General features: G+C 41.3%; 1 protein-coding gene across 4 annotated transcripts; it reads right to left on the reverse strand.

Moving 5' to 3' along the window:
• Nucleotides 1-16662: 16662 nt before the first annotated feature.
• Nucleotides 16663-119670, reverse strand: LOC106603748 (rab effector Noc2). Of its 4 annotated transcripts, none has more exons than XM_045717288.2 (11): nt 119389-119670; nt 113032-113107; nt 112440-112502; nt 110386-110485; nt 109762-109905; nt 109369-109498; nt 102414-102500; nt 69923-70094; nt 53147-53251; nt 52707-52874; nt 16663-17471 (listed from the first exon to the last, which is right to left on the reverse strand). In XM_045717288.2, exons 4-11 carry the CDS (start codon nt 110460-110462, stop codon nt 17386-17388), a joined length of 969 nt encoding a protein of 322 aa, XP_045573244.1. In that variant the 5' UTR covers nt 110463-110485; nt 112440-112502; nt 113032-113107; nt 119389-119670; the 3' UTR covers nt 16663-17385. The 4 variants fall into 4 exon arrangements, with proteins under 4 accessions (XP_045573244.1, XP_014053280.1, XP_082830846.1 ...); XM_014197805.3 differs by having other exon boundaries at nt 112427-112502; XM_082974720.1 differs by lacking the exon at nt 112440-112502.
• Nucleotides 119671-125351: the final 5681 nt, after the last annotated feature.

The raw sequence follows: 125351 nt of genomic DNA on the forward strand, positions 1-125351 counted from the left end.
GGAGCAGAAGGAGCACTGCCAGAGCCCTGCAAAATGACCTCCAGCAGGCCACAAATGTGCATGTGTCTGCTCAAACGGTCAGAAACAGACTCCATGAGGGTGGTATGAGGGCCCGACGTTCACAGGTGGGGGTTGTGCTTACAGCCCAACACCGTGCAGGACGTTTGGCATTTGCCAGAGAACACCAAGATTGGCAAATTTGCCACTGGCGCCCTGTGCTCTTCACAGATGAAAGCAGGTTCACATTGAGCACGTGACAGAGTCTGGAGACGCCGTGGAGAACGTTCTGCTGCCTGCAACATCCTCCAGCATGACCAGTTTGGCGGTGGGTCAGTCATGGTGTTGGGTGGCATTTCTTTGGGGGCCCGCACAGCCTCCATGTGCTCGCCAGAGGTAGCCTGACTGTCATTAGGTACCGAGATGAGATCCTCAGACCCCTTGTGAGACCATATGCTGGTGCGGTTGGCCCTGGGTTCCTCCTAATGCAAGACAATGCTAGACCTCATGTGGCTGGAGTGTGTCAGCAGTTCCTGCAAGAGGAAGGCATTGATGCTATGGACTGGCCCGCCCGTTCCCCAGACCTGAATCCAATTGAGCACATCTGGGACATCATGTCTCGCTCCATCCACCAACGCCACATTGCACCACAGACTGTCCAGGAGTTGGCGGATGCTTTAGTCCAGGTCTGGGAGGAGATCCCTCAGGAGACCATCCGCCACCTCATCAGGAGCATGCCCAGGCGTTGTAGGGAGGTCGTATAGGCACGTGGAGGACACACACACTACTAAGCCTCATTTTGACTTGTTTTAAGGACATTACATCAAAAAGTTGGATCAGCCTGTAGTGTGGTTTTCCACTTTAATTTTGAGTGTGACTCCAAATCCAGACCTCCATGGGTTGATAAATTGAATTTCCATTGATTATTTTTGTGTGATTTTGTTGTCAGCACATTCAACTATGTAAAGAAAAAAGTATTTAATAAGATTATTTCTTTCATTCAGATCTAGGATGTGTTGTTTAAGTGTTCCCTTTATTTTTTTGAGCAGTATATATTTAAAATAATTAAGAACATTTGAAAAAATTAAAAATAGAATGACTAAGCTGAAAACATTATGTAATCAATAAGGCATGAGGACCCGGGGATTATCGTGTGATAACTCCCGACTATGGGCTGTTTTTTCACTGAGGGCCGGGAACAACCCTTAAGAGGGAGTTATCCCACGATAATCTCCGGGTTCGAGGGCCTTATTGATATTATAAAACGGTTGCCAACATTAAAAAAAAGATGAACTACATGTTTTCATTAATGAGTAAATGTGTTTTATTTCATCCTTCCATCAGACGGGCAAAAAAAAGGTGTTAGTTCTGAGGTTCTGAAGTTGCTAAGCAAATAGGCTACGTTTTGACCCATAATCTTATTTTTCCATCCTGCAGTGGATCATTCTGGTCTGGAGCCTCAGCTGCCTAAGGACAGACCCCAGCCAATGTAACTCATCTTTTTAATCATTTAGCTAGTTACACTGGACAAAAATATAAACGCAACATGTAAAGTGTTAGTCCCATGTTTCATAAACTGAAATCAAAGATCACAGAAATTTTACAAACTCACAAAAAGCTTATTTCGCTCACATTTTGTGCACAAATGTATTTACATCCCTGTTAGTGGGTGTTTCTCTTTTGCAAAGATAATCCATACACCTGACAAGTGTGGCATATAAAGAAGCTGATTAAACAGTATGATCATTACACAGGTGCACCTTGTGCTGGGGACAAAAAAAGGCCCTCTAAAATGTGCAGTTTTGTCACACAACACAATGAAACAGATCTCTCAATTTTTGAGGGAGTGTGCAATTGGTATGCGAGCGGTTTGCTGATGTCAACGTTGTGAACAGAATGCCCCATTGTGGTGGTGGGGTTATGGTATGGGCAGGCATAAGCTACGGACAACAAGCAAAATTTCATTTTATCAATGGCAATTTGAATGCACAGAGATACCGTGACGAGATCAGGCCCATTGTCATGCCATTCATCCGCCACCATCACCTCATGTATCAGCATGATAATGTCACGACTTCCGCCGAAGTCGGTCCCTCTCCTTGTTCGGGCGGTGTTCGGCAGTCGACGTTACCAACCTTCTAGCATCACTGATCCATTTTTCATTTTCCATTGGTTTTGTCTTGTCTTCCTTCACACCTGGTTCCAATCCCATCAATTACATGTTGCGTATTTAACCATCTGTTTCCCCTCATGTCCTTGTCGGAGATTGTTTTATTGTATGTTATGTGCAAGTCATATGTCGGTGCGCGACTGGTTTTGTATCCACTTATATAATTTTTTTGTATATTTTGGTTTTGGAGTTTTATGAGCACTTATTAAACGACTTCGTTTATACCACGTTCGTTTTCCTGCGCCTGACTTCCCTGCCACCGACACGCACACATTACAGATAATGCATGGCCCCATGTCGCAAGGATCTGCACACAATTCCAGGAAGCTGAAAATGTCCTCGTTTTTCCATGGCCTGCATACTCACCAGACTTGCCACCAATTCAGCATGTTCTGGATCGACGTGTGCAACAGCGTGTTCAAATTCCCGCCATTATCCAATTCGCACAGCCATTGAAGAGGAGTAGGATAACATTCCACAATCAACTCTCTGTGAAGGAGATGTGTCGTGCTGCATGAGGCAAATGGTGGTCCCACCAGAAACTGACTGGTTTTCTGATCCAACAGATGCATATCTATATCCCCAGTCATGTGAAATCCATTGATTAGAGCCTAATTTATTTAAATTGGCAGATTTTCTTAAATTAACTGTAACTCAGTAAAATCTTTGAGATTGTTGCATGTTGCTTTTATATTTTTATTCAGTATAGTTCCCAATGAAATGAAAAAGTGTTCATGAACATTAATCCCTTATTTATTCTTCATCTTGTGTGGAATTCTTTCACTGACTCTTTGTCTCTGCATTATCCACAGGGTAACTGTCAACTTGTGAGTCTGAAAATGGACACTGGGGGTGACATTATTTTCAAAAATAGATAAGTTAAGTGCAGAGAAAATGTGTACATTGTATTTTAGATGCAACCTTCCAGTGACTCCCATAACACAATTGAACAATGGACCAAATTATTTGAGCAAAAACATGAGTCATTCATTCACCACTGCATCCTGTGTCAAAAGGTTGGCTGTCCTCATTAAAGTCTCGTAGATCACTTCATTATTCCTTTTTTGTTCACAAAGCTCTACTACACAAGCATCCAACTTACCTAACTTCGTTGATAACATATAAAAGAATGAGCTACCAAACCCGCTTGCAGGATTGGTTAACACAAGGTCCCTCAGGTCTCAACCAATTTAGGTAAATACTCCTTTAGTGTTAGTGTCCCCCATTGTTGGAATAACCAACAAAATTCCTTGCATCTTGAATCCCTACTGCTAGGGCAGTTTAGGACTCTGGTGTTGAGTTAATTAATTGAGGATTGCGGTTGGATGACCAACTGCAATCTTTCGGGTAATTGATTTATTTGTTAAAATTGTGGTCTTGTGCATTTTATTATTGTTTTATTTGTAATGTTACTTTTGCTTTCTGTTTGTGATAAAACGTTTGTACTCAGGGCACCATTGGGAATGAGACCCTGGTCTCAATTGGGCTACCCTGAATAAATAAAAGTGAATACATTTTAAAAATCAAACTTTTCAATGTTTACCACAGCATTCTATTGTTATTTAGTGCGGAACTTTCATGCATTACATTTTTATGTAGCCTAGCTACAGTATGTAAGGTAAAAAGCTACATTTTCCATTCATTAACCTCTATGGGCGTTTTACTATGGCATTGATGTTGAGGAAATCGTTTCCCTCCAATAGTGCACTCCATCAACAGCAGGTGCATTTCAAGAGCGGCAAATTTGAATCCAAATAAATGTCAAAATTCAAATTTTTCAAATATACAACTATTTTACACCCTTTGAAAGATAAACATCTCCTTAATCTAACCACGTTTTACGATTTCAAAAAGGTTATACGGCGAAAGCATAAATTTAGAGTATGTTAGGACAGTACATTTACAAGAGTTGTGTGTAATGTTTTGTCAATTCAAAGACAGGGTCACCAAAACCATAAAACCAGCTAAAATGATGCACTAACCTTTTACAATCTCCATCAGATGACACTCCTAGGACATTATGTTAGACAATGCATGCATTTTTAGTTCTATCAAGTTCATATTTATATCCAAAAACAGCGTTTTACTATGGCATTGATGTTGAGGAAATCGTTTCCCTCCAATAACCGGCAGTCAAGTCAGCACCAGAAATTAAATAATTAAAATTAGAAAACATTGGTAAAATATTATATTGTCATTTAAAGAATTATAGATTTACATCTCTTGAACGCAATCAACTTGCCAGATTTAAAAATAACCTTACTGGGAAATCACACTTTGCAATAATCTGAGCACTGCGCCCAGAAAATACGCGTTGCGATACAGACTAGACGTCATGTTGGGGAGATCTAAAATCGAAAATACTATGTAAATAATCCATTACCTTTGATTCTCTTCATCAGATGTCACTTCCAGGTATCACAGGTCCATAACGAATGTAGTTTTGTTCAAAAAAGCTCATCATTTATGTCCAAAAATCTCCGTCTTGTTAGCACATGATCTAAGCCAGCCGGACTTCTCGTCATGAACGAGGGGAAAAAATATATTTACGTTCGTTCAAACATGTCAAACGTTGTATAGCATAAATCATTAGGGCCTTTTTTAACCAGAACATGAATAATATTCAAGGTGGACGAATGCATACTCTTTTATAACGTATTGGAACGAGGGTACCCAACATGAACTCGCGCGCCAGGTGTCTAATGGGCCATCATCGTTCCATGGCTCTTGTTCGGTCAGATCTCCCTCCAGAAGACTCAAAACACTTTGTAAAGGCTGGTGACATCTAGTGGAAGCAATAGGAAGTGCCAAAATATTCCTCAGCCCCTGTGTTTTTCAATGGGATAGGTTTAAAGGTAATACAACACATCAGGTATCCACTTCCTGTCAGAAAATGTCTCAGGGTTTTGCCTGCCAAATGAGTTCTGTTATACTCACAGACACCATTCAAACAGTTTTAGAAAATGTAGGGTGTTTTCTATCCATATGTAATAAGTATATGCATATTCTAGTTACTGGGTAGGAGTGGTAACCAGATTAAATCGGGTATGTTTTTTTATCCAGCCGTGTCAATACTGCCCCCTAGCCCTATGGCAACACATATTCATGAAATATATTTTACTAGCTACATTGCATGCTGTCAAAATGTATTTTAAACATATACAGTACCAGTCAAAAATTTGGACACACCTACTCATTCAAGGGTTTTTCTTTATTTTGAACTATTTTCTACATAGTAGAATAATAGTGAAGACATCAAAACTATGAAAAAACACATATGGAATCACGTAGTAACCAAAAAAGTGTTAAACAAATCAAAATATATTTTAGATTCTTCAAAATAGACAACACCCTTTGCCTTCATGACAGCTTTGCACACTCTTGGCATTCTCTCAACCAGCTTCATGAGGTAATCAATTGGAATGCATTTCAATAAACAGGTGTGCCTTGTTAAAAGTTAATTTGTGGAATATCACTATGTTCGTATTCTCATATTTTATTACTTCTTATTGTTGTTGCATTGTCTAGAAGGAACCTGCAAGTAAGCATTTCGTGTATAAAGAAGGCAGACATTTTACGTGTTTTTTTTGTTTGTTTAGTTGCGTTTTTTTAACTTGTTTTTTTAAACTTATTTTGTACATAATGTTGCCGCTACCGTCTCTTGTGACCGAAAATAACTTCAGGACATCAGGACTGCGATTACTCACCACAGACTGGCAGAATCCTTTTTTGCCTTTAACGAGTCTGACAAGCCTGACGCAAACTATATATTGCTTTCGCGGGAACAGGCCCAAATCCCCGTGATTTGCGGGAAGAGGAGGTGGAGAAAAAGGGGCCAAAGGGCGGGCTGCCTTCTGAGAATTCGTAGGTGATCGAATAAACCCCCACTTCCTTCCATTCTGCTAGAAAACGTGCAATCTACGCCAAAGATTAAACTACCAACGGGACACTCAAAACTGTAATATCTTATGCTTCACGGAGTCGTGGCTGAACGACAACACTATCAACATACAGCTGGCATGTTATATACGCTGTACCGGCAGGATAGAACAGTGGTGTCTGGTAAGACAAGGGGCGACGGGCTATGTATTTTTGTAAATAACAGCTGGTACACGATATCTAAGGAAGTCTCAAGCTATTGCTCGCCTGAGGTAGAATATCTCATGATAAACTGTAGAACACACTATCCACCTAGAGTTTTCATCTGTATTTTTCATAGCTGTTTACATACCACCACAGACTGAGGCTGGCACTAAGACAGCATTGAATGAGCTGTATTCCGCCATAAGAAAACGCTCACCCAGAGGCGGCGCTCCTAGTAGCCGGGGACTTTAATGCAGGGAAACTTAAATCTGTTTTACCAAATTTCTATCAGCGTGTTAATTGTGCAACCAGAGGGGAAAAAAACTCTGGACCACCTTTACTCCACACACAGAGAGGCTAAGCTACAGGACTGTTTTGCCGCACAGACTGGAATATGTTCCGGGATTCCTCCGATGGCTTCGAGGAGTACACGACATCAGTCACTGGCTTCATCAATAAGTGCATCGATGACATCGTCCCCACAGTGACCGTACATACATACCCCAACCAGAAGCCATGGTGTACAGGAAACATCCACTCTGAGCTAAAGGCTAGAGCTGCCGCTTTCAAGGAGCGGGACTATAACCAGGAAGCTTATAAGAAATCCCGCTATGCCCTCCGACAAACCATTAAACAGGCAAAGCGTCAATACAGGACTAAGATCGAATCGTACTATAACCGGCTCTGATGCTCGTCGGATGTGGCAGGGCTTGCAAACCATTACAGACTATAAAGGGAAGCACAGCTGAGATTTGCCCAGTGACACGAGCCTACCAGATGAGCTAAACTACTTCTATGCTCGCTTCAAGGCAAATGGCACTGAAACATGCATGAGAGCACCAGCTGTTCCGGAAGACTGTGATCACGCTCTCCGCAGCCGATGTGAGTAAGACCTTTAAACAGGTAAACATTCACAAGGCCGCAGGGCCAGATGGATTACCAGGACGTGTACAGTGAGCATGCGCTGACCAACTGGCAAGTGTCTTCACTGACATTTTCAACCTCTCCCTGCCCGAGTCTGTAATACCAACATGTTTCAAGCAGACCACCATAGTACCTGTGCCCCAAAACACTAAGGGAGTCTGCCTAAATTACTACCGACCTGTAGCACTCATGTCTGTAGCCATGAAGTGCTTTGAAAGGCTGGTCATGGCTCACATTAACACCATTATCCAAGAAACCCTAGACCCACTCCAATTTGCATACCGCCCCAACAGATCAACAGATGATGCACTATTGCACTCCACACTGCCCTTTCCCACCTGGACAAAAGGAACACCTATGTGAGAATGCTATTCATTGACTACAGCTCAGCGTTCAACACCATAGTTCCCTCAAAGCTCATCAATAAGCTAAGGACCCTGGGACTAAACACCTCCCTCTGCAACTGGATCCTGGACTTCCTGACGGGCCGACCCCAGGTGGTAAGGGTAGGTAACAACACTTCTGCCACGCTGATCCTCAACACAGGGGCCCCTCAGGGGTGTGTGCTCAGCCCCCTCCTGTACTCCCTGTTCACTCATGACTGCACGGCCAGGCACGACTCCAACACCATCATTAAGTTTACCGATGAAACAACAGTGTTAGGCCTGATCAACGACGAGACAGCCTATAGGGAGAAGGGCAGAGACCTGGCCGTGTGGTAGCAGGACAACATCTCTCCCTCAACGTGATCAAGACAAAAGGAGATGATCATGGACTATTGGAAAAAGGGGACCGAGCACGCCCCTATTCTCATCGACAGGGCTGCAGTGGAGCAGGTTGAGAGCTTCAAGTTTTTTGGTGTCCACATCACCAACAAACTAACATGGTCCAAGCACACCAAGGCAGTCGTGAAGAGGGCACGACAAAACCTATTCCCCCTCAGGAAACTGAAAAGATTTGGCATGGGTCCTCAGATCCTCAAAGAGTTCTACAGCTGCACCATTGAAAGCATCCTGACTGGTTCCACCACTGCCTGGTATGGCAACTGCTCGGCCTCCGACCGCAAGGCACTACAGAGGGTAGTGCGAATAGCCCAGTACATCACTGGGACCAAGCTCCCTGCCATCCAGGACCTCTACACCAGGCGGTGTCAGAGGAAGTCCCTAAAAATTGTCAAAGACTCCAGCCACCCTAGTCATAGACTGTTCTCTTTGCTACCGCACGGCAAGCGGTACCGGAACACCAAGTCTAGGTCCAACAGGCTTCTAAACAGCTTCTACCCCCAAGCATTAAGACTTCTGAATGCCTAATCAAATGGCTACCCAGAGTATTTGCATTGCCCCCCACCCTCTTTTACACAAACTGCTACTCTCTGTTGTTATCATCTATGCATAGTCACTTTAGTAACTCTACCTACATGTACATATTACCTCAACTAACCGGTGCCCTCGCACATTGATCCTGTACCTCTACCCCCCTGTATATAGTCTCGCTATTGTTATTTTACTGCTGCTCTTTAATTACTTGTTACTTTTACTTCTTATCAATATTTATTTTATCTGCATTGTTAGTTAGGGGCTCGTAAGTATGCATTTCACTGTAAGGTCTACACCTGTTGTATTCGGCGCATGTGACTAATAACATTTGACTTGATTTGATATCCCGTACATACAACTAATAAAACCTGAAATACGGCCAAGAATCACTGCCATGAACCAGACAATAAAATCTCCATACAAATCAGAGCGTTAGTTTGAGCCAGGTCTGTGAACAATATAAACACTAGAAGATCCACTTGGGATTTAAGTAACTGGTAGAATAAAACAGAAAATCAATCCATTATTAGGCTCCATGCCAATAAATGAGATTAAGAGCTTGTATTCTCTTAATCAGAGGACAACAGAAGACTCCAAAGAACAAAACGAACAGGGATTTTTCATTTCAGAGATGAATACAAGGCACCTAGGCAATGGTTGGACCACTGTACGGCAGTAACTGGAGAAGGGACTTTGGTAGTGTTGTAGGGCACTTCCTAGGGACTTACAGTAGGTATGCGTTGTAGTGATCTTATTGGGTACTGAGGTACGGAGCTGTAGTAGGGCACTTCTACGGCAAAGTTTGCAGAGTAAAGTTTATTTTCAGAGACAAGGGGAAATCTCCAGGACTTCCCATCTCCAGGACTGAGGCCAAGTGTTTCCCTGCATTTCACAACAGCAGCACGTGGCCCTAATGATCAATAGGTCCTGTAAAGAATTAACAATAATTGTAATTGGAGCACTTGATAGTGTGTGATTAACATGTTTCCCCATATTCATTTAGCAGCGGCCCACCGCTGCTCAATCATTGCTTCCGCTGCAGCAAATGTCATTTAAAAAAAAATATTTCGCTTTTAAAAAATATTTCGCTTTTAAAGTCCCAGCGCAATAAAAAAAAATAGTTTTTTCCTTTTTTATATATATTTTCACACTGAGGTTGGAATGATACAGTAAAATTGTAAAACTTACTATAATGCCCTTTGACCGTAAGAGCTTTTTGAAAAACTTCAGACTGTTTTGGTTGGATGGAATATTGGCCTGCCTGGTGATATTACCAAGCGGTAAATTAGTTAATAGACCGATAAGAAAGAGTTCCAACCCTCTAAAATCTAAAGTTCAGTGTGTTTCCATTGCATTTTGAACTTTACCAAACTGTTGCGATAAATGTATACATACACCAATACACACTCACAAGCACCTGATTGACTGACTATTAGCTAAACAATGTTTTTATTTTACTGATTATCTCCGATAACTACCCAGGAAAGGTATAAGAATAGGCCATATTAATTTATGTAAACTTAAAAATAAGGTTCATGAAATCAATAACTTGCTAACACTGGCCATCTCTGAAATGCACTTAGAAAATTCCTTTGATGATACATCAGTAGCAATACAAGGATATAACATGTACAGAAAATACAAGAATTCCTATGGGGGAGGTGTTGCAGTACATTTCCGGCGCCATATTCCTGAGAGGATCTCATTGGGTGGCAGGTAGCCTAGTGGTTAGAGCATTGGACTAGTAACCGAAAGGTTGCAAGATTGAATCCCTGAGCTGACAAGGTAAAAATCTGTCATTCTGCCCATGAACAAGGCAGTTAACCCACTGTTTGTAGGCTGTCATTGAAAATAAGAACTTGTTCTTAACTGACTTGCCTAGTTAAATAGAAATTTGGTGACAAAAAAAAACTTAACAAAAAGAATAAGAAACGATATTATCAAACCAAGACAAATTACATAAAAGTACCTTAATGATATCATGGGCAGAAAACCCAATTCATTTCCATCGTTCTTTGAAGCTGATGAGTAATTTATAACATTACCTTTTGATAGTGCCAATAATTTCAATGATTATTTCACTAGTAAAGTGGAAAAACTCAGAAGTGGAATGACAACATTGAACAATCAACCATCATATTTCTATATAAAATATCTTATAATGAAAGAGAAGGCTTGCTGAATTTGATCAAGTTAGTGTGGGAGAGGTGGAAAAACTATTGTTATCTATCAGTAATGATAAGCCACCAGAGATAGACAACTTTGATGGGTAACTATTGAGAATGGTAGCAGACTGTATTGCCACCTCTATTTGCTTTATCTTTAACAAAAATCTAAAGGAGCGGCAGGAGCTAAAGTAAATCCACTGCCTAAAACATACATTTTTTATTTAACCTTTATTTAACTAGGCAAGTCAGTTAAGAACACATTCTTATTTACAATGACGGCCTACACCGGCCAAACCCAGACGACGCTGGGCCAATTGTGCGCCGCACGATGGGACTCCCAATAGTCCGGTTGTGATACAGCCTGGATAGTGGATAGCCTGGATAGTAAAGCACCCTTTGCTGGCTCTAACTGCCACCCAATCAGTTTGCTACATGTTCTTAGTAAACTGATGGAGAGAATTGTGTTTGACCAAATACAATACTATGTTTCAGAGAACAAGTTAACTTGTTATGGATAGGGGACAGTATTTTCACGGCCGGATAAAAAAACGTACCCGATTTAATCTGATTATTACTCCTGCCCAGAAACTAGAATATGCATATAATTATTAGCTTTGGATAGAAAACACTCCAAAGTTTCTAAAACTGTTTGAATGGTGTCTGTGAGTATAACAGAACTCATTTGGCAGGCCAAAACCTGAGAAGATTCCAAACAGGAAGCGCCCTCTCTGACTATTTCTTGGCCTTCGTGATCATCTCTATCCAAAACAGGGGATCTCTGCTGTAACGTGACATTTTCTAACGCTCCCATAGGCTCTTAGAAGGCGCCAGAACGTTGAATGATGACTTTGCAGGCCATGGCTGAAAAACAGTAGCGCATTTGGATAGTGGTCGATCTGAAAACAATGAGACTGGCGCACGTGTGCACGAGAAGAGTCCATTTTACTTTCTCTGTCTTTGAACGAAAACAACGACTCCCGGTCGGAATATTATCGCTTTTTTACGAGAAAAATCGCATAAAAATTGATTTTAAACAGCGTTTGACATGCATCGAAGTATGGTAATGGAATATTTTGAATTTCTTTGTCACGAAACGCGCCGGGCGCGTCACCCTTCGCTACCCTTCGGATAGTGTCTTGAACGCACAACAAAACGCCGCTATTTGGATATAACTATGGATTATTTTGTACCAAACCAACATTTGTTATTGAAGTAGAAGTCCTGGGAGTGCATTCTGACGAAGAACAGCAAAGGTAATCAAATTTTTCTAATAGTAAATTGGAGTTTGGTGAGGGCCAAACTTGGTGGGGTTAAAAATAGCTAGCCATGATGGCTGGGCTATCTACTCAGAATATTGCAAAATGTGCTTTTGCCGAAAAGCTATTTTAAAATCGGACATAGCGATTACATAAAGGAGTTCTGTATCTAGAATTCTTAAAATAATTGTTATGTTTTTTGTGAACGTTTATCGTGAGTAATTTAGTAAATTCACCGGAAGTTTGCGGTGGGTATGCTAGTTCTGAACGTCACATGCTAATGTAAAAAGCTGGTTTTTGACAAAAATATGAACTTTATTGAACAAAACATGCATGTATTGTATAACATAATGTCCTAGGAGTGTCATCTGATGAAGATCATCAAAGGTTAGTGCTGCATTTACCTGTGGTTTGGGTTTATGTGACATTATATGCTAGCTTGAAAAATGGGTGTCTGATTATTTCTGGCTGGGTACTCTGCTGACATAATCTAATGTTTTGCTTTCGTTGTAAAGTCTTTTTGAAATCGGACAGTGTGGTTAGATTAACGAGAGTCTTGTCTTTAAAATGGTGTAAAATAGTCATATGTTTGAGAAATTGAAGTAATAGCATTTCTAAGGTATTTGAATAACGCGCCACGGGATTCCACTGGCTGTTGAGTAGGTGGTCCCACATACCCTAGAGAGGTTAAGTCTTTACTGAAGACATATCTCTTCAGTAGGTCCTATGATTAAGTGTAGTCTGGCCCAGGGGTGTGAAGGTGAACGGAAAGGCTGGAGCAACGAACCACCCTTGCTGTCTCTGCCTGGCCGGTTTCCCCTCTTTCCACTGGGATTCTCTGCCTCTACCCCTATTACGGGGGCTGAGTCACTGGCTTGCTGGTGTTCTTCCATGCCGTCCCTGGGAGGGGTGCGTCACTTGAGTGGGTTGAGTCACTGACGTGGTCTTCCTGTCTGGGTTGGCGCCCCCCCTTGGGCTGTGCCGTGGCGGAGATCTTTGTGGGCTATACTCGGCCTTGTCCCGGGATGATATGTTGGTGGTTGGAGATATCCCTCCAGTGGTGTGGAGGCTGTGCTTTGGCAAAGTGGGTGGGTTTATATCCTACCTGTTTGGCCCTGTCCGGGGGTTTCATCGGATGGGGCCACAGTGTCTCCTGACCCCTCCTGTCTCAGCCTCCAGTATTTATGCTGCAGTAGTTTATGTGTCGGGGGGCTAGGGTCAGTCTGTCACATCTGGAGTATTTCTCTTGTCTTTTCCGGTGTCCTGTGTGAATTGAAATATACTCTCTCTAATTCTCTCTTTCTTTCTTTCTTTCTCTCTCTCGGAGGACCTGAGCCCTAGGACCATGCCTCAGGACTACCTGGCTTGATGACTCCTTGCTGTCCCCAGTTCACCTGGCCGTGCTGCTGCTCCAGTTCTAACTGTTCTGCCCGCAGCTATGGAACCCTGACCTGTTCACCGGACGTGCTACCTGTCCCAGACCTGCTGTCCCAGACCTGCTGGAACCCTGACCTATTCACCGGACGTGCTACCTGTCCCAGACCTGCTGTTCTCAACTCTCTAGAGACAGCAGGAGCGGTAGAGATACTCTCAAAGATCGGCTATGAAAAAGCCAACTGACACTTACTCTTGTGTTACTGACTTGTTGCACCCTCGACAACTACTATGATTATTATTATTTGACCATGCTGGTCATTTGTGAACATTTGAACATCTAGGCCATGTGCTGTTATAATCTCCACCCGGCACAGCCAGAAGAGGACTGGCCACCCCTCATAGCCTGGTTCCTCTCTAGGTTTCTTCCTAGGTTTTGGCCTTTCTAGGGAGTTTTTCCTAGCCACTGTGCTTCTACACCTGCATTGCTTGCTGTTTGGGGTTTTAGGCTGGGTTTTTGTACAGCACTTTGAGATATCAGCTGATGTAAGAAGGGCTATATAAATAAATTTGATTTGATCATCCCTACAGGCTCCGGGCCATGGAACATCACTGGAGGCTTCGTGCCATGGATCAGCACTGGAGGCTTCGGACCATAGATCATCACTGGAGGCTTCCTTCATGGAGCTGGAACCGGTCTCACCGGACTGGGGAGATGCGCAGGAGAATGGGTGCGCAGAGCAGGCACAGGGTATACTGGGCCGTGGAGGCACACTGGAGGTCTGGAGCTTAGGGCCGGTACACCCCGTCCTGGCTGGATGTTTATTTTAGCCCAGCAAGGGCGGAGCGCTGGCACAGGACGAACTGGGCTGTGCAGGCGCACTGGCGACACAGTGTGCAGAACTGGCGCAGGATATACTGGGCCATGGAGGGCACACTGGAGGTCTGGCGCGTATGGCTGGCACAACCCGTCTTTGCTGGATGCTCAATCCAGCTCGACAACTGCAGGGCGCGGGCACAGATCGCACCGGCCTGTGAGTGCGCACTGGCGACACAGTGCGCATCACCGCATAACACGGTGCTTGCCCCGTCACTCGCTCCCCACGGTAAGCACGGGGAGTTGGCTCAGGTCTCCAACATGACTCTGCCAAACTCCCCGTGTGCCCCTCCCCCCCAAAAAATTGGGGGATGCCTCTCGTGCTTCCCTTGATGTTGGTTCTCCCCGGTCCAGCTCGTCTTCCCAGCAAGCGCACGCTGCTTGGCTTTCTTGTGGTGGGATCTTCTGTCACGCTCGTCAAAATGAATAGACCAAGGCGCAGCGTGCGCAGAGTTCCACATGTTTTAATAAATGAAACTCTCCAAAACAAATACAGAAGCAAACGAAACGTGAAGTAATGGTGTGCTCACAGGCACAACACAAAAACAAGCTCCCACAACTCAAGGAGGGAAAAAGGGCTGCCTATGTATGGTTCCCAATCAGAGACAACGATAGACAGCTGCCTCTGATTGGAAACCATACCTGGCCAAAACATAGAAATAAAATACATAGAATGCCCACCCCACACCCTGACCTAACAAAATAGAGAAATAAACCGTCTCTCTCAGGTCAGGGCGTGACACATACATTTTGTGGGGGAGTTTTTTGCTATTGGCTATTTAAACAATTAATATTTTACTGCAGTGGGCTAAATCAGGATCACGCAGACTGTTTCTTGGTAGTCTTAAACAAAACTACTTTGAAAAAAAGTATACACCTCACACACATGCTTATGGGCTTAAAAGAAATGACACCTGTACCATGTCAGGTAGAGTTGAAATGTACAACATTTTGAGTTGACATCCCAATATTACACTTTACATACATCACAGAAGACTGAAATATAACAAAATTGTTTGACATAGAAACAGCGGATTTTTGACGTTTAAAAAAAAGGTTATGTTTATTAATTATGAAATTATGAAAAATATGAATAACATTCCACCCATGAGGTCACAAGAGGGTGATTTGGTCTTTTGACTGCAGGAAAGGGCAAAATGTAGGTCCTTGAAAATGACAATTAAGTGCTTGAAATTTTAAATGTCAATGTCTGTATGAACCCTGTATAGGCTACTTTCTCAGCCCGTAAATGAACGATAAAATCACCTGCTATTGAAATTATGCATGCATCATTCGGTTTCCTGAAGGATCTTGACCCGGGCCAGTATTTGTTTTCCATTCGGGCCAATAGCTTTTAGTTGGCACTGGCCCGGCGTGCCACTGACAAATTTACCTAAATGCCGAGCCCTGTGTGTGCGGTATGCGTAGGGCCTATATGTCAACCACTTTGTTTAGCTGTAGGCAATGCTAATGATAGCCAAACCATCTTTGGGTAGATGTAATTAAAGGGTATCTAGAAAGTAGCCTACCTGGCAGAATCATGATAATTTGCTTTAGTGGCCATTTGTTTTGAAAACTTCATCACAAGTGCGCTACAGAAACACCGCTAGCCAATCACAACTGTCTAGACAAAAAAAAAAACATTCTCAGATTTTTCCCAAGATGTAAAAAATAGTCCCCTGGTGTGGTTGAAGCATTGTTGTGGACTTAGAAAAACAAATATTTTTTTAAAGTGTGATTCTGAGAGTGAAAACCTGAGAAAACTGAGGAAAATAAAAGTCCTTTCCCCTGATTTTTTTATTTGTTGCCATGGTATAGTTTTGGTATCAAATATCGTTTTTTTTTTTCTCCAAACACTTTGAAATCAAAATAAATAAATGTTGTACTTCATTTTAACAGTCTCTTTTCTTTGCTGTTACAGTAAAATCAATTCAAATATTTGTAAGAACACAAGGGCATGCTCATTTAAAAGATGGCTAGTCATTATTAAACTGGTTCTGTATGGAATGCAGGCACTTTTCTTTTTTTAATTGGTTCTATCAAATCATGTGCTTGTGCCATTAACTAAAAAAGTTGGTACGGTAGCACCAGTGCCACCAGTGGAAAAAGTTAGTGTAGAACCTTGCTCTCCATGTCAGGGTCAATGCTACATTATATCCTCCCTATGCCAGGGTCCATGCTACATTATATCCTCTCTATGTCAGGGTCCATGCTACATTATGTCCTCTCTATGCCAGGGTCCATGCTACATTAGGTCCTCTCTATGCCAGGGTCCATGCTACATTATGTCCTCTCTATGTCATGGTATGCTACCCAAGTAAACATAGGTAAACTTTGTCACTTAAACTGTAGTAGAGCATCTACCCTTGGCTCCCCTCCCTCCCTGATCCACAAAGTGAACATTAGACATAGGTTATAATGCTACATAAGCGGACCAGCTATTAAACTAAATTGCAAAATCTGGCAGCACACTGTAAGAGGCATTCTGACCTTCGAATCAGGCAGCAAGACTTTTCCTTTATTGATTTCCCCTTCACTCTGCCAAGCAACAGAACAATTACATTTATCAGAGAGACATGACCACCAACCAATGTGACAGGTGCCTGTTGCTTAGCTACACTTTGAAACAGCGGTGATATGTGAATGCTTCCATACAGACGTTACACAGTAGGTAGTGTAAAGCATAACACAGATAATTTTTGAACAACCTTTACTTGGCAATACTTCCTCAATTCCTGACTTGGAAGACAACACAGCTTCTTAACTTCCATGTCTAATTGTCTAATTTAGAAAATGCTTCATTATTAAAGTTGTTTCTTCTAAGTCAGGAATTAAGGAAGTAAGAAATTGAGGAAGTACCGCCAAGAAAAGGTTGTTCGAAAATTCTCTGTGCTATGCTTCACACTACCTACTGTGTAATGGCTGAATGGAAGCATTCTGAGTGTGAGGCACATTTGTCTGAATCTCTTGAGGTAGGTGGTGTTCAATCTAAGAGCAAACATTTCACACAGTTCATTAACTTAGAGAATTTAACACAATCAGCACTCCATATGGCTGCCATATTAACTCCAGTCTACTGAATGAGTAAGGGAGTGTGGGGTACATTGATTGGGCACAACAATCGTCAAACAGCCAAAAAGTACTGACAGCAGGACAGTGTGTAAATTAAAGTTATGTCAATAACTCAAAATACAAACTCCTCACTAGTTATTGCTATGAATCACACATTTTCGGTAAACACAAGTTTGGCATTTGGAATCGTCACTGTGAATCTTCTTTCACCTGAAATCAACAGCGGAGACAATCCTGCAGAGAAAATCAACAACAACAAATCAACATAACAAAATGGGACGGACTTGTGCATAATGTCTGCCTTCACCAATCCATCACATTCATGCTCTAAGGATGCTTGCTGTTAAGTATGTTAATTCACCAATGATATACAAGTAAAAAGATTAAACCTCTTCGTGCAGAGGTCATGAACTTCACATCTGCCCACAGAAACATCAATATATTTTTAGGGGCCAATTAAGTGAATAAATAACGTAGCTAACTAAATTATTCAGACAACGTCTATCATATCAGTGAGAAATGTTGTAACTCTCGAAGGCATGGTCGGTGGGTTTGTTTGTGTGAGAGGGGTGCAGGTTTAAAGCCAAATGGTAATGTAAGAAAGTGGTACGCACCTCCAGTTTCGAAAATACTGGTGTGTGTGTGTGTGTGTGTGTGTGTGTGTGTAGACAGAAATCACCAGAACATTTTTTATGAAAAGGAATGGATTTTGGATGGACTACCCCTTTAAATGGTAATAAGCCTAAGTAGTATACACCTGAACCAATGGGGACAAAATCCTGTAATAAATAAGCACTGCAAGGGACATACAGTATTGATTTAATTAAACAACACATTAGGATCACAGAGATGCTATTCAATGTTTTCTTTTTACAGTAGGCTACCACTGTCCCAGTGTTCATGCTAAGACTATCACAAGTCTAATGCTGGAATAAGTCAAAATCAATGATAGGCACTGCACCTTTGGGAAAGACCAGTTTACTAAACAGTGTAATTCCAATTCAATTCCAGGGCATTAACAATATGTACACACTGCTGGAATAAGTGTTTTACAGTCCAAACAATTGTGATGGAAAAAAGACAATTGCAAATGATCATCTTCACAACAAAAGAAAACCTTGTAAAGTACTTTTATCATGTCCTGAGCTTCGTATTTGAAAAATGCAGTTAACACTTTTGTTAACAGCGCAATAACAAACAAATACATTGATAACTAAGCACTAACTAAATATTCTGTCATATACTTCACTTTCACTGTAATTGTGCTAGGGATGGGTATTTGAAATTACTATTACTATTCACTATTCTTCTAATAATATCATAATTTTATTTTCGGATATTCAGATAGTATAATTTTTCAGAAAATTATTGCTCTACTCTCTTAACCAATCAGAATGACGCAAAATGCCACAACAGCAGACAGTGCAGTTGTTTTCAGGGTGCTATTCCAGTAGCTTTTGGCTAACAGTAGCCTAGACTAATACCAACTAAGGTTGCAAAGGGTCGGAAACTTTCCGGTAAATTTCCAGACATTTTCCAGGGAAATTGTCCATGGGAAGTTAAGCCCTGGAATTTCGGGAATTTTGCTTAAATTCATAAAAAAGTTAGCTTATAACAGTGAACCTTTTTTGTGGGATACACTTAAGGCAATTATAGGTCTTGTGGTATATTTTGGTTAAACGATCTCCAATTCAATGGAATCGCAACCCTCTGCATGCACAGTGCATTCTTCCACCACATGTGCAGTGCACTCTTCCATCACATGTACAGCTGATTCTCAAGATCTTGCACACGAATGAGATGATATTGAGCCCACACTACTACACTGTCTGAGCAAATGACTACATGCTTTCTGGTCAGTTTTGATTACAATACTGGGTGGGGTGAATCTATTTTATATGACATACATCATTTTTTGTTAACCTGTTAGGGCTAGGGGGCAGTATTGACACGGCCGGATAAAAAACGTACACGATTTAATCTGGTTACTGCTCCTGCCCAGTAACTAGAATATGCATATAATGATTGGCTTTGGATAGAAAACACCCTAAAGTTTCTAAAACTGTTTGAATGGTGTCTGTGAGTATAACAGAACTCATATGGCAGGCAAAAACCTGAGAAGATTCCAAACAGGAAGCGCCCTCTCTGACAAGTTGTTGTTCATCTTGGCTCTTTTTATTGAAGACTGAGGATCTTTGCCGTAACGTGACACTTCCTATGGCTCCCATAGGCTCTCAGAACCCGGGAAAAAGCTGAATTATATCGAGGCAGCCTCTGGCTGAAACACATTATCGCGTTTGGATAGTGGCTGGTCAGAGTACTCTGAGACTCACGCTCGTGCACGAGGGCACGAGATGTATTTATTTTCTCTCTCTTTGTACGTATACAGGCTTTCCCGGTCGGAATATTATCGCTTTTTTACAAGAAAAATGGCATAAAAATTGATTTTAAACAGCGGTTGACATGCCTCGAAGTACGGTAATGGAATATTTAGAATTTTTTTGTCACGAAATGCGCCATGCTCGTCACCCTTATTTACCCTTTCGGATAGTGTCTTGAACGCACGAACAAAACGCCGCTATTTGGATATAACAATGGATTATTTGGGACCAAACCAACATTTGTTATTGAAGTAGAAGTCCTGGGAGTGCATTCTGACGAAGAACAGCAAAGGTAATAACATTTTTCTTATAGTAAATCTGACTTTGGTGAGTGCTAAACTTGCTGGGTGTCTAAATAGCTAGCCCTGTGATGCCGGGCTATCTACTGAGAATATTGCAAAATGTGCTTTCACCGTAAAGCTATTTTAAAATCGGACATATCGAGTGCATAGAGGAGTTCTGTATCTATAATTCTTAAAATAATTATGTTTTTTGTGAACGTTTATCGTGAGTAATTTAGTAAATTCACCGGCAGTGTTTGGTGGGAATGCTAGTCACATGCTAGTCACATGCTAATGTAAAAAGCTGGTTTTTGATATAAATATGAACTTGATTGAACAAAACATGCATGTATTGTATAACATAATGTCCTAGGGTTGTCATCTGATGAAGATCATCAAAGGTTAGTGCTGCATTTAGCTGTGGTTTTTGTTTATGTGACATTATATGCTAGCTTGAAAAATGGGTGTCTGATTATTTCTGGCTGGGTACTCTGCTGACATAATCTAATGTTTTGCTTTCGTTGTAAAGCCTTTTTGAAATCGGACAGTGTGGTTAGATTAACGAGAGTCTTGTCTTTAAAATGGTGTAAAATAGTCATATGTTTGAAAAATTGAAGTTTTTGCATTTTTTAGGTATTTGAATATCGCGCCACGGGATTACACTGGCTGTTGAGTAGGTGGGACGCAAGCGTCCCACCTAGCCCATAGAAGTTAACTAGTAAATAGTAGCCTACAGCAAAGTGTGTTTAAATCATTTCTAACTTGTTAACAATTTCTGCTACCATGTGGGTTCTAGCTTGCTTGAGCCTGCTAACTGAGGAGTGTTAATTCAACTGTTTCCATTTTAATCTAACTGCTTAACTATTTAACTAACATGGAAATGTATATGGGTTTTTTTTACTAATTTTTTCTAATCTTTACAGGAAAATGCCACAGGCACTATCTGATGTGTGGAGATATTTCACTGCAGCTAATGTAGAAGGAAAAGCTGTATACATTTGAAAATACTGTGCCAAATCATATGTGAAGAATGCAACAAAGATGCAGAATCATCTGGCCAAGTGCATAAAGTTCCCTCACCGCTCACAACAAGCAACCTCTGACAAAAGTCCCTCTACTTCTATTCGAGGTGAAAATAATGTATCAGACACCTTATCGATAGCAACAGCTCATGTTCCTCCTGGAATCAGATGTTTTTTTAACTCAATGGAGGAACGTAGTCAGAGAAATGCTGATGAATGTCTTGCTCAAGCTGTGTATGCAACTGGTTCACCTCTGATGCTCACAGGCAATGTGTATTGGAAGACATTTCTGAATGTTCTTTGCCCAGCATACACCCCTCCAACCAGACATGCTTTATCTACTCATTTGCTGGATGCAGAGTTCAACATAGTTCAAGTGAAGGTCAAGCTAATTATAGAGAAAGCAGACTGTATTGCAATCATCTCTGATGGGTGGTCGAATGTTCGTGGGCATGGAATAATTAGCTACATCTTCACCCCTCAACCAGTATTCTACAAGACCACAGACACAAGGGACAACAGACATACCGGTCTCTACATTGCAGATGAGCTGAAGGCAGTCATCAATGACCTTGGACCACAGAAGGTATTTGCACTGGTGACAGACAATGCTGCGAACATGAAGGCTGCTTGGTCTAAAGTGGGGAAGTCCTACACTCACATCACACCCATTGGCGGTGCTGCTCATGCATTGAATCTGTTCCTCAAGGACATCATGGCACTGAAAACAATGGATACACTCTACAAGAGAGCCAAGGAAATGGTTAGGTATGTGAAGGATCATCAAGTTATAGCAGCAATCTAATAAGAGCACCACATTGAAGCTGCCCAGCAACACCCGTTGGGGTGGCGTTGTCATCATGTTTGACAGTCTCCTGGAGGGGAAGGAGTCTCTCCAAGAAATGGCCATATTACAGTCTGCCGATATGGACAGCCCCATCAAGAGGATCCTCATGAGAATGTATTTTGGGAGAGAGTGGTAAGCAGCCTGAAACCTATAGCAGTAGCCATTGCACGGATTGAGGGAGACAATGACATCCCGTCTGATGTTCAGACTCTGCTTGCAGATGTAAGAGAAGAAATCCATACTGCCCTGCCCACTTCACTGTTGCTCCAAGCAGAGGAAACTGCAGTTCTGAAATACATCAAAAAGCATGAAGACTTCTGCCTGAAGCCTATACATGCCGCAGCGTACATGTTGGACCCCAAGTATGCTGGCAAGAGCATCCTGTCTGGTGCAGAGATCAACAAGGCCTATGGTGTCATCACTATTGTGTCTCACAACCTTGGTCTGGATGAGGACAAGGTTCTTGGCAGTCTGGCGAAGTACACTTCCAAGCAAGGGCTTTGGGATGGAGATGAAATATGGCAGTCGTGCCAACATATCTCATCAGCCACCTGGTGGAAGGGACTTTGTGGATCTGAAGCTCTTTCGCCTGTTGCCTCCATCATCCTCCAAATCCCACCAACATCAGCCGCCTCAGAGCACAACTGGTCCTTGTTTGGGAACACACTCGCCAAAGCATGCAACAGGCTGAAATATTGGTGGCCATCTGTGCAAATTTGAGGCTTTTTGAGCCTGAAAACGAGCCATCCACAACATGGTTGGAAAGTGACAGTGAAGATGAGTTCTCAGAATCTGATGTTCAAGAGGAAGACATTGAGGAAGTCCAGGGAAAAGACATGGTAGCCTGAGAGGAAGACAGTCTAGAAACTAAAGCTTTGATTATCATTTTACAGATGTATGTTGAAAACATTTTTGGGAGATGCGATGGATCATTCACTATTCCCTTTGTTTTGTTGTTCAGTGAAATCATCCCATGTGAAGAGACAAGTCATTTAATAAAAATTCAATTCGTAACTAAATCGTTTTTTTTATTTCTATTGGAAGGATTTAATCATTTGCAATTATGTCTACTTATGATAAGATAAATGTTTATCTTTCTGTCTCCATATGATATGGTAAATATAACTAATGCAAAAAACATCAACATTTAAATTGTATCAATTTGCATATATTTCCCATATTAATTAATTCCCATATTCCGGTTAATTCCCATATATTCCCACGGAAAGTTTCCACATCTGAATATTCCCCAAAATGTGCAACCCTAATAGCAACAGTGAAACAATGTATCCACCTAAACAAGTGAGTATGTGACCCACGATGACTCATTCTGTAACGGCTATCGTCGTCATGAGACCAAGGTGCAGCGGAGGATGTGTGTTCATCTTAGAAATTTAATATGAAAAGAGAACACTTTACAAAAATAAACCAAAGACGACAGCAAAACAGTCCTGTCAGGAAAACTCTCAACAGAAAACAATCACCCACAAATCCCAAAGGAAAAACAGGCTGCCTATGTATGACTCCCAATCAGCAACAACGAACTACAGCTGTTCCTGATTGGGAGCCACACACCGCCAACCAAAGAAACAAACCAACATAGAAAAATAAACATAGAACGCCCACCCATGTAACACCCTGGCCTAACCAAAATAGAGAACAAAAACCCCTCTCTATGGCCAGGGCGTTACACATTCCTGGTTCCCTTAATCCAGGTTCCTGGACGCAGAATCTGAGTCATACTTCTTTTTTGTCAGGCTCCATGGACCGACTAGCTCTCAAGGTATTTCAGTTTCAGAAGTGCAGAGTGAGATATGGGACACTTAAGGTATGTCAGGGTACTATGAAACCAACTGCCACCCATCTACCCCATCTATCTATGCGTTAATGATAACATTTCCAGTAGTGAGATGTCATTAGCCCAAGACTGACTGATTGGGCTACGGGGGCATATCATTATTCATATAAGACTGGTGACAGCAGTTGAATACACATCTTTGATGAATTTCAGGAAATTCAGGGGAGCTTAACAGACGATGTTTAATTTAATAATAGACCTAGGAAAGACATTATCATAGTGTGGCTGAGATACCTGTAGGCCAGGGGTATTAAACCGGTGGTCGCTCCAGGTACTGGGGATATAGACTAAATAATTACACAGTAGCTGTGAGCTTGTCTGAAAGCTGGTGTAAAAATGCCCTCCTGGAAAATAATAACTCTCACCAGTAGTTATAAATCAAAAAAATGACTTCTTGGACCTTAATCGCCACAACTTTACAGACAAGAAAGAGCACTGGGTTAGACACAAAACACATTGACAGGTCACATCCCAAGTCTGACTGTATGTTGATACTGTCTCCCGGCTTTGATAAGCTGTTTGAATGCTTCAACCAGGTATTTCGAAACCAAAGCACATATGCAGTGCATTCGGAAAGTATTCAGACCCCCTGACTTTTTCCACATTTTGTTACATTACAGCCTTATTTTAAAACACACAATAACCCATAATGACAAAGCAAAAGCAGGTTTTTCGATTTTTGGGCAAATTTATAAAAATTACAAAACGGAAATATCACATTTACATACAGTACCAGTCAAAAGTTTGGACACACCTACTCATTCCAGGGTTTTTCTTTATTTGTACTATTTTCTACATTGTAGAATAATAGTGAAGACATCAAAACTATGAAATAACACATATGGAATCATGTAGTAACCAAACAAGTGTTAAACAACTCAAAATATATGTTATATTTGAGATTCTTCAAAGTAGCCACCCTTTGCCTTGATGACAGCTTTGCACACGCTTAGCATTCTCTCAACCAGCTTCATGAGGTAGTCACCTGGAATGCATTTAAATTAACAGTTGTGCCTTGTTAATAAACGTGAATTTGTGGAATTTCTTTCCTTCTTAATGCGTTTGAGCCAATCAGTTCTGTTGTGACAAGGTAGGGGTGGTAAACAGAAGATAGCCCTATTTGGTAAAATACCAAGTCCATATTATGACAAGAACAGCTCAAATAAGCAAAGAGAAACAACTTTAAGACATGAAGGTCATTCAATCCGGAAACTTTCTAGAACTTCAAAAGTTTCTTCCAGTGCAGTTGCAAAAACTATCAAGCGCTATGATGAAACTGGCTCTCTCCGCCACAAGAAAGGAAGACCCAGAGTTACCTCTGCTGCAGAAGATAAGTTCATTAGAGTTATGAGCCTCAGAAATTGCAGCCCAAATAAATGTTCACAAAGCTCAAGTTACAGACACATCTCAACATCTACTGTTCAGAGGAGACTGTGTGGATCAGGCCTTTATGGTCAAATTACTGCAAAGAAACCACTGCTAAAGGACAACAATAATAATAAGAGACTTGCTTGGGCCAAGAAACACGAGCAATAGACATTAGACCGGTGTAAATCTGTCCTTTGGTCTGAGGAGTCCAAATTTGAGATTTTTGGTTCCAACCGTCGTGTCTTTGTGAGACGCAGAGTAGGTGAATGGATGTATGGTTCCCATCGTGAAGTATGGAGGAGGTGTGATGGTGCTTTGCTGGTGACACTGTCAGTGATTTATTTATTTGTCATCAAGGCAAAGAGTGGCTACTTTGAAGAATCTGAAATATAAAATATATTTTTATTTGTTTAACACTTTTCTGATTACTACATGATTCCATATGTATTATTTCATAGTTTTGATGTCTTCACTATTATTCTACAATGTAGAAAACGGTACAAATAAAGAAAAACCCTTGAATGAGTAGGTGTGTCCAAACTTTTGACTGGTACTGTATATATATTTGGCGGACCCCTGCAGTTCCTCCGCAGCCTCCTATGTTGAATACCCCATGGCTACAGGTATCTCAGCCACACTATGATAATGTCTTTCCTAGGTCCATTATTAAATTAAACATTGTCTGTTAAGTTTCAACAAGTACTATGGTTTTAATGTCCATTGTCTAAAGTAACATCAAGTATTTGGCTATAATACCAATGTTGTTTAGACATGTGCCACCATATCTAATGCGACTAAATAGTTTTGCTAATCCGTCTTTAATGAAAAAGTTCAGCTGAAAGCAAAAACATGAGCAGTGGTTCAGGAGAACAATCATGACGCTAATAATGCCAATGTGACACTCATTGGATAAATTGGATTGCTAATGGACTCATTATGAGCTAAATAAAAAGCCCCTCAGAGGAACTGGGGCCACACAGCAGCATATGGCGCCTTTCTAAAGACAAACTTTGAAAAGTAAGCGGTCATTAGTCAGGGAGCGGGATGACATAATTAATGACCAAAAGTATGCCAGGAAAATCCAGAGAGGAGGAACTGTGAGGCCATGATTACTTTCACTGCCCAAGTGAGAACTCCTTTAATTACCTTCTCCAAAGAGGGCTCTGGAAATGGGTGAGTCACCCACACAACCCAGTGTTAAGGGCCCCGGTTGGGGGGGGGGGGGGGGGGGGGTGTGTGTGTGTGTGTGTGTGTGTGTGTGTGTGTGTGTGTGTGTGTGTGTGTGGTGTGTGTGCCTAAATTCCGAGCAGGTCTCAGTGTGGGCCATTTAAACCAGGGTGTGTTTGAAAAGGTCAGGTTCATCATTCGGATACCTTCATGGACTCATTTGCACAGAGTTGTTGGGTGGTGAGGCCCTCCTCAGGGTGATCGTTAGGAGCCCATTAATCAGGTATCAGCAGACATGGCACGCAATTTGGCCACTGTTGTTTTTCTGCCTCCCACCCCCACTTTTCCTGAGAATGGGTGAGATAAGGCTAACTTGTTTACACAAAAACGGGCAGAGCAGGGTGTTAGCTGCCCTTATTGTTTAACTTTGTTCTAGCAGAGTGGTGATTTTTAAAGAGGGTTAGTTGGAGTCAATAGAATAAAAATCAGCAACTTTGTTTGCTAAAACCTGTGAAAAGCCAGTATACATGTTTTATAAGTAGCAACTAAATTGCTATGCTATGCAGGTCATGCAGCCAAAGTCAATCTGAATGCATCATCCCTCAACACAACTTTTTTACATTTTAGTCATTTAGCAGACGCTCTTATCCAGAGCGACTTACAGTAGTGAATGCATACATTTCATACAACTCATACATTTTTTTTTTCTGTGCTGGCCCCCCGTGGGAATCGAACCCACAACCCTGGTGTTGCAAACACCATGCTCTACCAACTGAGCTACAGGGAAGGCTAACTTCCCTCACAGGCACATATTTGTCGGTTTGCTCACAACGTCCATAAATATTCACACTGCATCACCTCCCAGAGGTGTACAGGGTGCAAATAAGTCCATAAGTATAAACCAGTTGAATGTATATGAAGCACCACTGGCTAACATGCGAAACTGTTGACGTCCCTGAGAAAAACCTGCTAGACTGTCCAAAAATGCTAGTTTGATTGAGACGTCATTAGCCTCATGCTTGGGTGAGAATGTGTCCCTCCGACAGACGATGCCACACACACTGTCACACACACTGCCACTCCACCTAAACGTGGCCCATTGGCACCTCCACCTGGAAGATTAAACACCATTCACAGGTTAATTTGTCTAATTCCATGAAATACAAGCAATTAAGTGAATTGTGTCAATGTGATGAATACCTCCCTTTTCTCTGGCCATCCTTTACTTCAGATCTCACCACACCTTGCTGCCAGAGAGCCCATAACGGGAGAAGCACAATATGGCACAACACGACTCTACACTCTGGAAAAGCAACCAAGGAGCAAGCAACACGTACCAATCCGATTTCTGATTGAAACCTGGTCAGCTCCTCTGAAGGAGGAGAATATAAATTAAGCAAATACTAATAAATAATAAACTGCATGGATTGATTGTAATTAGGACCTGATGAGGTTCTAACTGTAGTTTCAATTTTTAAGTGATCTCTGTAATAGCTGCCAAAAATTGGTTTAGAATTTGTCTTTGTCACTGAGTTGCGAGAAACTAGCCGGAGTGCACACCCCCATGGTGGTTGTAAATACTTTTCTGGGGTCTTGGTGTCTGGGGAAAGCAGTGTCATCTACGGCAAGCCCTTGAAAATCAAGAATCCAAAGAGGGTGGATGACAAATCCTTAGTCATATATGAGTTTGACTTCCTCATCAAAAGTCAAATTGGGTTTGAGCCTGAGTAGTTATTGCAGTTTAATTGATGACTCTTGGTGCACTACTTAGGCTCCTTTCAGAGTGAAAATGCCTTCCTTTGTCCAATGTGAATGGTGGCCACTCTTCTGCATACCTGAGTCCCTCTTTTCCACAGGTGCATGTTAGGAAAGAATATCTAGCCCAATCAATGAGCGATAAAATCCAGAATACAGTATTGTCCGGCAAATGTCACTGTTTGAGACACAAACTTACATTTACAGTAATTTCAGTGAATATAATAACCCCCTTGATTAGAGTGTTGCACTAATGAAATGTAATTTCTTGAGCTCTACAGATCAAGTGTTATTAAATCAAGTGTTATTTGAATGTGAAAATGTCAAGGGATGCATTTGTGCCATTCTTCACATTTTTGTTGGCTAACTGTGATGGTATGTACATTGCAAGATTAAGAGGTGATCTAAAACAAATAAAGAGGTACCAATACAATACCACTGTAGAGTCAGAAGAAAACTAAAACAAACATCCGACAAATAAAATCAGTAGCGTTGAGGATAACGCCTGTGAAATTGGGCAAAATGTGGCAGAAATATAAATGCCGCTTCATCAACCAGGATTCCTGCAGTCTGAGCTGTCTGCCGGTGCCGCCAGGCCGTTGCCATGGAGACGGAAGCCAGCTTTTCCCACCTTGAGGCAGAGACACCTTTACGGGGGAAACACAATGCCGGACCAAAAGGATAACATTTATCAGCCCCTTCCATCAGAATGGGTCTAATCTAGCCACAGTCAGCCACAGCTGGACATCAAAGGTGGGACTGGGCAGCAGAAAATAGGCCGTCAGACATCTGCTGGGTGGTTTCAAATCATAAACGGGGTATATTGCCTTGGCAAAAATGTTTATCAAACAAATTTGCTTGTGCTGCATGGAATTACAACCATAACCAGCCAAACCGATTCACTGGACAAACAGTGAAAAGATATCTATGAAGTGAAAACAAAGTGATAATTTTTTCCATATTTCAAGTTGATTCAACTATTATTTTCCCAATGAAGCAGGCAGTGTCTTATTGTACATCTTCAGAATCACTTGTACATTTAAAACCAAGGGTCACACTAGATATAGGCCTTGTGTGCGTGTATACAGGTAACTGCCCAAATAAAGGAAACACCAACATAAAGTGTCTTAATAGGGTGCTGGGCGACCACGAGCCAGAACAGCTTCAATGCGCCTTGGCATAGATTCTACAAGTGTCTGGAACTCTATTGGAGGGATATGACACCATTCTTCCATGAGAAATTCAATAATTTGGTATTTTGTTGATGTTGGTGGAAAACGCTGTCTCAGGCACCGCTCTAGAATCTCCCATAAGTGTTCAATTGGGTTGACTTATCAAAAGATCCACCACATTTTACAGTCAAATCAAATCAAATTGTATTTGTCACATGCACCGAATACAACAAGTGTAGACTTTATCAGGAAATGCTTACTTACGAGCCCTTTCCCTACAATGCAGAGTTAAGAAAAATTAGCAAAAAAATCATAAATGGAAAGATTAACACAATAAAATAACAACATCAAGGCTATATACAAGGAGTGCCGGTACCGAGTCAATGTGCAGGAGTACGAGGTAGTTGAAGTAATTGAGGTAATTATTCAGCCCCCTTAAGTTAATACTTTGTAGCGCCACCTTTTGCTGCGATTACAGCTGTAAGTCGCTTGGGGTATGTCTCTATCAGTTTTGCACATCGAGAGACTGAAATTCTTGCCCATTCCTCCTTGCAAAACTGCTCGAGCTCAGTGAGGTTGGATGGAGAGCGTTTGTGAACAGCAGTTTTCAGTTCTTTCCACAGATTCTCGATTGGATTCAGGTCTGGACTTTGACTTGGCCATTCTAACACCTGGATATGTTTATTTGTGAACCATTCCATTGTAGATTTTGCTTTATGTTTTGGATCATTGTCTTGTTGGAAGACAAATCTCCGTCCCAGTCTCAGGTCTTTTGCAGACTCCATCAGGTTTTCTTCCAGAATGGTCCTGTATTTGGCTCCATCCATCTTCCCATCAATTTTAACCATCTTCCCTGCCCCTGCTGAAGAAAAGCAGGCCCAAACCATGATGCTGCCACCACCATGTTTGACAGTGGGGATGGTGTGTTCAGGGTGATGAGCTGTGTTGCTTTTATGCCAAACATAACGTTTTGCATTGTTGCCAAAAAGTTCGATTTTGGTTTCATCTGACCAGAGCACCTTCTTCCACATGTTTGGTGTGTCTCCAAGGTGGCTAGTGGCAAACTTTAAACAATACTTTTTATGGATATCTTTAAGAAATGGCTTTCTTCTTGCCAATCTTCCATAAAGGCCAGATTTGTGCAGTAAACAACTGATTGTTGTCCTATGGACAGAGTCTCCCACCTCAGCTGTAGATCTCTGCAGTTCATCCAGAGTGATCATGGGCCTCTTGGCTGCATCTTTGATCAGTCTTCTCCTTGTATGAGCTGAAAGTTTAGAGGGACGGCCGGGTCTTCGTAGATTTGCAGTGGTCTGATACTCCTTCCATTTCAATATTATCGCTTGCACAGTGCTCCTTGGGATGTTTAAAGCTTGGGAAATCTTTTTGTATCCAAATCCGGCTTTAAACTTCTCCACAACAGTATCTCGGCCCTGACTGGTGTGTTCTTTGTTCTTCATGATGCTCTCTGCGCTTTAAACGGACCTCTGAGACTATCACCGAGCAGGTGCATTTATACGGAGACTTGATTACACACAGGTGGATTCTATTTGTCATCATTAGTCATTTAGGTCAACATTGGATCATTCAGAGATCCTCACTGAACTGAAAGTAAAGGGGCTGAATAATTTTGCACGCCCAATTTTTCAGTTTTTTATTTGTTTAAAAAGTTTGAAATATCCAATAAATTTCGATCCACTTCATGATTGTGTCCCACTTGTTGTTGATTCTTCACAAAAAAATTACAGTTTTATATCTTTATGTTTGAAGCCTGAAATGTGACAAAAGGTCGAAAAGTTCAAGGGGGCCGAATACTTTCGCAAGGCACTGTATGTGTTTTGGGTTTTCTGTTTTCTATGTGGGTTGTCTAGAGTTTCATTCTATGTTGTCATTTTCTATGTTGTGGCCAGGTATGGTTTCCAATCAGAGGCAGCTGTCTATCGTTGTCTCTGATTGGAAGCCATACTTAGGCAGCCTGTTTTCCTTTGGGGTTTGTGGGTTATTGTTTCCGTTTAGTCTAGAGTACCTGACGGGACTGTTGTTGGTCGTTTTGTTATTTTGTTGTTTAAGTGTATTCATTAAAGAAACAGAATCAGCACTATACACGCTGCGTCTTGGTCTCCATTCAACGACCCCTGTGACAGGCGGTGTCAGAGAAAGGCCCTAAAAATTGTCAAAGACCCCAGCCACCCCAGTCATAGACTGTTCTCTCTACTACCGCATGGCAAGCGGTACCGGAGTGCCAAGTCTAGGACAAAAAGGCTTCTCAACAGTTTTTACCCCCAAGCCATAAGACTCCTGAACAGGTAACCAAATGGTTACCTGGACTATTTGCATTGTGTGCCCCCCCCCCCCAACCACTCTTTTACGCTGCTGCTACTCTCTGTTTATCTTATATGCATAGTCACTTTAACTATACATTCATGTACATACTACCTCAATTTGCCCAACCAACCCGGGCTATCTGCATTCTGTCTCACCACCCGCCAACCCCACTTTTTACGCAATTGCTACTCTCTGTTCATCATACATACATAGTCACTTTAATCATACCTACATGTACATACTACCTCAATAAGCCTGACTAACAGGTGTCAGTATATAGTCTTGCTACTCTTATTTTCAAATGTCTTTTTATTACTTTACTTATCTACACACACACCTTTTTTCGCACTATTGGTTAGAGCCTGTAAGTAAGCATTTCACTGTAAGGTCTACACCTGTTGTATTCGGCGCACGTGACAAATAAACTTTGATTTGATTTGAAGTTTACATACACCTTAGCCAAATACATTTAAACTCCGTTTTTCACAATTCCTGACATTTAATCCTAGTAAAAATTCCCTTACTTAGGTCAGTTAGGATCACCACTTTATTTTAAGAATGTGAAATAATAAAATAGCAGAGAGCATGATTTATTTTGCTTTTATTTCTTTCATCACATTCCCAGTGGGTCAGAAGTTTACATACACTCCATTGGTATTTGGTAGCATTGCCTTTCAATTCTTTAACTTGGGTCGAACGTTTCGGTTAGCCTTTCACAAGCTTCCCACAATAAGTTGGGTGAATTTTGGCCCATTTCCTCCTGACAGAGCTGGTGTAACTGAGTCAGGTTTGTAGGCCTCCTTGCTCACACACACTTTTTCAGTTCTGCCCTCAAACTTTCTATAGGATTGAGGTCAGGGCTTTGTGATGGCCACTCCGATTACCTTGACTTTGTTGTCCTTAAGCCATTTTGCAACAACTTTGTAAGTATGCTTGGGGTCATTGTCTACTTGGAAGAATCATTTGCATCCAAGCTTTAACTTCCTGACTGATGTCTTGAGATGTTGCTTCAATATATCCACTTAATTTTCCTTTCTCATGATGCCATCTATTTTGTGAAGTGCACCAGTCCCTCCTGCATCAAAGCACCCCCACAACATGATGCTGCCACCCCCGTGCTTCACGGCTGGGATGGTGTTCTTCGGCTTGCAAGCCTCTCCCTTTTTCCTCCAAACATAATCATGGTCATTATGGCCAAACAGTTCTATTTTTGTTTCATCAGACCAGAGGATATTTTATGTCCCCATGTGCAGTTGCAAACCATAGTCTGGCTTTTTTATGGTGGTTTTGGAACAGTGGCTTTTTCCTTGCCGAGCTGCCTTTCAGGTTATGTCGATATAGTACTCGTTTTACTGTGGCTATAGATACTTTTGTACCTGTTTCCTCCAGCATCTTCACAAGGTCCTTTGCTGTTGTTCTGGGATTAATTTGCACTTTTCGCACCAAAGTACATTAATCTCCAGGAGACAGAACGCATCTTCTTCCTGAGCGGTATGACGGCTGCGTGGTCCCATGGTGTTTATACTTGCGTACTATTGTTTGTACAGATGAACATGGTACCTTCAGGCGTTTGGAAATTACTCCCAAGGATGAACCAGACTTGTGGAGGTCTACAATTGTTTTTCTGCGGTCTTGGCTGATTTCTTTTGATTTTCCCATGATGTCAAGCAAAGAGGCACTGAGTTTGAAGGTAGGCCTCGAAATACATCCACAGGTACACCTCCAATTGATTCAAATTATGTCAATTAGCCTATCAGAAGCTTCTAAAGCCATGACATAATTTTTGAGAATTTTCCAAGCTGTTTAAAGGCACAGTCAACTTAGTGTATGTAAACTTCTGACCCACTGGAATTGTGATACAATGAATTATAAGTGAAATAATCTGTCTGTAAACAATTGTTGGAAAAATTACTTGTGTCATGCACAAAGTAGACGTCCTAACCGACTTGCCAAAACTATAGTTTGTTAACAAGAAATTTGTGGAGTGGTTGAAAAACGAGTTTTAATGACTCGAACCTAAGTGTATGTAAACTTCCGACTTCAACTGTATTTTGTCTTTGCTTTTCTAACCAGAGTAAGATATACATTTTTCAAATGTCTGAAGGACTGCCAGTCAGAGGTAGAACCAGTGAATCTAGCCTTAACACAAGCTAAGTTTCATTCATAAAATCTTTCAGATAATTAATGCGTGAACCATGGGTTAGATTTGTCCTTTTATCCTTACTTCTTACATCTAGGGGTTCCGCTAGCGGAACGCCTCGCCAATATCCAATGGAAGAGCATGGCGCGAAATACAAAACCTCAAAAATGCAATAATTAAAATGTTTCAAACATACCACTATATTACACCATTTTCAAGATAAGACTCTCGTTAATCTAACCACATTATCCGATTTCAATTAGGCTTTACAGCGAAAGCAAAACATTAGATTATGTTAGGAGAGTACACAGCCAATAATAATCACACAGCCATTTTCCAAGCAAGCATATATGTCACAAAAACCCAAAACACAGCTAAATGAAGCACTAACCTTTGATGATCTTCATTAGATGACACTCCTAGGGCATTATGTTATACAATCATGCATGTTTTGTTCAATCAAGTACATATTTATATCAAAAAACAGCTTTTTACATTGGCGTGTGATGTTCAGAAATTGTATTCCCATCGAAAGCTTCCGGTGAATTTACTAAATTACTCATCATAAACATTGACAAAATACATAACAATTATTTTAAGAATTATAGATACAGAACTCCTTTATCCAATCGCGGTGTCAGATTTTAAAACAGCTTTTCGGCGAAAGCACATTTTGCAATATTCTGAGTACATAGCTCAGCCATGACGGTGAGCTATTCAGACACCCGCCAAGTTCGGGGCTCACTAAACTCAGAATTAGTATTAGAAAAATTGTATTACCTTTGCTGATCTTCATCAGAATGTACTCCCAGGACTTCTACTTCCACAAGAAATGTTGTTTTTGTTCCAAATAATCCATAGTTATGTCCAAATACCTCCGTTGTGTTCGTGCGTTCAGGTCACTATCCAAAGGGTAACGCGCAAGCGGAATTCGAGACAAAAAATTAAAAATGTTCCATTACCTTACTTAGAAGCATGTCAAACGCTGTTTAAAATCAATTTTCATGGTATTTTTCTCGTAAAATAGCGATAATGTTCCAACCGGACAATAGTGTATTCATTCAAAGAGGAAAAGAAAAAACAGCGTGGTCTAGTCAATGCGCATATCCAGTCTCTTAGTCACCAGGCAGACCACTGAGAAACTGAGCTACTATACTCTGCCCAGAGACAGGAGAGACAGACGCCTCAATCCGCTTTCTGAAGGCTTTAGAGAGCCAATGGAAGCCTTAGAAAGTGCTACGTAACCGCACAGATACTGAAGTTTCGATAGAGAACCAAAAGAAGAACTACAAATTCTCAGACAGGCCACTTCTTGCTTGGAATCTTCTCAGGTTTTTGCCTGCCATATGAGTTCTGTTATACTCACAGACACCATTCAAACAGTTTTAGAAACTTCAGAGTATTTTCTATCCAAATCTACTAATAATATGCAAATATTTAACTCTGGGCCCGAGAAGTAGGCAGTTTAATTTGGGTACGTTTTTCATCCGGCCGTGAAAATACTGCCCCCTATAGCGAAGAGGTTAATCTCTTATATGGGGGATGCTTATCTGCAACAGAGTTAAATAAAGAGGTAAATATTTTAAGGGCCTGATCCAAGTCAGACATAAAGGACACAACCTCCCTATCATACAACCCCAGGTCATACAGGAAATGTTGCTCATTGAAAGCTCTAAAATATATCTTTGTAATAATGCGCAGATGGGATTTAGGTAGCTTAGTATCTCTAATACAGGCAATGGGACAATGGTCACTAAGCTTGTTAGGTAAAATTCCATTGGCTCTATACTTATGAGGGGTGTTTGGCAGAATGATATCCAAAATAATAGATTTTCCTTTTTTTTAAGTTTGTGCGGGTGGATTTAGTTGAGTTAAATCTAACTCAGTACAGATATCTTTCAGTCTATCTGATACTGGCATCAACCAATCCAGGTTAAGATCACCCAATATTAATAATTCAGATGTAGCATAGTTAGACAGCAATTCAGACAATTTGCTAAGAGCAATTGGGAGGGCCGAGGCAGGGCGATAAACTCCCACTAATGTTAGTTGGGCATTATAACCAAGGCCCACATTTAGGATAATACATTCAAATTGCTTGGAGACAGAGGTGATACACACAGCAGCATTCAAGTTGTTCTTTATGAATATGGTGACACCCCCACCTCTGCCACATCTGTAAACATTTTATCCATTCAGAGACACATCAGAATCTTGCACTTTTTTAACCAAGTCTCAGTATTATCAAAATGTCAGGGCTGGTTTGAGAAGCCAGAATTACAATAAGTTCCATTTTCGAATTCAAACTTTACATGAATCAGTCCAAGGCCACAGCTGCGGGATTTCAGATCAGTCGGAGTCTCTAACACAAACATGCTATGATCAGTATGTAACTCTCTATATAAAATAGCCATGGAGTTGGCTTAAAATGGTATAGATACAAGATTGTTTAGAACTGTGCCATTTTGTCTATGCCTTGAACGAGGACGTGGATTAAAACAAGAATCAATGAGGGTTACCTGTTGCGGGCAAGGACTGATATCCCATCATAGCCTTTTTATTACCTTTTCGATGTTGGCACTCAGCATCCAAGCTGCTCTCCTGTTCGGGTGCAGGCCGTCCATTTTTAGAAACTGCGGTCGCTCCCAAAACAGATCGAAATTGTCAATAAAATCCAATGCTTTTTAGAGAAGTGTCCTGATTTCATCCAAAAGTCCAGTGCAAGTAGCCGGGAGAGGCGATCAATTCCACAACCATGTTTTTGGATAGGGACAGAAAAAATTATCTGCTTGCCCGTAGTCTGTCTCAGTTATTCAAAGTCCTGTCTCAACTCAGCCCATTGCCGCAGCTTGATGTCATTTGTACCAGCATGCACAACCACTGCGTCCAGCTCTGGGTTTTGGTCTCCAATCTCATAAAACATTTTAGAAAAAGGCTCAGTGCCGTTATCCTTGCAAGGTGAGGTATTGAAAGGTATTGAAATAGCGGTGCCAATAATTTTGACACCTATCTTTTTGAGAGAAAGTATTACTTGTTAAACAAAATCTTTCTCTGAGCAATTGTATTAGTATAAATTAATTCAATTCCCACCACAAAAAATTACATACTATATAGCTCAGTATTTGTATTATTTATGTTAGTCTTTTTTGCTCATCTGTATGAAGGGTGCCAATAACTTCAGACCTGACAATATAGGCCTTGTGTCTCAGAGTCCACCAACCGCTGTGTGGCTCGACTTCTTTATGGTCCTTCGAGCCAGATAGTCTGACCAATTTGAAGACATTGAGGAGCCCATCCCGATTGATGGCCATGCTTACAAACAGCAGAACAAACAGGACCTGGCTGAGGTTTGAGAGGTTTTCGTACACGCTTTACACTAGAGTAATTAAAGAGAAATAAACTTCTATCAGCCAAACGTCTATCAAGCATGTACATGGAAGAATTTTTTATGATTATCTGTATAAAGTACTGTGTTGATTGTGCTTTTCTACCCAATATAAGGTAATTACAAGGATAGTCCACTACAGTTACTCTGGAATTATTCCACTGTAATGTCAAGTGTTGAGAAAATATATATTTTTTCTATCCCTTTGAATGGGTTAGGGGCATGATGGTGGATATTCATAGCTTGTAAGAGGGAGAAAAATACACTGGGAAAGCTGTTGTGGAGTGATGAAAATAGTTTATGGCCCTCTCTCGAGTATAGGGGCATTACTTTGTCAGAGCACTGAGGGGCAAATAAACACTCCTTTAAGGGAAGTCTGGGATTTTAACATTAGAAGTAAAATAAAATGTGTGCAATGGAGGGCTCTTAGACTACCTCATGAAAAGAATATGGCAGAGTGTTTCCAAGAATACCAATGAGCTCAGGACAATTCCAACAACTAAGAGGTTGTAACACTTTCCACTTTTCACTGCCAACTCAAACTGATTATCTAATATGCTCAGGCACAGAGTAAATACACCTTTGCATTCCCCCAAAAATGATATTAGAGAAAGTGTGAAAGCAGAAAACTGTACAATAGGTTAAACATAAGATATTATTTTTCTGTTAGTCACACAACTATATTTTACATGAAACAATGCTCGGAGAATGAGAGAACTTCAGGGTAAATCCATTGAATGACACAAACTTTACTGGAAAATAATATCATTCTGGCTCACCCTGATAACTCCAGGATAGCAGATTTGATTGCATAGGAACCTGCAATTTCTATTGTGCACAGAATTGAATCTGTTCACAATACACACTTCAATCTGATGGGTTTGATTATGGCTTTCAAAGGCAGACACACATCGACTTGGTACATGGACAATGTAAACCAAGACAGAATCTCTGTCGTCGAATAGACATGATTGACAGATTCCTTTCACTTGGGTGGCTGGCACTGGTAAGCTGCTAGCTTATGTAAATGTCCTCGCTCAACCGGAGTATTTCATGTTTGCCTAACGGTTTATGGTGAGTCAGTGCATACATACGTCTGGCAGTGCGAGGTTGGGAGGCGAAGGCATTGTATGTCATTCTCTGGTTACCCTTGTCCCTATGGAGAGCCCACATATCTGTGAGGATACAAAGCCGCAGGCTGACTACGCTAAGCTAGTGAGTCATCCTCACAGACAGAAGTACATGCTAGGGGTAGAAGCAGCATATAACCAATAGCCTGTAGGGCAAAAAGCCTATAAACGGGGAGTGTGTGTGACGCATCTGGATTGCTAGGAGTCCAACGGTAAAGAGCTGGTTGGACAACGACCTAGGTTGTCCTCACAAGTCTGGCTAGGCCACAGAGGAATAGCCCGCAGTACAAGTCCACGCTTAGCTAATCCGGGAGGCATTTCGAAGGACTAAAATATCCCCTGGAACTACTTAAGGGCTCAGCGACTTCCAAAAAAAGACCGGAAACATCCTCAAAAGAGACACACAGTAGGTTTTGAAGCAGAGAAATCGATGTCGCTTCTCTTTCTCCAAAATTTAGCTAAAGAGTACAGCGAGGAGAAGTTTTGCCGAGGTCTGGGCAACCTTGTTGTTTGTAAAGACTCAGTGAGAAATGTGTTAGAACAGAATGTCTATTCTCCGGGAGACCGAGGGATATGGAGGTGGTACGGCGTGGAGGGGGGCCGACGACAAGGCTCGATGCTGAGCAATACCGACCCATAAGCCTTATTGTCTGAGCGGGAGCACAAGGCCACAACGTCATTCGCGGGCTTAGAATCACATACCTTTGTTTAACACAGCCCTGGCTTTTGTGACGTGTGTATTAGGTGCCTTTACCAACCCACGCCCTCCGGTGCTTTCAGTGCAAACACCTCATAACAATTTCTTGTTCATTGAAGAAATGTTGCCAGGAATGCCTAGGGTCTTTTGAAAAGATGCTGTTCATACAGTTCTCAAAAGACTTTGACATGGGGGGCCATTGTGGCACGGTTCAGTGGGAAGCTATTTGGACAACTGTATAGCATGCATAACTCAGTGATTTTACCATTCAATCACTCATAACCTCTCAGACAAAATAATTCATGTGATTTTTTTTGGGGGGGTGAAGTGAATATCTGTGTGACGTCAATGCATGCTACAATGACCAAGCTTATACAATCAATTGATTGTAGTTTAAGCTAGTTTAAGTGCTCCCCACTTTGTGGGGAACAGAAATAAACCCATTCACAGTTCCTGCATTGGTTATGGCCATTTACACCAAATCCTTATACATAAATCAAGGCTAGAGCACTCCAGCATAAGTGTACATGGAACCATGTAATTGCAATGTAGGAGCACTGCAACAGGGCTATTCTTTTAGATAAGTGTAGGTGTCTGAAGAAATGTAAAAGCATCACAAATTGATGTTCATTTCCAGTCTCATCTCTAAGCTGAAATGCTTTGAGGGGATTCCAAATCAGGCTTTGTCTGCCACAAAGGCGGCACCATCATATACCCACATGTGGGTATTGTCCTAGGGTAACACAAACAAGAAGAAAAAGTGTACCAACCCGAAAAAAAAACAGACAAACAGGGAGGGACTATGGTGAAGGCCAGCGGTATATTGTTGCTTCCAATAGTTCCCCTGCTTCATCCGTTTGTGGACAAACATAAGCGTACACACACAGCTGCACAGCCACAAGTACACACTCACACACAACACTTATAGAAGCCCTTGCGTGGACTGAGAACCATTTTGACTGTGATTGGGCCTCTAGGGCCAGGGCCGAGGGGCCACATTGGCAGGGGAGCCCCATTACCTATGTAATGTGATGGCTATGGAGTGGGCTCCCAATCGGCGCTGGCCCCCAGGTGCTGACACAGGGCAAGTGTATGAAGCGGGCCCCTGACAGCAGGCGAGGGCACTAAGAAGTGCTTGTTTGTTAATGAAATGGCACTAACTGTCATCATCCACTGTAAAGGTTTTTGTTTTTAAAACTCATCACCAAGTGAAAAGGCAAAAATAGCATGCACTGCACGGTACAATTGACTTGGTACAAGAGGAGTGGCAACAGATGCTAAACACCAGGCATGACATGAAATCAGGCACTATGGTGACCGAAACAGTGAAACTACTATTCTGGTAATGGCACTGGCTTCTAAACGCTATAAATAATCTACCCCATATACCTGAAAGTTATTATTCTAGAAAGTAGAGATCACAGTGCAGCTAAAGATCGGGAGTAAGAAGATAAGCAGGATTAAAATGGAGATAATTTCCTCAGATGCACAATATTCACCATACACATTTTCAGTCATTCTGAGAGAGAGAGAGAGAGAGAGAGAGAGAGAGAGAGAGAGAGAGAGAGAGAAGAGAGAGAGAGAGAGAGAGAGAGAGGTATGTAATAGAAAGACAGATGGATTATTACAATTCAATCATAAACATTCCACATTTTAAAAAGTTCCTTTTCATTAAGCTTATCGAGTATGGACTATAGGAGTAATGATTGGAAGTTGCCCGTTTTCCAATTCCATTCAATACACCTTTATTAGGTTCCACAGGCATCAGCTTAGAACCAAGCAAAATCTGTAATATTTTACATTTTCAGTAAAAATATTTAAGAATATTTAACAGAAGTATGAAAACAGTATAAAAACACTTTTTGCGCACACTTTGTGCTCCAAGAGCAACAGGAGAGATGCAAGAGATGTGTCTGCATGCGTGTCTGTGTGTGCCTCCTGCAATGTGTCTATTAGGCAGGTTTTAATAGCTGTGTAATGCTTTAATATTTTTTAAAGGTTGTCACTGCGGTTTAGCGGCCCCTGAAAGCCTGCTCCATTTTCCCCGGGATTCCCCGTTTTGCTGTGTGCTCTCCAAGACTCAGGATCTTCAAAGAATGGTGAGACCACTAGAAAATCAACACTGGAAAAACAGGCCATTGAACAAGAGTTTCCAAAAAACTGGAAGCCTTGAGTTAAGTATATTTGTGGATTGTAGCACAGTGTCCATGTGCTACAACATAAAAAGACAAACGTCATATCAAAGTATAACTAAGACTAGGAAAGAAGTCATTATCGAGGGCTTTCCCTCAAGAATAAGCAATTCTACATAAACTGTAACTTGGTGTTTCAATCATTATCATTACAATTTTAGCAATGTCAATCCATTCCTGTACACAGGTTGTCTATCAGGAATTGTTTTAAATCATGGCATGAGCTCACATTGAAACAGGAATGCAACCAAATCAGACTAACATCACTACAAAAAGGAAGCCCTGTAGCTCTGCCACAGTGGTATGTTTAAACCCATACCTCCAGACTCTGAGCTGTGGGTTAGAGGTGGAGAACCACACAGCTTATCCACCTGCATCTCCTACTTCCTAGTATGGGTCAGAGTTTGGGGTTGGCTCTGTGGTGAGGACGTGTCCCCACCACTGTGGAGGGGGCATGTGAAGGGTGCCCGCTGTGCTAAGGCCGGCAGGTGGTCATCACTGTCAATCAGTGTAACGCAGCGCGGCGGGCACACAGACACACGCGACCCCGCAGTCCCACCAGGCCGACTCTGGCACCATGGAGAGCCTGTCTGCTTCCCCTCTCAGTTCATAATTTCCAAAATGACTCATCAGAAAACAGTTCAGAACAACAGAGCCCTCAGATCCTCTCGTCCAATAGAACTAATAGCTGTTGGAAAGCAACATGAAATTCAGTTACTTTTTTCTCCACAGTGCATAGTAACAATAGGGAAAGCACAAATGACCTACATGGTACAATCAATTTCAGGTGCTTAATGGTAAATGTGGAGGACAAACAAGCTATTCAAACAGCATTCTATTCATGGACAATCGGGGCATTCTTATCGCGAGAAGGTGGCCATCAATAAAACATTTCTTTGGAAATTACAGATGGCTATTTCAGTAGACTGAGTAAAGCTTAAAATATAACAATAATTGTGGAATAGGGGTTCAAATCAAACTGAATTCTTGTTAAAATTATCCCTTTGAAGAGTTGATCCATAACATCACTGCTTCTGTACAGGGAGCTGGTCATATGCTTGACTGCACCTTAGATTCCAGGAGCAGTACAGCATCATATCTACCCCTCACCACCTCCTACTGTAGTTTATTTCTATATTTTAAGAGTAATCCACCACCCCTCCATGATAATACAATTACCGACCATTGAGGGAGGACTGGCACAGTCCACAATTAAATTAATACTGCTATTTGTGTCACACAGTCATTTTCATTAAAGGGGATCTGCTGGAACATGGCTCCAGGAAGGAAGAGCCTGCTGTCTGTCTCCAGGCAACCAGGTAGCCCATAATCTCACCATAGTGATACTGCACATGCTCAGAAACCATAGAAGAATTGATATCACATCAAAACTATCCAAATGGATAGGGAACTGATCTGAGGGAACCACTGAATGAGCAAATAAGAGTGTAAAGACTACTGCAATGGTACCTTATGCATGAGTAGACAATAGATCACGGCAGATAAACCGTTATTTATCTTCCTTTAAAAAGGACAACCTAAGCAAAGCCGTGGTTGAGTGCTAACACTCCCGGCACGTCATGTATACAAATCCCCCTACCGGAGACCAGGTTCAATCCGTGTCCACCCTTCCCACTGTTTCTCCTGTATCCCCTTCTGATTTACATATGGTCTCAATAAAGTCTCAGAATACCATAAAGATTCAGTATGTTTAAAAAGTAAACTTCACAATTATCACTGAACAGCTATTGAAACTAACACAAGAGCTTTGTGGTCTCTGGCCAGTGCCAAAGAGGTTTGGTTTGTTGGATAAGAAGATACATATTGAGAATGCAGAGGACACACAGTAAAGAGGTAAGAGCATCACCATTGAACATTATATATGGGTCATTCCACAAATAGAGTACATACATTTAGGGTGTTCTAACTTGGTAAAAATAAATTAAAATAACATTCTGCCATAAATGTTCAACTTCATACAAATACATGCTTTCCCATCTCAAGAGGTTAAATAAAAGTAAGTGCCAATAAAGTGCCATTAAATCTGGTTGACCATAACATGGTTGAGGTTTTCATCTTAAATCAGCCATAAATCCCCTTGTGACAGTGGAAATGGAAGCTTGGTGTGTGCAACAGGGAGGGGCAATTGAATGCAAGCTTCACAAACCTTTTTAAAACGTTAAAATATTTCTAGCCTATGGGTAACAGGATGCTTGTTATGCTTGAAGATCTCAGTTTTCCACCACAAAACACCAAAAAATAGCCAAAAAGAGTAGCACCAGCTCACCTGCTTTTACTATAGCTTATATTTTCAATGTTTCTTATGAAAAATTATTTAAAAAGGAATAGTTTTCCCATAATCAAACACCTGAAAATGAGGGAGAGACGTAAATGTATCAATAATTACATTAAATATATAATAATCTTTAGAAATGACAGTCAAAGCAAGAACATAACTACACTGATGACACTGAACACATTACACTGATGGTAAAAACTTCGACATTTTGGGGTTAAGTGGGTTAAAATCAGAATGTTGATTATTAAAAATGCAGATTTTTGGCACTTTAGCAAGTCTTTATTCGGATACATTGAATGCTCATGTGGTCTATATTGAAGGGCACATTTAATACAACAGGCTATTACAATGTAATATTGGTGCACAATTTCTACTTACAACATCAAAGGGATGCAAAATGTACTCTATTCGTGGAATGACCCAACTTCTTAGGTAAGTCATTGGCCCCATTGAACAAAAGAAGTGTAGCATTCCAAGCCAAGGGCCTGTCTGCATGGCACACGACAAGGTTTTCCACACAGAATGGGCCCCCTGTAGCTTCTTACTATGCTGTAGTGAGGTGTGTGTCGGGAGATGCAGTGCATGACTAACATACGATCTTTATGTCCAGCCTTGGGGAAACAGCAGGTGAACCAGACATTAAGGTTGGCCTTGGGGATAAAGGTCGACAACAGGGTTGAAGAGGGAAAGCATTCCATTCATCTCAGCGGAGACCATCACTTAGGATTTTGACTGGCCATTTTCTTTTCTGTTGAGACAATTTTTCTGAAAGACGCCTCCGGACATAGTTAGCAATGAATAGCCAGTCGCTGTGGCGCAGTTGAGGTGTAACTGAAAGATCATTAATGAATTTAGGATATTTAATACAATTAAAAAGTCATTTACAAATCAATCAAATCCAATTGTGGCATTCACCTCACTCAGTCATTTACCAATTTCAAATGGGAATATACAAAGTATCAAATTACTCTGTCTGTGTGATAACTGCATACACCTTTTGTTCCAGCGTCCCTTTCATTTTTTTTTTTAAAGAACAGCTATAACTGTGGACCCTTTAGTGATTAATAAATTCCTTGCTGGAAGCCCAGATAACATTTCATACAGGCTTAAATAAAGACGCCTTAGGAACCTGAATGACTATCGGTAAGATCTACTGCCCATAAAAAAAGAGCTGTCGGACCACTGAATAAACCGGCACTGGTCCGTTTTGCATACCAATACCTTTAACTGACACCAACACAATTACTGCAGCCTCCTGGGTAGATAATAGGGCTGCGTGTGGGAGAGAGAGTCTCCTCCATCGGTGCATCAGCATAGCTGACGAGCGCCACATAAAGAGCTGCAGGCCAAAGGGTTAAACACCCCTGTCTCCTGTTAGCTTTTCATCCATCCAGATCATTAGGAGAGCCACGTTTAGCTAAAGTTTTCCACTCTACTTACTTTGCGCACCTTTAGCTATAGCTAGTACAGTTTCCCTCAGTTAAATGAATAACTAGAGTGTGAATCACTACCACTGTATGTGCAGCTCAATAGAGTGGTGAGGAGAAGGTGTCTACTGTGTCCTGAAGCGACTTCAGCATACATTTTCTGGATTAAGGTAAAAACTCAAATATCGTTTTAAACTTTGTTTTACTATTGACAGTTACAACTGAATTCGGATTGTATATCGATTCGCTCTCCTTAAATATTTGTAATCTGATGTATTTGTTTCAGTCTCTGAATTGTTTAATCAAACTTTGCACCGTCAGCTCCTGATATCACGGCATAAACACTACAATCTGTGTCCCGAATTAGCCTAGTACGCATGTCTGCCCAGCAATATCCTGTCCAAAGCTTGTTTTCCCTGGTTTTCCCTGGCTAAACTAGCTGGCTAAACTATGCTAGTTTTTGAACTTCATAAATACTGCACCCTCAACTTCAAAAGTCGTTTGCAAGTTATACAATCATATAACTAAGAAATTCGCTGGAAAGAAAATGTGAAAATTGTTATTGTTTTGTTGAATATTCATGACTGGTTCGAGCTATCTATCATGTCGTAAGACAACAGTGGCGAAGGATATCATTGCTACTTAAAATTAATTTTAACGGATCCAAATTCAGTTTTGAGATCTACCAGCATCATTTGCGTATGGCTAGCTGGAAGTTTCTTGGCTCATTGGGATATGTAGTGATTTTGCCAGCATAGCCAGATACAGTTGAAGTTGGAAGTTTACATACACCTTAGCCAAATACATTTAAACTCCGTTTTTCACAATTTCTGACATTTAATCCTAGTAGAAATTCCCTGTCTTAGATCAGTTAGGATCACCACTTTATTTTAAGAATGTGAAATGTCAGAATAATAGTAGAGAGAATGATTTCTTTCATCACATCCCCACTGGGTCAGAAGTTTGCATACACTCAATTAGTATTTGGTAGCATTGCCTTTAAATTCATTAACTTTGCTCAAAGGTTTTGGCTAACCTTCCACAAGCTTCCCACAATAAGTTGGGTGAATTTTGGCCCATTCCTCCTGACAGAGCTGGTGTAACTGTATCAGGTTTGTAGGCCTCCTTGCTCGCACACGCTTTTTCAGTTCTGCCCACAAATTTTCTATAGAATTAAGGTCAGGGCTTTGTGATGGCCACTCCAATACCTTGACTTTGTTGTCCTTAAGCCATTTTGCAACAACTTTGGAAGTATGCTTGGGGTCATTGTCTATTTGGAAGACCCATTTGCGACCAAGCTTTAACTTCCTGACTGATGTCTTGAGATGTTGCTTCAATATATCCACATAAATTTCCTGTCTCATGATACCATCTATTTTGTGAAGTGCACCAGTCCCTCCTGCAGCAAAGCACCCCCACAACATGATGCTGCCACCCCCGTGCTTCATGGTTGCCTCCCCCTTTTTCCTCCAAACAAAACAATGGTCATTATGGCCAAAAGTTATATTTTTGTTTCATCAGACCAGAGGACATTTCTCCAAAAAGTATGATCTTTGTCCCCATGTGCAGATGCAAACCGTAGTCTGGCTTATTTATGATGGTTTTGGAGCAGTGGCTTCTTCCTTGCTGAGGCTCCTTTCAGGTTATGTCGATATAGGACTGGTTTTACTGTCTTTCCTCCAGCATCTTCACAAGGTCCTTTGCTGTTGTTCTGGGATTGATATGCATTTTTCGCACCAAAGTACGTTCATCTCTAGGAGACAGAACGCGTCTCCTTCCTGAGCGGTATGACAGCTGCGTGGTCCCATGATGTTTATACTTGCGTACTATTCTTTGTACAGATGATCGTGGTACCTTCGGGCATTTGGACATTGCTCTTAAGGATGAACCAACCAATTTTTTTTGCGGTCTGGCTGATTTCTTTTGATTTTCCCATGATGTCAAGCAAAGAGGCACTGAGTTTGAAGGTTGGCCTTGAAATACATCCACAGGTACACCTCCAATTGACTCAAATTATGTCAATTAGCCTATCAGAAGCTTCTAAAGCCATGACATCATTTTCTGGAATGTTCTAAGCTGTTTAAAAGGAACAGTCAACTTAGTGTATGTAAACTTCTGACCCACTGGAATTGTGATACAGTGAATTATAAGTGAAATAATCTGTCTATAAACAATTGTTGGAAAAAGGACTTCTGTCATGCACAAAGTAGATGTCTTAACCGACTTGCCAAAACTATAGTTTGTTAACAAGAAATTTGTGGAGTGGTTGATAACAAGTTTTAATGACTCAAACCTAAGTGCATGTAAACTTCCGACTTCAACTGTATGTAACCTTGAAGAAGGTTAAGGATGTTGACTAAATTAGACTTCCTTCGTATAATGAGTCATCCAGGAATGTCACGAGTTAATTGACACGAGAAAACTAGTAACACTACAGAGCACAAATGGCTACAATAAATGGCTAAATCACTTCCGGAAACAAAGGGTCCGCGGTGCTCCTCCTTCTCCTCAGCACTCTATGAGGCTTATGTTTCTGTTGAGAGACGCTCATGCGAGACAATGCCTCACCATAAGGTAAGGTAGACCTACAATCAATTATAAAGTGCAGATTACTTGGCTTACGAAGATGCAGAGCTCTAGTAATAATTACAATTTGGGTCAAGGCTGTTTTTTAATCCACACAATTTCTGCAACTCACCGCTGTATGATTAAATTAAGAGCCCAATGCAAAATGCACACCACATAGCTCTACTACAGTTGTTTTATCAACAACTTTAATTCAGCCAGTTGCTGGACCAAAATGAGAGAACCACATCAGTGCTGGACCAAAATGTCAAGAGACACCAAGTGTGTTTTCCCATCAACCTCCCTGTCCCTCAAGTTTTTCTGTAAAGTTATTTCACCGCATCCAATCATGACTGCCTGTCAAAGCAGAAGGAATTGCTTGACATTGTGAACTTCCGTGGAGAATGCCTGAACACAGCACTGCAGTCTGACTGTCTCCCTTAGTGGGAAGATAATTATTAATTTCCTAAGACACATTTTGAATGGAAACCCATACTGGCTAATTTTAATGTCTGCAGATTACTTCATCGACTCGACTGTGTATTACAACAATTGTATCAATTCCAAATATTTTTACATGAGAAGTAGGTTAAAGGCATCTTTTTGTTGTTTTTCAACGGTAGAGATGGTACAGTATGAAGCAAATCAAGCAACATTGTAAATACATCCCAATTGGCCTATATACCATCCAATGTTAAGCTGAAACTACAATAGGCTTTCACTGTTTTCATAATGCCTCCTAGAATAATCATTAGGTCGGAGTAACACATCATCGGTCCCTGGGCAAATCTCCAGCAGACTCTCTATTGCTAGTCCTCATCTCGTATTCAGGCCTTGTCTTGAGCTAATCAGAGGAGACTGGAGTGTTATTAATTATGTTTGCCAAATGACTGCCCCCACCCCCCTCACCCTCCCTCCACCGCGCCATCACCCACCCCCTCCTTCCCCAACCCTTATTAGAAAATGGCAGTCATTGCATCTGTCCCCAGCCTTGGCAGAGGAGGTGTTTTGTATTCCTGAAAGAGGTGTCATGTTAGCATTTCGCAACAGTGTAACTGACAGATCAGAGTCATTATCGGATATTTTGTTGGGGGAGGCTACGTTCCGCAGACGCACATTTGGAAATGTTAAATCAATTATATCAAACTTGTGATGTAAGTGAGGTAATGACATCGTATATTGCAAGTTGATCATTGCTTTCATCGGTGACTGAGGCTGCGTATATAGTGCACTACTTTTGATCGGGTCAAAAGTAGTGCTCTATGTAGGGAACAGGGTGCTATTTGGGACACAGGCTGTGTCATATTAATGTTCAGTTGTTGCTGATACCAATGGCCAGGAATAAAGGGTGTTAATTACACGTCTTTTTGTTATGTTGTGAAGAACGGTATCAGTCAGACTAGTGATGCTCTTCAGATGAAACTGTTGCTGGCCGAGGGAAAAGGTGAGGGTGGATGACTCATCTTACGCAGAGGACAGAAGGATCCTTAAAAGGGCGTTGAAATGCCAATCTCTCCAATAACCTTCAACTACAAGACCCAAACAAACTGCCTACGATTGACCAATCTCATATAGAGCGCTTACATAAGGGGTGTGTAACCTCTGACCCGGTCTACAGCATATCGCATGCAGAATGACACCATTTTGCTTTGAAGTCAACCAATAGAAAATGAGAACAATAATGTAACCCAAATACAGTAGCCTTTAAAATGGCAGAATACTAGCAAACAGGTTTTGAGGAAGTATGAGTAGTATGAAGAAAAACAAAGCTGATGTTCTCAATCAGCCAGCGGCTCTGCATCAAGGCCGGTAACTTGATTGTATTTACGTCAATGATTTCCTGTGTGGCTGTTGTGTATTTAACTGTAATTAATGACAAGAACAGAGTAAAATGGACTTGTGTACTCCAGTTCATTTGGCCGTACAAGAACAGTTAGCGCTGATAGTGTATTAAGTAGGGTCCTGGTACATACTGTACTGAGCTCTGCAAATGCTACCGATTTCACATAAGAGATTTATCACATATTGGAGCCTCTTGAATCTCTTGCAGACCTCAATGCTACAGTAGGTTTCTGTATCAGAGTCCCAGGTTCTCATTAGATGGGTTCAATCGGTGCTAACTGACAGGGAGAAAAAATGCCACTTCATCAAGCCTGTGTATGGCATCGTCTAATTGAGTAAGCGCATTTGAGGAAGACGCGATCACTAAACAGCATTTCATTAAACCAAGACGGAGCGGCACATGTAATATGCACATTTCCTATTCTAATCAGGTTAACTGCAGGTAATGTTAGGGTAGCTCTTAAGGAAAAGGGGAGACTCAACATACATGTACGTTGTGTTAAAACGGCGAGCGTACACAGGAACTGTAAACGATTCCTCTTCAGTGCCGACTCCCTCCGGTCATTTTTCATTCAGAAAACCTTTGCTGAAACACTGTGGCAGGTTTTCTGCATCAGAGAGTGAGGAATGATTCCCGAAAGAGTGCACAATGATGAAGTGCGATTATACAACCTCAGCATAGCAGCAAACTTCAGAAATGTCAAGGTAGATTAGATAAATGAAGTGAGGGAGAGAGAGGAGGAGGAGTGGAGAATGGTTGGAAGTATAAGACTGGGGTGCATGGGGAAGTGGGAGGGTTATTCACAGAGACCGACAACAAGTAATTTTCCCTCCTGCTATCAGGGAAATCAATGAAAGACTTACAGACACTACTGTAAGAGCCTTATTGGTTATTTTCCCTCTCTCGCTTCAATTTCCAGTTGAGCTGGCACACAGCTGCACACGGCTACCTTAGTAATGACAGAAAAAAAGGCGCTTGAAAGACTACATCAAAACAAAGCGATGTGAACATAAAGACCCAGGTTGTGCGTGGGCTCAAGGCTTCATTGAAGGAACGCACACAAAGCCAACTAGCATGATTTCACATTGGGTAGAGTGAAAAAAAACTACAAAAAAACTGATTGAATTAAGAAATGGTTGCTTGGGGTGATATGATGACATTCTTCCTTTTTTACTTAGCATCGTATGATGTCCATCATTCATTCTTGCGAGAACAGTAGTCTGGCCTTGGTTGCATCATCTACAATGATCGGAGGTAGTAATAAAGTCATAAAGAGTACCATATAGAAAAAATACTTTTCATATAGCTCCTTTTGCACCTTCAGTGCTTTGGATTCCAGTAAATATACCTAGTAAAGTACACAATGTCTGCTAAATGTCATCGTCATTAAAAGCTACTCCAGTCTAGAGCTATATATCATGGTGAATAGCTTCAACATACAGGTTGTGTCTAAAAGGGTGTGAAATAGACTGGATTGAAAGTGTGCTAGTGTCTCAAATAGAAGAAAATAAATCACAAATCAATGCTAAAACCAAGATCTAATGGGAAATCTGGAGATAAAACTCTACTGTAATAACACACTTCAAAAATGGTTGTTATTCAAGCTTGGTTGAACATGCACACACATGAAACGGTTCTGCTACCTTATAAAGAAAGACTAATGAATAAGATTCAAAGGAAGAAATAGTGGGAATGAGTAATTGCTCTGACTAATCCCTAAGTGGCTTGAAACAGGACGATGTTGATTGAAAACAAATGAGTGAGCAGGGGAGTCCCAGCGCCTTGCATAGGGCTAAACCCCATTATGTTCTGATTAATGACGGCCAGCCGCTCGCAGGCGACATAAATCAACGCCGTATAAATATAAATCCATTCTCCGGCTTCCCTGGAGGTAATCCATGCAGTGGCGCATTCAACACAGCCCGGGCTATCCTTGATGTCCACATTTGTAAATAAATTACATCCGTATTTTCAATCAATTACAGCAGTGGGGTATTAGGGGGAGAAGTAGAAACGAAAAAGAGAGACTCTGCGGACCATTATCTATGCAGTCTATCCCCAACTATTGGGCAGAGATGGATTTCCGGGTCCTTTTCCATTTAGTGGTGCAGAGGGAGTCATTTTGCTAGTTGGCTAACGGAGTACACGTAGATGCAAATGTTTTGTCATTAAGCAGACACTCTTATCCAGAGCAATACATTTTCATACTGGTCCCCTTTGGGAATCGAACCCACAACCCTAGTGTTGCAAGCGCCATGCTCTACCAACTGAGCGACACAGGACCCTGAAGTCAAATTAAGTCATTATCCTGCAAAGTTAGCCTGCACGTTTACCACACTGGACGGTGGTAGCTGGCATTGGTGATACAGTACCGCTTAAGTTTAATGATATAAAAGTATACAGGAAAAGGGCAGATAAAAGAGGAGGGTATGAAATGTGGTAAATGGCTTTCTTTGTAGGGATGCATGAAGGCAAAGAGAAGTACAAAACAAAATACAAATTAAAGTCCCCAATTAAATTAAGGCTCTACGTTCTGCATGGTCACAGTCGGGAAAGTCAACGCTTTCAACAAATGTGTCAAGTGAGCACATGAAAGAGAGTTGTTATCTTTAAAAAAGCGGGTGCCACAAATTGGCAAGACACCATCGCTGTACAAATGAGGCTTAATTGGTCTTGAGTTATGCCAGCGGGCGTTCTGGCTGTGGAGGGCAGGGGTAGCGGTGGGGGACCCCATAGTGGCATTACACCGCACCCACTGGCATAAACCGAGAGAGACAGGGGGTCTTGTTGGGGCTGGAACACCCGAGGACAGGGTTTCCTTCCTGGGGTGGAGAACAGGAGCTTTGCTCAGTATTTACATTTTACATTTGTCAGAGGGCTAAGGGGGGTTCAGTTCTGTAAGTACTCGTGTTCAGGTTTCTTCCGGTCGGTGGGTGTGCACATATTGCTTCCGAATTTAGAGACATTATTGTTGGGAACACAACATGGAAGGGAGAGCGCAAACAGGTGCCCTTCTTGGCATCCGTTCTTGGCACCAACGCCTGTTGCTCTGAGCTCACATCCCCTCAAGAGTCCTCTACACAGAGCCAATCTAGGCCGGCTTGACATGGCAGCCAAAGCGGTCAGAGCTCTTAATTTGCAATGCATTGCAACAGGCCAGACTTGTTAGATACTGGCCTAGTGTGTAGGGTTAGGCAACACACAGGGGTTGATTCACTCTCTCACCTCTGCCCTTATTGATTAGGCCTATGAGATGTGAAAGCAGTGTAGTGTAAACAACACCTTGCCTAATATAAGGTGATGTGGATCCACACAGCATTCCCATATTGCTTAAATCTATCTGGTCCTGTCAGGTCCGTTGAAAGTAGTCAACAAGAACAGGGGGAAGGGAGTGGTTTGATGGATTAGAACCCACTCTGGGTATGGATACTATGGATGTAGTGATATAATATGGGACTTTTATCCAAGGCCACATTGAAAGTCACACCTATATGGCCAATGCAGTACATACTCCACAACCCTGACGTTGCCAGCACCATGCTCTGTCTAACCGACTGAGCCATTAGAGCCACATAGATAATGTTGAGTTCTAGATGTACATATGGGTGTACTCACTGGGGGAGGGGAAGCTGCGGTCTGTGTCGTAGTCCTCAGGGGGGGCTGCTGGGGGGGTGGTGCTGTGGGGGGGCTCGCTGGCTAGGCTGGAGCGGCTCTGTGACAGCAGGCTGCCCTGTGGACCCCAACCCAGCACTGTGGGGGTCGCAATCTGCCCCCCACTGAACACTGTGGACAAACACACAGGGCCAAGGGGTTAAAAGGCACAGTCTGGAAGATTTCCTATTGTTCAATAGTTTTGCTGTTCATTGTGATTGATATTGATTGTTCAAGAATAAAACTGATCAATGGCTTACACACTAATTACAACTGTCTTATCCCCATACAATCTCTAAATCAAAGGTTGTATTACTCCATTGTGTATATTTGTGGTGTCATATGCGTGCCAGGGTCAGGCTGTTGAAATTACAGAGAGAAGGTATACTTCCAGAGGGATGTACCTGAGTCAGTACGCTGCTTGCCCTCAGGGAGACCGTGGCTGGACACCTTGCTCTTCACGCTTCCCTCACTGTGGTCCGACTCACTGTCGCTGCCACTAGACACCACTGCAGACACACAGAAGAGACAAGACAAGAGGGCACGTCAATAGGGGATTATAACAAGACCAGTAGGTATCACATAAAAACAACACAACACCTTAGCTCTTACATCAAGAGATCTGAACCTCTTGACGAAGTGACTAGGTGATTCTCCTACAATATAGACCATGTGTAAATGAAAAAAAGTTAGAAAGGTACAGCCCAGTGTCACTCCATAATGGCATTAACGTGTTAATTAAGAAGTTATGGGCGTTATTCATAGGGCTGGGTGATATGGGAAAAATATTATATCACGGTATAAAAAAAAAAAGATAGTATGACGGTATTTGACGCTATTTTATGTTTTTGAATAATAAAAGTTCTACATTTGCTTTATGAGTAGTGCATGACCCAAGGGTGGCAACACATACATTCTAAGTGAATTCAACGGGTCTTTCGCCATTCTTATTGCTTTATACTGTTCAATTTAACGTCAACCCCCCAAAAATTCAGCATTTTCATCCATTTCTGCATTTACTGCACTTATTTGAGATCATTTCCATACTGCCACATAGGGCTGCACGATATGGGCAAGCAATCTAGGCCTTATTTTTAATCAAATGTTGCAATTGCGATTTAGAACAACTGTTGGAATCATGGAAATAGAATGATTATTCTAGTTCTACAGTTAGAATATAATAGTGGGAACTTTGAATACAGTGTTGTTTGACTTGACAACAAATGAAAATACCAGGGAGGTGTTATTGTGACAGGGTAGGAACCAAAGTGTTGAGAAGTGTTTCCTAGAGGACCCTATAATCTTTGGCTACATTAAATGTTTTCTCCTAGCTACTTCATGTAGCTAACATAAGCTTGCTTTGCGTATTCCTCTTTGATTTAGAATACACTGTTGCATAAACAACATGTCAATTTAGGTCTACACCATCACTGGCATTATCATGCTGTATAGCAAATTTACGTTTGCTCTGACTCAGTACATTTATTGGCTAGCAAGCGATTAGGATTCGTGATTAGCATTAGTGGCTAACAAGATGTAGGCCCAACTTGCTAAGAAAAGACAAACTAGCTGTTTGCAGATGTAAGAAACAATATAACTCTAGTGGATTTATATTAAAAAGCAAAGATAAAACAGCATCTTTGCCATCAACATTGTTGCATGTGCTGCATTGACCAAACACACTGAACGCAAGTGTCTTGTGGTTGAGGAACAACAAATGCACTCCTTGAGTGACAGGGGGCTGGGCTAGGTCTCTGTGGAAGAGGCATGGAGAGAGAGAGAGAGAGAGAGAGAGAGCGAGGAGAGAGATGACTCAAGTAGCGAAGTAAACTATAAAAATGTACTTTACACATGGCGTATCACATTTAACAAACCAAACATTCAAATACCGTTAAAGGAGGTAAAGTAAAATACCGGTATATCTTAAAATATGGTATACTGCCGAGCCTAGTTATCCAACTGCAGGTGCCTCTGTATGACCTGAAGAGGGGTTCCATTTATCATGCAAAGATAATCATAAACCATTATCATAGCACAGAGACAAGCTCTCGCTCTGCTGGGACCTTCTATTGGTCTAGTTCATATTGGTTTAAACAACCACATCATGCTAGCTGCAGTATCGTAAATGACACATGGCAGCCAGAGAGAGAAACTGAATCTGATTCAAACGTAAACCGATGGCTTCAGAGAGCAAGTTGCATAATCCCCTGCGCTTCGGGGTGTGCTGGGGCAATTTAGGAGTTAGGCAGGGGTGTGAGGGCACCTAACCAAGTCTGCGCCGCTCTGGCCCTCGCCATTGCATCACCACACACTGACCCGATCAGTGGCCTGATTATGTTTTATAAAGGATAGAGAGAGAGAAATAAAAAAATACAGGAAGACCAGTGTGGGTCTGCCTTCCAATTTTTCGCAGCCCATCTGCCGTGGTTTCAATCAGGCAGGAAGGCTGGCAATGCAAGGACTGAGTGTGTGCTATATACCACCCCTTCTCTCTCTCTCTCCAAATAAACAGTCTCATTCATTTATACACACACATTCATATTGACTTGCATATACACAGGTGCAGCCACAAACCCACGCTGTCATACGCATGCACCTACTGTACACACACACACACCCTCACTCATTCCTTTCTCATGCTCCCTGTGAAATACCACCCGGCTCTTCAATCTGGCCTGATGAATACGGCCAAGGGAGCAGCGACTTCTATGTCATTGCTGACTCACAGCAATTCCCTCCCGCACCAGCCCAAACTGTGTCAGCCCCACAGGCAGGCAGCTATAGAGGAGAATATGAGTGCGCGTTTGACTTTTCAGCTTTACCCAAACCAAAACAACTGCGCGGATCAATTGGGGAACAAAGTTAATATTGGAGTGGAAAATGTAAAGTTCTCAACTTCAGATTGTGCTATGCAAAACATGACACCACTTTATACAGCCTAGGCCTCAAGGACCTTTTGAATCCAAGTTTTCTAGTGTTCTAGAGGATTACAGACAGACAGATCTAAAAGGCAAATTTCTGCCATTTTATGGGAAAACTTATATTTAGGTTTTTATTTCCAGTACATCTTGCTGCTCGACAGCAATTTTCTGAGGATACCATCGTAATGTGCAGCATATGTGCAATTTCCTTCCATTGTGCCCTTGAGCAAGGCACTCAACTCCAAAACTACATCCAGAGGAGCTGCCAAGTGATTGACTCTGTACTTCTCTCAACCCTTATTGTGCCAACAAACATCTGGGGTGCAGAGGTAAACTTCATTCACCTAAAAACACAGAGCTGCACAGCAATAAGCTAAAAGGAAATAAGGAGAGCCTCTGGCTGGTCTAGTGGGTAATGCTGCCTGCAGCACATATTGAGTACAGGTTAGCGTGCAAACTTACCCCACTGCTCTTACCTATATGGCTCATTCAACCTACACCCCCCACCCACACAACTATCTAAAAATACAATGAAAAAAGGGAAACCAGTGGCATTTTGCTCGCTCTCTACATGCTTGTTGCTGTTGGCATAATGTTCCTCCCATCTCATTAAACAACCAATCAACAGTGGTGGCAAACTAACTAAACGAAGAGTAATGGCTTCCTCAGAGGAGACGCTCTGGTTTCAATTATTTGAGTTCCCGATTCAGATGTGGGACAGCAGGTAGCCTAGTGGTTAGAGTGTTGGACTAGTAACTGAAAGGTTGCAAGATCAAATCCCTGAGCTGACAAGGTACAAATCTGTCGTTCTACCCCTGAACAAGGCAGTTAACCCACTGTTCATAGGCTGTCATTGAAAATAAGAATTTGTTCTTAACTGACTTGCCTTTTTAAATAAAGGTTATAAAATAAATGCCATAGCTAGTGTGGTTGGGTAATGCAGTCAGAGGTCTCAGTGAGTATAATGTGTTTGTGTGACTCAGTCACACGGCGAAGGGCAAGAATGTGAGTGAGGCATGACTGAGGTGTTCATGACTGTGTGGACATGTTCTGTTATAATCTCCAGCTGGCACAGCCAGAAGAGGACTGGCCACCCCTCATAGCCTGGTTTCTTCCTAGGTTCTGGCCATTCTAGGGAGTTTTTCCTAGCCACCGTGCTTCTACGTTTGGGGTTTTAGGCTGGGTTTCTGTACAGCACTTTGTGAAATCAGCTGATGTAAGAAGGGCTTTATAAATTAATTTGATTGATGGAGTAGACGGCGCCAAATACAAATGACAGACTTCTTAGATAGAGGTCAAGATTTAACATGTCGCTCTAGCTAACAGATTGAACAGCACTATTTGTGTTGTATGCTAGTATAAAACAAATTTGGGACAAAAATATGTATTGTCACACACACCGGAGAGGTGCAGTGAAATGTGTTGTTATATATGTGATGTACTTCAACCTAATTTGTCAGCATTACAACAAATCTGGCACATTGCTGACCGTTCTTTTGAAAAAATGCTTTCAAGACCTATACACTGACATGCAGTTATTTGCCATGGCAGTGATGACAAAACTGAGAGGCATATTTCATAAGGTCTAATGACACTATATGGTATAGTGGTTGGTAAGTCTTCATCCAGTAGTACAGTATGTGTATTGCACCTGCAGTACTGTGGGGAATGCACACGGCAGCTATTTTAGCGCTTTATTTGAACAAACACAATAAAGCGCATGGGTCACGTTGAGGTCTGACTAGGAAAGCGGTGTTACCCTCTCCATCATAAAAATAAAATCTACCTCGGAATACATTTGGCCAAATAAACATTTTTAAGAGTCACCGTCTCGAGCCTACGCCACAGATGGCGTCTGCGTTAAAAGCGTGGTTGTTCTGTCAAGTTTTCTTATTGCTCCCTGTCTCTGTGAGCCAATTTGGAAGGCCCTGTTGAATGATTGGTAGCATCACCGGCAGGCTGGCTATCTCTACCACTTATCATGCAGAAACCTGGGGTCTCCAAAGAGAGAGAGAGCAAGATCTCTAATTTCAATTGATCTTGTCCACTTCGAATATGACTCATACCTCTGAACAGCTCGTTTTAAGCACAACTCACGGGCAAGGAATGTTCATTGGCGTTTTTCAATATTTATCATCATCTTCAAAGCGTGATGTTAAAATGGGTGTCGGAGTAGGAAAACACACAGAGTGAATTTATGCAGTGTTTATCCTGAATTACAGATTGAAATGCCTCCCTTTTTAGTTGCCAAATGGAGCACTTAGTATTCAGGCACATCACTTAGTACGAGAGCTTCATCCTGTTAGTGGGAATGGGGAGATTGTTACCCAAGTCAATGAAAGCACATTTAATTGATGGTCATGATGACATGCAGTGGCAGGTAGAATTCTTCTGAGCAATGGTATACAAAGCCATTGACTTAGAACCTTCCTTACTATTAAAGCTATAGACAAAGCCAAGGAGATTGAACAGTTTTGTAATTCAAAATCACTGTTACCGATAGCCTTAAAACAGAACAGCAGTATGGTAAAAGGAGAATGGATATGGGACAGGTCCCCTTGATTAAAAAGACCTGAATCAAGATCAAATCTAAATGTATTTGTCACATGCTTCGTAAACAACAGATGTAGACTAACAGTGAAATACTGACACAATGAGTAACGATAACTTGGCTATATACACGGGGTACCAGTACCGAGTCAATGTGCAGGGGTACGAGGTAATTGAGGTAGATATTTACATATAAGTAGGGATAAAGTGAGGGCGAGGGAGAGATTTGTATGAGTTTCTGTGTGTGGAGTAAAGGTGATGAAGTGTTTTTTTGCTTTTAGTTGCACAGGTGACATGCTGGTAAAAAAAAATCACCAGACACTAGGAACGCCGGCTCTGGATGTGCATTTGTGTTTTCTTGTTTGCTTATGGCCCTATACAGCTCGTTGAGTGCAGCCTTAGTGCCAGCATTGGTTTGTGGTGGTAAATCCCCCTCAACAGAGAACAGAGGGCATTTCCCATTTCAACCTTTGACAGAATGGAGATCCAAAAGATATTGTCCAGAGACAGAGCAACCCTCCCTCTCCCTCCATGTCAACCCTGCATCCCTCCATCCTAAAATAACCACCCATTGCCTTCTATAAACTCATCAATAGCGGGGTATTATGATCATTACTCGGTTAGCACAGCCAAATACAGAATTTCAGGCACACTAATGAAACCCATTTTGGGAATTTACATAAATGATCTCTGATTAACCCAGGGAAATTAATTCAAATGATCTTGGGGCATTTCACCATGGAGGAAGAGCTGAAATGTAGCCCCAGACAATAAGGCTGCATCTCAAATGGCACCCTATTTCCTATAAAGTGCACTATATAGGGAAATTAATTCAAATGATCTTGGGGCATTTCACCATGGAGGAAGAGCTGAAATGTAGCCCCAGACAATAAGGCTGCATCTCAAATGGCACCCTATTTCCTATAAAGTGCACTATATAGGGAAGAGGGTGCCATTTGGGACTAAGCCCATTCAACTAGATAACCCCATTCATCTAGATAGGTGGGGCGAGGTCAAGCACAATAGCTTTATCTATCGCCGAGTCGAAACAACACAGGTCAATGAATAATAAGCAAGATGCTATTTGGACATGGTTGTGGTTAGTAAAATGACTGGTTTCGTGCCTCGTAGAAGAAAAGGTTGATTAATACATGAACACGCACACGACTCACAAACAAACAAAAAAATGGTTGAAGCATCCACCCACCCACACAAAGCATTGTAAGTAAAACAAACCCATCCTCCAAACACAGAATCCTCTTTATTCTAAGTGTTCTAAACTGGTGGATATTTTAATGAGCCGAGCCAGTCATTAGACAGTGAATCATCTCCCTATCTTTAGAGCCCAGTGTTTCTCCATGCTGTGCAACAGCCACAAGGCTCCACCTAAAGCTGGAAATAGGACTGAGGACAGACCAGTGCTCTCATTGCTCAATCTCACACTTCCCTGATGAGTGCCCTTAATGACTAGGAAGAGAGGTAGGGAGCGATATCAGTGCATGCCCGCTCACAAAACAAGGCGGGAAATGGTTCCGAATTCCATTTCTGTGTTATAGACGCACTAGATAAGTAGCCTATATAGGTAAATGCATGGAAATAACTACTATGGATGTGGGAAGACTGAATCACAAAAGCCCATCAATCACAACCCAAAAAATCTACGTGGTTCAAAAATCTTATTTGTGACTTTATAGTTCATAAGAGTAAGATGCTTCACTCCAATCACTGAAATCAAATCCTGCTGCCAGAATGAGGTTTATAGTCATTTTTTGCTCTCGATGCTGTATTGTTTGTCCTTCATGTTCTAATACTTTAATGTTACCCCTTCCTTGTGTTTTTTGTAATAAATCATTTTTTAAAAATGGCATTATCTTTGCACAATTATTTTGCGATACAAAAATGTCGCATTTACAGTACTACACCTCTGCAGAGTCCCCTTGTACTTTCCACAGACGCAGTGTGGTGTCACGTTGCGCGCTTCCTTAGCTCCTAAAAACTATACTCAGATCAGCTTTTACACCTGCTGGAGTCTGTGTCCAGATTATTTCGCGGTGAGCCCTCCCCTGCCTCTGCAGCTCTGTATCCGCTCATCTGCACCGAAGCGGTGGGCCACGGTGCACACAGGTCACAGCTGGAAATTCCAGCACCATCTGAACCCACCCGTGCTTTTTGCTGGGACCACAATAGCTGACCATGACTCAGCCTGGACTATTGAAAAGCACATGTGAAGCGGGCCCAAACGTGACAAGCCCATAGCTCATGCTATATGATGTAATGTGAAATGTGTAATGCTATGTAATGTCTGCGTGTGCAGTGTCTTCTGAAGTGCTGATGAACCTAGTTCGTCTGTAATGTGAAATAACAGTAGACAGTATGATAATACAGTCTCAAATATTAATGTACTGGGTGTATGATTCATATTCGAATGATTATATTTCAGTGTTTCCCCTATATTCATTTAGCAGTGGCAAGCCGCTGGTGCTAAATCATTGCCGCCACTCCAATAAATATACACTGCTCAAAAAAATAAAGGGAACACTTAAACAGCACAATGTAACTCCAAGTCAATCACACTTCTGTGAAATCAAACTGTCCACTTAGGAAGCAACACTGATTGACAATAAATTTCACATGCTGTTGTGCAAATGGGATAGACAACAGGTGGAAATTATAGGCAATTAGCAAGACACCCCCAATAAAGGAGTGATTCTGCAGGTGGGGACCACAGACCACTTCTCAGTTCCTATGCTTCCTGGCTGATGTTTTGGTCACTTTTGAATGCTGGCGGTGCTTTCACTCTAGTGGTAGCATGAGACGGAGTCTACAACCCACACAAGTGGCTCAGGTAGTGCAGCTCATCCAGGATAGCACATCAATGCGAGCTGTGGCAAGAAGGTTTGCTGTGTCTGTCAGCGCTACCAGGAGACAGGCCAGTACATCAGGAGACGTGGAGGAGGCCGTAGGAGGGCAACAACCCAGCAGCAGGACCGCTACCTCCGCCTTTGTGCAAGGAGGAGCAGGAGGAGCACTGCCAGAGCCCTGCAAAATGACCTCCAGCAGGCCACAAATGTGCATGTGTCTGCTCAAACGGTCAGAAACAGACTCCATGAGGGTGGTATGAGGGCCCGATGTCCACAGGTGGGGGTTGTGCTTACAGCCCAACACCGTGCAGGACGTTTGGCATTTGCCAGAGAACACCAAGATTGGCAAATTCGCCACTGGCGCCCTGTGCTCTTCACAGATGAAAGCAGGTTCACACAGAGCACATGTGACAGACGTGACAGAGTCTGGAGACACCGTGGAGAACGTTCTGCTGCCTGCAACATCCTCCAGCATGACCGGTTTGGCGGTGGGTCAGTCATGGTGTGGGGTGGCATTTCTTTGGGGGGCCGCACAGCCCTCCATGTGCTCGCCAGAGGTAGCCTGACTGCCATTAGGTACCGAGATGAGATCCTCAGACCCCTTGTGAGACCATATGCTGGTGCGGTTGGCCCTGGGTTTCTCCTAATGCAAGACAATGCTAGACCTCGTGTGTCAGCAGTTCCTGCAAGAGGAAGGCATTAATGCTATGGACTGGCCCGCCCGTTCCCCAGACCTGAATCCAATTGAGCACATCTGGGACATCATGTCTCGCTCCATCCACCAACGCCACGTTGCACCACAGACTGTCCAGGAGTTGGCGGATGCTTTAGTCCAGGTCTGGGAGGAGATCCCTCAGGAGACCATCCGTCACCTCATCAGGTGCATGCCCAGGCGTTGTAGGGAGGTCATACAGGCACGTGGAGGCCACACACACTACTGAGCCTCATTTTGACTTGTTTTAAGGACATTACATCAAAGTTGGATCAGCCTGTAGTGTGGTTTTCCTCTTTAATTTTGAGTGTGACTCCAAATCCAGACCTCCATGGGTTGATAAATTGGATTTCCATTGATTATTTTTGTGTGATTTTGTTGTCAGCACATTCAACTATGTAAAGAAAAAAGTATTTTAAGATTATTTCTTTCATTCAGATCTAGGATGTGTTGTTAAGTGTTCCCATTATTTTTTTGAGCAGTATATTTTAAAAAGATATGATTATAATTTTCGTGATGGTAATGTAATGCGATGCTACTGGAGGCAGAGAAGTCAGGCACAGGAGAGCGGAAACTGATTTACAACGGTTGTGTTTAATAACCATAAACCACTGTCAACTGAACAATACAACAAATGGGTCAAACAAAACCCGGTAATTACCAGCATACTGTGCACATGCACTACAACAAACAATTACGGACAAGGACATGGGGGGACAGAGGGTTAAATACACAACATGTAATTGATGGAATTGGAACCAGGTGTGATGGAAGACAAGACAAAACCATTGGAAAATGAAAAGTGGATCGGCGATGGCTAGAAGGTTGGTGACATCGACCGCCAAACGCCGCCCGAACAAGGAGAGGGAACAACTTCGGCGAAGTCGTGACAGTACCCCCACCTTGACGCGCGGCTCCAGCAGCGCATCGACACCGGCCTCGGGGATGACCCGGAGGGCGAGGCGCAGGGCGATCCGGACGAAGACGGTGGAACTCCTGCAGCATTGAAGGGTCCAACACGTCTTCGACTGGAACCCAGCACCTCTCCTCCGGACCGTACCCCTCCCATACCCCGAGATACTGAAGGCCCTTCGCCCGACGCCTCGAATCCAGTATGGAGCGAACTGAGTACGCCGGGGCCCCCCCGATATCCAGAGGGGGCGGAGGAACCTCCCGCACCTCAGACTCCTGGAGCGGGCCAGCCACCACCGGCCTGAGGAGAGACACATGGAAAGAGGGGTTAATACGGTAATCGGGTGGAAGCTGTAGGCTATAACAAACCTTGTTCACTCTCCTCAGGACATTAAATGGCCCCACAAACCACGGACCCAGCTTCTGGCAGGGCAGGTGGAGGGGCAGGTTTCGGGCGAGAGCGGTGGCGATCTGCTTTCTCCTTTTGGCGCATCACAGCCTGCTGAAGGTGGACACGGACGGCTTCCCATGTCTCCTCCGCACGCCTGAACCAGTCGTCCACCGCAGGAACCTCTGTCTGACTCTGATGCCAAGGTGCCAGAACCGGCTGGTACCCCAGTACGCACTGGAAGGGAGAGAGGTTAGTGGAGGAGTGGTGGAGCGAGTTCTGGGCCATCTCGGCCCAGGGCACGAACGACGCCCACTACCCCAGCCGGTCCTGGCAACAGGACCGCAGAAACCTTCCCACATCCTGGTTCACTCTCTCCAGCTGCCCATTACTCTCGGGGTGAAACCCTGAAGTAAGGCTGATCGAGACCCCCAGACGTTCCATGAACACCTTCCTGACCCTAGATGTGAACTGGGGACCCCGATCAGACACTATATCCTCAGGCACCCCGTAGTGCCGGAACACGTGTGTAAACAAGGCCTCCGCAGTCTGTAGGGCCGTAGGGAGACCGGGCAGAGGGAGGAGACGACAGGACTTAGAGAAATGATCCACAATGACCAGGATCGCGGTGTTACCCTGTGAGAGTGGAAGATCAGTCAGAAAATCCACCGACAGGTGCCAACAAGGCCGCTGTGGAACGGGTAAGGGGTGTAGCTTACCTCTGGGCAGGTGCCTAGGAACCTTACACTGGGCACACACCGAGCAAGAGGAAACATAAACCCTCACTTCCTTAGCCAAGGTAGGCCACCAGTACCTCCCGCTCAAACAGCGCAATGTCCGACTGATCCCAGGATGAAAAGAGGAGGGTGACGTGTGGGCCCAATAGATCAACCGGTCACGAACAACAGACGGGACGTACAGATGCCCAGCGGGACACAGGACGGGAGCGGGCTCTGCACGTAACGCCTGCTCTATGTCCGTGTCCAGCTCCCACACTACAGGCGCCACCAGGCAGGAGGCGGGGAGTATGGGAGTGGGATCCATGGGCCGCTCCTCTGAGTCATACAGCCGGGACAATGCGTCTGCCTTCACGGTCTGGGAGCCTGATCTGTAGGAAAGGGTAAACACAAAACGGGTGAAAAACATGGCCCACCTAGCCTGGCGAGGGTTCAGTCTCCTCGCTGCCCAGATGTACTCCAGATTGCGGTGTTCAGTCCAGATGAGAAAAGGGTGTCTAGCCCCCTCAAGCCAATGTCTCCACGTCTTCAAGGCCTTGACGACAGCCAACAGCTCCTGGTCCCCGACGTCATAGTTTCGCTTCACTGGGCTGAGCTTCTTCGAGAAGAAGGCACAGGGGCGGAGCTTCGGTGGCGTACCTGAGCGCTGAGAGAGCACCGCTCCTATCCCAGCCTCGAACGCCAAAGAGGGATCCGGATGGGCCAGCACGGGAGCCGAGGTAAATAGAGCCCTCAGGTGACTAAAAGCCTTGTCCGCCTCACCCGACCACTGCAAATGCACCGGGCCCCCCTTCAGCAGTGAGGTAATGGGAGCCGCTACCTGACCAAAACCTTAGATAAACCTCCGGTAGTAGTTGGCAAACCCTAAGAACCGCTGCACCTCATTTACCGTGGTGGGAGTCGGCCAATTACGCACGGCTGAAATGCGGTCACTCTCCATCTCCACCCCTGAGGTGGAAATGCGATACCCTAGGAAGGAGACGGATTGCTGGAAAAACAAGCATTTCTCAGCCTTGACGTACAGGTCATGCTCCAACAGGCGACCAAGCACCCTGCGCACCAGGGACACATGCTCGGCGCGTGTAGCGGAGTATATCAGAATGTCATCAATATACACTACACCCTGCCCGTGCAGGTCCCTGAAAATCTCGTCTACAAAGGCTTGGAAGACTGATGGAGCATTCATCAACCCATACGGCATGACGAGGTACTCATAGTGCCCTGAGGTGGTACTGAAAGCCGTCTTCCACTCGTCTCCCTCTCGGATACGTACCAGCTTGTAAGCGCTCCTGAGATCTAGTTTGGTGAAGAAGCGCGCCCCGTGCATTGACTCAATCGCTGTGGCTATGAGTGGTAGCGGGTAACTATACCTCACAGTGATCTGGTTCAGACCCCGATAGTCAATACATGGGCGCAGACCTCCCTCCTTCTTCTCCACAAAAAAGAAACTCGAAGAGACGGGTGAAGTGGAGGACCAAATGTACCCCTGATGCAGGGATTCGGAGACATATGTTTCCATAGCCTCCGTCTCCGCCTGTGAGAGGGGATACACGTGACTCCTGGGAAGTGCAGCGTCTACCAGGAGATTTATCGCACAATCGCCCCATCGATGGGGTGGTAATTGAGTCGCCTTCTTTTTAGAGAAGGCGAGAGCCAAATCGGCATATTTAGGGGGAATGCGCACAGTGGAGACCTGGTCAGGACTTTCCACCGTAGTAGCACCAACGGAAACCCCTAAACACCTCCCCGAGCACTCCTGCGACCACCTCGTGAGAGCCCTCTGTGGCCAAGAAACAGTGGGGTCATGACAAACTAACCAGGGTAGGCCTAGCACCACGGGAAACGCAGGAGATTCAATAAGGAAGAGACTAATTCTCTCTTTGTGCCCCCCCTGCGTCACCATGCCCAGAGGAGAGGTGGCCTCCCTGATCAAACCTGACCCTAATGGTCGACTATCTAAGGCATGAACGGGGAAGGGCACAGCCACGGGAACAATGGGGATTCCTAAACTATGGGCGAACGATCTATCTATAAAATTCCCAGTCGCGCCTGAATCGACGAGCGCCTTATGCTGGGAATGCGGGGAAAACTCATAAAAAGTGACATAGACAAACATATGAGCAACAGAGGGCTCTGGGTGAGAATGGTGTCGGCTCACCTGGGGTGACGCCAAAGATCCCCAGAGGAGCCAACCCGGCACCGATGGGCAGTGTGACCTCTGCGGCCACAGATGGTGCACAAGCTGGAACCCCCTCTGGTCTCCCTGCGCACTGCCCCTTCCAGCTCCATAGGTATCGGAGAGGGGTGCGGGTGGATGGAACCACCAGACCCCGATCTGAACGTCCGCGGGTAGCCAGCAGGTTGTCCAGCCGGATGGACAGGTCCACCAGCTGGTCGAACGTGAGAGTGGTGTCTCTGCAGGCCAACTCCCGACGGACGTCATTGCACAGACTGCAGCGGTAATGGTTGATCAGGGCCCTGTTGTTCCATCCCGCGCCGGCAGCCAGGGTCCTAAACTCCAGGGTGAACACCTGGGCGCTCCTCGTCTCCTGCCTCAGATGGAGGAGGTGCTCACCCGCCGCGGGTGATCGAAGACTGCCCGGAAACAGCGGGTGAAGTCCTCAAACTGGTGCAACGCCGCATCTCCCTCTCTCCACACGGCGTTGGCCCACGCCAGGGCTTTCCCGGTGAGGCACGAGACGAGGGCGGATACCCTCTCACGGCCCGGAGCCGGGTGGACGGTGGCCAGGTATAGATCCATTTGTAAAATGAACCCCTGGCAATTCGCAGCCTTCCCATCGTATTCCTGGGGCAGGGAGAGACGAATCCCACTGGGACCAGGATGAAGAGGGGCGCTCAGTGGAGACTCTGGTTGTGCTGGTGGAGGCGCTGGAAGAACTCCCTGTCTCTCCCAGCGGTCCATTGTCTGGACAACGCGGTCCATGGTGGTGCCAAGATGTTGGAGCATTGCTGCGTGCTCCCGGATACGCTCCTCCACCCCTATACCCGGGGTACCTGCTCCTGCTGACTCCATAGTTTTGGTCCGTATTTCTGTAATGCGATGCTACTGGCGGCAGAGAAGTCAGGCGCAGGAGAGCGGAAACTGATTTACAACGGTTGTGTTTAATTACCATAAACCACCGTCAACAGAACAATACAATAAATGGGTCAAACAAAACCCGATCAATACCAGCATACCGTGCACAAGCACTACAACAAACAATTACGGACAAGGACATGGGGGGGAACAGAGGGTTAAATACATAACATGTAATTGATGGAATTGGAACCAGGTGTGATGGAAGACAAGACAAAACCAATGGAAAATGAAAAGTGGATCGGCGATGGCTAGAAGGTCGGTGACGTCGACCGCTGCCCGAACAAGGAGAGGGACCAACTTCGGCGGAAGTCATTACAGGTAAAATGTTGGCAGTGTAAACTTAAAACAACAAAAAACATATATAAAGTATGTTGAAAAGATAACAGAACTCTATATACTGTATGTTTAAATAAGATCATCATTCAAAACTAACAATCAACAATAAAAAAACTAGACAGTTCCCAAAATGTCTTGGCATGGGGCCCTCAATGATTTTGTTATAATGTTTGAGTCACTCAGATAGCATAATAACAGCATAAGCTATGGCAAAATGTGTAAAATTGCAGGGAACTATCTTTAAAACGGTAAAATGTTCTCTCCGCCCCATGGAAAAATGTGTAGAATAGTAGGAAAGTAGCTTTAAAACATTTTTTTTCTTCTCTCAGCCCCATGAAGGGAGACTTTATAGAAATCCCCTTAAAAATCCCACAGGTCCACACCCTGACAGGCAGATGTGTAGTGACCTACAGTATACATAAAAAGACAAACCCACCCACCCACCCACCCACCCACCCACACACACACACACAGTTCATGTGTATTAAACTATATAGGATATGCACAAACACACAAGGTACAGTGAGTGTGCTATGCAGCACACACGCACAACGTGCACAACACAGATAAAAACCCAACGATCTGTTATTCTTGATTCAATGAAGTAGTTCAGTGTGTGATTCACTGAACTACTTCATTGAATCAAGAATAACAGATTGTTGGGTATTTATCTGTGTTACACACCATTTATTTAGCATAAATCGTTCTTTTGTGCTCGCTCTTTTTAAAAGGGTTAAGCAAATTGCAACCAGCTGCTCGCTATTTCAGGTAGTTTTTGACATCAATTTAATCTTTATTAATGGACCAGTCCTGGCAATAATGCAGTGGGTTTTCTTTCTCTTTCAAGATGCAGTCATAAATATGATGCTGTTTAAGAGGTGGTCTGAGGGGCGTCACCTCACTTTCAATTTGGGGCCAATTAACATACATGTATGTATGCAAAGGTTTGAGAACATGAATTCAATGTCAGAATGTTGAAATCTAAATCTAAAATGGCACTAACTGCTTACCAAACTCAGGGTGGTATACGCTAAACTCAGACAGCTGTTTTTCGCTCAGGATTCAATAAATACTAAAGGCTTCAGTTATGGCCTTGTGATAGAGAATAAACAGAGGAGACGCTCACATATCTATTGAGGAAAATGCAGCGACAAACGCTTTTAGAATAGCTTAGGAGGACGGTCAGAAACACATCTGTGGCCTTGCATCAAAGGCTGTTTGTTCATTCCCCAGGTGACTCATAGCAAATATGTGGCATAATGGAGCTCAGAGGCCCCCAGCTAGCCATTCAACATCAGAGATGAGGAGCTTGGCCCTGAGAAACACCATAGAAAACATAGATGAGGCCTTTAGAAAGGGAGACTTGCATTCTAAGGCAATGATACTTTTGACCTTGTTGGTTATAAAGCTGTGAGAGTAAGTGTCCACCTTTTTATCAAAATGCTATAGTGATTGTAAGGTGCATCCAAAGCACAACTGCAGATAATATATATAATGTTTTATACTGTAGCTCCACAGAGACAATAGACAGTGATGATGATGCATCTCCCTCTTATCATTGTCATGTTATCAGATTTGACAACTGAAGATAAATGGCAAAAAAGATCTGGATTCACCTTCCCTTGTAGGGAGGAGATATTGGACCTGAAGCAGCCCACACATATCAGAAAAAAAAATTCTTAACCTTGCTTCTCTAAAACTGTGAGAGTAAAACAGCAAAATGAGGAGTTGACTGGATGTCCTTTGGGTGGTGAACCATTCTTGATATGCATGGGAAACCCAGCAGCATTGCAGTTCTTGACACACTCAAACTGGTGTGTCTGGAACATATGAATGGCACACATACACAATCCATGTCTCAATTGTTTCGAGGCTTAAAAATCCTTCTTTATCCTGTATCCTCTACTTCATCGACACTAATTGAATTGGATTTAACAAATTACATCAATAAGGGACCATAGCTTTCAGCTGGATTCAGCTGGTCAGTGTATGTCATGGAAAGAGCACTGTTTTTTACACTCAGTGTATACTATGTACTAACCATACTACACACTATTTAGAACATACTATTCAGTAAAAATGTATGTAAGCAACAAAACAACATACTAAGCTAATCCATGCAAAGAAGGCGTTATCTTAAGTGCAATTGGGTTGTTCCACGCCATTCGTTCATTAAGGCACAGCCCATCCCCTTTATCCAATTATCAGCTTTTGTCAAACACGTGTGTAGGAAAATACTATTATTTTCCTCAATAGTGTGCAGCGAATTCATGCTAAATGAAAAACGTAAATAAATATGACATCCTGGCATTTAATGTACTAATTTGTAAAAGTTTCACATACTATTATACTCTTTTCTTTACTACCCAAAAAGCCTACTAATATTATGAGTTTTCGGACACGCCCAGTGAAGCGTCATCCTAATCAAACATGGACTTAAAGAGTATTCTAAAATCTAAGGTCATCTCTATGTCACTGTTTTGTAACTTTACAAAAACAAACTGAAATCATGATGAATTTCTGTCTTATAAAGAACTGATGTTTTTTTTCAGTTCAAGCATGTCTCAAAAGAAGCCGCAACAGGACACCAAATGTACCCATTTTAAACTATTCCAAATAAGGAATAACTGCATTACAGTGGACATGGGGAGTGACTGACTGACCTTTGCTGTGTGCCCATGTGTAGGTGCGGCTGACAGTGGAACTCCTGGCCATCTTCTGCCCTCCTCCATTGGCTCCTCGCAGTCCCAGAGGAGCACCACTCGGCCCCTCCTTCCCAGGGTACACGTACTTGGGCATGAACTTGTAGAACCAGGCTCCAGAGCGCTTCCACACCTGGATAACACATACAAAAGGGTTGTCGTCAGTTTTGAGGACAAATGTGTGAGTGCCTACTAGTTCAATTAGTACTTTTTCAGTTTTCATACGTTTTCTCTAGTTTCCTGGATACCGAACGTGGCCCTGGTTTACAAATTGCGAGGCGCAACCTCACATCAGACAAACATTGAAAATGTGCAATTTGCATACAGTATATTAAACATAAAATATGACAGCTTTTCCATGCATACCCAAAAGGAAAATAACAATAATTTCAAAGACACAGATTGGTCTAAAAGCAATGTCTGAGCTCCAATAGGCCACAACAGTCTTGTCTGGAGAAGCACTGACAGTCTCCTGACAAAAGCATGCTAACAAACTGGAGGTGGGCGCTAGGCTCACCACCGTTCAGTGCTGTGGGCAAGCCATGTGCCACTAATGGACAGCAGGCACTAAAATGTCAGGGCCGATAGCAGCTGCTCCAGAGTTGGCAAGTGCCACATCCTAGTTGGAAACATTTCCTCATTTCTGCCGGCCTACTGCATTATCACATTTTATCAAGAAGGCAACATTTTCACATTTGTATCAGCAAGTAAGCTCCCCGAAACCCCCTGAAAATCAGCAGGAAGAAGTAAGCATTCCAAAAATGATGTTCTCATTCCGGCTTCCACTTTGGGCGAATGTACAGTGAGGGAAAAAAGTATTTGATCCCCTGTTGATTTTGTACATTTGCCCACTGACAAAGAAATGATCAGTCTATAATTTTAATGGTAGGTTTATTTGAACAGAATAGAGACAGAATAACAACAACAAAAAATCCAGAAAAACACATGTCAAAAATGTTATAAATTGATTTGCATTTTAATGAGGGAAATAAGTATTTGACCCCCTCTCAATCAGAAAGATTTCTGGCTCCCAGGTGTCTTTTATACAGGTAATGAGCTGAGATTAGGAGCACACTCTCAAAGGGAGTGCTCCTAATCTCAGTTTGTTACCTGTATAAAAGACACCTTTCCACAGAAGCAATCAATCAATCAGATTCCAAACTCTCCACCATGGCCAACACCAAAGAGCTCTCCAAGGATGTCAGGGACAAGATTGTAGACCTACACAAGGCTGGAATGGGCTACAAGACCATCGCCAAGCAGCTTGGTGAGAAGGTGACAACAGTTAGTGCGATTATTCACAAATGGAAGAAACACAAAAAAACTGTCAATCTCCCTTGGCCTGGGGCTCCATGCAAGATCTCACCTCGTGGAGTTGCAATGATCATGAGAACGGTGAGGAATCAGCCCCGAACGACACGGGAGAATCTTGTCAATGATCTCAAGGCAGCTGGGACCATAGTCACCAAGAAAACAATTGGTAACACACTACGCCGTGAAGGACTGAAATCCTGCAGCACCCGCAAGGTCCCCCTGCTCAAGAAAGCACGTATACATGCCCGTCTGAAGTTTGCCAATGAACATCTGAATGACTCAGAGGACAACTGGGTGAAAGTGTTGTGGTCAGATGAGACCAAAATGGAGCTCTTTGGCATCAACTCAACTCGCCATGTTTGGAGGAGTAGGAATGCTGCCTATGACCCCAAGAACACCATCCCCACCGTCAAACATGGAGGTGGAAACATGCTTTGGGGGTGTTTTTCTGCTAAGGGGACAGGACAACTTCACCGCATCAAAGGGACGATGGACGGGGCCATGTACCATCAAATCTTGGGTGAGAACCTCCTTCCCTCAGCCAGGGCATTGAAAATGGGTCGTGGATGGGTATTCCAGCATGACAATGACCCAAAACACACGGCCAAGGCAACAAAGGACTGGCTCAAGAACAAGCACATTAAGGTCCTGGAGTGGCCTAGCCAGTCTCCAGATTAATCCCATAGAAAATCTGTGGAGGGAGCTGAAGGTTCGAGTTGCCAAACGTCAGCCTCGAAACCTTAATGACTTGGAGCAGATCTGCAAAGAGGAATGGGACAAAATCTTTCCTGAGATGTGTGCAAACCTGGTGGCCAACTACAAGAAACATCTGACCTCTGTGATTGCCAACAAGGGTTTTGCCACCAAGTACTAAGTCAGGTTTTGCAGAGGGGTCAAATACTTATTTCCCTCATTAAAATTTGTTTTTCTGGATTTTTTGTTGTTGTTATTCTGTCTCTCACTGTTCAAATAAACCTACCATTAAAATTATAGACTGATAATTTCTTTGTCAGTGGGCAATTGTACAAAATCAGCAGGGGATCAAATACTTTTTTCCCTCACTGTATGTACAACTCAAGTACACTGTACTGAATTGAAAAGAAATGCCTTTTTTCCTCATAACCTATAGTCAGTAATTAAGAATATCATTTTTTACTCAAACTATCAAGTCAGTTTCTGAAATAAATGATGCAATTGCATGGTAACCATGCATTAAGATTCAAATTCTTGGATGACCATGGAGCTCAAATGAAAGGTTAGAGAACTGTTTTCTAGTAAATAAGGTTTAAACTGTATTTCTTTGAACCCTGTACTTCTATTTCAAATAAAATCAAATAAAATTGTATTAGTCACATGCGCCGAATACGACAGGTGTAGACCTTACAGTGAAATGCTTACTTAAGAGCCCCTAACCTGTATATATACACATCAGCTTTCCTACAAAACGAACATGCCAGAGAACAAAACCAATAGAAACGTGTCAAATTTAAATGGACAAATTCACCGGGTGCAAAGGGATGACAGGCACTCTCATAACCTGTCTTTACAACAGACGTGACAGAGATGTATTGCATTGATCTCTTTACATTCAATTATTTATCATAGGAGGGGGAGAAATAACAAAAAGGTAAAAGCTGCCAGGCGCAATTTCTCTCATTATTTAATCACGGTAGTAGTCATTATGGTAAAGGAAGAGCATGCTCTACTGGGGAATCACAACTGTCACGTCAAGGACAACATAAAGGGGGGAGATGGTGGTGAGGCAACTTTCTCCACGTCAGGTCCCATAATATGGGTCTTCATTATCTTAGCTGCCAGGTTGAGGGGGCTGTAATCTAGGTTAACAAGCACAGAATAGGTCCACCTTTCATTCATGGTTAAACATGTAGCAGGCGTGCTGTTAGCGACTGTGCTCCGCCGAGGCCACAGGATTGATGTCTGTGATGGGAGTTATGTAGCACAGCTTCTTTTTGTTCTTGAAATGACTGTTTAAAGACTGTTTGATGAGTTCCTCTGGGTGTACATGCAGTGACGCATCTACTTTATTAAAGAACATACACAGCAGAAATCACCCCTGGAGAACACAACCAAATGTACGAAATTCGTGTTTTTTTTTTCTTAGTAATCTTTTGCTGCAGATCACAAGAAAGAGTGATGCAAGGTGGAAATTACAATGATACTGCAAAGATGAGTATTTGGCTATAATAGGATTACAAGCAGTCGTCCGAAAAACTGTTTTGTTAAAATGTATAATCTAACATCCTCCCCAACAAAAATATGTAAATCCTCTGTTATAAAGCCGAGGATTTATAGAGTAAAAGCAACTAGAGTTCAGAAAACAAACTTAATTTCCTTGACAAACAATCAAAGTGCAATGTCATTAGCTCCTGCTTTTCAATTCAAGATAAACATATTGGATGAGAGACTCATGTCAGTGAGTTTGCCCGTTGTTTGCCTCATCAATTCAGCATGTAACATGCACAAGAACGCTGTATTGACAATATGTCAATCAACTACACTAAGGATTTGTCATCGAAGTAAGAAGTAATGTCATCTTTCACCAGGCAGGAAAAAAACACATTGCTTAATGCAGGAATGGGGAACCGGCGGCCCACGTTTTGTAGACCCTCGGATCAATTCCCCCCTCCCCCCAAAAGAAAAACTCAGTCGGGGTCTCAACTTACTGTTTCGATTTAGAATAGTAGTATACACAAGGTGCAATTTTGAAATTTGATTGTGCATCAGCAGTTTTTCTCTTGTTATGTCAGTCACTGATAAGTTTTGATTGCTAATTTAGTTTAGCAGCCAGCTATCTAAACTTCTTATCTTGTTAAAAACATGCAAACATTTCTCTCCACCCGATAGAAATATGTGTAGAATTGCAGGTGTCTCTCCGCTGTCAAGAAGGGGGCCACTAAAATGTTTTGCTCGATTTGTGTGAATGGGGGGGATGTGGGTACGCAGACCCACCAGCAACTGCGGCCCCTCATGATTTCAGATTGTTTGTGGCCCCCACTCCCTTCAAAGTTGTCCATCCCTGACTTAATGGTAACTTCTATGTGGAGTGTGAAGAAATAAAGATATGCATATAATTGAAAATATGTTCATGTTTAGAATATTCATCAGTCTGACTAGCTTCACTATTTTTTCTGGTCTCAAAAACCTTTATACATTTCATACTGTTAGTTCAGTGAAGACACAATCTGCCTTAGAACGGGGAAAGACTGCAGTACAAACAAGATATGAACCACTTTTCAAAGAGGAATGACTTGCGGTGTAGGTTAGCAGCACAGCGCTGATAAACCATGCTGAGAAACCCACAGCTGTACAGATGGCATCTTTGAAATTAGACAACAGAAACAGGAGACGGCTGCTGGGGTTTGGCACAGGTGTAACCACAGTGATATGAGACGTGTGAGTGGAAAACTGTGGATCTTTACTAGAGCGTACAGCCCATCTCCAGACTTGTTTTTCATTGGGAAGACAGATGGACACAGTGAGAACCACTGAATGCCATGATAGACAGCCCATATACACCGTGGACTGTTACAATACACATTTTATCATCAATTGCAGGGCAGGTCTGCCAAAGACAGAAAAAGAGACAGGAACTTACTTTACAAAAAAGCATTCACCTGTTTTAAAATAAGTAACACTACTTTTATTAAATCCCTCAGACTACAACAGTTGCCAGTGAGTATCAAACAACAAATTGAGATAAGCTTATAAGGAGAATTACCATAAGGTAAACATCCATGCAGGTAACACCAAACTATTACCAATACAATCCAGGTATTCTCCAGCCAATTACCAATTGTGCTTCAATAGTGCCACGCCTATCCAAGCATTAATTTCCCTTTCACTATTCGACAGATTTGGGACGTGCCAATTGAAATGGAAATCGCGGCAAACAATTTCCTTTCAGGCATTTTAATTAGTGGGTATGATAAGATAACATCTTTAATTTGCATGGGGAGAGGCAGTGTTTCGTGAAATTAGTTCTCTGGGTGCGGTGCATGGCCGGTCAGACCGGCGACTGGATCGGGAGTTAAAGTCAGTGGGCTTGGGGAGGAGCAGCGAGCCAAAACTCTATTAGTGCCACCCGGATCCACTGTGTCACACTGACAAAAAGGGTCAGCCCCGGGAGAGGTTGAGCGGCACTAACCACTAATACTCCGGCGCTAATGTGTGGAGAGTGACCGGCCGGAACGGGGAACACAGCCACTGGGCCGGGGCCCAGGAGGTCTAAATAAGTTCCCCTAGTGGGGTGCATCGACCTCAAGAGCAAACTCCACTTATTGGTGGTAACAGATGTCACACAGTCTAGAGAAAATCATTGACATTGATTACAGTCTAAATTTCTTCACATTTACTCCAGTTTAATGTGATTTTACTTTCACAGGAGACCCAGAAAATCGGGAACATTCCCAGAACATTAGCTAAGATTGCCATTAAGGTAAGATTGATATTAACTTCCGAATTCAATTGTGTGTATATATATATGCAGGAGGGACTGGTGCACTTCACAAAATAGATGGCATCATGAGGCGGGAAAATATGTGGATATATTGAAGCAACATCTCAAGACACCAGTCAGGAAGTTAAAGCTTGGTCACAAATGGACAATGACCCCCAAGCATACTTCCAAAGTTGTGGCAAAATGGCTTAAGGACAACAAAGTCAAGGTATTGGAGTGGCCATCACAAAGCCCTGACCTCAATCCTATAGAACATTTCTGGACAGAACTGAAAAAGCGTGTGCGAGCAAGGAGGCCTACAAATCTGACTGAGTTACACCAGCTCTGTCAGGAGGAATGGGCCAAAATTCACCCAACTTATTGTGGGGAAGCTTGTGGAAGGCTACCTGAAACGTTTGACCCAAGTTAAACAATTTAAAGGCAATGCTACCAAATACTAACTGAGTGTATGTAAACTTCTGACCCACTGGGAATGTGATGAAATAAATAATTCTGACATTTCACATTCTTAAAATAAAGTGGTGATCCTAACTGACCTAAGACAGGGAATTTTTACTGGGATTAAATGTCAGGAATTGTGAAAAACTGAGTTTAAATGTATTTGGCTAAGGTGTATGTAAACCTCCGACTTCAACTGTATATCTATATATATAAAACCTTAACTAGGGTTTTATCTAACATTAAAAAAAAAGAATTATTGACTAAAATGTTGTGCACAACATCTTTAACAACCACCACAGAACATTCCCCAAAAGTTATCATTAGGTTTCCACGTAATGTAATAACACAATGTACCAGTAATGTTTTCCGAGCAAACCAAAATTAGTTCTGTGAAAGTTCCTAGAAAATGTGTTAGGTCGTGGCAAATTTACATAAAAACTGTCCATTCGTGGTGATGATTACAGAATCACCTGATGTTGCACGAAATATCCTTTAAGACATTTAATCTGTTATTTAAAGGTTCCCAGAATGTTTCATTAGGTTGTGGGAACCATCTGGTGGGTATATTGTGGGGACATCACAAAAGATATGTTCCCAAAAAACACAATAACTGTCGAGTTATGCAGATGATTCTACAATGTTTGTTTAAGGGCGCAAAAAAACATTCACCTGATGTTACAAGAACGTTCCCAGATCACATTGTCTGTTCTTTAACCCAATGAGTCCCACGGTAAAGTTGGTGCGTTTTGGACTTTAACCCCTTTTAAACATTGTGTGTCTGAGCTACAGACTTCTGGGTTATACCATTGGATTCGTAAATAACAACCATTGGGGGCTGAACCTGAGCAGTGTTTGTGAGACAAGGGTGGATCCCGAAGGGGCCCGGGCCCCGTTCTTTTTTCAAAAATGTCTGTAGAGTCTGAATGGTTTGAGCTACAAACTATTAAAAGCTATCTATGAAAAGCTGATGTTGCTGGGGTCTCAGGACTGATAAGGTTAAAGGTTCCCAGAATGTTTCATTAGGTTGTGGTTACATTGTGGGGGCATTTTTTATTTTTTTATTTATTAATTTATTTTTTATTTAACCGTTATTTAACTAGGCAAGTCAGTTGCCTAACTCCAATAAATGTGTATAGAAAGTTAGCAAAAATAGATAAGATCTTGCTACCATGGAAAGGAAAATACCTGTCTATTTGTGGAAAAAAATCACCCTGATTAACTCTTTAGTCATATCCCAGTTTACCTATTTGCTTATGGTTTTGCCTACACCCAGTGACCTGCTTTTTAAATTATATGAACAAAAAATATTCCATTTTATTTTGAACGGCAAGCCAGACAAAATTAAAAGGGCCTATTTATATAACGAATATGAATTCGGAGGGCAGAAACTATTAAATATTAAAGCATTAGACCTCTGACTAAAGGCATCAGTCATACAAAAGTTCTACTTAAATCCAAACTGGTTCTCTAGTAAATTGGTAAGAATGTCTCATGCTATGTTCAAGAAGGGCCTTTTTCCCTTTATTCAGATTACATCTGCTCACTTTCAGTTGTTTGAAAAGGAAATAATCTCCAAAATATCGTTATTTTTTTAAACAAGCCTTAGAAAGTTGGTTGCAATTTCAGTTTAATCCACCCGAAAAGACAGAACAAATAACACAACAAATAGTGGTTAAACTCAAATATACTTATTGATTAAAAAAAAACATTGTTTAAAAAAGGTATAATTTTAGTGAATTGTATCATAAATAGGACTGGTGGAGTTATGTCACACATACAGCTAACACAGACACATGGAAATGTCTGCTATACCCAAAATTACAACCAATTAATTGCAGCATTACCACAGAAATGGAAGAGGCAAGTAGAAGGGGAAAAAAGTAAGGAACTTGTATGTCAGCCCTGTATTAAAGAACATAAATGGTTAAAGAAAAGTGTGATAAATAAAAACATATAGCAATTTCATTTAAGGAACAAAAAACTGACAGCTGTGCCATATAAATTGCTAAATAGTTGGGAAGAGATTTTCGATGTACCCATTCCATGGTACATGGTTTATGAATTGATACGCAAAACACCACCGGATTCAACATTTCGAATTCAATTTAAATTGCTATACAAAATTCTTGCAACCAATAGAATGTTATATATATGGGAGATACAATCTTCCCAGCTCTGCAGATTCTGCTGTGAGGAGGCAGAGTCATTAGATCATTTATTTTGGTATTGTCCATATGTAGCTCGTTTTTGGTCAAAGGTCCAGGAATGGCTGAAGAATTGCAACATTTGCCTGGAAATAATGCTGCAGATAGCAATACTGGGTGATTTGAAAAGCCATAGTCAATCAATCAATAATATAATAATTATTTTAGCAAAAATGTTTATTTTTAATTTACAATCTGTAGAAGCTATGAGAACAGAAAGGTTCAATACTTTTGTGAAGCATCACTGCACAGTTGAAAAATATATGGCAAATAGAAATCCAAAATGGATGATGTTGAGAGATAGATGGGAGGAGTTGAATGGAGCTGAAGGGTGGGACTAATAACAAGATAACCAATGTAAAACATACGGGGTCTGTAAAATGTATATAGGTTCAGAGCGTTTGTGAAATAGCACAGTTACAAATAGAAATCAAACTGGATAGACATCAGAAATAGAGGAAGGCCTAAAAACAAACAAAATATAACTATTGTAAAATAGATTGTGTCTGTAAAATGTGCATAAGATATATAAACTGAAGGTAGAAGCCTAAGTGTTATTGTTTATTAGTTTACTCCAATTGGGGGAAGGGTGGTAGGGTTTGCGGGGAATAATAAAGGTATATTCTAAAAAAAGTATGTATGTCTATATAGGTATGTGTATCTATATATGGGTATATGTATGCATGCGTGTATGTATATGGATATATATATTTACCCCAAAAATGTGTGGGGGATTGGAAATGATGCAGACAATTACATTGATGGAAGCAACATTCTTTCCGCAATATTAAACTGATCCACCCCTAAAAAAAAAAACACTAGGCAAGTCAGTTAAGAATAAATTCTTATTTACAATGACAGCCTAGGAACAGTGGGTTAAACTCAGTAACTGCTTTAAAAAGTCACCATTGCCCTCATGGTGAAACCCCTGAGCTGTTTCCTTCTCCGGCAACTGAGTTAGGAAGGACACCTGGATCTTTGTAGTGACTGGGTGTATTGATACACCGTCCAAAGTGTATTTAATAACTTCACCATCTTTTTTTATATAACTTTATAGATTTTCAGATATGAGAACAGAAACAGAACAACCCCAAACCCTCATTTCCCTCCCACCAAGGCATCGTACAAGGATATGCTAGAAAATGTAATGAATGAAACAAACAGTAACACAACCAAAAACAATGGAAAAAGTTCAATAACAAATTCTTATCAGCACAAATGGCTACGAGAACAGACATGACTGCTTACCAAAATATGCAAGTTACACTAAGTAAAAGACAGGCTTTTCAAGCATTGTATTACTGGGGACCAGGTTAAATCAAACTTTTGTCGGGACCCATGCACAGTGTACCTAACCTTCTCCACAGGCAGAGATGACATCACCTTAACACACTGCATAAAGGAAGTACCACCAAAATGGCAGTGAACAGGTTGGGGCTAACAGTTGTATGACACATATGTGAGAATGCCTCAAAAATGGGGTCCCAGAAGCCACTCAAAGATGTGTCCCACAGTTGCCGGACTCTGGTGGCATCTCAAACACTTAAACATTGATATATTTTTTCCAATCTGTCATTTGAGTAATGGTGACGGTGCAAAACTTTAAACTGAATGAGTCCATGCCTTATGCAAAATGATAAGGTGCAGATACACTCAATACTTTGTTGCCATATATCATTGGGTAGCTCGCCACCAATGTCTTCCTCCCACGCAGATTTTGTACTTGCCAAGGAAGGCAGATTAATGTTCTGTATTATGTCGTATAATCTGGAGATTGTGCCCTTTAGATACGGGTTAAGATCTAAGCACCTCTTGACTGGACACTTAGTGGGCTTGAGTTGAAATGAAGGGAAATGTTTTTTGGCAAAGCCGCGAGTTTGCAGATATCTAAAAAAAAGTGGGTATTGGCCATATTATGATCAACCTTCAGAGTATCGAATGAGATGAACGTGTTATCAACAAATAGGTCACAAAAAAACACCAGACCATTCCTATACCAGAACAGGAATGCCATGTCAATCTGTGACGCTGGGAAGAGATGATTAGATGTTAATGGAGAGAAGCAGCTTGCTTCGGAATTGGGACCAGATTTCAAGGGAGTTCTTGACAATGGGATTCAAAACATGGATGCCAAGGTTCATGGGCTGTGAGGAGCAAAGGAGCGAGACAGGAAAAGTTGGAAGGCTTGACTGTAACTCCATGATGGCCCAAGTTGGACCATCCTTATTTTCAAATGTAGAAACCCAAATAAACACATTTAGATATATTTGCTGACCAATAGTAGTGTAAAAAATTGGAAAGTCCCAGCCCGCCTACGGGCTTAGGTCTCTCTAAATATACCTTTCTCATTCGTGGATTTGACTTATTCCAAATTAAGTTGGAAATGTAGCTGTACAGTTGTTTGAACATCGACTTTGGCAGAAAAATGGGAATAATTTGGAATAAGTACATAGCAAGATGCTCAATAGCCATATCAAATAGGAAAGGGGATAAACAGCAACCCTGACTGGCCCCCCTGTGAAGAGAGAAGTACCTGGCGGTAACATTGTTGGTTCGAACAGAAGCCACTGGGGACGAGCACAAAATCTTAATCCAGGAAAGGAATGGCGGGCCAAACCCAAATCTCTCTAGTTCTGTAAATAGATATTCCCGGTCAAAACCCTTCTCAGCATCAAGAGAGATGACAACATTAAATAGCTGGCTCATATTATAGAAAGATTGCCTACCTGAGATAAATCCAGTTTGGTCAGAGTTAATTATATTAGGTACTACTGTCTCTACACAGCACGAGAGGACCTTTAGTGAGAATTTTATAATCACAGCACAAAAGGCTTATAGGGTGGTATGAGCCACAGTCTAGGAGATTCTTGTCCTTTTTAAGCAAAACCGAAATAGTCGCCTGGGTAAGTGTCTGGGGCAGTTTCTGACTAGAAAGGATTTCATTGTACATTGAGCTGAGGATAGGGGATAGATTAGAGGAATATGCTTTATTAAATTCAATAGGGAAGCCATCAGGCCCAGGAGCTTTGCCATTCTTTTTAATGTATTTATTTTATTTAGCCTTTCTTTAACTAGGCAAGTCAGTTAAGAACAAATTCTTATTTACAATGACGGCCTACCAAAAGTCAAAAGGCCTCCTGCTGGAATGGGGGATTAAAAATAAAAAAATAAATAATATATATAAATATAGGACAAAACACACATCACGACAAGAGACAACACTACATAAAGATAGACCTAGGACAACAACATAGCAAGGCAGCAACACATGACAACACAACATGGTAGCAACACAACATGGTAGCAGCACAAAACATGGTACAAACATTATTGGGCACAGACAACAGCACAAATGGCAAGAAGGTAGAGACAACAACACATCACGCAAAGCAGCCACAACTGTCAGTAAGAGTGTCCATGATTGAGTCTTTGAATAAAGAGATTGAGATAAAACTGTCCAGTTTGAGTGTTTGTTGCAGCTTGTTCCAGTCACTAGCTGCAGCGAACTGAAAAGAGGAGCAACCCAGGGATGTGTGTGCATTGGGGACCTTTAACAGAATGTGACTGGCAGAACGGGTGTTGTATATGGAGGATGAGGGTAGCAGTAGATATCTCAGATATCGAGGAGTGAGGCCTAAGACGGTTTTATAAATAAGCATCAACCAGTGGGTCTTACGACGGGTATACAGAGATGACCAGTTTACATCCATAACCTGAGCGGAAACCAGATTGAATACCAGAGAGAATACTATAGACATCAAGAAAGCTTTTCCACACTTTTGATAAGCAGGGCAAAATAGAAATAGGCCTATAACAGTTAGGATCAGCTTGAGCTCCCCCATTAAATAAAGGACGAACCGTGGCTGCCTTCCTAGCAATGGGAACCTCCCCAGAAAGGAGAGACCTTAAAGAAGAAAGGGTCTAAACCATCTGACCCAGATGTTTTTTGGGGGTCAAGTTTCAGGAGCTCCTTTAGCACCTCGCACTCAATGGACTGCCTGCAGGGGAAAAAGAGGGAGAAGCATCAGAGATAGTTGCATTAGAAGGGGTGGGAGATGAGGAAATTTTGGACGGGCAAGGAGGCATTGATGAGTCAAATAGGAATCCGGACTTAATGAAGTGGTGATTAAAGAGCTCAGCCATGTGCTTCTTGTCAGTAACAACCACATCATTAACATTAAGGGACATGGGCAGCTGTGAAGAGGAGGATTTATTCTCCAAGCCTTTAACCGTTTTCCAGAACTTATTGGGGTTAGACCTACAGAGGGAGAACTGCTCCTTAAAGTAACTAACTTTGGCCTTCCGGATAGCCTGAGTGCACTTATTTGTCATTTGCCTGAACAAGAGTCTGAGTATGCGTGTGTCGAGCATTTCGTCAAATGCAATTCTTGAGGTGGAGTAACTCTGCAAGATCCCTGTTGAACCAAGGGCTGAACCTGTTTTTAATTCTCATTTTCTTTATGGGGGTGTGTTTGTTTAAAATACCACTGGAAATATCAAAAAAGAAGGTATAAGCTTCTTCGACAGAGGGGGGATCAAGAGGATTCTATACCATTTTACATTTGCATGGACTGGATTGCCAGAGTAGCTTCATCATCACTTATTGAGGCATCCATGTTGGTTTGTTCAACTGAATTGAGACGAGATGTCTAGATTGTCTAGAAATGCATGCATACGTGATGTGTCAGGAAGAGCCTCTGACAAGTAAAGAGCAGAGTAGAATTGCTTAAATTGATTGTTGATTTCTTTGGGATGGGTAGAAGTGAAATCAGCTACAACACAGATTTCAGATATGGTGCTGCTGGCAGCGGATTGTCGAAGCTGGTGAGATAATAACTTGCCAGTTCTCTCCATGTTCATAGAATGTCTGCCTCTACTTAAACAGAAGCTGCAACACGTTCAGTCAAATTTTTAGAGGAATGGATCCCTGGCTACCTACAAATGGACACTAAGGCTGGTCGTGTGAAGCTGGACAGAGCCCATCGCTCTCAAGCACCGATACCTGGTCCCAACCAATGCCTACGGCCAGTGGTTATAAAGTTCCACAACTTCACCGACAAGCAGCGGCTAGATGCGGCTAGAAACATCGGTTCTGACGGTAGTCAACATAAAGATCCAAAGGTCTCATTCTTCAATGATTATTCCAAAGCGGTTGTACGAAGACGCAAAGCGTTTGATGAGGTGAAGGCTCGACTCGAGAATGAAGATGGACTATGCACTGCTGTACCTGGCCACATTGAAGATTATGGTCAACGGATCGCCTAAAAACTCTACACATTTATTGCTGCATTTATTGACTCTCTCGGGTAAATAACTAAGCTGCACCTCCGCAGCATTGGATAACTTTTTTTATTTGAATCTGATCATGAAACAGTGGTGCGAGTTCTCACGTGCTCCTGTTCAGTAATATCCGTATCTTTATTATTTTTCTTGCTAAAGTAACTGCCACTATAGCTCAGACTGAGATATGTGATATGTGTGAATCTATATTGGTGCCCAGGCTTGGTTTTAGGTGGAAGATCCTCAATCTTCTTCTATTGATTTTCATTTCCATATATATGAAGGATGAGGCTATTGAGTGGCAATGCCTCAATAGAGAGTCTACATTGGAAAGTTGAAATCCCCTGCATGTTAGCTAGTGGGAAAACCCCCTTTTGGATCATTACATGTTTAATTTTTGGGTTTAATATAGTTCGAGTTCAGGGTTCATATCGTTTGCTTATGCTCGGTGAGATAGAAGAGAGTTCAACACATGGAAAAAGGTACCACCCCATTTTTACAGAAGGATTCAGTCTGGATATTGAATGGTCAAAGTGCAATGGCAGGTAACAGACTGCGTGTATGTACATGGAACATTAGAGAGGGAGCCATAACCCGATTAAAAGGAAGAAGGTACAGTCTTTTTTGAAAAAATAAAATATTGATATTGCTCTGTTGCAAGAAACTAATTTGGATGATAAGGAGCATCTGAAATTGCAAGGGGGGTTTGGTCAAGTGTTTTTCTCTAGAAGTAGAGGTGTAGCAATTCTTGTGAAAAATAACCTACCACTTAAGATGTTGAATTGTGTGAAAGATAAATTTGGTCGCTTTGTTATAATTAATGGTACATTACAAGGGCAGAATATTTCCATAATGAATATTTACTTCCCCCCTGCCCACCCTCCTGAGGTGATCGCGGAGGTGATCCTGGACATAAAATTCAACGGGGCATTCAATCTGTCAAGAGATTGGAGGTTGAATACAACCATTCTTAAAGACCATACATTCACATCATATTTTATTACAGAGTTTAAAGCATTTTTCTCTATTAACTCTCAATCAACATATAACCCCTCGCTCTTTTGGGAAACCTGTAAAGCGTACGCCAGGGGTCTGATTATGTCATACACAGCCACTAGGAGGCGGAAAAAGCGTGAAAAGAAAAAAATGTTAGAGGGTGAATTAGGAACTAAAGAGAAGGACCACATTAAAACTCCCACTCCTGCCCTATTAAAGGAAATATCAGTCCTTAGATCAACGTTGGACTCTCTCCTAACACAGGACGCTGAAAAGAAAATGAGATTTGTCAGGCAAAAGCTATATGAACATGGCTATAAGCCAGGAAAGTACTTGGCGTACCTAGCTAAAAAGAGAGCTGACTCACAGTCAATTGCTACTATTACTGATTCTGATGGCAATCATTTATATGAAAGTAAATTGATAAATGACTCATTTAAGAACTTTTATGCAAATCTTTATGCCTCAGTACTGACAAATGATGCACCCAAATTAATGGAGAACTTATTTTCTAAGATTGAGCTCCCTACTATCTCCGAAGAAGAGGTCTCTCCTTAATGCCTCTATTACCGAGGAAGAGATAATGTTTGCAATTAAGAATCTGCAAAATGGTAAGGCCCCAGGACCATTGCGTGATATGTTTAACCACTCATTTTCAAATGACCAGCTCCCTCAAATGCTGAGAGAAGCCAACATATCACTTATTCTCAAAAAGGGAAAATGTCCAGAGTCTTGTTCCTCGTACAAACCCATTTCCCTAATGAATGTGGATAGAAAATTGCTTTCTAAAATTCTGGCCACAAGATTAGAGGACTCACTGCCACTAATTGTGAAAGGAGACCAAACTGGCTTCATTAAGGGCCGTAAGTCATGCAACATTGTCAGGTGGCTTCTTAATGTAATTCAAGCCTACCAACGAAGTGCTATGGATGGTCTTGTGCTCTCCCTAGATGCTGAGAAAACATTTGATCGTGTGGAGTGGTCTTACCTATTCTTTGCTCTAAATAGATTTGGTCTAGGGGACAACTTTATAAAATGGGTGAAAGTTTTATATGATGATCCTCAGGCTGCTGTCCTTACTAATGGGCTACGGTCAAATAGCTTCTCTATACACAGAGGTACCAAACAGGGCTGTCCTTTGTCCCCTTTCCTATTTGCACTCAATATGGAACCACTGGCCGAGGCCATCAGGGTAACGCCTGCTATACAGGGGCTGTTCATTGGTGATGTTCACCATAAAATAAGCTTGTATGCTGATGATGTCCTGATATTCATCTCTAGTCCCGAGACTTCAATTACATCTCTTATTAACATTATTGAATTATTCAGAAAATTCTCAGGCTACAAGATTAACTTAACTAAATCAGAGACTATGCCACTTGGTAACCTTCACTCTGTACCTAATACTTCTCCCCCCTTCCCTTTTAAATGGTCTCCCTCAGGTTTTACGTATCGGGGTATATTTGTAACTCCTAAATTCCAGCAAATGTACAAAGCCAATTTTGTTCCCTTGTTTGATACAATAAGACAGGATCTGGAGCGCTGGAACTCCCTTTCCCGATTTCATGGTTGGGTAGAATATCCCTCTTGAAAATGAACATTTTACCTAGACTAATTTACCCAATCCAAATGATCCCAGTATTACTCTCCAATAAGCTAATAAAGGATGTAAATGGATGGCTAAGTTCCTTTATATGGAGTAGACGCAAGCCAAGACTTAAGATGGCAATATTGCAGCTGCCCAATATCAGGTTCTATCAGTGGTGTGCCCACCTATGTTATATTTCTGACTGGATCACAAACGATGACTCCTCTATTTGGTTAGACATTGAGACTTCTCTTTCAAAATACCCCTTACAGGATCTTTTATTTTTCAGAAGTTTCAAGTCTGTAGAAGATCACTGCAATAATTCCATTACACTTAACACACTCAAAGTATTGAGGTCAGTTCAACGTTTTTTGGGAAGGTCCAAACTAACCTCTGCTCTTACCCCAATTCTTAACAACCCAGATTTTGGTCCAGGATTGCTGGATGCTGGCTTTAGCTTTTGGCTTAGTAAGGGCACACGCAGACTAAATGACTTATAAGCTGATAAGATTTTATTGTCATTTGAGCAGATGGTTGAGAAATATCGACTCCCAAAGCAGAACTTTTTCTGCTTCCTACAAGTAAAACATGATATTCTGAAGAGCACCACCTTAATTGGCAACCCTGATATGTCTGTCATTGAAAGAATGCTTTTTTTCCCACTAAGGAAAATGCCTGTAAGTCTGTTTTATGATGCTTTACGGTCCTTTTCTGCTGTCGACACACAGAGGGTGAAACAAGTGTGGGAGAAAGAATTGTCTGTTACTATTGATGAAGAGATGTGGGAGGACATTCGGAGATGCAAAAACAATATCTATATGTAATCGTACTAGAGCAATCCAATTAAGAATAATACAAACATTGCATATATCCCCAAATCGCAGACATGCTTTTAGCCCCTCTTCCTCTTCTCCTTGGTGTCTTAAATGTAAAACTGATACAGGCACCCTAACACATTGTTTATGGTCATGTACCAAAATACAAAGATATTGGTCTGGTGTTCTGCAAGAAATTGAAAAAATCCTAGGGGTTGATCTAGAATTGGACCCAGTTTCTTTACTGTTACGTCTACCTAGTAGGCATGTTACTTATGTGGGTAAGAGGAGGCTTTACAACATCCTTACTTTCGCAGCGAGGAAAAACATCCTTTTACAGTGGATTAGTGATAAGGTTCCTTCTATTAAAAATTGGCATAAGATACTATTTGAATGGGTGCCACTGGAATATCTGACATGTACATTGCATTCTAAAACAGATCAGTTCTACAAAGTATGGAAACCTTATCTAAATTACCTAGAACCTGAGGTATCAGCTATTATGCTGCAAGAATTCTCTTCCATGTGTGGAACATAACTTCTTGGTTTAAACTGAGCTTTTTTGTTTAATATCTGTTTGTAAGTTTGTTTAAAATGTATGTATTGAGAGACGCAATGATGGGGATGGGGTGAGAGAAGCGCCGAGCGGGGAGAGGAAGATGGTGTATGTATAGATGGATAGATGGATAGATGGATAGATGGATAGATAGATGTGTGATATATATGTATATATATATATGTATATGTAAGGGAATATTTACAATAGTATAATAGTATATTTGATTTTAGATACCTATATATATATATATATATATATATATATATATATATATATATATATATATATATATATATATATATATATATATATAGGTAAGGGAAATATTTACAATAGTATATTTGATTTTAGATGGTTCCAAGATGGCGCTAACATGTATCACCTAGCCTATTTTTCTGAGCATACCACGTTGTTTATTGCAAAGTGTGATTTCCCAGTAAAGTTATTTTTAAATCTGGCAATGAGGTTGCATTCACGAGATGTTAATCTATAATTCTTTGAATGACAATATTAAATTTTAACAATGTTTTCGAATAGTAATTTTGTAAATTGTAGCGCTGCTCCACCGGAAGCATTTGAGGGAAAATATTTTCTGAACGTCACTCACCGATGTAAAATGCTGTTTTTATATATAAATATGAAATTTATCGAACAAAAAATGCATGTATTGTGTAACATGATGTCCTAGGAGTGTCATCCGATGAGGATTGTCAAAGGTTAGTGCTGCATTTAGCTGTGTTTTGGGTATTTGTGATGCATGCTAGTTGCTTTGAAAATGGCACTGTGATTTTTTTTGGTAGGGTACTCTCCTAACATAATCTAATGTTTTGCTTTTGCGTAAAGCCTTTTTGAAATCGGACAACGTGGTTCGATTCAGGAGAGGTGTATCTATAAAATGGTGTAAAATAGTCATATGTTTGAGAAATTGAAGTTATGGCATTTATGAGGTATTTGTGTTTCGCGCGACGCGATTCCACTGGCTGTTGACCAGGGTGGGACGCAAGCGTCCCAGGTTCCCAGACAGGTTAAATAATTGTTATATATTTTGTCAACGTTTATGAGTATTTTTGTAAATTGATGTGCACATTCACCGGGAGTTTTGGTGGGAATACATTTTCTGAACATCACGCGCCAATGTAAAATGCTGTTTTTGGATATAAATATGAACTCTATCGAACACAATACATGTATGTTTTGTAACACAATGTCCTAGGAGTGTCATCTGATGAAGATCGTCAAAGGTTAGTGCTTCATTTAGCTGTGTTTTGGGTTTTATTGACACATGTCCTTGCTTGGAAAATGGCTGTGTGATTATTTTTGTCTATGTACTCTCCTAACACAATCTAATGTTTTGCTTTCGCTGTAAAGCCTTTTTGAAATCGGACAATGTGGTTACATCAAGGAAAAGTGTATCTTTAAAATGGTGTAAAACAGTTGTATGTTTGAGAAAGTTGAATTATGACATTTTGTTGTTTTTGAATTTGCCGCCCTGATATTTCCCACGTAGCCCATAGAAGATATTGGCGATTAGTTACAAAAGGAAGAATTCTATTGTCCAGCAGGAAAAAGTCAATCCTAGAGTATGAGTTGTGGACTGGAGAAAAAAATGAGTACTGTTTAGCAGTGGGATCCCTCCTCCTCCATGGATCAGACAAATTACAGGATTCTAGAAATGTGCTGATTACTGCGCCTGATTTTGAAATTACATTACTAGGCTTCGGTCTGGATCTGTCTAGACTTGGATGCAATACACAATTGAAATCTCCGCCCAGTATCAAATGATGAAAGTTAAGGTCGGGATGTGTTGCAATGAGGTCAGAAAAAATAGAGTGTCATCCCAAATAGGACCAGAGGTTAGCCAGAACAACCTGTGTGCTAAACAAATTCCCCATCACTATAATATACAGCGGCAAGCAAAAGTATGTGAACCCTTTGGAATTACCTGGATTTCTGCATAAATTGTTTATAAAATTTGATCTGATCTTCATCTAAGTCACAACAATAGACAAACACAGTCTGCTTAAACTAAACTCAGCAAAAAAGAAATGTCCTCTCACTGTCAACTGCGTTTATTTTCAGCAAACTTAATGTGTAAATATTTGTATGAACATAACAAGATTCAACAACTGAGACATGAACTGAACAAGTTCCACAGACATGTGGAACTTGAAATGTGTCCCTGAACAAAGGGGAGTCAAAATCAAAAGTAACATTCAGTATCTGGTGTGGCCACCAGCTGCATTAAGTACTGCAGTGCATCTCCTCCTCATGGACTGCACCAGATTTGCCAGTTCTTGCTGTGAGATGTTACTCCACTCCTCCACCATGGCACCTGCAAGTTCCCAGACATTTTTGGGGGGAATGGCCCTAGTCCTCACCCTCCGATCCAACAGGTCCCAGACGTGCTCAATGGGATTGAGATCCGGGCTCTTCACTGGCCATGGCAGAACACTGACATTCCTGTCTTGCAGGAAATCACGCACAGAATGAGCAGTATGGCTTGTGGCATTGTCATGATGGAGGGTCATGTCAGGATGAGCCTGCAGGAAGGGTACCACATGAGGAAGGAGGATGTCTTCCCTGTAAAGCACAGCTTTGAGATTGCCTGCAATGACAACAAGCTCAGTCCGATGATGCTGTGACACACCGCCCCAGACCATGACGGACCCTCCACCTCCAAATCGATCCTGCTCCAGAGTACAGGCCTCGGTGTCACGCTCATTCCTTCGACGATAAACGCGAATATGACCATCACTCCTGGTGAGACAAAACTGCGACTCGTCAGTGAAGAGCACTTTCTGCCAGTCCTGTCTGGTCCAGCGGCGGTGGGTTTGTGCCCATAGGCGACGTTGTTGCCGGTGATGTCTGGTGAAGACCTGCCTTACAACAGGCCTACAAACCCTCAGTCCAGCCTCTCTCAGCCTATTGAGGACAGTCTGAACACTGATGGAGGGATTGTGCGTTCCTGGTGTAACTCGGGAAGTTGTGTTGCCATCCTGTACCTGTCCCGCAGGTGTGATGTTCGAATGTACCGATCTTGTCTCACAGTACGGACATTGCAATTTATTGCCCTGGCCACATCTGCAGTCCTCATGCCTCCTTGCAGTATGCCTAAGGCACGTTCATGCAGATGAGCAGTGTTTTTTTTGTGTTTTTCATTGTCAGTAGAAAGGACTCTTTAGTGTCCTAAGTTTTCATAACTGTGACCTTAATTTACTACCGTCTGTAAGCTGTTAGTGTCTTAACAATCGTTCCACAGGTGCATGTTCATTCATTGTTCATGGTTTATTGGACAAGCATGGGAAAGTGTTTAAACCCTTTAAAATGAAGATCTGTGAAGTTATTTGGATTTTTACAAATTATCTTTGAAAGACAGGGTCCTGTTTGGCCTTGTGTTTTAGGTTACTGTCTTGTTGAAAGGTGAATTTGTCACCCAGTGTCTGTTGGAAAGCAGACCGCACCAGGTTTTCCTGTAGGATTTTGCCTGTGCTTAGCTCAATTACGTTTATTTTTATCCTAAAAAAAATAAACTTCTTTGTCCTTGCCGATGACAAACATACCTATAACATGATGCAGCCACCACCATGCTTGAAAATATGAAGAGTGATGTGTTTTTATTCTGTACAGACTTCCTTCTTTTCACTCTGTCATTTAGATTAGCAATGTGGAGTAAAATAGCCAATAAAACTTTGTAAACTGTTTAAAAGTCACCATTGGCCTGATGGTGAAATCCCTCTTTACGAGGCATTGGAAAACCTCCCTGGTCTTTGTGATTGAGTCGGCTTTTGAAATTCATTGCTGAACTGAGGGACCTTACAGATAAATATATGTGTGGGGTACAGAGATGAGATTGCCATTCAATAATCATCTTCAAACACTTATTGCACACAGTGAGTCCATGCAACTTATTATATGACTTGTTAAACACATTTTTACTCCTGAATGTATTTTGGTTTGCCATAACAAAGGGGTTAAATACTTATTGACTCAAGACATTCCAGCTTTTCATTTGTAAAACAAAATGTGTTTTAACTCTTTTTTCAGTTTTACACACAAGACAACAAACAATATAAATAATATACTCAAGTAGAAAAAAAGAAAAAAAACTATAAAGATACCGTACTTTAGACAAGTTCAAACACACTGGGCAGAAGGGTAAAAAGGTTAAAGGGAATGCTGTAGTTAACTTTTTTGGGATAGGGGGCGGTATTTTGATGTCAGGATGAAAAGCATGCCCTAAGTAAACTGCCTGCTACTCAGGCCCAGAAGCTAGGATATGCATATAATTGGTGGATTTGGATAGAAAACTCTAAAGTTTCTAAAACTGTTAAAATAATGTCTGTGAGTATAACAGAACTGAAATGGCAGACAAAACCCCGAGGACAAACCATCCCCCTCCCCCCCCAAAAAAAATCATCCTACCACTGATTTCAATGTTTGATTTCAATGTCAGAAATTGTAGTTTTCTAGGTGGCTCCCATTTTGGCTGTAGTGTTTCAAAGCGAGTGAATGAGAGCGCGTTCTTTAGTATTTTTCTCTGGTAAAGACAATAACGATTCTCCGTCTTAAATTGTATCATTTATTTGCATATTAGGGTACCTAAGGTTTGATTATAAACGTTGATTGGACTTCTTCGGATAAGTTTATTGGTAACGTTTGGGATTAATTTTGTATTCATTTTGAAGGAGGGAAACCGAGTGGATTATTGACTGAAGCGCGCCAGCTAAACTGAGATTTTATGGATATAAAAAAGGACTTTATCGAACAAAAGGACCATTTGTAATGTAACTGGGACCTTTTGGAGTGAAGAAGGTCCCAGAAGAAGATCTTCAAAGGTAAGGCATATATTATATCGCTATTTCTGACTTTTGTGTCGTAACTCCCTGGTTGAAAATGATTTGTTATGCATTTGTGTGCTGGGCGCTGTCCTAAGATAATCGCATGGTTTGCTTTTGCCATAAAGCCTTTTTGAAATCTGACACGGTGGCTGGATTAACCCCTGGTCGGGCGAAAAATCCAGCGAAAAATCCAATTTCCATTAGCATAACGAAATTTAATATATATATTTTTTCAAATATAGGACCATGTTATATCGTTTTATAGATACACCTCTCCTGAATCGAACCACGTTGTCCGATTTCAAAAAGGCTTTACAGCAAAAGCAAAACATTAGATTATGTTAGAGGAGTATATCGTAAAAGTAGCCACATTGCCATTTTCCGACCAACCACATGCATCACAAATAACCAAAAAACAGCTAAATGCAGCACTAACCTTTGACAATCTTCATCAGATGACACCCCTAGGACATCATGTTACACAATACATGCATTCTTTTGTTTGATAAAGTTCATATTTATATATAAAAACAGCATTTTACATCGGCGCGTAACGTTGACTAACTATTTTCCCTCAAATGCATCCGGTGAAACAGCGCTACAATTTACTAAATTACTATTCTAAAACATTTTTAAAATGTAATATTGTCATTTTAAGATTTATAGATGAATATCTCTTGAAAGCACCTGTAATGCCAGATTTAAAAATAACTTTACTGGGTAATCACACTTTGCGATAAAAGGGGATGCGATACTCAGAAAATAGGCTACCGTTACAGGTCAGCGCCATCTTGGAACAATCGCATATCAAATCTAGTCTTGTATACTATTGTAAATAATCCCTTACCTTTGATTATCTTCATCTGAAAGCACTTCTAGGAATCCCAGGTCCACAACAAATGTATTTTCGTTCGAAAAAGTTAATCCTTTATGTTCCAATATCTTGTTCTTGTTAGCGCGTTCTGAAGGCTGCACCAAAAGTTCAGTCGTGCGCGGGCCTCCACTTTCGAATAAATGATTTTTTTTTTAAATGTAGGTTCGTTCAAACATGTCAAACGTTGTATAACATAAATCTTTAGGGCCTTTTTCAACCAGAGCTCCAATAAGATTCAAGGGGGATGATTGCATTGTGTTTCAAAACGTTTCGAAAGGGGAGGGTAGCCAGGGGCGCCGGCGTCATAATGGTGATGGCCCTCTCCGTGTGACCACGTTCCACTGCGTCTCATTCATTCAGTTTTCACAGTAGAAGGCTCAAATCACTTTGTAAAGACTGGGGACATCTAGTGGAAGCAATAGGAAGTGCTCAATGAACCATTGCTCACTGTGTGATTTACAGGCAAACTGATGAAGTTGAGTCCGCAATTCAGAATTCCACTTCCTGTTACGATCTGTCTCGGGGTTTTGACTGCCATATGAGTTCTGTTATACTCACAGACACCATTCAAACAGTTTTAGAAACTTTAGGGTGTTTTCTATCCACAAGCATTAATTATATGCATATCCTAGCTTCTGAGTTTGAGTAGGAGGCCGTTTTTTTTAATCGCTGTAGCGCCCCCTGTCCGAGGCGAACGACAAGAGGTTAACAACAAGTTCAGCTTTATTTTGATGTATTGCACTTGTGATTTCATGAAAGTTTAATATTTATAGTAATTTAATTTGAATTTGGCGTTCTGCAATTTCACCGGAAGTTTTTGAAATGGGACGCTAGCGAATCCGCAAGAAGTTTAGAGGGACAGAGCGGTAACCTCACCACTGTTCCTGTAAACAGACGAGGGATATGGGTGGAAAAATGCAACCACTTACAGACAGTCATGGCCACAGACTGACCATCCACTGGACCAATATTTAAGTTTACAATGCTTTTTTTATTTTTATGTAAGCTCACATTTTAGTCTCTGACAGGGCAAGAGGAATAAGGCATCAGCAAGTCACATTCAATAAGAATCAATAGGCACATCAACCTCAATGTCCCCCTCACCCCAAAAACCCACAAAGAAATGCTCCTCCAACCTTTGAGTCACAGGGGTGTCAAATACAGACTTATTTTTGTTTTAATAAGAATGCCATCAGAGGATGGACTGTTCAAAGTAAGACCGGAATGGAGCCCAAGCATCATATAGAGTTCCCACATGTATTAAATTACAGTTTCTGTCATTTCAGAGAGCACAACACATCTCCCACCCAATTTTTATAAGATGGGGGAACTGCCATCTTCCAGTTCTGGAGTATTAGCCGTCTAGCTAAAAGTTGTTTAATTAAGCAATAGTGTGCGACTGAATTCTTGACAGGGGTACTTATAGGCAGTACTCCAAAAAGGGCTGTAAGGGGAGATGGATCTATAACATTTAAATATTAATTCCCAGAAACCAGACAGTTTGTGACAGTCCCAAAACATATGCAACAGTGTGGCTGGATCCGTTTTGCATCTGACACAGGTAGGATCAAAATCAGAGAATATTCTTCTAAGTTTGGCCCCGGACCAGTGGATACGGTGAACCACCTTGAATTAGGCTGTGTCTAGTGCTAAAAGAGGATGAATGCACCCTGTGCAGCACAGATTCCCAGGTGTCTTCCACAAGTTCCTCCCCCAAATCCTTTTCCAATCGAGTCTTTAATGATTGCGTATACATCTGAAATTGCACACTTAGGAAGCTTGTTTAGCTCAAAGATAATCTATATAGCTGTATTCGCAGGCCTATTGGAAAATTCAGGTGTATTAGCTCTGACAAAGTTCCTAGTCTGAAGAGAGCGGAAGAAATGGGATTGGGGAGGTTGAACTTTTCCTGTAGCTGAGCAAAAGAGGCAAATGTATCATCAAATAATAACTAGGATAGTGAGGAGAGGCCAAGTGGGTGACAGATGCCAAAAGCCCCATCATTTAACCTCTATGGGCTAGGTGGGACGCAAGCGTCCCACCCGTGGTGCACTCCATCAACAGCAGGTGCATTTCAAGAGCGGCAAATTTGAATCCAAATAAATGTCAAAATTCAAATTTTTCAAACATACAACTATTTTACACCCTTTGAAAGATAAACATCTCCTTAATCTAACCACGTTTTACGATTTCAAAAAGGTTTTACGGCGAAAGCATAAATTTAGAGTATGTTAGGACAGTACATTTACAAGAGTTGTGTGTAATGTTTTGTCAATTCAAAGACAGGGTCACCAAAACCATAAAACCAGCTAAAATGATGCACTAACCTTTTACAATCTCCATCAGATGACACTCCTAGGACATTATGTTAGACAATGCATGCATTTTTAGTTCTATCAAGTTCATATTTATATCCAAAAACAGCGTTTTACTATGGCATTGATGTTGAGGAAATCGTTTCCCTCCAATAACCGGCAGTCAAGTCAGCACCAGAAATTAAATAATTAAAATTAGAAAACATTGGTAAAATATTATATTGTCATTTAAAGAATTATAGATTTACATCTCTTGAACGCAATCAACTTGCCAGATTTAAAAATAACCTTACTGGGAAAATCACACTTTGCAATAATCTGAGCACTGCGTCCAGAAAAATACGCGTTGCGATACAGACCAGCCGTCATGTTGGGGAGATCTAAAATCGAAAATACTATGTAAATAATCCATTACCTTTGATTCTCTTCATCAGATGTCACTTCCAGGTATCACAGGTCCATAACGAATGTAGTTTTGTTCAAAAAAGCTCATCATTTATGTCCAAAAATCTCCGTCTTGTTAGCACATGATCTAAGCCCGCCGGACTTCACTTCATGAACGAGGGGAAAAAATATATTTACGTTCGTTCAAACATGTCAAACGTTGTATAGCATAAATCATTAGGGCCTTTTTTAACCAGAACATGAATAATATTCAAGGTGGACGAATGCATTCTCTTTTATAACGTATTGGAACGAGGGTACCCAACATGAACTCGCGCGCCAGGTGTCTAATGGGCCATCATCGTTCCATGGCTCTTGTTCGGTCAGATCTCCCTCCAGAAGACTCAAAACACTTTGTAAAGGCTGGTGACATCTAGTGGAAGCAATAGGAAGTGCCAAAATATTCCTCAGCCCCTGTGTTTTTCAATGGCATAGGTTTAAAGGTAATACAACACATCAGGTATCCACTTCCTGTCAGAAAATGTCTCAGGGTTTTGCCTGCCAAATGAGTTCTGTTATACTCACAGACACCATTCAAACAGTTTTAGAAAATTTAGGGTGTTTTCTATCCATATATAATAAGTATATGCATATTCTAGTTACTGGGTAGGATTAGTAACCATATTAAATCGGGTACATTTTTTTATCCAGCCGTGCAAATACTGCCCCCTAGCCCCAACAGGTTTTAAAGATAGAGGAAATAAAATCTTCTGATTGATCGGGCCTGAGAGAGAAAAGCCTCAGAGGCTAAAGGCTAAACGGAACTGATTCCAAATTTCAAGCGACTGTTTTACAATTGGGTTGACACACCTTTTGCCTAGGCACACTGGAAGAGACGAGCACAACACCGAGGAGTGCTGCAAGTTTACATGATTCAGACTCCATCTGGACCCAGAGTGGTTCAGGGCCAGTAGGATCAGTCTGCAGCCAGTACAAAAGGCCTCTGAAATTTGCAGCCCAATAATATGTCTGAAAATTTGGTAGAGCTAAACCACCTTAGGCTTAGGCTTCTGTAAATGTTTTTTACCAATCCGTGGTACCTTGCCATCCCAAATAAAATACATGAATGTTTGATCCAGTGAATTAAAAAAAGATTTTGGAATAAAAATTGGGTAAACATTGAAATTAATATAAACATGTGGGCAACACGTTTATTTTAATGACATTAACCCTTCCAATAAGAGAAAGAGGTTGAGACTTCCAAAAAGTAAAAGACTGTTTCAAACTGTCTGCTAGATCAACAATGTTTCCTTAAACAAATTTAAATATTTCCTTGTCACTTTAACTCCCAAGTATGTGAATTGATCCTGGACAATCCTAAACTGAAAGCTTGTAAAAGAACACTTTAAAGCAGCCTGATTTACAGGAAAAAGCTCACTCTTGCCTAGATTCAGCTTGTACCCTGAGATTGAGCCAAACTTTTTAAGAATATATAAGGTATGTGGTAATGAGTTATCAGGGTTTGTTTAATTTTGTATTTTCTTCCATATGGAAGAGCAGGACATACCTTGCCTTGAATTAATTTCTAGGAATAAGGTGATTTCAGAAGAAAATTTGTAAACATTTCTAAAAACATAATTCCACTTTGACATTATGGAGTATTGTGTCAAAATGTAATCTATTTTACATTCAGGCTGTAACAACAAAATGTGCAAAAAGTCAAGGAGTGTGAATCCTTTATTAAGACACTATAATTGAGCCTGTATCAGAATCCAGTAGCCCCTTCCTGCAATCAAATGATCAAATTGCCCTCTAGTGACCTCATGGGTGGAATGTTATCTATATTTGTTATAATTTCATAATTAATAAACATTATAAAAAGACCTGCAGAAAATTCAGTGTTTCTATGTCAAACGGTTTCGTTATATTTCAGTCTTCTGTGATGTATGTAATATTGGGATGCAAACTCAAAATGTAATACATTTCAACTCTATATCTGACATGGTGCAGGTGTCATCTTTTTGTTATTGCATAAATATGTATGTGAGGTGTATACTTTTGTTTCGAAGTAGATTTGTTTAAGACTATCAAGAAACACTCCGTGACCCTGATTTAGCCCACTGCAGTAAAAAGTTAAAGGTCAGATCCAACGAGGTGCAGTGCAACACTAGAGCACTCTAATCAACTAACACCACCACCATTTTACATTCAAGTTTTCCCTCAATCTGACGACTACGATGGGGTATGAGGTATGTGGAGTTCTGCAGAGATGGTTGTCTTTCTGGAAAGTTCTCCCATTTCCACAGAGGAACTCTGGAGCTCTGTCAGAGTGACAATTGGGTTCTTGGTCACCACTCTGGCCAAGGAAATGTTTTTGGTACCCTTCCCCAGATCTGTGCCTCGACACAATCCTGTCTCAGCGCTCTACGGACAATTCCTTTGACCTCATGGCTTGGTTTTTGCTCTGCCATGCACTGTCAACTGTTGGACCTTATATAGACAGGTGTGTGCCTTTCCAAATCATGACCAATCAATTGAATTTACCACAGGTGGACTCCAAACAAGTTGTAGAAACATCAAGGATGATCAAAAGAAACAGGATGCACCGGAGCTCAATTTCGAGTCTCATAGCAAAAGGTCCAAATACTTTTGTAAATAAGGTATCTTATTTACAAAACAATTTTATGAAGTTCCCGACGGACAGTTATTGTGCTGACATTGCTTCCAAAGGCAGTTTGTAACTCAGTAGTGAGTGTTGCAACCAAGGATAGACTATTTTTACGAGCTATGCACTTCAGCACTCGACGGTCCCATCCACAGCTCCTAGACGTTTCCACTTCTCAATAAAAACACTTACAGTTGACCAGGGCAGCTCTAGCAGGGCAGTAATTTGACGCACTGACTTGTTGGAAAGGTGCCATGTTGAAAGTCACTGAGCTCTTCAGTAAGGCCATTCTACTGCCAATGTTTGTCTATGGAGATTACATGGCTATTTGCTCGATTTTATACATCTGTCAGCAACAGGTGTGGCTGAAATAGCCGAATCCACTCATTTGAAGGCGTGTCCACATTATTTTGTATAGTGTAGCTTGTGAAAGTGAAATGCTCACAATGAAAAACACGTTTTTTTATGCAAAAATTTGCATGGGCCTCATATTTATAATGTGTATCATAGAAAGAATGAAGCCAGCTAAATGTCCTAATGTTTTTCTTAAAGTTAATCTTGCATTTTACCAGAGAAAAGTAGACTGGTTACACTGAGAAAAGTAACTACACATCAGTCAGAGCGCTGTCTGCTGATAGAATGCCCATTCATCAATTCTCATCCAGTAGAGAAGAGCAAATGAAGCACAAAATTACCCCCCCCCCCCCCGTGAACTAAACCAGTAATACGGTAAATCCCGAGATGAGAGAAGGACGGTATGACCATATGAAAATCTAATCTGAACACTAATCTGTGACAAAGTGAGAGGGAGAGAAAGAGAGGAGAGTTAACAAAATAGAACTGAGGGAAAGGAAACTAAACTCAGGAGGGGCGCCTCCACAGAGGCATGTCATTACCAAGCCCAAATCCGACTGAAGACAGCCATTTTGAGTAAGCACCGGCACCATCTAAAGAAGGTCAATAAGGTGCCCTGTCAAACACTACCTTCCAAACGGTGACTATCTGCGGGAGCAGATTCACAGCAGTGGGGAATGACAAATGAAGACTGCCTTTCAAGGCACAGTGTGTGGTTAAAACATTTGGCAATGAAAACGATTTGGACATAAATGTCTTTACGGTACAGTGCCCTCTCTCAGTCCTCAATTCTGCAGAGTCGTGGAAATTATTCATAAGCTTCTGTGATCTTCCTGCTAAAACTAACCCCATCCTCCCTCCACCTCCCCTATTAAAGTCAGGGATGCCTGGTGATCCATATGTCAACACTGAGGAAATGATACTTGAACAAAGGCGGCCTACCTAAAACCAAGAAGTTCTGTGTTGTACGGTAATAATACATCTAGGTCGCCAATTCACAGGCTCCAGCTAAGCAGCTTTTTGGGGGCACTATTGTGATATGGCTTTCCATGAGGCGAAAGTTGCAAATTACTTGAATAATCTGGATATAGGCCTACATATGGTAATATTACGTGGTTCAGATGTTCAATTACTCAGAGAAATGCCCCCACACATGGAACAGGCCAACCAATAAACTCCTTGAGAGAGGCCAATGAAAATAGTCCTATAGTATAGTGAATGAATATAGTCCATTGACTGCTGTTACTGTAATTTCCAAAATGGTGTTCGGCTTGAATGACAACCAACAGTACAGCTGAAATAATGCACATCCATTTTGTCTATGGCCAGGTATCAAGATCCTGATCCAAGATTGATATACGCATGGAGGAGAAAATGCCAGGACTAAATTGCAGAACACTTTTGAAAGGCATACATTGAAGGGTCTAGAATGCTCCATGTCGTTACTACAGTGCTGGCTCATCCCTCGAAAAAAAACCTGTCATCGCAAACACTTTTATCGCTCTTTTATCAGCATTAAAAAAAGGTACATTTCCATAATCGAAAAGATGAAAGATGAATCCCCCAATCAGGCTTGTGCATTGTAAACAACACTGTGGTGAGATGCCCATCCAGATCCTGCCAGCCCTGCTGATGACCAATGGGTGCCAAAATCAATCCCTGAGAGAAACCTTATCCCTGGAGAAGCCAACCTGCAGCACTCTGTCTGAAGTCTGTCAGCTAGCTACAGCCCTGTGGGACCACAGACAGATACTACACTGAACAAAAATATAAACACAACATGTAAAGTGTTGGTACCATGTTTCAAGAGCTGAAATAAATTATCTCAGAAATGTTCTATATGCACACAAAAAATGATTTCTCAAATTTAGTGCACAAAAGTGTTTACATCCCTGTCAGTGAGCATTTCTCCTTTGGCAAGATAATCTAGCCACCTGGCAGGTGTAGCATATCAAGAAGCCAATTAAACAGCATGATCATTACAGAGGTGCACCTTGTGCTGGGGACAATAAAAGGCCACTCTAAAATGTGCGGTTTTCAAATCAAATCAAAGTTTATTTGTCACGTGCGCCGAATAGTAAAAAGACATTTGAAAACAAGAGTAGCAAGGCTATATACAGACACCGGTTAGTCAGGCTTATTGAGGTAGTATGTACATGTAGGTATGGTTAAAGTGACTATGCATATATGATGAACAGAGAGTAGCAGTAGCGTAAAAAGAGGGGTTGGCGGGTGGTGGGACACAATGCATATAGCCCGGTTAGCCAATGTGCAGGAGCACTAGTTGGTCGGGCCAATTGAGGTAGTATGTACATGAACGTATAGTTAAAGTGACTATGCATATAAGATAAACAGAGAGTAGCAGCAGCGTTTTGTCACACAACACAATCCCACAGATGTCAGGTTTGAGGGATAGTACAATTGACTGCAGCAATGTCCACCAGAGCTGTTGCCAGATAATTTAATGTTAATTTCTCTTCCATAAGCAGTCGCCAATGTTGTTTTAGAGAATTTGGCAGTATGTCCAACCAGCATCACATCTGCAGACCACGTGTGGGTGAGCAGGTTGCTGATGTCAACGTTGTGAACAGCGTGCCCCATGGTGGCGGTGGAGTTATGGTATGGGCAGGCATAAATTACGGATAATGAACACAAATGCATTTTATCTATGGAAATTTGAATGCACAAAAATACCGTGACGAGATCCTGAGGCCCATTTTGAGGCCCATTTTTTTTAAGGTATCTGTGACCAATATATGCATATCTGTATTTCCAGTCATGTGAAATACATAGATTAGGGCCTAATTCATTTATTTCAATTGATTGATTTCCTCATATGAACTGTAGCTCAGTAAAACCAATGAAATTGTTGCATGTTGCATTTATATTTTTGTTCAGTATACACAGGTGGCTGCTGAGGGGAGAACGACTCATAATGGCTGGAACGGCGCAAATGGAATGGCATCAAACACCTGGAAACGACGTGTTTGATGTATTTTATAACATTCCTCTAATTCCGCTCCAGTCAATACCAGGAGCCCGTTCTCCCCAATTAAGGTGCAACCAACCTCCTGTGGTAAACATTGTCTCTGGATGCTGCTGCTGTTGCTAAGATACTTCCATGAAATTATACTGTTTTGCTTCTGCACTTCCATTGCACTTTTCTCAAACTGAAAGTGTTCACTGAATGGGCTTACCCCCTTATAAATATATAGGACTCACCACAATGGAAAGCATCCATCTGGTATATAATGTGAATAGTAATTTGAAGAATTATCAAATATATGTTTTCATGTAGTTGCCAGTTCAACTTCAGATGGGCTATCCAGTTGTAGGGATGTACGTTACCTCTCTGTGTTCACTGCAGATCTTGCACAGCCACTGAGTTCTCTTCTGACTGCACTGGGGCTCTATGCCACACTTGGTGCACACTTTCTGTAAGAGAGAGAGAGAGAATAACTTTTTTTTAAATAAGACCCGATTTTGAATTGAACATGAGTGGTGTACTGAGTAACGTGGACAAAACACAAAAAGGTCATACAATACTTTTCTATACTTTAATATGTATTATATACTCTAAGTTGTAAAAAGTTATATACATACTTAGCTATAAAGTTCTTGCACTTTGCAACAGTAAAAAAACGCACATGATAATTTTACAGTTTGGCTTGAATTACTATACAAAATGCAATGTTCCATATTGAAATTGAAAACAGTCCGTGCCAAGTGAAGAACCTTTAGTAAGTCCAACAACTCTGTACTTCATAAAATTGGAGCGTGCCTGATAATATATATCCTGCAAAATTAAATGAATGTAAATAAATATAAAGCTTTTGAAAGGACACTTTTTTTATTGTTTAAAGAACGAAACAGAATAAAAATCACTGATCAATTCAATTATAGAGTACCATCAATAGTTATCAAAGTGTTGGAAATTTGCTGAGCCATCACAGCCAAGTTTGTGACGTTGAAAAGTTCACAGAAAAGTCACTGTGACACATGTATTTCCATGATGTGAAGTCAAGTCATTGCACAACTCAACAAAACACTGCTCAACCTCCTCCCACCACAAATAAAGGGGGTGAGTCATTTGAACATGCAGACTTATGCGGAATTTCAAATGGCCTCTAGCCCCTACACACTAGGAACTTCTGAAGACAGCTTCCTTCTCCATTCTGAATGGCTGGCTGGGTGTAGTTTTCATCATATTGCATCAATCTATCCAGTCCTCTCAGACCTACAGCAGTGGCTAGGGAGTAAGGGCTAAGGGATCGACTTGGAACTGAGCATTAATACAATCATCAGAAACATATTTGTAAATGTTGAAAGTGCGTGGAAGACGGAGAGAAACAAAATGGTGCAGTTTGAGGCCATGTGGCGGAGAGTGATATGGGCGCTGGAGATGTGTGAGCAGGTGGGTCTGGGCAGGGGTGATGTTGTGGATGTTTGTATGTTCTCGTTTGTATGTGTATGTTTTGCATTGCTTAAAATGGAAAAACGACATTATCTTACAACAAGAAAAAAGGAAACATTTGTATGTTCCTAGAGAACAACAAAGATCTTCAGTGTGTTCACCTAGCGTAGCCTTTGACAAAGCGAGAGCTTGGTTGGATGCAGCAGTGTAAAAAACATCCAATTACATTACCTTAAGAATAAATTTGGAAGCAGGGTTGATTATGATGTTGAAAAGCAAGCATTCGCTACACCCGCAATAACATTTGCATGTGTATGTGACCAATAACATTTCACTTGATAAAGTCACAGGAAGGAAGCTTTAATCAAACCTAATGCAATGGAGGACAGACCTTGGCTGAAGTGCTCATAATTGTCTTTCCTGAAGTAAGTCAGTATTTTTAGAGAGTGAGAGAGAAATAGAATATCTGGGTCTCCACCTTCTAAGATCAAACATTTTCGGTCAACTGCCATCAGCTAAAATAGTAGTTTACTGTAACAGAATGTTAATATAAATGGAATATTATGCCAAAATGCTGGCCATCGCACGTAAGATTTGCTTCTGGATTCCAGGATACCTGGCCCAAAGATGCCTGACTATAGCCATCTCATCTGTACTCTAGCTACAGAGCATAGTCTGATGGATGTGTACACCTGTCAGTTTTCATACCCAGAGCAGGTCTTCTTCTGAAGACTACAGTCACCTAGTGACCAATACATCTGTCTACCTTCCAATTACATACTAACAAATCTGGGCTGTGTTTCGACTGGGGGCATTTATTGACAAGACTATAAACATTCAACAAGAAGTATATATGCAAACATATGAATTAGCTCAAATGTGATATCTATCTCCACTGTGGGGAATTCCATTTTTTTTATTGAATAGGCAGTAGCTTACTTCATAAGACAAGTTGAAAGGAAAACGTAACAAGTCTAGAATCACAGTGTGTCAATGACCTAAAGTGTGTGATGTTATACTGAGACAGATGCCACCGCTCCCACACCTGCAGCGAACTGAGGGTCATATCAAATCAAAGTTTATTTGTCACATACATAAATTAGCAGATGTTAAAGCGAGTGCAGCAAAAAGCTTATGTTTCTAGCTCCAGCAGTGCAGTAAATGTCTAACAGTATTATACTAATACAGAAATAATAATAAATCAAATATATATTTTAATCATAATAACTAGAAATGAAGAAATATCAGAATGAGCAATATCAGAATGAGCAATATCAGAGTCCAGAATATAAATATGTGGTCTGTATAGACAGTATGGACAATATAAAAGTAGGAAAAGGTATGTACAGCAGTAGTTGTATAGGATGAGCTATGTATATATACTGCTCAAAAAAATAAAGGGAACACTTATACAACACATCCTAGATCTGAATGAAAGAAATAATCTTATTAAATACTTTTTTCTTTACATAGTTGAATGTGCTGACAACAAAATCACACAAAAATAATCAATGGAAATCCAATTTATCAACCCATGGAGGTCTGGATTTGGAGTCACACTCAAAATTAAAGTGGAAAACCACACTACAGGCTGATCCAACTTTGATGTAATGTCCTTAAAACAAGTCAAAATGAGGCTCAGTAGTGTGTGTGGCCTCCACGTGCCGGTATGACCTCCCTACAACGCCTGGGAATGCTCCTGATGAGGTGGCGGATGGTCTCCTGAGGGATCTCCTCCCAGACCTGGACTAAAGCATCCGCCAACTCCTGGACAGTCTGTGGTGCAACGTGGCGTTGGTGGATGGAGCGTGACATGATGTCCCAAATGTGCTCAATTGGATTCAGGTCTGGGGAACGGGCGGGCCAGTCAATAGCATCAATGCCTTCCTCTTGCAGGAACTGCTGACACACTCCAGCCACATGAGGTCTAGCATTGTCTTGCATTAGGAGGAACCCAGGGCCAACCGCACCAGCATATGGTCTCACAAGGGGTCTGAGGATCTCATCTCGGTACCTAATGGCAGTTAGGTTACCTCTGGCGAGCACATGGAGGGCTGTGCGGCTCCCCAAAGAAATGCCACCCCACACCATGACTGACCCACCGCCAAACCGGTCATGCTGGAGGATGTTGCAGGCAGCAGCACGTTCTCCACGGCGTCTCCAGACTCTGTCACATCTGTCACGTGTTCAGTGTGAACCTGCTTTCATCTGTGAAAAGCACAGGGCGCCAGTGGCGAATTTGCCAATCTTGGTGTTCTCTGGCAAATGCCAAATGTCCTGCACGGTGTTGGGCTGTAAGCACAACCCCCACCTGTGGACATCGGGCCCTCATACCACCCTCATGGAGTCTGTTTCTGACCGTTTGAGCAGACACATGCACATTTGTGGCCTGCTGGAGGTCATTTTGCAGGGCTCTGGCAGTGCTCCTCCTGCTCCTCCTTGCACAAAGGTGGAGGTAGTGGTCCTGCTGCTGGGTTGTTGCCCTCCTACGGCCTCCTCCACGTCTCCTGATGTACTGGCCTGTCTCCTGGTAGCGCCTCCATGCTCTGGACACTACGCTGACAGACACAGCAAACCTTCTTGCCACAGCTCGCATTAATGTGCCATCCTGGATGAGCTGCACTACCTGAGCCACTTGTGTGGGTTGTAGACTCCGTCTCATGCTACCACTAGAGTGAAAGCACCGCCAGCATTCAAAAGTGACCAAAACATCAGCCAGGAAGCATAGGAACTGAGAAGTGGTCTGTGGTCTCCACCTGCAGAACCACTCCTTTATTGGGGGTGTCTTGCAAATTGCCTATAATTTCCACTTGTTATCTATTCCATTTGCACAACAGCATGTGAAATGTATTGTCAATCAGTGTTGCTTCCTAAGTGGACAGTTTGATTTCACAGAAGTGTGATTGACTTGGAGTTACATTGTGTTGTTTAAGTGTTCCCTTTATTTTTTTGAGCAGTGTATAATGTGTGTAATCAATTAGCATAATTTATCAGAGATCAATTGCCATTTCAAAAAAATAATGTTGTAAGAATGGTAATCTTGTCTTTTTCAATGATTTCAGAACAATAAACATTATTAAAGTGAGTAGTTTTCAATGACTCTATATACATAGGGCAGCAGTGTCTACATTTTTTAAATTGTAATTTAGCAGACGCTCTTATCCAGAGCGACTTACAGTAGAGGGCATACATTTTATTACCTTTATTTATTAATACTGGCCCCCCGTGGGAATCAAACTCACAAACCTGGCGTTGCAAGCGCCATGCTCTACCAACTGAGCTACAGGGGAGCTAGTGACAGGGTCTAAGGAGCAGGGCATAGTACCGGGCGGTAGCCGGCTAGTAACAGTGTCTAATGTGCAGGGTAGAGTAGCCGGCGGTAGCAGACTAGAAACAGTGTCTAAGGAGAAGGGTAGAGTACCGGGCAGTAGCCGGCTAGTAACAGTGTCTAACGTGCAGGGTAGAGTAGCCGGCGGTAGCAGACTAGAAACAGTGTCTAAGGAGAAGGGTAGAGTACCGGGCAGTAGCCGGCTAGTAACAGTGTCTAACGTGCAGGGTAGAGTAGCCGGCGGTAGCAGACTAGAAACAGTGTCTAAGGAGCAGGGTAGAGTAGCGGGCAGTAGCCGGCTAGTGACAGTGTCTAAGGTACAGGGCAGGGTAGTGGGCAGAGGCAGGGTAGTGACTTCATTAGCTGTGTGTGTGCGCGCATGTCTCCTCATTCCCTGGATGGGCCTGTATTTGCACAGCTTTACACAGTCCAACCGTTCATCATCGAGCATCACACAGTCCCTAGCAGCATCCTTAAGTTTGGGATTGGACACACTTAATATATTGGATGCCTCCACACCTGTCCCTCCCAGTTAGGATGGTGAAGATATCCACATATCCATTTCCTATGAGACTGTAAACACAGCCTGCTCTATGCTCCTCTTTCAGGGCTTTGCTGCCCTCTCCTGTGCCTTAAGTTTACTACCGGGCTTTTCCTTCCGACAATCTTCAAACTGACCTCTCAACATTTTCTTTCATGTAGTCGAGCGATACATAAAACAGTCTAGCATAGACCACTTAAGGAGTTTGCATAACATCATGAGTACACCATTGAACATATCATGCAACGTCAACTAATCTACAGTATTTGTACATTTTTTACAGGGAAATTAGTAGGAGAATGAGTATATTCAGAAATATTTTCCCATTTGAAATGTTATTTTACATAGATTATCATAAAACACTCCCGCTTTCATGCTTTAGGTAAGCAACTTAGGCATTCCCATCTAAGGTCTCTGCTGCAACCCAATGGTGAAAAGTGATTACTACAAGCTGGCTATCCAGTCAAGTCCATGCTTTGGAACAGTGAATTGAACTGCCATTCACTACAATTAAACAATATTCCCTAATGATGAGTCCTATACATTCTGTTTACGTCTAATAGGCCTGTGCCTTGCTTGGTGAAAGTTATTATGTTATAGACATGACAGAGCTCTTGTAAGTATCTGTTTGAGATGAGAACCATTATAGGCACTACTGAACAGCAGAATGAACCCCCTCTTATCTGGTTTATACAGTCGCATACCACTTATTACATTTCCTCTCAGAGACCCACATAATCTATTTCCCCTGGGTTGTTTCATTTCCTCCCTTCTGATCTCATTACGTCCCAGTGCCACTGGCCTCTAGCACATGGAGCAGAGGAGTTGGAGAGAACACTCAGAATAGGAGAAGTTCAATGAGCTTCATGTCAAACCCACAGTATCTGTAGGAGAATACTGCAATTGTAATGATTCACGGCTAAAAAGAGTAGTGATCATCATCAAGCCTTTAGTTGAATCAGGTGTGTTAATTATCAACATCATCGATAAATACAAAAGCATATTTTTTGGATGCAGTTACTTTCCATTAGCGACAGGGATCTAGACTAACTTTTTCCATTGTCATCAATAAGTAAGACAAGAAAGAAGTTGGCTATTTCATCTAACTGATTCAGGGAATGCATGATTGACATTTTAATTTGCAACATTTCAAAAAAGGATTCAGAATGATCAGTTATTTTTGGCACTTTAGAGATGAATTTGCCCCCATCTTTTTTTGTGGATATTGACCTAGGCTATATGCTACATAATTCACCACCCGAGGAAGTGGGAAATCAAAACATATTAGCTAGATTACACATTTTAAATAGGATATTGTTGCTAGATAGCCATGTAATTGATCTAACAGTAAATGGAAAGCGGCAATCTGCAGTTCAAACAATAACAAAGTGAGGGATGGGGCTGGAGAAATGTAACCACTCAAATTCAGAAATAGATGGTCAGTCATTGCACCCATAGCTCTATGATATCAAAAGTATTGTTTCAACCATGTTTTGAGGCTATAATAGTGTTTGTTTACAATTACCTTGTTTACAAACAATGGAGTAAATCAATCTTCTATTTGGGGTTCTGATGGGGTACAGTTGAACTAAGCTCATAAAGGCATTTATAACTTTGGATTCTTGTCTAACATTGGGTATATCTCATTAATTTAATCGCAGATTGAACCTTTAAAGTCCTACAAAAACGTTCCATTGGTAGGCTACTTGATGTATTCACCCCAAATCGCGCGCTCCGCTTCATTCTACCAGTGCATCATCTCAATTGCATACTCCGGTTGTAAACTAGTGCCATTGCCTAATCATGAAAATTACAGATGTAAGCAAAATTGCTTCAATAAGAGGAAGGCAATATCGGTATTGGTAATTTATCGTCCCAGCTCTATCCCCACAGTACTTTCAAATGCTGGGAAGAGTTACGGATTAAGAGATTTGGATGAAAACCAAAGACACTGCAACCCTTCAGGTCAGTTTGGGCCTCTGCTATAGTAGAACAGAAGAGTAGGTGCGGTGACCTTTACCTTGCAGCAGTCCTGACAGAAGACGGAGGGGGTTCCCAGGAGGCCCAGGACCTCCCCACACAGCAGGCACTGGGACAGGCCGTTTCCCATCGCACTTTTCCTCATGTTGTCCAGACGCTCCACCAGCCTCCTGGGACGGACACACGCACGGACACACGCACGCACACACACACACACACACACACACACACACACACACACACACACACACACACACACACACACACACACACACACACACACACAAACAAAGACTAAAGTTGGCTATGTACTGCAACTGACAGCTTAAGGATAGTCATTCCCAGATAAACTACCAGCAATTCATGGTTTTATTCTAATTTTCAATAGCATTACCAACCGCATGTGTGGTGTGTGCGCGCGAGTGCGTCCTACCCGATGCGGAGCTGTTCAGTCTGTTCCAGTTCCTCAGCCCTGCGGATGACACTAAGGATGTTCTCCATCTCCTGCTGCTCCAGCATCTGGCTCTTCCTCTGTCGGTCTGTACAGAAGGTGTGGACAGACCAGCCTGTCTGCAGCCTGGGACACAGACACACATGTTGCTTTACGCTGTTCATCAATTTTCATGTTTATTCTTTTGTGTCATTACATGTGGCAGTGCAGGCCAAAGTGAAACATGTTATGTGACTAACACAGGCTTATGCATGCATGTATGCACGCCTTACAAAAATATCTATCCTGCTAGCAAAAATATCTCCTTATATGACTGCACTGAACACAAACAAACTAGTACACGTGCAAAATGTTGTATCAAATACATAAATATACATTGCAGTGTAAGATCAAATGGTCACAATGGTTTTATAAAACATAACTGCCATGCTATCAAAAACAAGTTTCAACAAAACACACACTCAGTTCTACAACAAAAACTATTCAAAGTAATGAAAATAATGGGCACAGGAATACTTTACACAACCATTACATCTTCCCCAGGTGACACAACAAAAACACTCACATACTTAGTGAGATGGTAGAGATTTTGGAGTGCGTACTCACTTGGCTCGAAGGGCCAGCTGCCGGTCGTTGGGACAGACCCACTGATCGTTCACTGTCCCAAACATGGCCTCCGTCATCTTTTGAGAGCTGATGACAAGGGCTGCAAAAACACATCCAGACACTCAGTCCTACTAAATGAAAGGCTACACCCCATCTGGGAAAATTACTTCAAATAGATATTGACCCAGCACTGTATTACCCCCTCTAATTGAGTTTAGTTGTATATACTTGTGGCTTTTGTACATAGATCGCAATAGGAAAGAAGTTGGTATGACATTATCAAAATACATTGATAAGTGAATGAGTACTGCTAGGGAAGAAAACCAAATCAACAACATGATAAACACGGACCTACAGATAATAAACTGACCAATCAGTAAGCAAAGAAGATGGAGGGTTATGTCCATGAAGAGAGGGACATAAAAGTGTGCCTATGTCTCAGCTCTGTAGGGCAGCTAACGAGACCAGAAGTCAGTTCTGGGTGGCTCTTCACAGTGTAGGCAGAAATACAACAGTCTCTGTTGCCAGTTACAACTTCAATAATGATTCCTGCCTTGGGCAACAGATCATCGTGATGGTCACGCCATCTCCATTTCACTGCCAGGCAATACATCCATTGCTTCAGTTGTTTGTGTAATACATTCATCAACAGATGTGCATGTGAAATGGTCCACTCGCATCAGCCAACAACAACATGTTATTGTCCACAAATATGTTTTTTTTCCTTTTCTTCTTTACTCTTGGATTGCACTAACACGTGCTATTAGTAGAACATCAATGTCCAGTAAATGAGTAGCTCCTGGATAAACCCATTACTGATTGTCATTTCAAATGGAAAAGGATGAAAGAAGGCCCTTGTATCCAAACAAACAGATGACATTCTTGTCGGGAGTGTATTGATGTGTGTATCTTAGAGGGCAATGCAAAGGTAAAAGCATTTGTCTCTGTGAAGTAGAGCAAAGGCAGCTATTTATCACAGGCCCAAACAATGAGTCACCCAGTTCTCTGGTATGTGGGCACACATGCAAACAACCATTACAGCTGATTTCACCCTGCTGGAAAATGGTTTGCTTTACTGAGTACTGTTACCAGACTATCAATAAGGAATTATAAGCACTGTGGAAAACATCTGCCTACTTCCCTCATAGGGGAGGACAGCACATGCACACACACAACATTCATTCACATTGTGTAACCTCATTTTATCATGTCAATATCCAAGTCACTGTCCTAATTTCTAAGTGTTGTTGGGACACAGCAAGGGTCTGAGTGCCCCACTCTCATTTGCTCGAAGAGGGGTTTACAATTTAAATCATGCATTCTTTGATTCTGCTCCACCTCTCGTTCCCCCACTAACAAACACACTACTGTAGATGCAGAGCCCCTGGTGTAAAGGGTAATGCTCCCCTTCTCTAACCACATGTAGGCCTACTTCTCTCCCAACGGAGACCGGGGTTCAATCACTGCACCAACCCTTCAAGCTATTTTTCCCAATTGATTGTATCTCTCTGGCATTTAAAATTGGTCTCAAAGTGAAAATACTTATGATTATTTTATTTATTTTTATGTTTAAATTCCATTAAAAAACAACACTGATAACCTGTATAATGTGATGGACTTTATAAATTGATTTGGGCATGAGCTAAACATCTGCAGAGTCGTTTACAGCAAACGTAATCTCCACAAAATGTATATCCCTGTGCGCAGGTCGTTAATCTGTTGGATTGAATCCAATGCCGGCCTCGGGCTACATCTCAGTAGGCAAAAATAGAAACCTCGCCTTGCTTTTTCTCTTTCATTACCACTAATCGTAAAAGACAGGGACACAGATATCATATAGGCTTCTGTTAATTGACCAGGACAGAAGCCACTTTAGACAATTTAAATATATATTTTATGAACATTTTTTTTTTTTACTCTTTCCCTCGCTAACACGTACAACCTTCCTACCACGAATATTCTCTGGCTATAAACCTAAAACACCATGTCACAGAGATGCCACCGTGTTCTTGTTTATGGCTGAGCAATTAAATCTATTTACCTTTCCAACCCACCTAATGGCCTTTGTTCAACACTAGTGGTCTGGTCTCAGCCCCGGCTGACTGCATTAAGTACGGCTAGAGCACAGCAAACAAAAACAGCAGAATTCATTAGGACACAAACACGTTTACAGGCTTCAGATTGAATTTGCCAAATCAGTGAGATAAAACTTTACATCTACATCAAGTTTCATAGTGCTCACAAACTTCCCTATTTGGCCCTGTAACATGTACATAAACAATTTAAGAAGAAAATAGAGTATTGTCAGCTTGTTCAATCAGGTAATTCAATTATGTATGTGCATACAGAGATATGCTCAATCTATAACACACTGCCTTGTGATATACTTCAAAGTGCACTTTTTCCAACGAATTGGCTATGAAACAGAGCAACATTAAAGCAGTCATCGTCGGCTCTTATCTGGCAGTAATAACTGACTGATTTCCAGCACACGTCTCAACCTTATCAAACAGTCTTTCCATTACATAAACTACAGGGATCTATCTAGCTCTGGGGCAATCGCTCTCTGCACCTTTTCAAGGGGAAAACCTGCCTTGGCACAAAGCTGTTGGCAAACAGTCAAAAGAAGGGAGAGAAACTGTTTACCTGTAAAATTTCCCCCCTTCCTTTGAACGAGCGAGAGCTATGAGAGCCAGTTATATCGCTTTGCTGCGGGCTAGGCCTGTGAACAAACAAAAGGCAAGAGCGAGGAAAAGAAGGAAACAGTGAAGTCAGGGGTTTAGCTCTCAGTCGTAGTTCACAGCCTGCCTGCCTTGTCTGACAGGCTGGTCACATGACAGGAGAACAATTCCCCACAGAAACATCCTGTTCCTTCCAGATGAATGCACTGTAAGTCACTCTGACTTATAAGAGTGTCTGTTAAATGACTAATGTAAATGTAAAACAGACTTCTGTGATTGACTAGGATAACAAAAGCAGTGCCATGGCTCTCCACCCAATGCAAGCACACAGGAAAAGGCTAACATGGTTACCATTGACATGCTTTTACCAACAATTCTGAGAGTCTCCTTTATCTTATTTGGGGAGGGCCCTTTGTGCATAATTCAAGTCATTGAAATTAAATGTGACAGTGTTGTTTTCAATTGCTGTAACTCGTCTGTTGTAATAATGTGTATGCCCTGGCTGATTGAGGTTGAATGTGAACTCTACCAGAGGACCCACTCCTCATTATTCTCAAAATCTATTTGGTCCCATGTGGCTCAGTTGGTAGAGCATGGTGTTTGCAACACCAGGGTTGTGGGTTCGATTCCCACGGGGGACCAGTACAGAGAGAAAATGTATGCATTCACTACTGTAAGTCGCTCTGGATAAGAGCGTCTGCTAAATGACTAAAATGTAAATGTAGACTGAATGAATACATTTGTTTATGTGGCCCATTCAAAACATGCTGTTTTTAGCGTATAGAACAGCATGAAGCAATTGCCATCAAAATCTTACCAGGTGGGATATAAAAAGTGATACAAATGTGATGCCCCCCCATTGAAAATGCCTACTTGCCTAGAGTTCATGTGTAGCACAGGTTTAACAGTCATGCATCTGATATATTGCTAATCTACCTGCTTGTTTTTAGGCGACTTTAGAGTGGCACGTTTCTAGTGACAACTTTACTTATACAGTCTGTCCCTACACAGGATTCAGTGTCTCTTGTGGTTTCTGTACTTGTTAATTTAGGCGGCAAGTAGCCTAGCAGTTTGGGCATTGGGCCAGTAACCAAAAGGTTGTTGGTTTGAATATCTGAGCTGACAAGGTGAAGAATCTGTCGATGTGCCCTTGAGCAAAGCACTTAACCCTAATTTGCTCCAGGGATGCTGTTCTACTATGGCTGACCCTGTAAAACAACACATTTCACTGCATCTATCTGGTATGTGACAATCCAAAATACATCTAATTATGTCTTTGATGCATTTTCTGTGCTGTAAACTTTTCTTTGAAGTTACAAAGTATTGACATGTTGTGCTCAAATCTTCAGTCAGCTATTTCATTAATGAAAGGAACTTCAGGCCAAGGTGAATGTTTGTATGCATTTAGTTATTATGCATAAAGTATGTGCCATGAATTGTAGCTCACAGAAAACATTGCTTTAGTTTGAAATACTATGAAGAGGTCATTTCTCTACCGAGGTAAAGTTGGTTTTATATTCACACATTCAGACATTCAACAGACATCCTTACGTCATTACGAAAGGGTTTTCTAATGATCAATGACATTCATAAGACATTCGCCAAAAGCCATTTACAAATGTAAAAATCAATAACTAATTCACTGTTTGTCACAGAAACATCAAACAAGGTATGATTTATTCTAGAAATGTCTAGTATACTTTTACAACCTTTGCTTTGAGTAAACATTCCAGTTTTGATTTGATAGAAATACATAACATTTATAAAATGCCATTTAAAGCTATATAAATCAATAACGTTTTCACTGATTATGACAGAAAACTCTAACTAGGGATGATTTATTCTATGAATGTCTAGCATACTTTTACAAACTTTTGTTTTGAGTAAACATTCCAGTTTTGATTTGATATAAATACGTAAAATCTATAAAATGTCATTTAAAGAAGTATAAATCAATAACTAATTCACCGTTTGTCACAGAAACATCAAACTAAGTACGATTTAACCTATAAATGTCTAGCATACTTTTACACCTTTGTTTAGTGGAAAAATTCCAGGTTTTAATTTGATAGAAATACATAAAATCTATATAATGCCATTTTAAACTGTATAAATCAATAACTAATTCAACGTTTTTCACAGAAACATCAAACTAGGTATGATTTATTCTATAAATGTCTAGCATACTTTTACAACCTTTCTTGAGCAAAAATTCCAGTTCTGATTTGATAGAAATACATAACATCTATAAAATGCCATTTTAAATTGTATAAATCAATAACTAATTCACCATTTGTCACGGAAACATTAAACTACGTATGATTTATTCTATAAATGTTTAGCATACTTTTACAACCTTTGTTGAGGAAAAATTCCAGTTTTGATATTATAGAAATACATAAAATCAATAAAATGTCATTTAAAAGTGTATAAATCAATAACTAATTCACCGTTTGTCACAGAATCATCAAACAAGATATGATTTATTATACAAATGTCTAGCATACTTTTAAAACCTTGTTGTGAATACAAATGCCAGTTTTCATTTTATAGAAATACATGAAATCTATAAAACATCAAACAAGGTGTGATTTATTCTATAAATGTCTAGTGTGCTTTTACAACCTTTGTTTTGAGTAAAAATCCCAGTTCTGTTGACGTTGAGACTGGTGTTTTGCGGGTACTAATTAATGAAGCTGCCAGTTGAGGACTTTTCTCAAACTTGACAATCAAATGTACTTGTCCTCTTGCTCAGTTGTGCACCGGGGCCTCCCACTCCTCTTTATATTCTGGTTTAAGCCAGTTTGCGCTGTTCTGTGAAGGGAGTAGTACACAGCGTTGTACGAGATCTTCAGTTTCTTGGCAATTTCTCGCATGGAATAGCCTTCATTTCTCAGAACAAGAATAGACTGACGAGTTTAAGAAGAAAGTCCTTTGTTCTGGCCATTTTGAGCCTGGAATCGAACCCACAAATGCTGTTGCTCCAGATACTCAACTAGTCTAAAGAAGGCCAGTTTTATTGCTTCTTTAATTAGAACAAGCTTTAATCAGAACAGTTTTCAGCTGTGCTAAAATCATTACGAAAGGGTTTTCTAATGATCAATTAGCCTTTTAAAATTATAAACTTGGATTAGCTAACACAACGTGCCATTGGAACACAGGAGTGATGGTTGCTGATAATGGGCCTCTGTACGCCTACGTAGATATTCCATTAAAAAAATCAGCCGTGTCCAGCTACAAAAGTCATTTACAACATTAACAATATTTACACTGTATTTCTGATCAATTTGATGTTATTTTAATAGACCAAAAATTTGCTTTTCTTTCAAAAACAAGGACATTTCTAAGTGACCCCAAACTTTTGAACGGTAGTGTATGTTATGGTTCACTCTTATATGACTGAAGATGCAGAATTATATGCCAGGCACCTTCTAATAGTGTACAACAGACTCGTTAAAACTTTAACCACACACCCTCTAGATGGACTACATGCCATCAATTAAATCAAAACTGTATTTTTTACTTAAAACAAAAGTTGTAAAAGTATGCTAGGTATTTATAGAATAAATCACCTTGTTTGATGTTTCTGTGACAAACAGTGAATTCATTATTGATTTATACATTTTAAAATGGCATTTGATAGATTTTATGTATTTCAATCAAGTCAAAACTGGAATTTTTACTCAAAACAAAGGTTGTTAAAGTATGCTAGACATTTATAGAATAAAGCAAACCTAGTTTGATGTTTCTGTGACAAACGGTGCATTAGTGATTGATTTACATAGCTTTAAACTTGAATTTTATAGATTTTATGTATTCCTACAAATCAAAACTGGATTTTTTCCTCAAAACAAAGGTTGTAAAAGTATGCTAGACATTGATAGAAAATATCATACCTAGCTTGATGATTCTGTCATAATCAGTGAAAACGTTATTGATATATGTATATATATATTATATATATATATATATATATATATATATACATACAGTTGAAGTCGGAAGTTTACATAGACTAAGGTTGGAGTCATTAAAACTTGTTTTTCAACCACTCCACAAATTTCTTGTTAACAAACTGTAGTTTTGGCAAGTTGGTTAGGACATCTACTTTGTGCATGACACAAGTCATTTTTCCAACAATTGTTTACAGACAGATTATTTCACTTATAATTCACTGTATTACAATTCCAATGGGTCAGAAGTTTACATACACTAAGTTGGAAAATTCCAGAAAATAATGTCATGACTTTAGAAGCTTCTGATAAGCTAATTGACATAATTTGAGTCAATTGGAGGTGTACCTGTGGATGTATTTCAAGGCCTACCTTAAAACTCAGTGCCTCTTTGCTTGACATCATGGGAAAATCAAAAGAAATCACTAAAAAATTGTAGACCTCCACAAGTCTGGTTCATCCTTGGGACAAACAATAGCAAAGGACCTTGTGAAGATGCTGGAGGAAACAGGCACAAAAGTATCTATATCCACAGTAAATCGAGTCCTATATCGACATAACCTGAAAGGCCGCTCAGCAAGGAAGAAGCCACTGCTCCAAAACCGCCATAAAAAAGCCAGGCTATGGTTTGCAACTGCACATGGGGACAAATATCGTACTTTTTGGAGAAATGTCCTCTGGTCTGATGAAACAAAAATAGAACTGTTTGACCAAAATTACCATCGTTATGTTTGGAGGAAAAAGGGGGTCGCTTGCACGCCGAAGAACACCATTCCAACCATGAAGCATGGGGGTGGCAGCATCATGTTGTGGGGGTGCTTTGCTGCAGGAGGGACTGGTGCACTTCACAAAATAGATGGCATCATGAGGCAGGAAAATATGTGGATATATTGAAGCAACATCTCAAGACATCAGTCAGGAAGTTAAAGCTTGGTCGGAAATGGGTCTTCCAAATGGACAATGACCCCCAAGCATACTTTCAAAGTTGTGGCAAAATGGCTTAAGGACAACAAAGTCAAGGTATTGGAGTGGCCATCACAAAGCTGGGCAGAACTGAAAAAGCATGTGCGAGCAAGGAGGCCTACAAACCTGACTCAGTTACACCAGCCCTGGCAGGAGGAATGGGCCAAAATTCACCCAACTTACTGTGGGAAGCTTGTGGAAGGCTACCGAAAATGTTTGACCCAAGTTAAAGAATTTAAAGGCAATGCTACCAAATACTAATTGAGTGCATGTAAACTTCTGACCCACTGGGAATGTAATGAAAAAAAATAAAAGATGAAATAAATAATTCTCTCTACTACTATTATGACATTTCACATTCTTAAAATAAAGTGGTGATCCTAATTGACCTAAGAAAGGGAATTTTTACTAGGTTTAAATGTCAGGAATTGTGAAAAACTGAGTTTAAATGTATTTGGCTAAGGTGTAAACTTCCGACTTCAACTGTATATATATTTTTTTAATTCCATTTTATAGATGTTGTGGCATTTCTATCATATCAGAACTGGAATGTTTACTCAAAGCAAAGGTTGTAAAAGTACACTAGACATTTATAGAATAAATCACACCTTGTTTGATGTTTCTCTGACAAACAGTGAATTCATTATTGATTTATACAGTTTAAAATGGCATTTGATAGATTTTATGTATTTCTATCAAGTCAAAATTGCAATTATTTTTTACTCAAAACTAAGGTTGTAAAAGTATGCTAGACATTTATAGAATAAATCATACCTAGTTTGATGTTTCTGTGACAAACGGTGAATTAGTTATTGATTTACACATCTTTAAAATTGCTTTTATAGATTCTATGTATTTCTATAAAATCCAAACTGGCATTTGTATTCACAACAAAGGTTTTAAAAATATGTTAGACATTTATAGAATAAATCATATCTAGTTTGATGATTCTGTCATAATCAGTGAAAATGTTATTGATATATATATTTTTAATGCCATTTTATAGACGTTAATGTATTTCTATGAAATCAGAACTGCAATGTTTACTCAAAGCAAAGGTTGTAAAAGTACACTAAACATTTATAGAATAAATCCTGCCTAGTTTGATGTTTCTGTGACAAACGTTGAATTAGTTATTGATTTATACTTCTTTAAATGGCATCTTATAGATTTGATGCATTTTTTTCAAATCAAAACTGGAATGTTTACTAAAAACAAAAGGTTGTAAAAGTATGTTAGACATTTATAGAATAAATCATACCTAGTTTGATGTTTCTGTAACAAACGTTGAATTAGTTATTGATTTATACATTTTTAAATGGCTTTTGGCAAATGTCTGTTGAATGTGTGATGAATGTCCAAATGTGTGAATATAAAACCATCTTTACCTCGGTCATTTCTCTTACCTGTGTGTGTCCGCAGATGGAGGTCAATAGTGGATCCGTGCAGGTTTTCCCTCTCTCTGCTCCAGCTGCTCCTGGAACTTGACGTGAACTCGGCACAAAAACACCTGTCTGGTACAATGAAAACACATCCAATTCAGGGAGGCTTTGGAGTGGACTTCTGTGCTGTTTCCTCTTGTCAATTTATTAGAAGGGATATGGGAAAGACCATTTCTAGTGTCACAGGGAGCAAACGTGGGAGCAAATGTGTCGTTAGCTTGGCACAGTGGACGAGTGGTTCAAGTTATCTGGTGGCGGCTGCTTCCCCCACCCACCCACTAGAAAAAGTCATTAACCCACGTGTGCTTTGCTCTCCACCGCAAACAGCAGCCTCTCTCTGGGCTTATGGAAATGGGAGAGAGAGAGAGAGGATTGTATGGCAAGTGTTCTAGTTCAGTGTTCGACCAGAGTTCTGTGGCATAATAGACATATTTACATTTTCCATTATAAAGCCATTGCTGTCTCATCATAATTGTGTATAATGCAAATATTGTATTTAGTGTCCACAAATGTACATTTAACATTCAACAATGTATTTAATATATGTTCATTTCTTAATACTCATACTTTGAGGCATTAAATACAATCATTGCATTATACACAATTATGATGACCATATGCTTTACAATCAATTTGAGACAAATAGGATAAAGGTGTGATGACCATTCAGGATTGAAACCGCTAAAAACTAAATTTAATCATGCATAGGTCAACTTCATTATAAGGGACCAAAAGTCTCGAAGCAACTAAAGGGCAAGCATCTCTAATGACAACAGAGGACATCTGTCACACACTCTCAATCACTCACCTCTCTGGAAAAACATTGGCCAAGTCAGTTGCATTATGTCTTTACATCTACAGTAACCACTCAGATCAGAGGGGTAGGTAGGTTTACTGTGGATCTGTTTCAGAAGGCATGATGTCTGGAGGGTGGGCTTACTGTGGAACGGTTTCAGCAGACATTATAAACGAACGCCTACCACGCGTGCTCCCTGGAATTGTAGCAATATAGCCTATCAATTAAATGTTGTTTACTAAGTAACGCACAGTCAAAAGATTTACACAGGATGTAGTGATCATAAAATAGTGCCTATATCTATGAGAACCAAGGTTCCAAAAGATGGGCCTAAAATATTGTATAAGAGATCATAGAAAAGTTTTTGCTGTTACTCTTATGTGGATGATTCCAATTACTGATACACATGCACCTGTTAAGAAACTGACTGTTAGAACTGTTAAGGCTCCATGGATTGTTGAGGAAATGAAAAGCTGTATGGTTGAAAGAGACGTGGCTAATAAGCCTGGCTGAACATCTAACTGGCTGACTTACTGCAAATTGAGACATTATGTGACTAGAAACTGTATTATAAAGCCAAGATCAATGACATAATGAATTATGGAAAAAAATGTTGGCGTACTTTAAATGAAATTATGGACAGATAGACAAATTCAACTCCATCTTTCATCAAATCAGATGGCTTATTCATCACAAAACCATTTGATGTTGTCAATTATTTGAATGATTACTTCATTGGCAAAGTGGCAAACTTAAGCAGGAAATACCAACAACGAACAGTGAACAATCATATTCATGCAGAAAAAAACAAATAATGAAAGAAAAGCATTGTAAGTTTGATTTTTGTAAAGTGTGGGACAGATACAAAATAATTGTTATCGATCAATAATGACAAACCTCCTGGCATTGCCAACTTAGATGGAAGGCTACTGAGGATGGTAGCTGACTATATGGCCACTCCTATCTGTTATATCTATATTTTTGTCCTCAGGCCTGAAGGGAAGCCAAAGTCATTCCGCTATCCAAGAGTGGTAAAGTGTCCTTTACTGGTTCTAACAGCAGACCAATCAGCTTGCTGCCAGCTCTTATCAAACTGTTAGAAAAGATTGTGACCAAATACAATGCTATTTTCTCTGTAAACAAATTGACAACAGACGTTCAGCAAGCTTATAGAGAAGGGCACTAAACATGTGATGCACTGACACAAATGACTGATGATTGGTTGAAAGAAATCAATAAGAAGATTGTGGGAGCTGTACTGTTAGATTTCAGTGCAGTCTTTAATATTATTGACCATAATCTTTTGTTGAGAAAATATATGTTTCATGGCTTTTTAACCTCTGGCATATCGTGGATTCAGAGCTATCTATCTAATACAACTCAGAGGGTTTTATTTAGTGTTAGCTTCTCTAATGTCAAACATGTAGGCTGTGGTGTACAGCAGAGTAGTTCTGTAGGCCCTCTATTTTTTAAAATATATTTTTACCAATGACATGCCACTGGTGTTACCTTATACTGTAAACTGTCATGGTAAAAACATATAGATTCAATGGTTGTAAAGACGGGGAAAGATCTGTCCGTAATAAAGAGATGTTCTGCTTTTTTGACACCACACTCCAGAAAACAAGTCCTGCACACTTTAGTTTTGTCTTATCTTGATTATTGTCCAGCCATGTGGTCAGGTGCTGCTAAGAAAGACCTAGTTAACCTGCAGCTGGCCTAGAACAGAGCGGCACGTCTTGCTTTTCATTGTAATCAGAGGGCTAACATACAGTTGAAGTTGGAAGTTTACATACACTTAAGTTGGAGTCATTAAAACTCTTTTTTCAATCACTCCACAAATTTCTTGTTAACAAACTATAGTTTTAGCAAGTCAGTTAGGACATCTACTTTGTGCATGACACAAGTTATTTTTCCAACAATTGTTTACAAACATATTATTTCATTTCTAACTCACTGTATCACAATTCCACTGGGTCAGAAGTTTACATACACTAAGTTGACTGTGCCTTTAAACAGCTTGGAAAATTCCAGAAAATGATGTCATGGCTTTAGAAGCTTCTGATAGGCTAATTGACATAATTTGAGTCAACTGGAGGTGTACCTGTGGATGTATTTCAAGGCCTGCCTTCAAACTCAGTGCCTCTTTGCTTGACATCATGGGAAAATCAAAATAAATCAACCAATACCTCAGAAAATATATTGTAGACCTCCACAAGTCTGGTTCATCCTTGGGAGCAATTTCCAAATGCCTGAAGGTACCACATTCATCTGTACAAACAATGGTATGCAAGTATAAACACCATGGGACCACGCAGCCTGCATAGCGCTCAGGAAGGAGATGCGTTCTGTCTCCTAGAGATGAATGTACTTTGGTGCGAACAGTGCAAATCAATCCCAGAACAACAGCAAAGGACTTTGTGAAGATGCTGGACGAAACAGGTACAAAAGCATCTATATTCACAGTAAAACAAGTCCTATATCGACATAACCTGAAAGGCCGCTCAGCAAGGAAGAAGCCACTGTGCCAAAACTGCCATAAAAAAGCCAGACTATGGTTTGCAACTGCACATGGGGACAAAGATCGTACTTTTTGGAGAAATGTCCTCTGGTCCGATGAAACAAAAATAGAACTGTTTGGCCATAATGACCATCGTTATGTTTGGAGGAAAAAGGGGGAAGATTGCAAGCTGAAGAACACCATCCCAACCATGAAGCATGGGGGTGGCAGCATCATGTTGTGGGGATGCTTTGCTGCAGGAGGGACTGGTGCACTTCACAAAATAGATGGCATCATGAGGCATGACTCAGTTACACCATCTTTGTCAGAAGGAATGAGCCAAAATTCACCCAACTTATGGAAGCTTGTGGAAGGCTACCTGAAACATTTTGACCCAAGTTAAAGAATTTAAAGGCAATGCTACCAAATACTAACTGAGTGTATGTAAACATCTGACCCACCGGGAATGTGATGAAAGAAATAAAAGCTGAAATAAATCTTTCTCTCTACTATTATTGACATTTCAAATTCTTAAAATATAGTGGTGTTCCTAACTGATCTAAGACAGGGAATTTTTACCAGGATTAAATGTCAGGAATTGTGAAAAACTGAGTTTAAATGTATGTCAACTTCCGACTTCAACTGTAAATACTATGCATGCCAGTCTCTCTTTGCTAAGAGTTGAAGAGAGACTGACTGCATCACTTCCTCTTTTTGTAAGAAACAATGTGTTGAAAATTCCAAATTGTTTGCATAGTTAACTGACACACAGCTCTGCCACACACACTTATCCCACCATAGTCCCCAAATCCAGAACAAATTTACGAAAGTGTACAGTATTATATAGAGACATTATTGCATGGTACTCCCATCTCATACTGCTCAAATGAACAATAAACCTGGTTTAAAAAAACAGATAAAGCAACACCTCATGGCACAACACATCTCCCGTATTTGACCTAGATATTGTGTGTATGTATTGATATGTAGGCTATGTGTGCCATTTTTAAATGTATGTAGTTTTGTCTATTAATGTTCTGTATTATTTCATGTTTCATGTTCTGTGTGGACGCCAGGAAGAGTAGCTGCGGCTTTCACAACAGCTAATGGGGATCCTAATAAAATACCAAGAATACCAACAGTGCGAATGAGAGGACAATTTCTTTAGCCTTTTGGGATAGAATAACTTTCCATGTAGGCCTAAAAAGTTCAAACGTTTTCCGAGTGCTAGGCTACACCATTCATGAATGTTTGTAAACAAACTGAATTAATCATGAAGGATTATTCAAGATAAAAAAAATTTAACCCGCCAATATATCATATTTGAGTCAAATTAACACATTTTAAATGTTAGGTAACATCATTGAAAATAAAATGTGTCTATTATGTAAACTAGCAAAAGCAAAAGTAATCTACCATGCGTGCAAGAGAAGAAAGGCAATTGAATGAAAGTGTGATTGATTGAATCAACCTACATCTCATCTGCGATACAAAATTGAAAGTCAAAATGTTCAACAATTCCTTGTCTGGGCATTTGTAGGTATTTGGATAAGCAAATGTGAAATATATTCAATGCTATCAACAAAATAATTCTGAAATAAATTCTCTAATCAGATATCAGGTGTTTTAGTGCTACTGTTGGATCAAAAGTCTGTAAATTCATTCAGGATCACCTAGCTGCCTAAACCAATTTTGTCACAAATGTAGGGACCACAGTATAGATAATATTGTAGCAAAATCAGGAAGAAGGGCCCAAAAATCCATTGAGTTAAGGTTATTATATTACTTCCTTCAGTGAATCCTTCAGGTGTACATGCCTTTCCGATGGCCACCATTGCGCCATTCCACTTCTGACACCAATGTAGCGAACGGAGGGAGCGGAAAGCCACCATCCGAGACCCAGACCTCATTTATGTGGTCTCAAAACCAAGACAAAAGATATCTAGTCTCCATCTCTGGAAAGGGATACTAGGGCTTTGTTCTGTGTTTATGTAGCCTTCACACCTGGTCTGATGGAGAGATATGCTTAGATGTTTCCTTGACTTCCCTCCCCCCCCTCTGTGAAAGAAGGGCCCAAAAATCCATCTGAAAGGTCAGAATCATATTCTCCAGGTTAAGGGCCTCTGGCAGCCAGGGAATCCATTATTGACAACAAATAGAATTAGCAACACAGATGGCCAAGCTCAAAGTGCCCCATGTAATTTATTTTCCCCTTCGGCCATTTTAAAACTCCTAGCTTTGCTATTAAGGATAATCTCCCATTTCCTTCTCAAACTCTCGTAGTCCAGATACCAGAACAATCAAGCAATTTGTTGTAGAAAATGTGATTACTCTACTTAAGAAAACTTAATGTAGTTTATTGTAAGTCTTATCATTTCAGTACCTACCACTTTTTGAATGATATCCAATGTAGCCAAGGTGGGGTTAGATTCTAGCCATAAAACAGGGGCCTGTTTAGTGGGGTGCAATACCCTTATGGTTTCATATAGAAATTGTGTATAGAGCTGATATTATCCACTTTTCTGCATTAGTGTTAAGTCCTTCACAATAGTTCTATCTAAACATTCTGTAGCGTCGCACCCTCTTGAATAAGTCCCAGATGTGCCACAGTCCTTCACCAGGGTCATAAAA

The sequence above is a fragment of the Salmo salar genome, chromosome 04 (assembly GCF_965601325.2).
Source record: "Salmo salar chromosome 04, fSalSal1, whole genome shotgun sequence".
Lineage (NCBI taxonomy): Eukaryota > Metazoa > Chordata > Actinopteri > Salmoniformes > Salmonidae > Salmo > Salmo salar.

Coding starts and splice junctions, on each gene's coding strand:
- LOC106603748 (XM_082974720.1), bottom strand. CDS start 110,462: ATGACGGAGGCCATGTTTGGGACAGTGAACGATCAGTGGGTCTGTCCC. Junction 109,906..110,385: donor CAGCTGGCCCTTCGAGCCAA/GTGAGTACGCAC, acceptor TCTGTGTCCCAG/GCTGCAGACAGGCTGGTCTG. Junction 17,472..52,706: donor CCGCAGCTTCCCCTCCCCCA/GTGAGTACACCC, acceptor TTTTCTCTGCAG/GATTGTCTCCGCTGTTGATT.